Source organism: Eschrichtius robustus, chromosome 3 (assembly GCF_028021215.1).
Source record: "Eschrichtius robustus isolate mEscRob2 chromosome 3, mEscRob2.pri, whole genome shotgun sequence".
Taxonomy (NCBI): Eukaryota; Metazoa; Chordata; class Mammalia; order Artiodactyla; family Eschrichtiidae; genus Eschrichtius; species Eschrichtius robustus.
The window spans coordinates 35,711,627-35,848,407 of NC_090826.1; the positions used below are offsets into that span (position 1 = coordinate 35,711,627).

The following is a 136,781-nucleotide window of genomic DNA, read 5'->3' on the forward strand; positions in this document are numbered from 1 at the left end:
ACTACACCCGGAGTCAACGTCTCTCCAGAGACTTTTCAGGGATTTTCAGATGAGCCGCAGGGCTAAACCAGCTCAGTTAGGCTGCAGGGGCCCAGCTTCCCCCAGACAGTGAATTAGAGCCTGGTGAGTCCAAAAGAGAGTCCAGCTTTCACCTGGGAACAGACTCTGGGAAGATGTCCCAGCCCCAAAAGGAGGGTTTGGACTCCCAAACCAGTCCCCTAACCTGGCACCAGGTCTCACCCCACCGCAACCACTCCATTCAAGGGCAGAGGAGTCACAGATTTCACTAGCAAGCCTGGCCATCGGAGGGCTCCAACACATCTCCCTCTGCTCCCTGCCAGGACAGACCCCCACTGCCACCCCGCCTCGGCAGGCATTCTGTGCCTGCGGGTCAGGCTCTGCTCTGGGAACTGCCAGTGGAGAGGTGGCATCAGGGCAGGGAGACATGAGGGGCACAGCAGATCCATGGGGCTTCGGAGACTTTGTCAAGGGGCTGGGACTGCTCCCAGGCTGTTATCAGCCCTCAAGAGTACGGGCGCTCCCTGGGTGGGGCTTCTGCTGCCCCAGTGCCCAAGGGTAATGACATCAGGCAGACAGTGTGCTGAAGCCTCTGTTACTGGCTTAACCCAAGGGACTCACTCCCTGTGCATTCTCTGGGTCTGCTTAGCATGAGTCCTTGAGGAGCAACGAAGTCAGAAGTTCGGGTCCCAGCCTCACCATGACCTCAGAGAGCCTTCAAGCCCTGCAGGCCTCAGTTTTCCCGTCTGTGAAATGAGAGAGTTACACAAGATTGAATCAAAGGGTTTTTGCCCTGAGTGTGTTCTTTTGTTCCTTTGTGTACATGCCAGATCCTTGTGTTCCATACATGAACGGCTCTCGAGGACAACCATGTAACCACGTCCTGGGACGCATACTTGAGGAATCGTGTGTTTGTGCTGGGGGAGGGACACCCCAGAACAATATCCTCCCCCATCCCCTCTCAATAGGAGGAAGCCACCGGCTTCCTCCCTTTCCTGCCTCCTGCCTCCTGCGTGCTGGCAAGGCTGAGGACCACGCAGAGAAGAGGGGAGGGGAAACAGTCCAACAGTCCCCAGGTCTGTCCTTATCACAACCCTCCCCCACCTCAAGTGACCCCAGTCCAGGACCTTCCAGGCCACACCCATCCCCAGCCTTGTAGGGGCCGGACTAGGGGGGCCCAGAGGCCCAGAAGCAGGATAAGTCCTCCCCACCCCTCTCCCCGGCCCGCCTCCCACCCAAGCTAACTCATTTCCTCTTCCTCCCCAATACCAACACACACTGACAGCACAGGCTGAGCAGCCAGACCCAGAGTGACTGACCGTGGGCCCCGCTTGTCCCGGCTGGCCTGGTCAGCCTCTGGATTATGGTCTGGCTGGGGCCCCCTTTGCTGCTCCCCATCTTCTTCCTGGCTTCTCATGTTGGTAAGTCTGCCCCTGAACCTCCCCCCACCCAACCCCCAAAGCCCTGACTCCCCCCGAGAAAACCCTATCATCACTGCCATCACTTTCCTCTGCACCCTGATCCGCTAGAAAGTGGGATGAGGGCCTGGAAAACCCAGGCAGGCACCAGGGATTGGGGGAGGGGAGCAGCCATTGACTGTGTTGGAGGTGAACATCAGTGGGGAGCAGCAGGGCCTCTGAGCCCATGAAGCTTTCCGTGGGTACTCACATGGTCAGTGTGTGGGACTCACTCAATTATTCATTTATCAAGCATTTATCAAGCACCAACAATATTCCAGGAGCTGTGCTAAGTGACAGGCCATTAGTTGAGAGGCAGACAGCCGCTAGATCTGTACAACAGATTAAATGGTGTGGACCTCCTATGGCTGTTACTGGGTTTAAAGGAGGTAATTTACACAGAGCACTTGGTAAGAGCTTCTGAATAAGCTGTAGCCGATTCCTTCAGTGTGGTGCCCACAGAGGATTAGAACGCAAAGGCCGCCTAGAGTGGTTCATGGTCTAGTGGGGGACACGGGACACCAGGTGAGCACTGAACAGATAGACACAGAGGAGCACCGAGGAGTCAGCTTACTCTGCTTCAGGGTAGGAGACGAAAAGGGATTCGGAAAGACTTCACTAAGAGGGGTGGTCTTCATTCCAGGCAGCCAGAACAATAGATGCAAGTCTCAGAGGCGGGGAAGTGCACAGGAGAGAGGGTTCCTGGAGGGAACGCAGCAGGAGGGGCAGTGTGAGCAGCAGAGGGCTCAAGAGCAAGCACTGCATCCTGAGGGCAATGGGGAGCCATGGAAGGTTGTAGGCCAGAGAGTCACAAGGTCTTAGAGGGATCACTTCGGAGGATGAGTTGAGGAAGGAGGAGTGTGGCTGTCAGGATGGTCCAGGGGGGTAAGGATGAGGGTTAACAAGGGCGGGCTTGGGGATGGGGACGAAGCCAAGAGGCTTTGAGGAAATAGAATTCTGTGACTGATTGGGGCAGCCAGAGTGGTGCTCCGAGGTGTAGACTTTTAGAGTCAGACAACCGGGGTCTGCCAGTTACTCGTCGTATGACCTTGGGCCAGTTATTTCTCTGAGCCTTAATTTGCCAGCTATAAAATTGGGGTGATAACACTCACCTCCCAGGAGAGCTGGAATGATAAAATGAGAGAACATAAGTAAAGTACCTGGCATATCACTGACCTCCAATAAACATTAATTATTATGACAGCAGGAGTACGAGTTGACTCCAAAGCTTGTATCTCAGGCGGGCTTTGCCGTCTGCCGAGGCAGGGAGCCCAGAGTGGAGCAGGTTTGGGAAGAGCTGATGGAAAGCAGGCCCGAGCTGAGAGGCCATTCAGGGGTTATTGACTCAGAAGTGATAGTGAAAGCCCAGGGAGGGGATGAGCTTGCTAGAGAAAGCGTCGAGAATAATTATCATGACCCTCCTCTGTGGATGGAAAGACATCAACTTCTGGAGGGTGTGAGGACCCAAAGGAAAACAGGTGCTCGGCACAGGACAGGCAGTCAGCTTCATTTACTCATGGCAGCCTCTCAAAGAATAGCCATTGATAAGTGAAGCAGCACTTAAACCAATTAACCACTTGGCAGTGAACAGGCAGGGACAGAGTAGGAGGGGCTCGGGAAGGTGTGGGCCCCGGGGCTGAGGACGCTGGCAGGGCTCAGCCAGGCCTGGACTCCGGCTCTACTTGGTCCCTCCTGGCTGCTGCCTCTCACTGTGTGCCCCAGCCTTTCATTCCACACCTTTACTCAGGCTGTGCCCTCTGCCTAGAATGCCCTTCCTACCACTGACCTCTCCCTGTCCTCATTCTGAACCCTCACCGTACCCTGCTCAGCTGTAAGACCCTCAAGCTGTATCTCCCAGGAGACACCTGTTCATCCCCTGCCTCCCGCATGCTGGGTTAGGCGTCCCTTCTCTGTGCTCCCCACACAGTGCCCTGCATTTGACGGGTAGGTCCATGTCTGTCTCCCCATGGGGCCCAGAGCTCTTTGGAAGGCAAAGACCAAGGCCCACCCGGTGTCTGTGTGTGTTTCAGCCCCAACTCTGTCCTAGGGTCTGCCCGCCCTGCTTCTGGCCTTTTGCTGGGCCCAGAGCTCTCTTCCTTTCTGCCCCATAACCAGCTGGCTGCAGAACCCAGCCTCTCCCACCTTCAATCCCAGCACAACAAACAGGTCCAGATTTCTGGAGTGATGGGGAGGGGTTCCTCCAAGACACTTCTGATCTCCACGGCTCTCCTAGCCGGCACTCGGCGGTGGGGGGCGGGGGGGAGGGCAGGGAGAGCGGCTCCCCTTTGCAGAGCAGCTGCAGAGACAGGTCAGGAAAGGGGACTGCCGGGAACAGAGGAAATGGAGACGGGGCGCATAGATCATTCTTTCTTTCCGAAGGCTGGGCTGTAAAGGGAAGCCATCTGGCAGGAGAAGGGAGGGGATGGGGAAGCCAGAGAAGGGGCTTTGTTTTTGTTTTTGTTCTTTTAGGATGAAGAGACTTGAAGGAAAGGGGCCAGTGCACCGGGAAGGGGACTGGGACAGGAAGGGACGGGGGTGGACGTGCCTGATAAAGTTCAGTGCCTGGGGGGCGGGCGGGGAGAGGGGGGGAGAGGAGGGGAGGAGAGGGGAGAGGCTGGGAGGAGAGGGGCAAGAGGGGGAGGGCGGGGCAGGGGTGAGGGCGGGGCCCTGCCACATACGGAGCCCGGTATCCCGGTCCAGGCGCTGCGGTGGACCTGACGCTGCTGGCCGACCTGCGCCTGACCGAGCCCCAGCGCTTCTTCCTGACCTGCGTGTCCGGGGAGGCGGGGGCGGGCAGGGGCTCGGACGCCTGGGGGCCCCCGCTGCTGCTGGAGAAGGACGACCGCATCGTGCGCACGCCCCGGCCCTGGCAGCCCCTGCACCTGGCCCGCAACGGCTCGCGCCAGGTGACACTGCGCGGCTTCTCGCAGCCCTCCGACCTGGTGGGCGTCTTCTCCTGCGTGGGCGGCGCGGGGGCGCGGCGCACGCGCGTCCTCTACGTGCACAACAGCCCAGGAGGTAAGTCCGGCCGCCGGCGGGGAGAAGGGGCAGGAGGGGCTGCCCTTGACCCCTGACCCCGCCCTCCATCCGCCTCGCAGCCCACCTGCTCCCGGACAAGGTCACACACACGGTGAATAAGGGCGACACGGCAGTACTTTCCGCGTGGGTGCGCAAGGAGAAGCAGACAGATGTGATCTGGAAGAGCAACGGTGAGAGGGGCATCTGAACTGGGTGGGCAGGTAAACCCATAGCTCTGACACCCCGGCACCTCCATGGCCCTCAGTGTTCCCAGTTTTGGCCCCTGACACAGCACCTGTTACCCCCACTGGCCAACCTCCGGGGCGCCCCCTCTCTCCTGCACCAGGTCCATGGGAAGCACCTGCATCCAACTCATCTCTAGCTGTGAGATGTCCTCCTACTGCGCCCAGAGGACCAGCAGCCTCGTGGTCAGCTACCTCCTTCCCTGTCACCCCCAAATTAGTGCTATGTTAACCCCTCACGTTGGACTCTCCTCTGAGAGTTAGCAGGTGCTATCACATTAGCCCGTCTGGCAGGGAGCAGCAGTCCCCATGCTGAAGAAGAGAACGGGTAACAATGTCCCAGAACAGGCAAGGGAGGTTTGGCCTCTTCCAGAGATTTGTCAAGACACGTGCAGGGGCCTGGGCAGGCCTGGGGATCTCAGCCCAGGCCTGCCCCCACCCTGGCCCTGTCAGGCCCTCTGGGCACCCCATAGAAGGAAGCAGTTTTCCTGTGTGGCCCCAAAGATTCCTGCCTCAGCTCTCACACCCACAGCCCTTTGGCTGACTCATGTGTCCCTGGGCTCCTGAGGGAGGAGGACCCTTCTCTTGGGCCAAGGGGTTTGCCTCCTGAGCTCCAGGCCCCCCGAACTGATGAGAGATGTGGAGAGTCAGGTAGACCTGCGTTCCCTAGAATCTCTGTTCCATCCTGAGCAAAGAGGCAAGAAGGGGTGGGGCAGGGACAAGGACCCTGATATTAGGATCCACACGTCCTGGAGGGAGAGGCTCCTGGGAACTAGCTTCATGACGAAGAGGGGAAGAACATTCCAGGAGGAGGATTGATAAGAGCAAAGGCAGGAAGCTGTGAGATACCACAGTGTTTCTAGAAGAGATACAAGGAATTCAGGAATTCAGGAATGTTAGGAGTCAGGCAGGATGTGGAGAGGTATGGGCTACACAGTGGCCAAACTGGTGAAAAAGATTTGCTAAGGAGTCGGATGTTGTCTTGAGGGCAGTGGAGAACTCTGGAAGAGCTTAAGTAGGGGAGCTACTGCGCAATCTATTGGAGAAAAATCTCACTGGCTGCTGAGTGAAGGACGGACAGGAAAGGGGGAGACTGGAGGCAGAGAGACTGCTTGGAAGGCTGTGGGAGGCTGGGAGCAGGGTGGTGGCAGTGCACGTGGAGAGGAGTGGGCAGCTTTAGGAGACGAGGGGGAGATTGAACCGGACTTGGTGATTTACTGAGTGGTTGGTGGAGCATGGAAAAGGGGATGCTTCCCAGCTTTCTCGCTTGGGTCCAGACACTCGCCGGTGCCTTCCCCCAGGTCTGCTCACTCTGCCTGGCGCACGTTGATGTGACTCAGGCCGAGGTGGGCAGAGGGAGGGAACACCAGCTCTTGTGTGATGCTGAGGCCCCTGACCCGTTTATGCCCCCAGGATCCTACTTCTACACCCTGGACTGGCACGAGGCCCAGGAAGGGCGGTTTTTGCTGCAGCTCCCAAGCGTGCAGCCGTCATCAAGCGGCATCTACAGTGCCACCTACCTGGAAGCCAGCCCACTGGGCAGCGCCTTCTTTCGACTCATCGTGCGGGGTCAGGAGCAGAGGGCAGAGGTGGTGGGTGGTGTGGGAGGCTGGGAGCCCTATGGTACTTCCTGTGGACCCCCTGCATCCTCTGGTCCCCCAGGGCTGCCCCAGTCCTCAGCAGCAGTGGTCCAGTGGGTGAGGGTCAGCTGCTGAAAGCACATTCCTGCAGGTTGTGGGGCAGGGCACTGGGGACAAGACTGTACCAAGGAATGCCCGGGCTGCCTGCATGGAGGTGTCTGCCACGACCAGGACGGCGAGTGTGTGTGCCCCCCTGGATTCACTGGGACCCGCTGTGAGCAGGGTAAGGAGGAGGGGGGCACTAAGACCTGGGCAGGAGAGGATGCCTGGCTGGGGGAAGACTCTCAAACCATGGGCATGGACCTTGGAGGGTGAACATGCCAAGTAGGTCTTGAACCCTGGGGCCCAGCAGAGGCCCCTACACCCACATGCCCTCTTTCTAGCCTGCAGAGAGGGCCGTTTTGGGCAGAGCTGCCAGGAACAGTGCCCAGGCACATCAGGCTGCCGAGGCCTCACCTTCTGCCTTCCGGACCCCTATGGCTGTTCTTGTGGATCTGGCTGGAGAGGAAGCCAGTGCCAGGAAGGTACGGACTAACCCACCCTCCGTGCTCCCTGACCCAGGCAGTCGGCTACAAGCCCGGCCCCAGCCCTTCCCTCTGGCCCTGACTTGCACACCAAGACCTCCATGGTCCCCGCTCACTTGGTCAGTGCCCTTTCTACCCAGCCTGTCATTACCCAGGCCCCAGCCGGCCCTCGTTGCCCCCTGACCTGTGCCCCTCTAACCACACCCCCTCTGTTCCCAGCCTGTGCCCCAGGTCATTTTGGGGCTGACTGCCACCTCCAGTGCCAGTGTCAGAACGGCGGCACTTGTGACCGCTTCAGCGGCTGCGTCTGCCCCTCCGGGTGGCATGGGGTGCACTGTGAGAAGTCAGGTACGAGCATGGGGGGCTCTGAGGTCCCTCGGAACAGGTCAGCCTTCACCAGACGCATCTCCCTGGCTCAAAGCCCTGCCCTCAGGGAGCTCATGGTCTGGAGGTTCTCACCGCCAGCCCACATCATCCATACAGGGATGGGCAGCACCCCAGAGTGGGTGGGAGCCCAGAGCAGGCCCTGACCAGCCTGAGAGAGTCAGGGAGGGCTTCTGGGAAGAGGTGCGATCTGAGATGGGATATGAAGGACAAGAGAAAGATGGCTGGAGAGAGAGCAGGGCAACGTCGGGGGGATTGAGGACTCAGGCTCAGGTACCAGGACAGTGGCGTGAGGGGAGGCTCCGGGAGTGATCAGAGGAGGTCAAACCTTGGGGCCTTTGAATGACAGGCTATAGGATTTGCACTTAATGTGAGAGGCCAGCAGGGAATTGTTGAAGAGGCACAGGGCTCTCAGGTTTGTGTTTGAGAGAGGACACTGGCTGCTGGGTGGGGAGTGGAAGCAGGAGAGCCTGGAAGACCTGTCGCAGGGCCCAGAAACGATGGAGGCCTGAACCAGCGTTCTGGCTGTGAGGCTGGCAAGGGGTCTGGTCTCCGTGTGGGAGGGTATGAGGAGGCGGAGGGTGCAGGAGGTAGACTCAGGGGCAGTCAGAGGTGGGCGTGAGGGCCCTGGAGGAGTTGCACAGGACTTTGCTGGCTTTCAGGCCTGGGTGACTGGGCTGCTGGCGGTACCGCCGCTAAGATGCAGGACTCCGGAGGAGGGGCGCTGTGGCAGTCACGTATCTGCCCTTGCAGGGCCTCCAGGATGCGTGTCCCCTCTCTCCCCAGACCGGATCCCCCAGATCCTGGACATGGTTTCAGAACTGGAGTTCAACTTAGAGACGACACCCCGGATCAACTGTGCCGCCGCGGGGAACCCCTTCCCAGTCCGGGGCAGCGTGGAGCTCCGCAAGCCGGACGGCACGGTCCTCCTGGTCAGCCCCGTGACCCCAGCCCAGGGCCCCTGCCCCTCCAGACCCCTGACCCCTCGGGGCTTTCTGCGGGCTCTGCCCACCGGCCTGACCACAGCTCAAATGGGGTCAGGCTGATTGTTGAGGGACCACCACCCAGGTTCTGTCCCCTCATCAGCCTGGACGAGCACACTTGTATCCGCCACATGGCACACATTCTCTGTGGTCTGTCCCCTTCCCCTATCTCTCTCAGTCCACCAAGGCCATTGTGGAGCCAGATAGGACCACAGCCGAGTTCGAGGTGCCCCGCTTGGCTCTTGGGGACAGTGGGCTCTGGGAGTGCCGCGTGTCCACGTCCGGTGGCCAAGACAGCCGACGCTTCAGGGTCAACGTCAAAGGTCAGTGATGTCCTAGCTGATGCTGCTCAGACTGGGCATCGTCGCAGGAAGGCCAAGGGCATCTAAGGCCACAGCCCAGCACCAGGCAGAGGAGAGGGCTTGTCGTCAACCTGTGGCCTGGGCAGGGCATTGTCCAGGCTGGAGCACAGCTCAGTCCCATCTGGAAAGGGCATCCCATGCCCCAGAAAGGGGACACCCTGCAGCCTTGCCCAGGGTGATGCTTCCCCTCTCTACCTCCCCCAAACCCCGCCCCACAGACACACAGTGCCTTTCACTCCACCTCTGGGATGTTGCATCCCCCCACCCCCCAACCCCGAGTCACACCACAGGGCACTCATTGCTAGGACAGGGGAGTGCCTGGGGCTGTGGAGCTCAGAGGGTGACCTGCTTCATTTCCAAAGGGGCTTCCTGGTGAGTAAGGAGGTAGCTGCCAGCGCCCAGGATCGCTCAGAGCAGAACACCCACACCCCGGTATAGGTGTCCCTCCCCTTCTCCAGCACCATAAGCCTCAGACATTCACAGCCCCTGCCGCCCCTTGGCTCCTCTTTCCCTGTGCTCCTGACCCCGCCTTCCCCTGACATAAGCCCAGACCTCTTGCTCATCTTCCTCTCTCTCACTGTCAGACTCTGCTCCCCATTCTCTCTCCACTACTCTGCCAACCCCTCTACCACCCTGGTGCCCCACCTCCAGCCTTTCTCTTCTCACTCTCCCCAGGCTTTGGGCCCAGACAACTTGGCTTTGAATCTTCACTACAACTCTAGCTCCATCATCTAAGCAAGTTACTTATCTCCTCATAGCTTGTTTCTCTCTCTGTGAAATGAGGATATCAGCGCTCCCTTGATAGGGTTGCTGTAAAGATTAAATTAGATGATGCTTTTAAGCATTTAGCACAGTGCCTGACACAGGGTATGTGCTCAATGTATGTTGACATTTATTGTTATTATTAGTTAAAATGTCAACTACTCCTAAGATTTCAACCGTTCCCTAGCAACTCCCAGATATGATCTGCAGCCTGGACCCCTCTCCTGGGCCCCAGACCCAATTGGCGGGACCTCTGCGTAGTGGAGGTCTGGTTCTGAAGTCAGCATGGAAGTTACCTGGTGCATGACTCAAGGGCCCACTTTCTTTTTTTTTTTTTTTTTTATTAGCACCTTTAATTATTATTTATTTATTTATTTATTTTTGGGGCTGTGTTGGGTCTTTGTTTCTGTGCGAGGGCTTCCTCTAGCTGCGACAAACGGGGGCCACTCTTCATCACGGTGCGCGGGCCTCTCACTATCGCGGCCTCTCTTGTTGCGGAGCACAGGCTCCAGATGCGCAGGCTCAGTAGTTGTGGCTCACGGGCCTAGTTGCTCCGCGGCATGTGGGATCTTCCCAGACCAGGGCTCGAACCTGTGTCCCCTGCATTAGCAGGCAGATTCTCAACCACTGCGCCACCAGGGAAGCCCCAAGGGCCCACTTTCTATCCAGCCACCTCCACATCTAACGCCACATGTGAGCCACAGGCCCAGGGGCTCCATAGGATCCAAACTGGACCTTTCTCTCCCTCCAGACCAGCACTTCCTCCTGACATACTTCTTCCTGCCTGACCCCACTGTTCCCTCCCACCCCCTCAGCCACACCCCTGCACCTTCCTTGACCCTCCCCCATTCCCCCATCCATCCATCCATCCATCCATTCTTAGAAAATCCGTCTGGAAAATGTCTGAAAGAGGCAAGGGAACCAGTTAAGGCATTAATGCAATAATCCGGAGAGAAAAGCTAAGGCAGAAAGGGCAGTGACCACGGGGTGATGAAACTGAGCAGGGGCACAAAAGCTGCTTGGAGCAGGATGGGCTGATTTTAGGTGGCCTGGTCAGATAGACCTTGTTCAAACCCTGGCTCCGTGTCTTTAAGCAAGGTGTTCCATGTCTCTGAGCCTCAGTTTCTTCGTTCATAACATAGGGCTGATGAGCCCTGCCTGAAGGCACTTGTCAGGATTAGAGACCATGCACATGAAGCATCCGGGTAGAGCAGGTGCTTCATCACCTGCTCCTTTTTTTGTTTTTAATTAAGAGAGTGATGGATGATGGGGGAAGGGGCAGAGAGTAGGGTGGCACTGCCGTGGGTTTCAGGTCCCTCCGTCTGCACCCACCTTGCATGGGCAGAGTGCCCTCCCCCAAACCCCTGTCCAGCCACGCCACTCCCTCACTTCACATCTTTTGGGACATCCTCATGTCCTTATTGCCGAGTCCTTGCACCCTGAGCTGTCCTCCCTGGGCCCTGGACACTCTGGTCATCTGTTGAACTTGGTCTCTCCCCAGCCCAGGGGGTCCCCAGATCTAAATCAAAAACCAGAGTTGTCTTTGATGCCCAGAAGACAGAGTCTGCTCTTATTTCCAACGACGGGAGGGTGCTGTCTGGGCCATGCCTTACCCCGAGTCTCCTGGCAGTGCCCCCGGTGCCCCTGACTGCCCCTCGGCTCCTGGCCAAGCAGAGCCGCCAGCTCGTGGTCTCCCCGCTGGTCTCCTTCTCCGGGGATGGGCCCATCGCCTCTGTACGGCTGCACTACCGGCCCCAGGACAGCACCATGGCCTGGTCCACCATCGTGGGTGAGCGGGGCGAGAGCAGGGGGTGGGGAGGGGGGGTGGCTGGGGAAGGACGGGATGTCAGGCAGTGATGAGGGGAACGGGGGGATGGAAAGGGAGGGAGAAGTGTGTGGAGAAGAGAGGGACTGAAGGGAGAGTGGTGGCTTCTGGAAGGGGTTGGGACTGAATAGTGTGTGCTGCACACCCCGCCCCCAGTGGACCCCAGTGAGAACGTGACGTTAATGAACCTGAGGCCGAAGACGGGATACAGCGTCCGCGTGCAGCTGAGCCGGCCAGGGGAAGGTGGGGAGGGGGCCTGGGGGCCTCCCACCCTCATGACCACAGACTGTCCTGGTGAGAGGCCAAGAGTTATCCCTTTCCGCCCCCCAGGGGTTACTGTCCTATGCACTCAGGGTTGTCATGGCTTGTCCACCCTGGGGGTCCCTGCCTTTCCCACTGGAGGTTGTCCCCTGGGGATCAGTATCCCGTCCGGCCCCAGGGACCCACCGGACAGTTCTGACCCCCGACCTCTGGCCCCAGAGCCCTTGTTGCAGCCGTGGCTGGAGGGCTGGCATGTGGAGGGCCCCGACCGGTTGCGAGTGAGCTGGTCCTTACCCTCGGTGCCGGGGCCACTGGTGGGCGATGGTTTCCTGCTGCGCCTGTGGGACGGGGCCCGGGGACAGGAGCGGCGGGAGAACGTCTCGTCCCCCCAGGCCCGCACCGCCCTCCTGACCGGACTCACACCTGGCACCCACTACCAGCTGGACGTGCGACTCTACCACTGTACCCTCCTGGGCCCAGCCTCACCCGCTGCTCGTGTGCTTCTGCCCCCCAGCGGTACGCTGGGGAGGGGGTGATGGGCTCAAGACGAGGGAGGACATGGGACGCAGGGAACACAGGAGACCCAAAAGGACATAGGAGGTTATAGGAGCCTGGATGGACATGCAGAGAGCATTGAACGTGAAAACATGGGCATAGGGAGGACCCGGGATGTGAGGCAGACACGAGCACGGGGAGAACATGACACAGGGAAGGATACAGGCTACCAGGAGGACATGGGACTTGGTGGGAACACAGGGTGTGGGGGGACATGGGGAGGACCTATGACACTGGGAGGGTCTGGGCCGCCAGGAAGGCTTGGCATGTAAGGAGAACCAGGGGCAGCAGAAGCTCAGGGGTGAAGGAATCCGCAGGGAGAGGGGTTCAGCCCAGGAAGGAAGGAGGAGGTTGGCGGGGTGGCTCCCATTCTGGGGCTCGCGGAGCCGGGGACACAGCTAGAGTGGATCTGTCTGACCCCACAGCCACACAGCCCGGTCCCATCTGAGCCCTGCCTTCTCACCCCCGTGTCCGCAGGGCCCCCAGCCCCCCGACACCTCCACGCCCAGGCCCTTTCAGACTCCGAGATCCAGCTGGTGTGGCAGCGCCCAGAGGCTCCAGCTGGGCCTATATCCAAGTACATTGTGGAGGTGCAGGTGGCTGAGGGCTCAGGAGACCCGCTGTGGATGGACGTGGACAGGCCCGAGGAGACGAGCACCGTCGTCCGCGGCCTCAACGCCAGCACGCGCTACCTCTTCCGTGTGCGGGCCAGCGTCCAGGGCCCCGGTGACTGGAGCAACATGGTAGAAGAGTCCACCCTAAGCAACGGTGAGAGGGCGGGGCTCAAGAGGACTCCTGGACCACAGGATCAGTCTCAATGCTCTCTCCTTCCAAGTGATCCCCTGCCTTGGAGCTAGGGCATCCTAGGCCCCCTCCCAACAAATGACACAAGCCCTGGCACTGGGGACCCTGACCCTTCCCTTCCTATGACCCGTTGTCCTAGTGCTGGAAAAATCATGTCATTCCAGATCCATTGGTCCTAGGCCTGATATACCTGCTCCCTCCCTGGAACTGGGATCTCTGACCTCTCCCTCTGTGTGACCCCATGGTGGCCTCTGGGTTCCCTGACCCAGGCGTCCCTATGATCTGCCCCTCTTATTGGATCCAGGGCTGCAGAGTGAGGGCCCGGTCCAAGAGGTCCAGGCAGCTGAAGAGGGTCTGGATCAACAGCTGGTCCTGGCTGTGGTGGGCTCTGTGTCTGCCACCTGCCTCACCATCCTGGCTGCCCTCTTAACCCTGGCGTGCATCCGCAGAAGCTGCCTGCATCGCAGACGCACCTTCACCTACCAGTCGGGATCGGTCAGTCACCTGTACCCTTCTCAGGGCACATGTGTGCAGACCTTGTGTATATACGTTCCTACCTATACACACATGAGTACTTGTACACTGCGAGTGTGTGTGTGTGTGTGTGTGTGTGTGTGCGCGCGCGTGCACATGGGTGTTTGTGTCATAGGTATAGGACTACACTCAACAACGTGCAAGGGTGCAATACTTATCAATAATTTTCTCTATTTCTCTAGAAGTGAACTCAACTCACAGTCCATTTATATTCGTGGTGACATGTTTAATATCCCCAGTTCAGAATCACTTGGTTATGTCCATGTTGCACCACGGTCAATTAAGGATTCTCCCCCTTCTCACGAGGGGTGATGGAAGCCTGGGAAGCCTGGTGATAACGTAGGGTATGCCTGGGCTCCGTGCCGGCCTCTGTCCGGGCAGGCCGTCCCGCACTTGGGTACCAGCCTACACCTGCACGCATCTGTGACTCATGTCCTCAGCCCTTCCGTAGCCTCCTTCCTGCCGGCAGGGCACTCGCGCTGTGAGTTCCTCGTCCCAACCTCCATCCTTGCAAATCCCAGGGCCTCCTTGTGGAGACGTAAGAATTCCAAGGGGCTTCCCTGTGCCCTGCAGAAGGCAACGTATTCTATGGCCCTCAGACCCGTTGCTGCAGACCCTCCTACAGCTGTTGAGCTGGGCCTGCAGCCTCACCTGTCACTCCTGGAGACAGGAAGCACAGGCCTCCCCTCTTCTTGGCTTCCCTGTAAACCTGGCTGAGCTTTCTGTCCTGCCTATGCCCCTCCAGCCAGCAGGCCCACACCGAGGGGCTGGGGGTGGGGGTGGGGTGCTGGCTCCTCTTGGGGGACAAGGCGTCACCTCATCTTGTCACCTCCTCCCATCTCTCTCTCCTCTGGGATCTTCCCCACTGTTGTCACTTATGATCTGAACTCTGACCTTGGTCCTCTGTGCCTGGGCTCTTGATATTTACAGCCAAGCTTTGGCATTTCAAAAAAACAAAAACAAAAAACTTCTCTCTCAAGGGCTGATCCTTGTGATAGAAAGCCTAGTGTCTGAGGCTATTGTCTCTGCCATGCCTTTAGAAAACTCCCTTCAGAGATTCAATCAGCCTCTTTGTTCTAGGCTGCATTGGCCTCCTTCTGAGGTCAGTGTGTGCAGAAAGCGGCCCTGGCTGTGGCAGGGGAGGGTCACGGGTACGAATGTGGAGGGAAGGAGTAGGAAAGCAGCCTTAAATGGGTATAGCACCCTGACATATATCAAGATGTACCCCTGCTACGTGCACCTGCGTGCGCGTATGCGTATGCGTGCGTGTATGCATGAGCGCGTGTGCCGGGCGTGAGTGCACGTGTGCGTCCCTGTGAGTGCCCCCATCTGTACGTGCCTGGCTCCCTCTGCTTGTGCTCCTGCCTGAGCACATGTCCACGTGTAGCTCTCATGGATGCCCTGCATAGGGGCCACCACTAGAACGTGCGTGTGCATGCTGGTGTGTGCCTTCAGCTGTCCGTGTTTTCTGTGAATCCATGTGACCTGTGTCCTCAGCCCTCGCCCCTCAAGCTGGGCTGCAGCTCACGTAGGGACCACACCCACCACCAGGTCTGTCTTAACCCTTCTTTTGGTTCTCATATTGGCAGCGCCAGTGGTCCTGTTCAGCGGTTCCCTCTTCCTGCTATCAGCCCTGTGCAGGTGGCCCAGCTCCTGCTTGGTTGGGGGGAGTGGATGTTCCCTTCTCTGTGCTCTTTCTATCCGCAGGTCCCGGGGTGATTTGAGAGCTATGGGTGGCCGCCGAGTGGGTGGACAGGGGTAATCTCTGCTTCCACTGCTGTGGAGAAGAAAACCCATCCACTGGCTCCCAGCAGCTCAGGGCTTAGCATGGAGTAGGTGCTCAGTAAATGTACCCTAGCCCACCGCCCAGGGCTGGAATCCCCTCCAGAGCGTCCTTGGTGACAAAAAAAAAAAAAAAAAAACCGGTTGTGGGATTAGCACAATAAGGGGAAGCTCATTACACCCCATCACAGTTCATTCCAGTTCCTTTCAGTTTTCAGTGTTAGGAGTATCATCCTTCCATCGACTCATGCCATGGCTTCTAGCAATTTTACCCACTCCTTGTTCCTCCAGAGCCCCACACACCTGATCCCCAGGTGGCGGCCTCTGCATTTCTCTCCTTGGACATCTGTCCACCCAACAGCCCACCTATGGCTCCATCTCATATGATTCCGTCTCAGTATGTGTCCTGTGTCTGACTGTGCCTGGCTGGCCGCCAGGGTGCCCTCTGTCTGAGTCTCTGTCCATTTGTCTAACCACTCTTTGTCTGCCTATCTGTGCATCTTGCTGCCCCTGTCTCTTGTGCGGACTGTCTGCCCACTTGTCCCATCCTATGAAGGGTGAGGAGACCATCCTGCAGTTCAGCTCGGGCACCTTGACACTGACCCGGCGGCCAAAACCACAGCCCGAGCCCCTGAATTACCCAGTGCTGGAATGGGAGGACATCACCTTTGAGGATCTCATTGGGGAGGGGAACTTCGGCCAGGTCATCCGGGCCATGATCAAGAAGGACGGACTCAAGATGAACGCAGCCATCAAGATGCTGAAAGGTCCGCTGCGAGTGACTCCCGCCCAAGCCCTGACCCTCTCCTTTGTCCCACAGTCCCAGGCCCCACCTGGCTTCCACCAGCAACTGACACCAGCCCTCACCAGCCCATACCCTTTCTCCAGGGTTATTTTCGGCAAAAGTGATATTGGATTCTTTACACAGAGTATGCCTCTGAAAATGATCATCGTGACTTCGCGGGAGAACTGGAAGTTCTGTGCAAATTGGGGCATCACCCCAACATCATCAACCTCTTGGGGGCCTGTGAGAACCGAGGTGAGCTCCCAACTCATCACCTACCCTTTCTTCCAGACCCCCATTATCAGCCGTCACCCTTGCATCTGTAGCTTGTGGGAAGCTTCGGGACACTGAAACATCACTATTGGTTCTCCTTCGTGCACCAGGTTCCCTGTCTAGTACCATGGGGTGCCTGCTGCCACCCCAGGTTGCCTGAGTATAAACCACCACCCTGTCTTCCTCACCTCCCAGGTTACTTGTATATCGCCATTGAATATGCCCCCTATGGGAACCTGCTTGATTTCCTGAGGAAGAGCCGGGTCCTGGAAACTGACCCAGCTTTTGCCCGAGAACATGGAACGGCCTCCACCCTCAGCTCCCGGCAGCTGCTGCGTTTTGCCAGTGATGCCGCCAATGGCATGCAGTACCTGAGTGAGAAGCAGGTGTGTGTGAGTGTGTGTTGGGGGAGGTGAGGGGAGACCATCAGGCGGACTTCAGGAGATTAAATTGGCAGGCTCTAATTGATGTGGGATTGAGGAATAAAGAGGGACGTGACCCCATCCTGTCCTGGATGAGTGGGTGAGAACACAGGGCGAGAAGCAGGTCTGAAAAAGGTGTTGCATTTGAAGCATCCGAGGGACGTCATGGTGGAGGTGCTGGCTTAGCGGTTGTAGAAGCCAGCCTAAAACTCAGGAGGGAGGCCTGGGCCGGAGACGACAGTCGGGGAGCTGTCACTTCACAGATGGTGACGCTGGTGGCCAGGGAGTGGGCAAGACTCACCAGGAGAGGCTGGAGGGTATAACAGACAGGGGAGGCCTGAGAACAAGTTCAAGGACACCCTGCTTGAATGAAAGGAGAGAGGGGACAGTTGTAGGGGGTGACCAGAGACTGAGGGGAGGCATTTTGAAGTTATTAAAGTTTTGAGTATCTTTGAAAGCAGAGGGGAAGGGGCCAAGATAGAGGGAGGGGTGATGGAGAGAGGTCTCTGAGGAAGGTGGAGGGCCCAGTGGGGAGGATCTGGAACTCAAGGGAGAGGTCACTTTGGGCAAGAGAAGGGCCTTTCCACGCTCATCAGTGGGGTGGGGGTCGGGGAGAGGTCAGGAAAGACGGGGTCAGGGAGCATGCAAAGAGGAGAAGGTGCAGTGTGGTCACTGGGGAAAAGCCCACCTTCGTCCCAGGAGAGGGATACAGCCTGAACTTGGCCGTGGCCCAGGTCACAAGAAGGAAGGGATGACAGCCAGCACACTGTGGTTCTTCTCAGGCAGGAGTTTCTGATCCAGGATGAGGCCTGGGTTGGGGGGCAGAAGAGTAAGGGGCTACTAAAGGCACGGAGGGGCCCACGAAGCCAGCCGCGGGGCCAGACCCCTCACTGGCCCCGGAGTCTGGGGCTCACTCATCCCCCGTCTTTCCTGACTTCTGACCGTGCCTGCAGTTCATCCACAGGGACCTGGCTGCCCGAAACGTGCTAGTCGGAGAGAACCTGGCCTCCAAGATTGCGGACTTCGGCCTTTCTCGGGGGGAGGAGGTTTATGTGAAGAAGACGATGGTAAGTCTCACTGGGTCCCCCTCTCAGGGCCAGGCCTGGCCCTGCCTCCCGGAACCTGCTGAACAGCCCCTTTCTCGTCACCTGACCCCTCAAACCCACTCTCTCCCAGGGGCGTCTCCCCGTGCGCTGGATGGCCATTGAGTCTCTGAACTACAGTGTCTATACCACCAAGAGCGATGTGTGAGTGTGGGGGGGGAGGGGCGGGAGGGTCTGGTCCCCTGAGGATGCTTGTAGATGTAACCTGGACGCACCTCAGAGATGTCTCAGGTAGTCCAAGGCGTGACTTGGCCATCCCTACGGTGTGTTCCAGATGTGACACAGGTGTGACACAGACATGTCTCAGGTATACCTTGGCCATGCCCGGCATCTTAGTGGGAAGGCGTGGGGCTAGCTGGAAGGAAGTTTCAACTTGGAAGGTGTGTCAGGAGTAGGATTGGAGTAGGGGAGGTTTAGGGCTAGGCTATATTTGACTAAGAGACTGGAGGATGCCTTGGAGAGGCTTGGGGATGCTGGTGGATAGCGCCTGGGTGAATGGAGAGACCACTCAGAGAATGTTCTCGCCTTCCTCTCTGAAGGGCAGGTCATCCCCACCCGAGGACCTAACCAGAGCATGACCCCCAAGACGCCCTCTCTGCGCTCCCTCCTCCGAACAGCCATCCTGGCACAGCCCTGCCCTTCTCTCCAGGGAGCCTGGCCTGCCCAGCGCTCCAGCCCTGGCTCTGCCCCTTGCCCCAAGCCCCTTGGCCTGGCCTGCCCGGCTCACTATCCAGCACACCACCACCCCTCTGATCACTACTTGCCTACTTCCTGCTTCTGCCCCAAGACCCCTGAGATCCCCTCCCCGCAACTAGAACGTCCACCCTGGCCTCAGCCGCCTCTAACCTGCACAGCTGTTGTTACAATATAAGAGGCAGTTAAGAGCAAGGGCTTTGGAGCGAGACTGCCAGGGTTTGAATCCCAGCTCTGCCACTTACTGGCTGTGTGGCCTTGGGTGAGCTAGCTAAGCTCTCAGTGCCTCTGTGTCTCCATCTGTAAGATGGGGATAATAGTTGTACCTATACCATAAGGTTGGTGTGAGGGTTAAATGAATGTACGTTATATACGTTAAATGATCAGGGCCTCGCCTACGGTTAAGTGCACAGTAAAAATGTTAGCTATGATTACATTAAGCCTGGGAGGCTGGGAAGGAGTTTCAGTTGCAGAGACAACAGCTGGCCAAGGCCAGACCCTTGCAAAGCAGATACACACAGGGGCTGGGAGGGGCTGCACGCCCGGGCTAGGTAGACACTAAGCTGCTGGGCCCCGGGGCCTAGAAGGTAACTAAGTACATCCTCCTCATTTCAGTTGGTCCTTCGGGGTCCTCCTCTGGGAGATCGTGAGCCTTGGTGAGTCCCTGAGCCCTGTCCCTGAGAGGGTCCCCACATTCTCCCTACCCCGCCGCCCCCGCCCCGGGCCCTGGGCTGAGAGAGCGTTGCGCCTCCCACAGGGGGCACCCCATACTGCGGCATGACATGTGCCGAGCTCTACGAGAAGCTGCCGCAGGGCTACCGCATGGAGCAGCCTCGCAACTGCGATGACGAAGTGTGAGTCCCCTCAGCTTTGAGCCCCGGGAACCCCGTCACCCCAGCAGGCCCTGAGCCTCACCTCAGCGATCCCCCACCTGCAGGTACGAGCTGATGCGGCAGTGCTGGCGGGACCGTCCGTACGAGCGACCCCCCTTTGCCCAGATCGCGCTGCAGCTGGGCCGAATGCTGGAAGCCAGGAAGGTGAGGAGCCCGGGGGGACGGGGGCTGGTCTCGCCGAGCCCACGGGGGTGCCCTCTCCTAGGAGCCAGAGAGCAGCAGCCTCTGCGTCCCTGTCCCCACCACTAGCTGCACCACAGCTAGGCCGGGCCCTGGGATGCAGCCCCCCTTTCCAGCTCTCACTGGGTCGGACGCGAGGCCCTATCTAAACTCTTCCAAGGCCACTGACTAGCCTCAGCAGCGAGTCCTTGTCCCAGGTCCCAGACTCCCTGCCTGTCCTCTGCTGGGGCCATCAGCCCATTCTCATCTGGGACACCTCACCTGGCACAGAGCCGGAGTGGAATCGTGAGCGGTCAGCTCACCAAATGGACGGAGGACGAGTGAATGACCCGGGAACTGAATGCATGAATAGAGTTAGTGGGTGGATGATACAATAATCAATCAAATAAACACGTAATTAAACAACTGAATCTAGTAAGCATACAAATAAACGAATTATCAAATAAACATAAGTGAAGAAATGCATCAAAATGAGTAACGTGAAGAGTTTGTCATATGAATTAATTAATGACTAAGTAGTTAAAGGAGTTATTAAACTATCTTAAGAATGAAGGAATAATCAAATAACCAGAAAAATGGGTAAATCATCAAGAATAGCCTTATAAATAGATGAATAAGTAAATGAATGGATGAATGCATTAGCAATCAATTCATCGGATAAGGGCACGAAGAAACCCCTATTGAACAATTGTGTCAAGGGTCTCTCATGCGAGCCCCCAGCTGTGGTCTGATGACCTTGCTGCTCTGGGCTGGTGAGGACCACCCTTGGCCATGGGGTCATCTTGAGTCTCCAGAACAAATCCGTGTCACTTCAAATACCCCAACCACGTGGAAGTCAAGGACCTCCAGGGCAGGCACGCCCCCATCCCTGGCCCCCACTAAAGCTTGCTCTGCTCCCCAGGCCTACGTGAACATGTCGCTGTTTGAGAACTTCACGTACGCGGGCATCGACGCTACAGCTGAGGAGGCCTGAGCTGCCATCCGGCCAGAACGTGGCTCTGCTGGCCAGAGCAAACTCGGCTCTTCAACCTGTGACTTCTGACCCTTGTCGCCTGAGCTGCCTCAAGGAATTGTTTTTTAACTTAAGGAAGAAAAAAGGGGATCCAGGGATGGGGTGGGCTTCGGGGGGGTGGGTCCTCATCCTTTGCAGTTGCTCCCAGTGCCTCCTGAATCACTGACGGCCACCCTCACGTCCTGCGTTCTAGTTCAGCTGTTCCACGTTTGTGCTCTTCTGTTCCCTGCCCTCAAACCCCTGCTTCAGCCCCTCCACTCAAGCCAGCACTCATACCACTAACATGCCCTGTTCAGCTGCGCCCCACTCCCAGCCTTGTAATCAGGAAAAATAAATGCTCTGAGAAGCTCCATCCGATGTCTACCTTTTACTGCTGGTCAATCCCAGGGAAAAGTTAAGCCAAAGAGGGAGAAACTGGACTTTCCAGGAAAAGAAATGCTATCCCTGGTTACACTGTCATTATTCCAAGCCCTCTACGGGGGTTGCCTCTCCATGATGGGAGATGTTCTTGAAGACCGATTTTATACATACATTGCCCCCACATCTCCGTCATAATGAGAAGTCCAATTCTCCCCTGGTCTCTTCCCAGCTTTCCAGCCTCTATCACCAATATGTCTCCCTAGGTAGCTGCCAGCCTAGGAGTCTTTGCTCTGTCCAAACAGTCCCTCCTAGGATCGGCTCTAAGCCAGCCTCCGCTCCAACTGACACCTCAGCACCGGACAGATTCTGACCTGTCTTGAGCTCCCATTTTCCTTATGTCTCTAGGCGGCCTTCCCTGGCTTGGTACTGCCCGGCTTGTGGGCCCCAAAGGAAGAAAGCAGAGGTCACTTCCAACTTCAGCCGGCCACGGTAGGATTCCTTTGCCTTCCTCAGAGTCTCTAAGTGTGTGGGGGGGTGATCCCTGTACTGAAAGCTAGTCCCAAATCACTACCCCATGCTGTGTGGCCTTCAGGTTTGCCCATCCTTTTGATTTGTCACTGCTGGCCTCAGATTTCTCTCCCACTGGTCCTTAAGAAACAAGACTTGTCTTGCTTCTCACATCTTTTCAGCGAATCAGATAAAATTGAAGAAGACATAAAGATAGGATGATATTGTGGTTAAGAGCACAGATACTGGAATCACACAGACCCGTGTCCAAGTCCCTGCTATATCGCTTACTATCTGTGTGACCTTGGTCAACTCACTTAACCTCTCTGAGCTTCAGTCTTCTACTCTGAAAAATGAAGTTAGTAACAGCTACCTCACTGCTGTTAGCACTAAATAAGATTACACAGGGACATTTTCCACAACTATGACCTTGGACATAGTGTTCAGCAGGTGTCAGCTGATAAGCATTATACACAAATGCAGGAAGTTGGGGAAGGGGGTGATTATCAGAATCTGTATTCCAAAAAGACTTGAGTGGATAGAGAGTAGAGCTGAATTTAAGAAGAAGAAATTAACTGGAGTAAAGGGGAGGCTATGCATGCTAGGGGAGATGGGATTTGCTAGAATGAAATTCCATTTCAGATCTACTGCAGGGATATTTCCAGGTCGTGGATGTGGGGATTAAAAAGTTATCTCTGGTAGGGACCAATATATAAACAAAGATGCCCCTGTGGGGTGACAGATATGTAAACAAACAATAAAATACAGTGGTGTATGCTATAAGAGAGGGAGACGGGACCTGTGGGATACATAGAAAGGAGATGCAGTCGGGAAAGCTTTTCTAGAGAAAGTAACATTTTAATATGGGCCATGAAGAAGAAGCAGGAGCTTGACAGAAGAAAACACCTGGTGGAGGAAACAGCACCTGTGACATGTGGTATGTTCAGGAGCTGCAAAGAATTCCCTGTGTCTGGAACAAAGGGAGGACATAGCTCCATGAGGGTAATGACTGCAGAGAGGTGACAGGGGCCAGCCCGTACTGAACCTTATAGGGAATATTAAGGATGTGAGTCTTTATCCTATGGGCAAAGGGCAGCCATAGAAGAGCTGGATGCAGGGGTGTGTCATGATCAGATTTGCATTTTTGAAAAGATCACTGGTTACTCTGTGGAAGATGGATTATAGAGGAACAAAGTGACGTGCCTATAAATTAGATACCTTAAATAAAATGGACAAATTCCTAGAAAGACAGGAACTACCAAAATTGACAAGAAAAAATAGGCAATCAAAATAGACTTATGACAAGTAAAAAGATTAAATTAGTAATCAAAAAACGACCTACAAAGAAAAGCCCATGCCCAGATGGCTTTGCTGCTGAATTCCACCAAACATTTAAAGAATAAATACAAAATTTTCACAAACTCTTCAAAAATAGAAGAGGAAAGAATAGTTCCCAATTCATTCTGTAAGACCAGTATTACCCTGATACACAGAGCAGACAAAACAGCACAAGAAAACAAAACAACAGATCAATATATCTTATGAATATGGACACAAAAATTCTCAAGAAAATACTAGCAAACAGAATCCAGCAACATATAAAAAGGATTGCATAACACAACCAAGTGGGATTTATCCCAGGAGTGCCGAGTTTGGTTAAACATCCAAAAACCGATGAATGTAATATGTCAACGTATCAATAGAATGAAAAACAAAAACTACATGATCATCTCAATAGGCACAGAAAAAGCATTTGACAAAATCCAACACACTTTCATGTTTAAAAAAAAAAAAAAACAACTAAAACTGAGAGTAGAAGGAGACTTCATCAACCTGATACAGGGCATTTACAAAAATCCACATCATACCTAATAGTGAAAGACTGAATGCTTTCTCCCTAAGAACAGGAAGGAATAAGACAAAGATATCTGTCTCCCCACTTCTATTCAACACTGTACTGGAGGTTCTAGCCAGGGCAGATGGGCAAGAAAAATAAACAAACAGCATCCAGACTGGAAAGGAAGAAGTAAAACTGTCTCTATTTGCAGATAACATGATTGTGTATCCAGGAAATCCTAAGGAATCCACTAAAAAACTATTAGAACTGATAAATGAGTTCAGCAAGTTTGCAGGACACAAGATTTATATACAAAAAGCAGTTTTCTTTTATACACTTGCAATGAACAATCTGAAAATGAAAATAAGAAAATTCCATTTACAATAGCACTAAAAAGAATAAAATACTTAGGAATATATTTGGCATGCAAAACTTATACTCTAAAAACTACAAAACGTCATTGAAAGAAATTAAAGCACATCTAAATAAATGGAAAAACATCTCATGTTCATGAATTGGAAGACTCAGTAATTTTAAGATAATAATACTTCCCAAACTGATCTACAGATTCAATGCAATCCTGTCAGAATACTAACTGGCTTCTTAGTAGAAATTGACAAGCTGATTCTAAAATCCATATGGAATTGCAAGAGACCCAAATCAGCCAAAACAATCTTGAAAAAGAAGAACAAATTTGGAGGACTGACACTTCCTAATTGCGAAACTTATTACAAAGCAATAAAAATCAAGATAGTGTGGTACTGGCATAAGGATAGACAGATCAATAGAATAGAACTGAGAGTCTAGAAAGAAACCCATGTGTCTATGATCAACTAATCTTAAACAAAGGTGCCAAGACCATTCAATGGGGAAAGAATGGTCCTCAACAAATGGCGCTGGGACAACTGAATAACCACATGCAGAAGAATGAATTGGACCTTTTACAAACACCATAAACAAACTTAAACTGGATCAAAGACCTAAATGCAAGAGCTAAAACTATAAAACCCTTAAAAGGAAACATAGGGGTAAATCATCATTACCTTGAATTTAGCAATGAATTCTTAGATATGACATCAAAAGCACAAGTAACAAAATTAAAAATAAATGAATTAGACTTCATCAAAGTTGAAAACTTTGGCATATCAAAGGACATTATCAAGAAGGTCAAAAGACAACCCATAGAATGGGAAAAAAAATATTTGCAAATCACATATCTGAGAAGGGACTTGTATCTAGGATATATAAAGAAGGCTTACAACTCAATAAAGATAAATATCCGAATTTTTTTAAATAAGCAAGAGCCCTGAATAGACATTTCTCCAAAGAAGATTATACAAACGGCCAATAAGCACAAGAAAAGATGTTCAACATTATTAGTCATCAGGCAAATTCAAATCAAAACTGTAAGGAGGGGCTTCCCTGGTGGCGCAGTGGTTGAGAATCTGCCTGCTAACGCAGGGGACACGGGTTCGAGCCCTGGTCTGGGAAGATCCCACATGCCGCGGAACAACTAGGCCCGTGAGCCACAACTACTGAGCCTGCGCGTCTGGAGCCTGTGCTCCGCAACAAGAGAGGCCGCGATAGTGAGAGGCCAGCGCACCGCGATGAAGAGTGGCCCCCGCTTGCCACAACTAGAGAAAGCCCTCGCACAGAAATGAAGACCCAACACAGCCAAAAATAAATAAATTTAAAAACAAAAACAAAAAAAACTTAATAGTCTATTTAAAAAAAAAAAAAAAAAACTGTAAGGAGAGTTGGGGTGGGGGAAGGAAGGATTGGCAGTTTGGGATTAGCAGACGCAAACTATTATATATAGGATGGATAAACAATAAGGTCCTACCTTATTTACCTTGTGTAAAGCACAAGAAACTGTATTCAATATCCTGTGATAAACCATAATGGAAAAGAATATATATATGTAACTGAATCACTTTGCTGTACAGCAGAAATGAACACAACATTGTAAATCAACTATACTTCAATAATTTTTTTAAAAAATACTATAAGGAGATACCACTTCATATCCACTAGGATGGCTATAATCAAAAGTCAGATAATAACAAGTGTTGACAAGGAGAAATTAGAACCCTCATACATTGCTGGTGGGAATGTAAAATGGTGCAGCCTCTTTGGAAAATAGCCTAGCAGTTCCTCGAACAATTAAGCACAAAATTTCCATAGGACCCCGCACTTCCATTTCTAGGTATATACCCAAGAGAAACGAAAACATATGCCCACACAAAACTGTACTTGAATATTTATAGAAGCATTATTCGTAATAGCCAAAAAGTGGAAACAACCCAAATGTCTATCGACTGATGAATGGATAAACAAAATGCGGTATATCCATACAATTGAATACGATTTCAGCCATTAAAAGGGAATGAAATGCTGATGCACTCTACAACATGCAAGAACCTTGAAAATACCATGCTAAGAGAGAAGCCAGTCACAAAAAGACCACATATTGTATTTGTTTGTATTTCATTTATATGAAATGTCCAGAATGGACAAGTATTTAGAAATAGGAGGTAAATTGCAGGTTGCTTAGAGTTTGGGATTAGCAGATGGAGGGATAGGAGGGCAAGAGCTAGAAGGTACAGGATTTCTTTTTTTTTTTTTTTTTAATATTTTTTTAGTTAGTTGTGGCAGGCGGGCTCCTCAGTTGCAGCTCGTGGGCTCCTTAGTTGTGGCATGCAAACTCTTAGTTGCGGCACGCGTGTGGGATCTAGTTCCTGGACCAGGGATCGAACCCAGGCCGCCTGCATTGGGAGCGCAGAGTCTTAACCACTGTGCCAGCAGGGAAGTCCCAGGATTTCTTTTTGAGGAGATAAAAGTGATCTGAAATTGACTGTGATTTCATATATCTGTGAATATACTAAAAGCCATTGAATTGCACACTTTAATTGGGTGAATTGTATGGTATGTAAATTAAATTCCAATAAAGCTGTTAAAAAAGAGAGAGAGAATGAAGAAGTGATGGTGTGGTGGTGAGCTGGAAGAAATACTTAGGTGATAGAATGGCCAGGGGTTGAATATGGGCGTGGAAGGAAAGGGAAGGAGTCTAGGATTATTGCCACACTTCTGTTTAGATGACTGGGTTGCTGGAAGTGCCAGTCACTGAAAGAACAAAAACAGCTGGTACATACATGGTGCTTAATTGCCAGGCACAGCCCAAGCACGTGGCACATATTAATTCCTTTCATCTTCAACAACCCTATTAGGTAGGTACTATTATTATCATTCCCATTCTGCAGAAGAGACAACAGGCTCAGAGAGGTTAAGTAACTTAGCCAGAGTCTGGCAGCTCATAAATGGCAGAGTTGGGGTTCAAACCGAGACATTCTGGATCCAGAATCCTTCTCGTAGCCACAGTGCTGTGGTGCTTCTCTGGCACAGGGGAAAGGGCCCGACTGGGGTATAATACCAGCTTGCAAATCCAACACCAATACTTTGATTGCATACTGCGCGCCAGGTCCTGGGCTAAGGGCGGGCCCCAAGGGCATTCTCCCCCAACAGAAGAGCTCACACGTCCACTGTGGCACCATAGGACCCAGGACGCCACTACAAACAAGGCAGAGAACTTCAGGCCAAAGCACCTAAACTCTCAGCCTCACCTGCCCTAGCCCTGTCTAGCTGCAGTCCTCACTGCCTCACTCGGCAGCTGTATTCCCACAGGGGATGACCTGGGTTGGGCAAGGGTTGGAACAAGAGACCAACTCAGCAGCACAAACTTGTTTCCAGGGAAATGATGGAAAGGGAAGAGGGAAGGCCGAGGCACGCCTCTTGAAGCCTCATTTGGCTGGCGGCTGTGGGAAAGGCGAACCCAAGTGCTTTGTCCAAGAGGCCCCGCTGCAGCCTGCCCGGACTGCAAAAACGGAACTCCCACCCGTCAGCCCTGAGTCATTCCCCTCTCGGCCCCAAGGAAGGGGTGATTTCCTGCCTGGCCCTCTGGGCAGCTCAGGCTCCTCCCACGGGCTGTGCATCTCTTATCTCACCCCAGGCCCGCTCCCAGAGTCTGGCCGGAGTGGTCTGGTCCTCATGTTTCCTCAGCAGGAAACTTGGATTCAGGGGTTAGAGAGAGCCCAGCAGCTCAGGAGGACAGAGGGCTGACCAAATTGGGTCCCCTGTAGCTCTCGCTTGGGGTCGCTGCTGGGCACCTAGGGGCCCTTTTCCCATTTACTTGAATAAAACCTCTCCTGATGCCTGTTTTGAACCCAGCCTCATCCTGTGGGAGAGACTCTGGCCTGGTGTGGCCCTGTTCCAGGCACATAACGTTAAATAAATGAATAAAGTGGAGAAAACAGTAGTCCTAATCAGAGGTGCCCATGTAGTAGTTATAAGAACAGGCTTTGGGGCTTCCCTGGTGGCGCAGTGGTTGAGAATCTGCCTGCCAGTGTAGGGGACACGGGTTCGAGCGCTGGTCTGGGAAGATCCCACATGCCGCAGAGCAGCTGGGCCCGTGAGCCACAATTACTGAGCCTGCGTGTCTGGAGCCTGTGCTCCGCAACAAGAGAGGCCGCGATAGTGAGAGGCCCGCGCACCGCGATGAAGAGTGGCCCCCGCTTGCCACAACTAGAGAAAGCCCTCGCACAGAAACGAAGACCCAATACAGCCATAAATAAATAAATAAATAAAAATTTAAAAAAAAAAAAAAAAGAACAGGCTTTGGAGTCAGACCTGAATTCAAATCTCAGTTCCCCTTAATAGTAACTTTGGACAACTCAGTTAATCCATCTCAGCCTGCGTTTTCTCTTCCGTAAGGTAAGAACAAGGGCACAGAATGGAGTCCTCGTGGGATGTAATGAGACAACGCATTAGCGTAGGGCTGGCAAATAGCAAGTGCTCTTTAATGGTAGTTGGTGGGACAGGGAATCAGGGAGGAAGAGGCTGGCCCACTCCCACCCGACTTTTACCCCAGGATGAGTGAGCTAAGATGACAGTCCCCTCTTGGCAGGGTTCACATCTTGTCTCGCTAAGGTGGAGGTGTGCACAGCTGTTTATGTATAAAAGCACCCTCACAGGGGCACAAAATCCTGGGGGGACTCAGAGGAAGGAAAGATTGTGTGTGTGTAACCCAAATGTCCTCAAGGCTTGCAACGCTTTGGGGTCACCTTTTCCCTTTACATCCAATCAGAATAGCCCAGTCCCGGGCTTCCCTGGTGGCGCAGTGGTTGAGAATCTGCCTGCCAATGCAGGGGACACAGGTTCGAGCCCTGGTCCGGGGAGATCCCACATGCCGCGGAGCAACTAGGCCCGTGAGCCACAATTACTGAGCCTGCGCGTCTGGAGCCTGTGCTCCGCAACGAGAGGCCGCGATAGTGAGAGGCCCGCGCACCGCGATGAAGAGTGGCCCTCGCTTGCCACAACTAGAGAAAGCCCTCGCACAGAAACGAAGACCCAACACAGCCAAAATAAATTAATTAATTAATTAATTTTAAAAAAAGAGAGAGAGACTAGCGCAGTCCCTATTCCAATCCTCTGGGAAGTCCATGCCCTCATCTATTCTGACTAGGACTCTAGTACATCCTCATGATCACCCCTCAATCTGAATTCCTGCTCTTGCTAATCACTGGATTGCTCACTTTCTGTGGCTGCCATCCTCTCTTGACTCCACAGGTATCGTTACCTTTCTCCCTTTGTTCCTAAAACACCATGAATATAGGGTTTTGCTACAGAAGGCCTCTCCTGAGTGTTTGGGAATGCTTTAGGGAAGCTAAGCTTTCACAGAATAGGAAGTAAACTTAAAACTGAGTATTAAGCATCACTGTTCTGAGATTTTCCTCCAACAGTCCTTCTACTGGAATTTCTCACTGGTGAAGATTTCTTTCCCTCAGGCTGCTATCTTTCACTTACTAGCCCTCCTCCTTTTTTCTCTGGAGTTACCACAATACACTCCAAAATTCTCACTAATTTCATATTTGGCAAACTTAGCTCTCTAACTCCTTCCTATGCCCAACGTGTCACCAGGTTGCTTCTGATCACAAAACAGTTACAAGGCCTCTGAAAGGAATGTGAAATTGCATTTTTCTTTTTAAGTTAGGCTTTTTTCCGCATTACGTATGGTTGGGGGATAAGAGTCCCAAGAAGTAATGACTTGAATCACAAAGACAGCTCCAACAGGCTGAGAGTTTGGAGGGTTCTGTGCTTGGGGAAGCAAGGAAGCAGGGCCTGTGGCAGGGTTTGGGAAAGAGTGAAGGGAGCATCATGAGGGAGAGAGTCCAGGAACAGGAAGATGAGAGGTTTAAGGACTTTAGTTCTAGCATCGAGAGATGAGGCTTGGTCCAAAGGATCACAAAAGGATTTTAAGCAGGGAAAGAATAAAAGCAAATTTGAGCTTCAGAAAAAGTACTGAATAAGGAGAGATCATTTGTCAACTATGGGAATAGCAAACATAACACTGAAAAAGGTGTGGGGAAACCACAGTGCTCTGACACACTGCTCCAGGCATCAATGGAACAATGGCTCTGGAGAGAAGCTTGGCAACGCTGGGAAGGAGATGGGGAGATGGAGAAACCAAGTGCCCAGAGCTGCCTCTCCCGGGCTTTCTGACTGGATAAAAATGACAGATGTTGGGAAATCTGGGAAAATTGGGAGGGAGAGGGCAAGGGCCCAGGCATGGGCCCCTGAAAGCCCAATTCTCTTCGCACTCACTGTTCAGGGATATCACATTAGTAGCTTGAAATTGGCCATGTTGGAGTATTTATACCACAAATAGCGAGCAGTCCAACAGCACACTACTGCCTGAGCCAGTCCTCACCCAGCAACCCCTTGACTTCTCTCAGCAGCTGCTGCACAGAGATCAAATACAGACTTTTATACGCCAGGGCTTTGGCCTTATATCCCAACAGAAAAGCCTAGGCCTGCTGACCTGGGCTGGACCCACTGGCCCCTGACCAGAGAGTAGCAGATCTAAGTGATCTCCTTTCCCCTAGGGCTATTCCAGTCTCTGTTTGATATTCTAAAAAAAGCAAAGGATTGGGGAAGGCATCTCTTTCCAGCTGTGTGGAAGCAGAAAAAAATGGCAAAATGACAGGGACAGGTAGTTGGTCGTCCTTCCACGCAGAAGCAGAAAGGCCCCAACTCAACTCTCTGATGGTAGTAAACAAGCCCCTTGTCTTGTGGGCTCTGCACCCCTAAACACTATTATGCTGCCTCCCTGTAAAGGTCATAGGACTTGGTAAGACCTGGATGCAGGAGTGGAGGGAGAATGAAAATTTGAGGATAACGTTCAGGTTCCAAGCTTATACGCCCAGGTCGCCTATGGTGAGATGCAAACATAGGAAGGGAAGATCCGATAGGAAGCGTGGGAGGTAGGAATAGCTCTGTTTGGGACACGGTGAGCTTGAAGTACCCATGGAGCAACAACTCAAGATGTCTAATAAGTAAGTGAGAACTTGAAGTTCAAAAGAGTGATAAAACCTTGAGAGTTACTGGTATATAGATGGAATTGAAGCCATGAGACCACTCGGGGAATATGAAGGGGGAAAACAAGGACATCTGGGGAACACCAACATTTAAGAGAAAGAGCAAAGAGAGAAAGAAACTGGGAGGGAACATTACAGAAGTAGGAGGAAACCGGGAGAAGGTGACACATTGCAGAACACAAGGAAGGAGGAGAGTATCAAGCGCTGCAGAAAGGTTGAGCATGATAAGGATTAAGATGAGAGACACAATGAGGTTATTGTGGCTGGTGGAGATGGGATCTAAGTAGGCAGGGGCCGGATCAGGCAGGACCTTGTGTGCCTCTAGGAGGTGTTTGGATTTTATTCTAAGTGCAGTAGGAAACCGTTAGGGGTTTTAAGCAGGGGAGTGAAGAAATCTGATTTGCATTTTAAACATCTCACTCCAGTTCTGTGGAGGATCTGCTGGAGGGGTTAAGAGTGGAGTTAGTTAGGAAGTTACTCAGTGATCCAGACTTGGACGGACTAGGATGGTAGCAGTGGAGGTGGTTCAGGTTCAGGGTGCATTTTGAAAGACTATCTGGCAGGACTTGCTAATGAATTGAATGTAGGGTAAGAGGAAGACAGGAATCAAGGAGCACTGAGGTTTTTGGTTTGATCAACTGAGTAGATAGATGGTGGTGCCACTTACAGTGTGGGTAAGGCTAGAGGAAACAAGACAGGTTTAGGGGTGGGAACCAGAATCAAGAGTTTTATTTTGGCCATCGTAAGTATAAGATGCCCATTAGACACATAAGCAGAAATGCCAAGTAGGCAGTTGGTGATCCAAATCTGGACCCCAGAAGGGGGAGTTGCAGCTAGAGATATTTTGAAGCCATCAGCACATACACAGCATCAAAGCCACGGGACTGCATGAACATTAGAGTTGTTTCCCCTCTCACTTGACCCGGCAGAGGTTGGGTGGCCCTTGATTGGGGTCTGGGAGAGGCATCCAAAGTCACCCCCATTGGGCAAAGGAAGCTGGTCCTTGGAACTTGAGAACTGAACAGGAATCAGGACAAACCTAGCCTCAGGGACTTCTTGCAGAGAAATGGTGCGAGAGAAGCTAAGACTTCACAGGGGAGCTGTAGGTTTCCGTGTCCCTCCTCCTACCCCTTCCCACAATTCTCTGTTAGTAACATTAATTCAGGAGGAAGAGAGAAAAGTGATATTGAGGACACTAACTCTGTAGGATCAGGAAGGGGAGCCCCAGCTGAAGCCCCAGAGGGGCTAAATGTGGGAGTTAATATGGTCTACACTGGCCCATGCCCTGCAAAAGTCAAAGCTCCTGAGAGTTGGCATAAAAGCTACCACAGTCAGAGCAGTCCCAGGAGGGGGCCTGGGCTACAGAGAAGGGATCACACCCACTCTTCCGCTGCTAATGTGAAGATGAGCTCAAGCTGGAGGACTGAGACCAACCATCCCTTGATTCTGAGCCAACCAGATAAAAGCACTGAAGACCAGAGCTTCTCAAACTTTCATATGTATTCGCATCATCTGGTAATTTGGAGAGAGTGCAGATTCTGTTTCAGAAGGGCTGGGGCGGGGCCCAAGAGTCTGCATTTGTAAGACACGCCCAGGGAATGCTGTTGCCGCCGATCCATGGACCACACTTTGAGTAGCAAAGGATGAAAGACAGCTGTGGAGGGTCCCCACAATGGAGGGTGTTGTCTAGCTCCAAGGAGAATGTGTTTATTTGTGCACAAAGTGACAGAACCTATTCAAGTGGAAATAGCCACCATTTTGTCACAGTTGAAAGGCAGACAGTCATTTCTTGGCAAATTACACCTTCCAGCGGCACTGGTATCGTTGTTAAGCACTTGGGTTCTAAAGCTTGATGTCCTGAGTTTGACCTCTTAGGAGGTGTGTCATCTTAGGCAAATCTTTAATTTATGTGCATCTCAGTTTCCTCATCACTCTAATGGAAAGAATAAGACTATTATGAGGATTAGCTGAGTCAGTAGATATAAAGTGCTTAACACATGGCAGCATTGTAAGTAGCACTCAGTAAATGTTGCTCTCCATGCTCATAATACGCCCTTCTACAGCAGTGAACATGGACACACATAGAGGCTTATTCTGCTTTTGGTACATGGTCAAAAAAATGTAACCCCCCCATCTCCCTCCCACCAAAAGGCCTGTATCCTCTCTTTCAAATTCCTCCTACCCTCCTGCCCACTCCCACGCCCCCTCCCCTGGCCCCCGGCCCCAGTGTGGTCTGGATGGGCCCCACAGGGGCAGGGACAGGGACAGGACGTGGGGCTGTATCTGACAGGAACCTGAGGGGCTGGCCCGGGAGGGGATTGGGGCCCGGCTTCCTGCAGGGAGGATGGGCTAAGGCAGGCACACAGTGCCGGAGAAGATGCCCTCCTGGGCCCTCTTGGTGGTCATCTCCTGCCTCCTCCCGGCCCCCCAAAACCTGGCACAAGTCACCAGCCAAGGTGAGGTATGTGGAGGGTGGAGATCACCTATACCCAGGAAGAGGGAGCCCTGGGAGGGGGATGTGCAAAATAGGAGGCTCCCATTGGTCCCCGACTCTTGCCCACAAACATACCAGGGAGGACCCAGAGCCCAACTCACCAGCTATTCCTCAGATGCCTCCTTGCTGGCCTCGGACTCAGAGGCCCTGAACTGTTTCTCCCGAACATTTGAGGACCTCACTTGCTTCTGGGATGAGGAAGAAGCAGCGCCCAGTGAAATATATCAGCTGCTGTATGCCTACCAAGGGTATGTGCTGCATCATATGTATCATATATATGTATCATGTATATACCACTCCCCTGTATCTGTCCTGTACGTACCACAGCTGAGCCCCATTCCAGTAGCTTCCCTGCCTTTGGCCCTATCAGAGGACTACCCCAAGTACATGCCCTAAGTAGCCACCTAATGAACAGATGTGCTTTGGATATACCCAGCTCACACCCCTACGTAACCCCTAATCCCACCCAGGCACTGAGAAGAAAAATGGCAGTATTGGAAATAGAAGTTGGGTTTGGGCCCAGACCCGGGTCCTCAGGGCCGAACAGGTGGCCGTGTAGGTAGGATGGACTTCTCCTGTGCCCACAGGGAGAAGCCCCGTGCCTGCCCCCTGAGTTCCCAGCGTGTGCTGCCCTTTGGAACCCGGTACGTGTGCCAGTTTCCAGCCCAGGATGAAGTTCGCCTCTTCTCTCAACTGCACCTCTGGGTGAAGAACGTGTTTCTGAACCAGAATCTGACCCAGCGGGTGCTCTCTGTGGATAGTGTGGGTACGGACCATCCTCCGGTCATCCTGGCCCCCCTGTTTGCTGCCCTCAGGCCAGCTCCTAGAATTAGACTGAGCTGTGCTCTTTCAAGACGATGTGGATGTCCCCCCACTACCAGACCCCCAGAGGCACCTCAAGAGCCTCTTAGCCTCAGCATCCAGAGCTAGACTTCATTTCACACCAGAGACACCCTGACTTTCCCATCATTAACCTAATCATCGACTCACTCACTCGTCAGTTACAGAATACCTACCATGTGCCAGGCACTGTGCTAGGTGACAAGGGTGCACAGATGAAGGGAGGTCCCTGCCCTTGAGGAGCACTGAGCCTGACACACCTGCAGTGAGGTCACTGTTCTTCCGAGGACAGGAGAACAGGATGAGGAGCCTCCCTGCCCTGCCCCAGGGGCTGCCCTCAATCCAGCCTCCAGTATCCCCTCTCCACAGTCCATGGGTTGAGCTGTAGACTGTGGCCCCCAAAGAGTTCTGATGTGCCCTGTCTCACCCTCAGGCCTGCCAGCTCCCCCCAGCCTCATCAAGGCCATGGGAGGGAGCCAGCCAGGGGAACTTCAGATCAGCTGGGAGGCCCCAGCTCCCGAAATCAGTGAATTTCTGAGGCATGAACTCTGCTACGGCCCTAAGGATCCAAGGAACTCCACTGGTCCCACAGTCAAACTGCTGCTGTCCACAGAAACCTGCTGCCCAGCTCTGCGGAGACCAAACCTAGCCCCGGCTCCGGACCAGTCTGCATGTGCTCAGCCCATGATGCCCCAACAGGATGTACCGGAGCAGACCTCCACAACTAGAGAAGTATCCCGGCCTTCTTCTGCTCCACCTCCTATCTCCTACCCACAGTTTTGCCCCCAAGAAAGGATAGGCCATACTTTGGGGATTCCAGACGGGGTTGGTCCTTAGAGAGTTAGTATAGGCTCTGATTAGGAGCCATGTCTATTTAGGGATCTCCCACTTTGGGTCATTCATGCCAACAAAACTGAGAGCTTCAGGCCTCCAAGTTAATGGGGATTTCCCTAAAAATCCCTGAACTCCACCTGAAACCCACTGACCTGGCTCCCAGTCTGTGTGCATATCTATCCAGTGAAGAACTGAGTGTCTCTCCACAGGCATGTTGTGGGGCTTCAAATATAAGAGGTGGAGGCTCTCTTGGCTGAGAGGCAGACCTAGATTCTGAGGCTGGCATTCTTCTCCCAAGGCTCCATCTCTGACAGTGAAGGGTGGAAGCTGCCTCATCTCAGGGCTCCAGCCTGGTAACTCCTACTGGCTCCAGCTACGCAGCCAACCTGATGGGGTCTCCCTCCGTGGCTCCTGGGGATCTTGGTCCCTCCCTGTGACCGTGGACCTGCCTGGGGATGCAGGTGAGTCAACAAAGGAATGGGGAGATGGGGAGGAGATAGAAAAGATCTCTAGAGAGGCCTGGGCTGGATATGGAAGCTCTGGGAACCATGGTCCTTCCTGATGACCTCAAACTTGCCACTGGACAAAATGAACTATGTTCAGGGAGAGAAGAAAGAATAGGAGTAAATGTTCCAAGTTATGTGTGTAAAGATGATCTGGATACCCTATAGAGTAGGAGCACGTGGGCTCTGATGGGACTTCCTTCTCTGACCCCAGTGGAAATTGGACTGCAATGCTTTACCTTGGACCTGAAGAATGTTACCTGTCAGTGGCAGCAACAGGACCATGCTAGCTCCCAAGGCTTCTTCTACCACAGCAGGGCATGGTGCTGCCCCAGAAACAGGTGAGAAGTAAACCGCTGATTGAACTTGATGTCATGGGAGAGAAGCACAACCTTGCAGAAAGAAGGGAGAGATTGTCTTGGTCCTCTTCACTCCCCTCCCTTGTCCGCCGAACCAAACAGCCTCCATGCTCTCATCCTCCAATGGGTATTGTATCTTTTCAACCTCTCTTCATACTCGCTGGGAATGCCTTGGTTTCATGCAGCTTTAATCATGTCACCTGGACCATTCCAACAGCCTACATTCTCATCTACCTCCGATTTACCCCCCATGCTGCTGACAGACTGACTTTTGTTAAACTCAAACTTTGCATGGCCTTTCCCTACTCAAATGTGTACTGCAGCTTTTCACTATCTATCAGATCCAATCAAAACTTCACCTGGCCTTCAAGAATTTCCATCAAACACCTCACTGATCTGTCACTTCCTTCATATCGAGTATATAACCAAGTCTTACTGATTTTTCCTATTAAACATCTCTAGAATCTGTCCACTTTTGTTCTTCACTGCCATCATCCTAGTACAAGCCATCATCATCTCTCACCTAGGCTATTGAGAAGACTTATTAACTGATCACTTCTTGGATCCTCCAAAACATTCTCCACACAGGAGCTGGAGTTGAGTTTTTTAAAGTGCAAAAAATAGGGACTTCCCTGGCGGTCCAGTGGTTAAGACTTCACCTTCCAATGTAGGGGGCGCAGGTTTGATCCCTGGTTGGGGAGCTAAGATCCCACATGTCTCGCAGCCAAAAAAAACAAAACATAAAACAGAAGCAGTATTGTAACAAATTCAATACAGACTTTAAAAACGGTCCACATAAAAAAAAAAAATCTTTAAAAATAAATAAATAAAAGTGAAAAAATAAATACAACATCCTCTGCTTAAAACTCTTCCAAGATCCATAGCTTCCATTGATCTTAGGACAAAGAAAAGAATACTACTGCGACCATATAAAGTTCTAAAAGGCTCAGCCCCTATCAGTGCCTTCAGTTTCATCTTATACTATGCTGCCTTTTGTGCTCTGTGCTCCAGTACTGGCCTATTTTGGTTCCCCACTACCTGCCATGATCCCTCCTGCCTCTGGATCTTTGCACATGCTGTTTACCCAACTCTCCTATCTTTACTTAACCTTTATCCTTCAGATCTCAACTCAAATGTCACCTCCTCAGGGAGCCCTCCCCTGACCTTCCTCCTTAGGTCCAATGGCACTATTATACATCCTTGTTGTACCACGTACCTCTCCTTCTTAAATACTTATCATAGTTACAATTTTACATTTGTACCTCACATAATTTTTTTTTTTTTTTGGCTGCATTGGGTCTTCGTTGCTGCGCGCAGGCTTTCTCTGGTTGCGGTGAGCGGGGGCTACTCTTTGTTGCAGTACGAGGGCTTCTCATTGCGGTGGCTTCTCTTGTTGCAGAGCATGGGCTCTAAGCGCGCGGGCTTCAGTAGTTGTGGTACGTGGGCTCAGTAGTTGTGGCTCATGGGCTCTAGAGCTCAGGCTCAGCAGTTGTGGCACATGGGCTTAGTTACTCCACTGCATGTGTGATCTTCCTGGACCAGGGATCGAACACGTGTCCCCTGCATTGGCAGGCAGATTCTTAACCACTGCGCCATCAGGGAAGTCCCATGGTTATTTGATTGATAACAAAATTCTGTCTCAGAGCTCCAGTTGAGAAAGGCTGATCTTGACTATACATGATCCATGAGGGCAAAGTCAGTGTCTGCTTTTACTCACCAATATGTTCTCAACTAACACGGTGCCTGGAACACAGTAGATGCTCAGTGAAAAAAAATTGTTGAATGAATGAATAATGAAAAAAACCCCCACTATTAACAGTTTTAATGTATTCTTCCAGTTTTTATATGCATTTACATATGTCTATACACAATATTCAGTTTTCAATATAAATTGGATCGCATTATATGTATGATTTAATAACTTACTTTTTTTGTTTTTTTATAATTATTTTATTTTTATTTTATTTTTGGCTGTGTTGGGTCTTCGTTTCTGTGCGAGGGCTTTCTCTAGTTGTGGCAAGCGGGGGCCACTCTTCATCGCGGTGCGCTGGCCTCTCACTATCGCGGCCTCTCTTGTTGCGGAGCACAGGCTCCAGACGCGCAGGCTCAGCAGTTGTGGCTCACGGGCCTAGTTGCTCCGCGGCACGTGGGATCTTCCCAGACCAGGGCTCGAACCCTTGTCCCCTGCATTAGCAGGCAGATTCTCAACCACTGCGCCACCAGGGAAGCCCCAGTAACTTACTTTTTTACTTAAAAATATGTCTTGGACATCATTACAAAAAGATGTAACTCATTCTTTTTAATAACTGCACAGATTTCCATAGTATGGAGGGGCCATGAATGGATTAAAAGGTGGCAAAACCGAATTCACATATTCCCTGCCAAAACCTGCTCCTCCTCTTCTGGTCCATCCTGCTATCAGCTCAGTTTTCCACCCTGAACCTCTGCCATTTCTACACCCTCCATATCCAATCAGAAACGCTTGTCATTTCTACCTCTACAGTATCCCTTGAATCCATCGATTTCCCTCTACCCCAACTACCACAACCCTACTTTCAGATCCTCGTAACTTTGCATGTAAAATACATAACATTGTCCTAATAAATTTCTCTGCTTCTGGTCCACCCTCACAAATCCTCTCTTACAAACCGCAGTTAGAGTGACTTTCCTAAAGTACAAAGCTAATGATGACAATTCCTGTTTAAAATCTTTAAATGTCTCCATCATTTCTGCAAGATTAAGTTTAAGCTCCTCAGAAAGGCAATAAGGCCATCCATGACCTTGGTCTGCTCACATTTACCACTCCCCACCAGACCCTCTATGCTAAAAGCATTCTGCACCACTTAGAATTTCCCCCAGAGTACCATATCTCTTATCTGTGTACAAGCATGTGCCTGGGATGTCTGTTTGTCCCCTCTGCCTGTCCTATTTATAGTCCAGGACTCAGTCTAAGCGCTGCCTTGCACGGGAACTATCCTCTGACCCTCCCCATCTGGGTTTGATGATCCTCCTTGATATTCCCAAGCCAGCCCGTGCACATTACAGAAAAATACCATCTGTTTGTTTTTCTACCTTTCCCATTGAAATGACAGGTCCTTGAAAATTATTCCTCTGTGTAGTCATAGGGCCTATTACAGTGCCTGGCACGTAGTATCAATTATTTGTTGAATAAATTAGTAAACATAAAAATATATAAAATGATAAATAATTTTAGTAATAGCTAGTCATTTAGGGGTTATAATCAGGAAGGAGACAGGATTTATTTGTTCAATAAACAATTATTGAAGGTGACTATGTACCAGGCACTGGGGATAGAGTGACAAAACAGAAAAGCTTCCGGCATTGTTGGGGCTTACATTTTAGTTGGGAGAAGGGAAGAGGGGGTGAGAAACAAGTAAAGAAATAAAGGAATAAGGTTATATGATAGAGACTAAGTGGGAGGGTAGGGGAGAGGTGCTAATTTCAACTGAGTGGTCGGAGAAAGCCTTGCCAAGGAGGTGACAGGTGAGCTGAGACCCAAGTGGCAAGAAGAAGTGAGTCACGTGAGATCCAGAGGCAGGGCAACCCAGGGCAAGGTGAGCTGCAAACACAGTTCATCTGGTATATCTGCTGCACAAAGAGAAGGTCTGTGGGCATGAAGGGTGGTAAACTGGTGTGAGAATTGTAGGAGATGAGAATGGGGAGGTAGGGAGGAACTCAACCGTATGGAGTCCTATAGGCTCTGGTAAGGAGTTTGGATTTTATTCCAAGGGGGATGGGGAGCCACTGAAGGATTTTAAGCAAAAAAGTGACATGATATGATTTACATTTCAAAAAGATGTTTCCTTGTGCAATTAAAAAGAAGTAAGAGTGGAAGCAGGATCACCAGTTAGAAATTTGCCTTAATCCAGGCAACAGATAATGGTTTCATCTAATGCAGCAGGGGTAAAGATCAAAATAAATGGACAGATTTGTCATATATTCTGGACATTATCAGATCAACATTTAGGATCTGGTTGCTGTGTGGAGAGTAAATTGAAGGGAGTGGCAGAAATGGAGGCAGAAAAGCCAGTTAGGAGGCTGTCGTAATAATCTATTAGTAAAATAACGTTTAGAGGTGACTAAGAGGGCCGCCTAATGAGAACAGGTTAAAAACATGTTTTCCTCCAGAAAGATGAAAGCTCTTTAATCTCTGAAATAATACCGTTCAAAGTAGGCATTATTAATCCGTTTCACAAATGAGGAAACTGAGGCAGAGCTAAATCAAATAATTTGCCCAGAGTTATACACCAATAAGCCAAGACCTGAACTCTATAGCCCATGCTATTTTCCTATCTCATCTAGCTCTTTTCTTAAGAAGAGGCTGGACACCAAAACAAACCTCAGAAAACAAAACATTATGACACGGGAGAGAAAGCCCTGGAGACCCATCCAAAGAACAAGTTAGATTATAATCCGTTCCCCTGTGGGATGGGGGATGTCAGAATTAGTCTCTGAGGCACGCCTGATTCAATGACTCTATGGGACTGATTCGTAGGGACCCCGTCTGGGAGAAGTGTGAAGAGGAGGAGGAAAATCCAGGATCACAGCCCTCCCAGTTCTCTCGCTGCCACTTCAAGTCACGAAATGACAGTGTTATTCACATCCTTGTGGAGGTGACCACAGCCCAGGGTGCCATTCACAGCTACCTGGGCTCCCCTTTCTGGATCCATCAGGCTGGTAAGAACTTTCTCCCCTTCTCCTCCCACATAGTTCCCACCTCTACCGTGTCTGACCCCATGCCCAGGATCACCAACTCTGATACTTCTGACCCGTGGCCCTGGTGACATGATGTCTCATGCACAGAAGGGCTTAGGCCAGTCCCTGCTGACGTCCCTGTAGTGCTCATCCCCACTCCAAACTTACACTGGAGGGAGGTCTCCAGCGGGCAGCTGGAACTGGAATGGCAGCATCCATCACCCTGGGCAGCACAAGAGACCTGCTATCAGCTCCGATACACAGGAGAAGGCCATCAGGACTGGAAGGTACAGTCAAGGAACAAATGCCCCCAGACCTCATAATCAGGGTATCCCTGAGTTTCACTGTATCTGTTATCAGGAGTGAAGGTGTCTGTGTATTCATGTCTGAGCTTGTTTATCTATGTTTTATCTGATTCAACTGGTGTCTTAATCTCTCTTTGGCATCTGACACTGCTGACTGCTCCTATTTAAAATTTTCTCCTTCCTTTGCTTTTGGGATATCAGTCTCTCCTGATTCTCGTACCACCTCTCTGACTGAACCTCCTCACTCTTTCCTGGCTCCTCCTTTCCACACTTCCTTAATAAGTTGTGCTTCCAACAGTCCCATCCTAGACTCCTTTCTCCTCTAAATAAATATATATGTTCTCCCTAAGTGAGTGCTTCAACTCTGTGGTTTCAATGACTATACATTAACCATCCCAAACTTATCATTCCAACACCCATATGGAAAGGAACTTCTATACCATAGGTGAGTTACTTAAATTTTTGAAGTCTCAGTTTCCTCATCGGTGAAATGGGGATAAAGCTATGTACTTTCCAGAGTTACAGTAAAAATTAAATATATAAATATTTAGCATACTGCCTGGCAGATAGAAGGCGCTCAATATACATTAAACATTAGTTTCTTTCTTTACTTTTATCTCATTCACCACATATATATACAACTTCTTACCAGACAGCTCTATCTAAAAGCCTCCAGGGCATTTCAGACTCAGTATATCCAAAACTGAACTCATCTTCTTCCCCAAACTTACTTTACTTTTTTACTGAGGTATAAGTTACATAAAGTAACACAAATCTTAAATATACCACTGATTAATTTGTACATGTGTATACAGCCATGTAACCATTACCCAGGTCAAGACAGAGATTATTTCTAGCACCCCAGAAGTGTCTCATGCCCACAGGTCACATACGCACACCCTCCAAGGAAACCACTACTCTGACATTACCACTCATAATTTCCGACTGTTGTTGAACTAATAAAATAGAACCATACAGCATTTCTTCCTCAGACTTACCTCTCCTGTTCCTTGTCTCTGACAGTGGCACCAACACTTACCCAGTTACCCAAGCCTGGAATTATCTTTGACTCTTCTCCCTTTTCCCTTCCCTCTATTTATCAACAAATTAGCTGAGTTTATTGTACTAATAGGTCTCATGTCCCTACTACCACTGGCTTAACCTCACCTTTGACCATCCAGCCAGCCCATGCACGTTCTTAGTACACAGAACACTCTGTAACCTCCAGTCAAGCAACTCAGGCAGCATTACACTCTTCTTGGTGCTCCCGTGTTACCTTACTTATATCATTATTATTGCACTAATTATTTCTTGTAACTATTTACTTGTGTGGGTGTCTTACCCTTAAGACATGTGAGACCGTGTTTCATTTATCTTTTTCCCCAGTGCCTAGCCTATGCCAATGCGTGGCATATCATAAGCAGTTCATAAATGTTTGCTAACTGATCAAGTTAATAATGTCTTCCTGCTTGTGCACACGATTCTTGTTCCCTATGCTTGGAATCTCTCCTTGTAACCCCAGCACCTAGCACAGTGCTGGCATCCTCTACTCAGAGGATGTTATTTGTGGCCTGGTCCACGTGGCTCCGAGTATCTGAGCGTGTCCGCGGTTTCCATCGCCCGACCTGGTGTGGTGCGTGCCTGGTCACTGTGTGTGTACCAGATCTCTGTCGGTTTATCGTATGTATATGTGTCAGGATTAGTACTCTGTGTACATGAGTCTGTGTGTCGGGGGTGTACCGCACCAGGCAGGGCGAGGCCGCAGGCAGGGCGAGGCTCTCTGTCCTGGTGTTCTCTCCAGCCAGCTTCCGCTGGGATAAGCGTTTTCTGCCAGCGAGGCTCTCTGGGGGAAATCCCGGGGGACTCAATGCGGTAGGATTTCGGTCAAACAGATGCCGAGTTCTAGAGGCCCCGACGCCGGCCCACCCGGACCCGGAGCCTGACCACCCGCTCGCTTCTCCTCTGCGTAGGTGCTGGAGCCGCCTCTCGGGGCCCAGGGAGAGACCTTGGAGCTGCGCCCGCGCTCCCGCTACCGTGTACAGCTGCGCGCCAGGCTCCACGGCCCCACCTTCCATGGGCCCTGGAGCGCCTGGTCCGACCCAGTGAGGGTGGAAACCACCTCCGAGACGGGTGAGGGCCGAGCCAGAGCGAAGGCGGTCAGCGGCTGCGCGAGCGGAGGGCCGCCGGCTCAGCGAGGGGCGGGGCCGCGGCTGAGCGGACTTACCCGGCGCCCCGGGGCGGCGAGGGGTGGGGCCTGGTGGACCTGGGGGCGGAGCTCCGGCCGGGCGCGGCCCCCCGAGATCTGACTGCTTTTGTCCGTTAGCCTGGATCTTCTTGGTGACCGCTCTGCTCCTGGTGCTGGGCGTCAGCGCCCTCCTGGGCCTGCTGCTGCTGAGGTGGCAGTTTCCTGCGTACTACAGGTACCGCTCGGGTCAGGCGGGAGACGGGGCCGTGGTCCGGGCGAGGCCAGCGGCCTCTAAAGAAGCATCCCCGCGTCACTCTATGTCACCCGCTCTCCGGACAATCCCACATCCACACCTGTGGCGTCAGCTGCTCCCAGCGCGTCTTCCCCGGGAGTCGCACTGCCTCCTTACACTCTAACATGCCCACTATACGGGACACCCCAAACAGGCCCACCTTCTGACTCCTCATCTCAGTAACAAGGCTACTGTCCCCCTGTCACCCAAGCCGGAACACTTAGGCGCCACCCTCGCCCTTATCCAGTCTGGTCCGGTCATTCCACCTCCTAAAGCTCGCTCAAACAATAGCCCTCTTTCTCTAGCCGTACAGGCACTACCTGACTCACCAAAACGGAGCCCCTTCTCCCTCCAATCTAGCCTCACGCAGCCACCAGAATAATCTTTCTAAAAATGCACACATGAACTTGTCACTCCGCCTCCTTAAGTCACTTTATTAGCTCCCCAGGATAAAGTCCAGACTCTAGAATGACAAGGAAGGCTGTGCAAAATCTGGCCCCTGCCAGGATTTCCACCCTCCCACCCTGTGCATCAGCCTTGCCAGACTGTTGGTGATTTCCTCCACAAGTCAAGAGATTTTACTTCTCAGTGCCTTTGCACATAATGTCCTGTCTGCCAGGAATATCCTCCCTGGATGACTAATACCCATTTATCTATAAATAACTTTCTTCCCTGACTCCTAGGAAACCTTTCATGACCTTCCCCTATTGGCTACTTTCTTTGTGCCCCAATACAGACTTCTTCCATAGTGCCAGAAGCATTTTACTGCATTCACTTCTTTATATGTCTTCCCTATGCCTTACTTGGTCATCCTTAAATCTACAGCACAGGGCCTGCTAAATAGCACACACTTAAATAAATGTTATTAATGAATGATTTGTTTATGTGGGGAGACTATGGCTGAGGAGAAATGGCATTGGAAGTTATAAAGGACAGAATCCATACCACCTCAGTCCTTCAGTTGGTAACATCTCTCGATTCTTGAAGACTCAGCTCAGAAGGCAACTCCTGCAGGTGGCCTCTTTAGATGGCCCTAGGCTAGATTAGATGCCCCTCTTCTGTGCTCGCATCTCTCCTTGAACATGTCTTTGAGCTTTTAATCCACTCATATGTATGAGCAGACTGCAACGCAGCCTCTATGCAAGTAGCCAGGTCCAACAAAAAAGTTGGGAGAGAAGAGGGAGGTGGTGCTGCTGAACCAGGCGTACTCAGTTCCTTTTCCCCAATTTACCAGATACATCACTCCTCCTTCCCTGGAGAGATACGAGTGAGGTCACAGAAGAGGCCTGAAATGTCGTTCAGCTAAAGTCCCTCCATGTGGAAATATGAGCCTAAGGAATTGGAGGTTCCCCCAACATACCTTCATCCACGTTCTTCCTGGAGAGACCACCTTCCCCAGTAACTTAATAAAAGCCCCATTGGTTCTCTCCATTCATTCATTCAACTAATTTCTTGAGAACCTATTATGGGCCAGACACTGTTCTACACCCTGGAGCTACAGGAATGAGCAAATAGACAAACTCTTTGCTCTCATGGAGTTTACATTCTCGTATATGTGATATATATAAGGATCTAATAAATACACAGTAAGTCAAGTGCTAGAAAGAAAAATAAGCAGAGCAGGAGACAGAGAGTGATGGGGAAGGGAGGTGGTTCTGTTTTAGGGCAGTCAGGGAAGGCCTCTCTGTCAGGATGACGTCTGAGCAGAAACCTAAATGAGGTGAGGGAACAAATCAAGTGTTCCAGGCAGAGAGAACAGGAAGTGCAAAGGCCTGAGGCAGGAGTGTTTGAGGACACTCAAATCTCTTTTTTGAACCTCCGCACTACTGAGTCCCCTCCGCCACCAGAGGTTTCCTTTTCACCTTTGCTCCACTACCTTACTTTACTGCCTTGACTACACTCTTACCTCTCCAAGCTTGCTCCCCCACCTCACTGCCTCCCCCCACGGCCCCCGCTCAGGGCTCCCCTCCTAACTCACTCCCACAACTCAGTCTCCTTCTCTTCCTTCTCCTCAAGGAGCCTGAGGCATGCCCTGTGGCCCTCACTTCCAGACCTGCACCGGGTCCTAGGCCAGTACCTTAGGGATACTGCAGCCCTGAGTCCGGTGAGTGCACCCCTGCTCTCCGCCACCCACCACCAGCCCTGTGTGGAGCTGGATCCTTGCCCTACCACACAACTTTTCCAAGGCCCTTGCCCACCAGCATACCATCCCTGGGTCCTACCGCCAACCGAACCCTCCTTTCTACACGATCCAGGTCCTGCTCCTACAGGACCTGCTCTAATCCAGACCCCTTCACCCCCTCCCCCATCTCTCCCAGCCCAAGGCTGCAGTTTCAGATACCTGTGAGGAAGTGGAACCCAGCCTCCTTGAAATTCTACCTAGGTCCTCAGAGAAGACTCCCTTGCCCCTATGTTCCTCCCAGGCCCAGATGGACTACCGAGGATTACAGCCTTCTTGCCTGGGGACCATGCCCCTGTCTGTGTGCCCACGCATGGCTGAGACAGCGTCCTACTGCACCACTCACATCGCCAACCATTCCTACTTACCACTCAGCTGCTGGCAGGCCCCTCGCGCCCAGTACCCTGGACAGATCCAAACCCTCTAGTCCTTCCTTCTGAACTTCCCTACCCACCGCATCCCAACAACACAACCATCTCAGACCTCACGTCCTTCCCGGTTGTCTACCCTCCTAGCTGGGCTTCATGACACTGATCTTTCAGTAGTGCTGCTGACATAAATCCAGGACAAGGCTCATTTGACTTAGCTCCTCTAAATTTCACCTCCTTTCTGTCTCCTCTTTAATGCCAAACTCCTTGAAAAGGAGTCTCCACTTCCTGACTCCCATTTACTCCTCAGACTACTTCAATTCATTCCCCTACTACCACTCTGCTAATGAAACTACTCAGGCAAAACTCACCTCAAATTTTTCTCATCACAAGATCCAATCAGATTTTGTTAATTCTCAATCCATTTGATCTCTCTGTTGTCATTTGTCATGGTGGCTACTCATTTCTCCTTTAAATTCTCTCCTCCATGGCTTGCATACATCACCATCTCTCCTGGCTCTGCTCGGGCCTCTCTGAGTATACCAATAGTTTAGAGCATAAGCTCTGGAGTCAGAGCTGGGTTCAATTCCTGTCTTTCCCACTTGCTAGCTGTATGGGCTTGAGCAAATAACTTAAGGCCTTTGAGCCTTAATTTTCTCATCTATAAAACAGGCATAATAACAGAACCCCATGGAGTTGTAAAGAGCATTTAGTGAGATAATCTAAGTCAAGCACAGTAACTAGGACATAGTAAGTGTTTGATATGTCTAAACTATGGTAATTATTCCTTCCTAATCTTATCCTGGAATCTCTTCCACTCCTTAATTACTGCAGTCCCTCAAGAGTCCATTCTTAACAGTCTCCAATCCCATCCGCTCTCATTGCCTTTCCTATATGCTGACCATTCCAAAGTTCTTATCTGCAGCCCAGACTTCTAACAGCACCTGTAATGGTTTATGCAAGTAACCGTTTACATGTCTGTCTTCTGTTACTAGATTGTGAGCTCCTTGAGGGCAAGGGCTGTGATTTATTTGTCTTCCCTCCAACCCCCACCCCCCAGCACCTGGAGTAGTGCTTGGTGCATGGTAGTAGGCCTTCAATAAATGTTTTCTAAATGAAGGAAATCTTTCTGGACAATGCGGCCTTAACCCCATGCTTCTCATCCTCTCTGCCATTCATATGCAGCAGTAAATGTGCTTAGGCCATTCTGATTATGGATTCCCCTGACCCATTCAAATTCTCAAACAAACAGTATTTTTTGCTGACTCCGAATATACCCAGTGTGTCAGTCAGGGTCTTGGCAGAAATAGATGACACACTCAATCTGGGTATCTGGATGAGAGTTTAATAAAGGGCATATTTATAAAGATGAGGCAGGATTTAGGAAAACCATCAAGGAATAGTGCAGTACCCCGGGGCTAACAACAGTTGGGAGCTGGTACCCACCGCACCCCACCCTGGGCATCAAGGGGTAATGGGAGAGAGTAGTTATGAGACAGGGAGAGAGTAGCTACAGAGAGGGCCGCCTGGCAGGAGCTGTGGCAGAGAGCTACAGCCAACCTGTGGGGATATGGCGGGGACGGAGCCAGGGGAACAAAAAGCTCATGTCTGCTCTCCCCTTCCCCCAACCCTCACTCTCTGATCTCCTGATCTCCTGCATCTGCCCTAACAAAGTACCGCGAACTTGGTGGCTTAAACAACAGACGTTTTTTATCTCTTAGTTCTGGAAGCTAGAAATTCAAGGTGTCAGCAGGGTTGGTTGCTTCTGAGAGCTGTGAGGAAGAATCTGTTCCATGCCTCTCCCCTAGCTTCTGGGGGTTTCCTGGCAATCTTCAGTGTTTGGCTTGTAGAAGCATCACCTCCATCTCTGCTTTCATCTTCACATGGTGTTCTCCCTGTGTGTGTCTGTGTCCAAACTTTTCCATTTTACAAGGACACCAGTCATACTGGATTAGGGCCCAACCAAATGACCTCAACTTAACTAATTATACCTGGAGTGACCCTATTTCCAAGTAAGGTCACACTCTGAAGTACTGGGGCTTAAGTATGCAACGTATAAATTTTGGGGGGGAGAGACACAATTTAACCCATAACATCCTCCCATTGGTGGAATACAAACAGGAACCAGAGCCCAAGGGAATCCATTGACGCAGGCCATATGAGTCAGCCTCACAGGGCACACGGCAGAGTAGAGGATGAAGAGTGGGCCTGGATGGGACAAATGGATGACATCTGGTATACTCACTTTCCATAATTCCTTCCCCAAGCCACGTTCAAGGCTCCAACTCTACTCCTAGGGACTCAAAACTAGGATTGAGATCCAAACCACTAAACCTCTCACCTTTACACCGATTCAGCCGTCATGTCCTGACCCCTTTTACTTACTAAATTCGGCCTCCTCTTCTCCATCTCCACTGAGCTATTACTACAGCCTCTACCTAATATCTCTGCCTCCAGTCTCTCTCCCTAAATCCAACCTGTATGTTACCTCCAGATTGATCTTCCTGTTCATCTCACTCCTTGCTCACGCCTTACCTCTAAATCTTTAGCTTGACTCTTCAGAACTGATCTCGTTCTCTTCTACTATTTCCCTGTGTGAGGATTAACGGTGTTAACACAATGCCATGCATATAGTAAATAGTGTTTACAGGGTTATCTTTTTTTTTAAATTAATTTTAAATTTATTTTTGGCTGCGTTGGGTCTTCATTGCTGTGTGCGGGCTTTCTCTAGTTGCGGCGAGCGGGAGCTACTCTTCGTTGCAGTGCGTGCATGGCCTCTTATTGCGGAGCACAGGCTCTAGGCGCGTGGGCTTCAGTAGATGTGGCACGTGGGCTCAGTAGTTGTGGCTCGCGGGCTCTAGAGTGCAGGCTCAGTAGTTGTGGTACACGGGCTTAGTTGCTCCGCGGGCATGTGGGATCTTCCCGGACCAAGGATCGAACCCGTGTCCCCTGCATTGGCAGGCGGATTCTTAACCACTGAGCCACCAGGGTAGTCCCTACAGGGTTATCTTTATTTTTATCCCAACTGGGCTGTTCCACCCCCTGAATATCACCTATATTTTATTCCCTCCATGCCCTCTGCTTCCCTACATTCAGGTCCTTCCGGTGGGAGTTCCCCAATCTAAGCAGCTCCTCAGCCTCTAATTATCTATCTCTAAAGCCTTGTTCTCCTTCCCTCCAGCCTAAGAGGAATTGATCTTTCTCCCCTTAACTGAAAAAGCTCCCTGGGTTTTCTATCCCCTTTCTTCCTGGGCAAGGTGCTTGTTCTACCCTCTTCCATCTCCTCTGGCTCTTCACCTTCAAAGATGCATAGGCATCTTGATGCTGGCATTCCCTCCAGCTCCCATGCACTGCCCTCTTTTTCATTCCCAAATTTCTTATACAAGTAGCCCATGCTTGCTGCCTCCACATGCTCCCCACCCTTCTTTCTGCAACCCCTTCCAAACGGAACCCAAGCACCGCCTCGCCTGATCCCTTTCTCTCCAAGGTCACTGAAGATTTGTTTCCCAATAGCCAACTCTGACCTTTTCTGTCATCACTCTATTTGACCATTTTGTATCATATTAGAATCCCTCCAACTTCAAGGTCCATGTCAGTTATAATCTCCACTGGCTTCTTTCATTCCTTTATTTTTAAATGTTCAAATTCCCTGAAGTTGTACTCTCATTTACCCTGTTGTTCTTTTCCTCTACAGTGACCCTTACACCAGAAGCTGCAAATTGCTGGCTATGTTCTGCCCTCAGAAATGTTTTGTTTGGCCCTTACCTGCACGGAAACTCTCACTGACTCCACAATGCCTGGCAGATAAAGTCCAAATTCCTTAGCTTAACATTTAAGGCCCTGACCAGCCTGACCTTTCTATGTCCTCTGGGGTTAAGGGACTCCCCATTTCCAACCCCAGGACATCTAACTAACTCCTTGTTTTCCAAAGTAATTGGAAAGAGACAGCATGAATGCTTCAAAATTAAAAATAATAACTATCATTTGGGTTAAGGGCCCCCAAATTTTCTCTGTCATCATCAGAGTTGATCTTAGGCTAAAGACTGAAAACGCGATTTTTTTCTAGCCTCTCTCTGGGGCAGTGTAGCATATGGTTAGATTGCTGAGGTTAGTTAGATAGTTTGGCTCCACTAATTATTATGGCCTGTGTGCCTTTGGGCAAGTTTCAAACCTTTCCCTGACCAGGTTTCTTTTTCTGTAAAAAGGGAATAAAGCATCTGCTTTATGGGATTAAGGATTAAACTCAGTAATGTATGTAAACTGTTTAAACACCGCAGTTAGCAGATGGCCAGTAAATGGTACCCATGATTATTTTTATTATTGCTGCTTCACCTCTAAGCATATCATACAATTCATTGAAGTCATTATTAGAGCACGGATTGAATGGGAGTCAGGCCTGGACCCCTAACAACATGGGACCTCGGGCAAATCCTTTCTTGGGCCGCGGTTTCTTCACCTGTAAAATATGGGTATGTTGCTGGGATGGGGAGGGTGCACCATGTGCAGATTAGACTAGCGGATCTCTAAAATTCCTGACATCTCTAAAGCCCCATGGGGGTGAGACCCTGTTTCCCTCACAGGGCAGTCCAATCTTATCTCCCAGATAGGCAGATCCGAATTCTGAATCCTGATCTTTTTTCTTGACCATAAGGAATTCACCCCTCTTTCAGCCTCATTTTCCTTGTTTGTAAAACAACAACAAACAAAACAGTTATTAAAAACAAACAAATGAGCTACTTCCTTCCTAGCAGTGTTTCCGCAGGCACTAAGCTAACAGTGGACGCTCCAGCCTTCTTTCTGCTTCTAAGCTGCTCAATCAACTCCTGCCCCCGCCTCCCCGCCCGCGGGCCGGCTGGCCGGCCACTGCCTGTAACCTTCTCTAAACAGGCTCAAGTGCTTTAGGTCATTACGCCGAGTCCTGCACTTTGTATCATAAACACGATCCACAAGCAGAGTTAAGCGTGAAGGGCGGGTGCGGGGAGGCTGAGGAATGAATGGAAGCGACCTGGGAATGCACGCAGCTCAGGCCCCGCCCCCAGGCGCGACGCGCCCCGCCCAGCCCCGCCCAGCCCCGCCCAGCCCCGCTTTCCGACACCTGGTGTGGCAGGACCTGCCTTTGCCTCTCTCCCACCCTTCAAATCCCGCTCCACTGCTGGACTCCCGTGAGATCTGCGACTTGCCCCGGAAGACCCGCCCCCTGTGCCGTGGAGGCCAATGGGCAAGGGCGACGGTTGCGACAGTTGGGTTTTGAAGGAGCCAATGAGTGCTCGGAGCGGAGAGTTTAAGAAGCGTAAATCCGCACCGCTAAGGTCGGTGTGGGATCCGAGCCTGCTTTGAGCTGACGGTGAGAGGCGGGTGGGCCGAGCGAACCGGGGTGAGGCCAGGGCCGCGGGTGCTGGGCTGGGAGGGGCTGCGGCCGGGGGTGCTGGGCTGGGAGGGGCTGCGGCCGGGGTGGCCCTGTGTGGTCGGCCGTCCCAGAGCACGGTCGCCTTTCTTCCTCCGGGGCTCAGCGGGCAGCCCTCTCCCTCCAGACACTCCCATGGCCCAGTTCGTGTTCGAGAGTGACCTGCACTCGCTGCTGCAGCTGGATACACCCATCCCCAATGCACCCCCTGCGCGCTGGCAGCGCAAGGCGAAGGAAGCCGCGGGGCCGGCCCCCTCGCCTATGCGGGCAGCCAACCGATCCCACAGCGCCGGCAGGACCCCGGGCCGAACTCCCGGTCAGTGGGGTGCGGCGGGACGCGGGCAGGGAGGGAAGGGCTGAGAACAGCCTTCACGACTGCTCCCATGGGAGCCTGTTGTGACAGTCTGGCTTCCCTCTCCCTGCCCCAGGCAAATCCAGCTCCAAGATTCAGACCACTCCCAGCAAACCTGGCGGTGACCGCTATATCCCCCATCGCAGTGCTTCCCAGATGGAGGTCGCTAGCTTCCTCCTGAGCAAGGAGAACCAGCCCGAAGACAGTCAGACGCCCACCAAGAAGGTATGTGTCCCAGGGGGGCTTAAGGCAGGAAACCGATCCGTATAATCTGGATGATACCACCACCTCACCACCACCCTTATGTGCCAGGAACATCAGAAAGCATGGGCTTTGAACCTGAACGGTTTTGATGTGGAGGAAGCCAAGATCCTTAGGCTCAGTGGAAAACCACAAAATGCCCCAGAGGGTAAGACCTGAAGTTTTCAGCTCTTGGAGGGAGGTGTCATTCCATCCCCAGGGCTCGGGATAGATGAGATGGCTCTTCCCACCTAAGACTGAGGGGAGGGAAGGTGCTTATCTGGCCTTCCTGGTTAAGGGCAGGGGGAGGTGTCAGTTCTCCCAGTGTCTAGACCCACTCCGTTGCCACAGGTTACCAGAACAGACTGAAAGTACTCTATAGCCAGAAGGCCACGCCCAGCTCCAGCAGGAAGACCTGCCGTTACATTCCTTCTCTGCCAGACCGGATCCTGGACGCCCCTGAAATCCGGAATGACTACTGTAAGTGCAGCCTTCTCCCTGTCCGGTGGATGGAGAAAAAGGGAGAGAAAGGGACCAGGCAAACTAGAAAGCTCATGCTTTTCCCTTCCCCCTCTGGCAGACCTGAACCTTGTGGATTGGAGCTCTGGGAATGTACTGGCTGTGGCTTTGGACAACAGTGTGTACTTGTGGAGTGCCAGCTCTGGTGACATCCTGCAGCTGCTGCAATTGGAGCAGCCTGGGGACTATATATCTTCTGTGGCCTGGATCAAAGAGGGCAACTACCTGGCTGTGGGCACCAGCAGTGCTGAGGTGCAGGTGAGACTTGTCCCTGTGCTGCAGCTCTATTGTTCCCCCAGAACAAGACCCCCAGGGGTCTTGCCCAGCAGGAGGATGTTAATGCCAAGTCCTGATCTTCATGGTCTTCTCTCTCTGTAGCTATGGGATGTGCAACAGCAGAAACGGCTTCGAAACATGACCAGTCATTCTGCCCGAGTGGGCTCCCTCTGTTGGAATAGCTATATCCTGTCCAGGTTAGTGGTTTTTGCTAGTCTGTTACAAAATCAGTCTATGATTTTGGCCCCCTCTCCCCGGATTGTACACCTCTGAACTGAAGCAGCTCTGGCCTGCTGGTGGCGTTTGGCACTGCTACAGGACCTGATTCCCTTCTCCCCTCCTGCAGTGGCTCACGCTCTGGCCACATCCACCACCATGATGTTCGGGTAGCAGAACACCATGTGGCCACATTGAGTGGCCACAGCCAGGAAGTGTGTGGGCTGCGCTGGGCCCCAGATGGACGACATTTAGCCAGTGGCGGCAACGATAACTTGGTCAACGTGTGGCCTAGTGCTCCTGGAGAAGGTGGCTGGGTTCCTCTGCAGACATTCACCCAACATCAAGGGGCTGTCAAGGTGAGAGTGGGGCTGGGCTGGGCTGGGCTGGGCTGGGCTTCTGCAGACTCTCACTCAGAACCTCTGGGGACATGGGATGGTGGCATTGGACTGGGTTAATCTGTGAGCCCTATAGGTCTGTGTCTAGCTCTAGTACCTGCTGACCCCAACTTTTTATCCCACCTAGGCTGTAGCTTGGTGTCCCTGGCAGCCCAACGTCCTGGCAACTGGAGGGGGCACAAGTGATCGACACATTCGTATCTGGAACGTCTGCTCTGGGGCCTGTCTGAGTGCTGTGGATGCCCATTCCCAGGTAGTCTTCCTTATTCCAGCCTCTCACTCCCAGATGCGTTCTTAATTCTATATAGCCTTCCTGGGCAACCACGTCCCCTCCAGTGGCTTCACTGATGCTATACTCTGATGGTTTCCAAACTTCTAACTCAGCTCTCACTCATGAGCTCCAGACCCACATTTCCAACAGTCCACAGAGAGCTTGTCTCTAACCCCATGTGCTATAGGTGGCACCACCCTAATATGTCCCAAATTAAACTTGTCACTTCCCCTTGCCTCCCTGAAATGTGTTCCTCCTCATCCTATGTTGTTGTGAGGGACACCACTCAGAAATCTGAAAAACCTAGAATCTTTCATCCTCCCCACCTAGTCACCAAGACGTCTCAGTTTTACCTCAGAATATCATTTACACACGGCCCCTCCCCTTGGCCTCATCCTTCTCCCCAGTGGAGGCTCACAGCACTGGTCTTTTCATATCTCTTCCAGTCTGTCCTCTGCACTGGTCTGGGTGGTCTGTTTCTGTCGTCTTTAAACCCTGCAAGGGCTCCCTATCACCTACAGTATATAATCCAAATGCTTTAGAATGATATTTGAGGCCCTTGCTGGTGTGTCTCCCTGCAAGCACTGCAGCTTCCTCTCTTGCCAGCCCCCTGCCCAGCACATGCAGCCTTCATTCTAACCTTGGGCTCAGGTTCAAATTCTGGCTCTGCCTCCTACTAACTTAACTTGCATGTGATCTCAGGCAACTCGCTGAACTTCCTCCTGCTTGATTCCTGATCTGTAAAGTGAATAACAGTTATAACTCTCAAAAGGCTTTTGTAAGGACTACAGTCATTCAAGTCTGAGTCCGTAGCACCTGGTAGGGTGGCTAACACCACGGTGGACTTGGTTCTGATTTGAGTAGTGTTGGCCCTACGTACGTCATGCCCATGCCACTCCCTCTCCACAGGTGTGCTCCATCCTCTGGTCTCCCCACTACAAGGAGCTCATCTCAGGCCATGGCTTTGCCCAGAACCAGCTGGTTATTTGGAAGTACCCAACCATGGCCAAGGTGGCTGAGCTGAAAGGTAGGTGCTAAGTGACAGAAGCCAGAAACAAAAGGGCACGTATTGTATGACTATTTACATGAAATGTCCAGAAGAGGCAAATGCAGAGGGAGAAAACAGATTAATGGTTGCTAGAGGCTGAGGGGAGAGGGTAATGAGGAGTTACTTTCTTTATGGAGTGATGGAAAAATTCTGGAATTATTGTTGTGATGGTTGCACAACTCTGAATATACTAGGAACCAATGAACTGTACACTTTAAAAGGATGAACTTTATAGTGTGTGAATTGTTAATTACCTCAGACTGTTATAAACAAGCTCTCAAAATTGGAAGGCTAATAGGTATCTACCTTCATTTGTACTGCTCTCACTTTTTCCCTCCTCATGCCCCAGGTCACACAGCCCGGGTCCTTAGTCTGACCATGAGCCCGGATGGGGCTACAGTGGCATCAGCAGCAGCAGATGAGACCCTGCGGCTGTGGCGCTGCTTTGAGTTGGACCCTGCCCGGCGGCGGGAGCGGGAGAAGGCCAGTGCAGCCAAAAGCAGCCTCATCCACCAAGGCATCCGTTAAGGACCAACTAATCTCAGTTTTTTGTGCTTTTTTTACTTTTCTAATAAAGTCACGTCTCCCTCTTCTCCTGGCATGACCTCTGTCCCAGCAGCCTTCCCAGGGGCTCCTCTCTACTGTGATCAGAGAGCTAGAAACATCCATCCTGTGGGCACCTTGACCATCCCTCCTGTTTGCAGACAGGCTGGCAGGCTTTGTACCCACCTCCTCCATTCACACATGTACACACACAGCCTCAGCGGTTTCCTCTGTCACTTTTAATGAAGACATAAGGAGTGAGCAGCCTCCACAGGCTGTATTCCCAGGCCCCCACCACCCTGACCTTTGGCCAAGAAGCTCCTACTTCAGTGTGGGGTGGAGAAGGAGGGAGCCTGGGTCCACAGTGACAGATTATTGCTGACCTCTTCAGTGTGAGGAAAAAGGCCACAAGACCCTGGTGGGGGCCAGCCCTGAGTGCTCCTCTCCCACGTGTAAGGCAGGGAGGGGGAAATAAGTGTCCAGCCCTTTCGGCCCCTGGCTCTGGAATGGCAGAGGGCAACGAGGCCATGTCCCTGGGGCTGGCCAGGAGAAGAGGAATGGAAGCAGTGGTCCCTGTGTACCAGCTGTGGGGAGCAGAGGGCCTGTACCCTGCTCAGTCCTGACCACATAAGCCCTGGTCACAGGTGTAGCTGGGGAGGACAATGACAGATGCTGCCAGAGGTGCAGTCCTGAGGCACTTAGGTGGGCGCCTAGCTAGGTCATGTTTCTCAGTTAGCCTTGACTTTGGCAGTACCTGGAACTCCATTTTGCTGAAGTACACGGGGCAGCCGCTTGCCTTTGGTGTAAGACTGATACCAGAAATTGGAGAAGAGCAAGAAGAAGATGGTGCCGTACATCCAGATGAGGTGGATGATGATTGGATACTGGTAGTTACAGCTGGGCATGAAGTAGTACTGGGAGATGTGCAGCGAGACCAGGACAAACTGGATCTAGGACAGAAAGGCAAGGGTCAAAGGGCACAGTGAGAGGACTGGAGGGAAAAGGGGGTAGAGAAACAGAATGCCGAGCAGGGAGGGCTGGGGTCAAAGGTGAAGTAAGCTGGCTAAAGGTAGGATCCAGACCAGAATGTTGAGGAGACGGTTGTAGGTCAGGCTCAGGCCCCTCACCAGCTGGACAGCTGTCATGTGCTTTTTCCACCAAAGGTAGGGCTGAGCCACAGGGCCAAGGGCAGACAATCCATAGTACAGGTACATGACGACGTGCACAGAGGAGTTGATCATGGCGTGGAAAGAGCCCATTCCTCCTGTGCATGGACAATCAGGACCTGAGTTGGGCCTCTGGTCCCCAGTGCCCGTCCCTCCTCCCCCAGTGGTCTTCACCACTCACCTGGGGCAAATTTTATCCCCCACCACCAGCTCCAGGGAAGCACTGAGTGGTGGAAGACATGTAGGAAGGTCACCTGTCCATCTTTCTTCCGGAGAATAAAGATCACCTGAGAGAAGAGTGGGGTAAGGGGTTTCAGAGGCAGGGCCTCTCACTCCTTTCTCCCCACAAGTTCTCGAATCTCATGTAACTACTCACCGTGTCCATCAGCTCAATGAACTTGGAGAACAGGAAGAGCCAGGCCACCCGAACCATCTGTAAGCAGTCAGGGCAGCCTTAGGACCGTCAAGAGCCTCTAAACTGGCTCATGAGCACAGGGCACGTCCAAACTGCTCCTATCCCCAGGTTGCTAAGGACCTGGCCTCCGTCCCCACTTACCCTCAGTGCCTCCGGGTTGCTGGAAAAGTCCACTGGGTCGCAGCGCCAGGTGTAGGTACTCAGCCAGCCAGACATCAGGAACTATGAAGGGGTGTGGATTAGACCGCCAGACTTCCCTCCCTCCCCCAAATCTCTTCTGTTCTCTAGACGGAGAAATAGAGCTGAGCCTCTCTGGAAAGGAGATGCCATGCTCTGGCCCTAGGGCCTGCCCCTTATCCTGCCGGCAGGAATTAAAGCCTAGGCATCCTGGGGGCCCACCTCATAGACGATGTAGAGGGAAAATGCCACCAGTGAGAAGTTGTAGACAACCATGAAGCTGCGGAGCTGGAAGGGCTTCCGATTGGCCATGACGCGAGGCCCAAGTGAAAGAACGAAGTACACGTAGGTCAGGAGGATAGAGGTCATTAGCAGGGGGGACCCCATCAGAGGGTAGCCCTGGATCCGGGGATCTGTGAATAAGGGTCAAAGGAGTCAGGAAGGGTCACAGAGTCCAAAGGGTCCCCACCAGGTGTGCAGACATGAGGTCAGGTCACAAAGGGTCAAGGGATTTGAAGGGACTCTCCACCATTAGGAGACAGCCCTAGATCCAGGGATCCCAGGGTGGGAGGGAGAAAGGGTTGGAGGACAGCATCTCACCTGCATGCTTCATCATCTCCTGGTACAAGTTCACAACAGCCTCCATCCTGGCTAAGGACTCTGGCGAGGTAGGGAGGATGGGTGTCAGACAGGGCCGACTGTGCTCCCCCCACCCCCCAATTCCACCCCTGACCCACAGACAGGACACAGACCAGACGGGACAACCCCAGCAGCTCACTGCAGAAAGGACAGAGCAGTGAGAGGAAGGAATTGCTGGGGACTAGGGTGAGGAGGAGGCCGCTCGGGGTGGGGGGCGGGGTCTGCTTCCCACATACCCTGCCTGCCTGGGAAGGGCTCCTCCGCCCTTCCTCTCCACACCTTCCTCGCCCCTCCTCACGCTCTGCTCCTCTCCAGAGATTTTCACTTCCTGACCTCCCCTCCCTTCTTCCACAAGAGGACTCTCAATGTCTGGTCTCTTTCCAGAGAGTCTTCCCTCCTACCAACAGGGGACTCATCTCCAGACGAACCTCCTCTCCCTTCCTCGCCAGTCCCTCACCTCCCCAGCCCTGGGGTCTTCCTTCTCTCCAGGGATCCCCCCCTTCAACTTCTCCTGCCCCATGTCAGGATGCACATCTCGCGGGATGGTCCCTCCTGTCCTCTCCCCTGCTGAGTCACCCCCTCAGGCTCTCCTCTGCCCTCCTTGGCTCTCACCTCCAGCCTCTCCTCTCGTCTCACCCTCCCTCTCCAGGAGCCTGGCTCTTTGAGACTCCTGCCCTGGCGGCTCCACCTGTCTGACTAGATCTGGCAGCAGCCCCGCCCTCTGCCCACCCTGCTGTACTGCACATGGGGTGGAGGGTGGGTCCAGGCCACAGGTCAGTACCTGGGGGACCCACCAGGATTGAGAAAGCCAAGTAAAGCCCAGGACTCACCACCCACCCACCCCAGACCAGTCAGATGAGCTAAGCTTCTAGGTTTTGGCTAGAAACCTCCCAGGACGCCAGCCCCAGGCCTAGCCTTGGCCCAAAGAGAACTGCTGAAAACCCACACCCAGCATCCCCTCCTAAATTAGGCATAGATTCTCAGTTTGTCCTACTTCAGAATGGGTACCATCACCCTTCTCTCCCAGGGAGGGGCAGGGAGTGGCATGTGAGGAGGTGGGGAGTGGGGGAGGTCTCAGGAATCTTGCCCTCCCTCAAGGAGGGGGTCGTAATGGGCTAGGCCCTCTTCCCCTCAGAGCCTGAAGGCATGTCGGGGGAGGGCTCACAGGGACACAAAAGCCTTGGCCCAGGCGGAGGACAGCCTGGGACTCGAGGCAGTCCTGGAGGAGCAAGATGTTCCCCCAACAGCCAGGACAGGAGATGCTCTGCGAGCTGCCTGCACTCTGGTCGGCCAGGCTCCCTCTACCCAGAGAAGCACCTGTGCAGGTACTAAGTGAAGAACACACCTTCTGACACAGCTACGGAGGCTGCACACGCGCCCCTCACACACACATGTCACAGACGCTCCCCCAACTTCCTTGCCGACCCACAACTGCTCCACCAAGGTCAGGCTCCGAGTCCTCCCATACACACAGCCCCTGTCACAGCTCCCCGCCACCAACGACAACTCGCCAGTGGCTTTAGCACACACGTGCCCGCAGAGCCCACCTGGCTCCTGCAGGCTGCAAGTGCCCTCCTCTGACACTCTGACCACCCGGACAAGTCTTCATGGACTTTGACATGCATGGTCTCTAACACTCAGGCCTGCTCCTAACTACGTTCACACTGGCAAACACACCCAAACACTCACACACACTCCTTCACAGGACCCGCATTACCATGTGCAAGTGCTTGTGCTCAAACGCAGGTTTCCTCACACGTCTGAGTCTCAGATGAATGTGGTCACATACAAAAACTCACACAGCCCACCTGCAGGTGAACGAACCCAACATCACCCACACTGTGTGCAGACATATACCTGTCCTGGGTCAGGCACACCCACAGCTCTCTTTTCACGGATGGCAGTCACCATTCTTCATTGATTCATTCATTCATTCATTCATTCACAATCGGACTTTTGTTGGCTGCTTATTCTGGGGTAGGGCCTACCCAGAGGCACGTGCTCTAACACACAGTTCCTCCCCGACCCATGTGAGCTTGCCAGCTTGTTATCTCCCAGGCTCTCTCAGCCACCATCCCCAAGTTCACCTCCCCCCAGCCTACACACGCATGCACCCTGGAGGTCAGGGGTGGCTCGAGGCTTCTGGAAGGACCTCTCCCCAAGTTTGAGCAGAATCTGGGTGTGTCCCCAGTGGGGGAACTCAGTCTGGTCCTTCCTTCCTTTCAGATGGATGGAAGGGAAAGGCAGACAGGCAAAGGAAGGGGGCGGTGGCGGTGCACAAGGGCGCCAAGGGGAGGAAGGAGTAAGAGGGGGAGAGGGGCAAGAGAAGGAGGTGGTAGGGGAAGGCCCAGGTTCAAGCAAATGGGGGCCCGGCGGGAGGGAGGCTGCTGGGGAGGCCCAGCCCCGGAGAGCTGGGACCTCCCACCCACCCTCCCCAGGAACGGCCTCGCCCACAGCCTGGGCAGGGCAGGGCAGGGCAGGGCAGGCCGGGCGGCCCAGCGGGTCAGGGGCCTGAGCACGTGGCAAGCCCGCCGTGGGAGGTCCCGACTCACCAGTGGGGGCCAGGCGGGCAGTCGTGGAGGGCTCGGAAGGAGCAGGGCCGGAGAGGTGTCCCCAGGGCCAGGCTGCCTGCCACTTCCTCATCTGCTGGGCCGACTTTCTGTCACCAGAGGGGGAGGGGGCGGGCCTGGTGGGGGGCGCCCGCTGATTGGGCCGCGGGCTGAGGCAGGAGGGGCCGACCAGCCCCGTCTCTGCTGGGCCCGCGGGGTGGGGGCGGGCCGCCGGGCCCTGGGCAGGAAGCACGCCCAGCCCCTGCTCCCCACCCCTTCCCGCCGCATCGCCTCCCGTCTCGGTCAGCTCGCGCAGCCTGGCCCCGGCCCGCCCCAGTTGCACCCTGCGCCTTCCTGACGTTCGGCCCGCGCATGGCCTCATTCTGGGCTCTCGGGGGGTTTATCCACCAACAAGACCAACACAGCTTCTTTCGTGGCCGGTCCACCCGGCCTGGGACCCTGGGAAAAGTTCCAGGGTCAGCCCTCCCCGCAAAGAGCTCCCTCTCTAGATGGTGGGACCGGAGGGGTGGGCTGCAGGTAGCCTGTATGTGTGCGGAGAGCGGACTCGGGGCAGCGGGGAGGTCTCAGCCCGAGGGAGAGGCTGCGCGGGGAAGCCTTCCCTACCAGACCAAAAACTTGGATGAGCCTAGCGTTAGGAGTTGCTGAGAGGATTGTGTGGACTGGAGGTGGGAGAATACAATAGCCTGGGGCAGCAACAGTTAGTGAATCACTGGCTACACTGGCCTTCAAGGTAGTGAAAGGAAAAAAAGGGAAGTGAAGCCGGCTGTAGCTGAATGTAGCAGGTCTTGAAGGACAAATGGAGCAGTTTGGTTTATTCTGGAAGCAGAGGAGAAACTGATGAGTTTTGAGGAGGCTATAATCAGACCTGTATTGTTAAATATTCATCACATTTATCGACCACCTACGGGGTTAAGTGCTGGTGGCACATCAATGAACAAGGCAGGTGCCATCCCTGCATGGGGTTTACTGTCTAGCCCAATCACTTTGCTCTGGCATCCAGTGAGATGAGGGTACTGGGGGGGAGACCAGGTGAGAGAGCACCCTGACCTAAGAAGGTTTGGAAACTGACGGGATTGGAGAAGCAGACACTGGAGATTTCCCCAAGACAGCTGGACCCTCTCTGTACACTTAGCTGCGTATCTGGCTCCGTGCGCTCTCCCCTCCCTCCTCCATACACTCACCAACTAGACTGAACTACTGGGGGTGAGGACTAGGTTTCTGCGAAATGAAATCTGTATCTCCAGCAGCTCCTGAAACTGCTAATAACTGCGTACAGGATTGTATGATGTACACGTGGAATTCAGAGGAGGTGGTGGTTTGGAAGAAACAATGTATTCGTCCGTGGTGGGATCTAGCTATGTGGAAGTTTAGGCTTAGAGTTAAGAGGTCAGAGCCAAAGTACAGCTATGATCTAGCCCATTAGTACCTAGGCTTGAAAGGAAATGGCAAAAGAATTCAACTATTCAAAAGGCTCAAACTTCTTAGCATGGTACACGAAGGGCTACCTGATCTGGCCCTCAGCCTCCCATTCTACCAGTGCTATTCTCCTGGGCCACGTCCTATGCTTCAACTGTTCCCCAAGGATATCAGCGTCTTTCATATCCCCCCACCCCTCCAAGCCTTGTCTCCTAACTCAACACAAGATACAAGCCGCTCTCCCAGGCAATAAATCAGTCCCTGCCTTCACTTCCACAATCTCCCTGCAATGCAATTATCTGCATGCCCCCTCACTATGTTTTAGTTGTCTCTGTACCTCTAGCATCTGGCCTAATGTCAGACTCATTTGACCCTCCACAATGTTTGTGGAATATTCGAGTGAATGAGAAATATGAGAGGTGGAAGAGAAGTCAAGGGACCCAGAGTCAAGTGGGGAAAACGTTAAGAATTCAAAAGACTTTCTACGTCCCTTGGGGTGGCACTATCTGTTGAGTCAATAAATATTTACCGTGTTAGGTATACTTCAGTGGCTTTGGGGGTCACACCTAACTCCAAAGGCCTGAATTTAAATCTTCTAGTTAGTACCTATATGACTTAATGTAGGTGGCTGAACCTCCATGAAATGTGAACAACAGTACCTGTCTCATAGGATAGTTGTGAAGATTAAAGGAGACGACCCACGTAAAGTGCTCAGCACTGCTTCTATCTTGACATATCATAGACAAGGGGGGAAGCAAGAAGGTATATACTTGTATGTAGATTCATGAGCATTCATTTAACAAACACTTCCTAAATGCTTACTGTGTGCAAAGCACTGTTCAGAGAGCACTATTGAGAGGTTTTGGACTAAGTGTCCATCTAGAGACGAACAAAGTAGACTATTATAAACGATGAAACAGTTCCAGAGGTCCGTTGGAGACAGAGAACCTCAACTATCCATTACTCACCTGGACCACACGGGTAAATGACCACAGCAATCCCTCAGTAAATGCCCACTGACTACATGAATGAACATGCCCAAAGACTCACTTCCTTCAGCTTTTGTCCTAGTCCTAGGAGAAAGCGTCTTCCAATATCTGATATACACCACCTACCCAGGTCCTACCAGATGGTATCTCCATGGCCCTGGGGTTACTGCAAAATACTCACAGTCTAGACGAGAAGACAGACATATAAATTAACAATTTACAGACGCATGTGGTGAGTATTCCCACAGAGATAAACCCAGAGAGTTAAGAGAGCACCGAGGGGGGCACCTTACCCCAAGGTGGGGATTAGTTCTTGAAGGCTTCAAAGAAATGACACCAAAGCTGAGCATTAAAGGACGCTTTCTAGAAGGCAGGGAAACGTATTCCAGGAAGAGGGAAGCATGTGTGTGAAGGCGTAGAAGCAGGAGATGTGGCAGGTTTGGTGTGGCTCCAGCCCAAAGGTCGTATAGGTAAGGGGGAAATGTCAGCAAGAGTCACTTATGAAGAGCCCTGTATGCCTCGCTTGGTAAGAAGTTTGGATTTAATTGTTTATCTTTTTCAGCCCTGGCTACACACTAGAATCACCTGGGAAGTTTTAAAAATATCAGTGCCTGGCTCTCATCTCCAGATTGATTCTAAGGGTTGTTTTTAATGGGAAGAGGCTCGAGTGTGTTTATGTGCTGTGTGAAAGACAATGAGATCCAGCACACACGGAGGGGTTAACCTTTGGCTCGAGAGAACACCTCACAGGCTGAAATATACAGAAAAGAAGGGTAACTTTGTCAGTGGACTGGGAGGAAATGGGACCACTTGGGACCTGCAGAGAAGCTAGGATGAAGGCCTTGGAGGTAAGAGGGTCCGCAGAAGCGTACCTACACCAGGGGCAGGCTGATGAACTGGAGAAGCTGAAGGGGTCCAGGAATTGTCTTGATAAGGATAAAGGCCAGGTGTGCGTGTGGGTAGGGAAGAATAGGCAGTCCAACAGCTGAAACTCCCCCTGAAATACCTGGCACTTTCCTGACTAACGGGAAGTGATGTGACAACCTCCCCTCGGCCCCATCCTCTCTGACTCACATCTCACTCACGGCTCTCTGAGGGGCCTTTCTCCATCCTCTTTCCCCAGAAGATAAACTACTGATTTACCATCTCCAAGGTTCAGCCTGAAAACCACCATCTGTATGAATGCTAACAACTCTGTTTCCCCGATTATGCAGATTTATATGTTTCTGCAGGAAAACTAAAGGTAAATGGGATCACAGAAGCAGGAAAAAATGGGAAAAGGTATGCCTGTATGTGCATGAGTGGGTGAGGGAGGGAGCAGGTGAAGCCGTGGAGGGAACAGGGCATGGGAGACGCAGGGGAACCGGCTGAGAACAACAGGCACTGAGGGTCGAGGCTGAGAGACAGCAGGAGTGGCAGGTAGAAAGGGAAGCAGCCTCCCAGGGCCTGTGTCAAGCTTCTCCCTTCCCCATCCTGTAAAGGACAAAGGGCGCTTTCTACACAGTACCCACACAGAGGAGCTGAGCAGAGGGCTGAGTCCGTGAGGACAGGGGGGTGAAGACAAGGGTGAAGGGCTCATCAGTTAATCATTCTGCAGGTCCCTGGGCCTTAGCTTGCTAGCCTCCTCTGCCTATGCCTGGGACCTTGGCGGAAGGAAAGACATCCGGCCAGCAGAAGAGAGACACTGCATGCAAACAGTCATCACACCATCTGGAATTTGGGGATTGCCTGGACCCTTGAGAGGTCAGGGGCAAGGTCTGATCCATCGTAGGTAGCCAGTGCCAACGCACTACGGGTATCGTTCAGTGTTCACTGAACTGAAGTAAAGAAACTCAGCTTGGGGGAGAGGGCTGTGATAGAATGTGCAGGAAGAGCTCTGGAGAGAGAAAAGGGAAGGCTTTTGGTGAGGGGACAATCCAGGGGAGGTTATCAAGATGGAAGAAAGAGAGTTAGCAAGATCTGGAAGATGTGGGAAAAGGGCCAAAAGGGGAAAAGAGGAAACGCAGCTTACTGTTCAATACTTTCTCTGGCAAGCTACTTTCCATATGCTCTTATGGTTCAGTCTTGTAAGGTAAGTACTATTATCACTGCTTAACAGATGGAAAAAAAACGAAATCAGAAAGGGTGAAGGATTTTCTCAAGGTCACACAGCAAGTGAGGTGGAAGCAACATAGATGTTCCAAGCTGAGGAAAAACTGTGGACAAAGGGATGGATGGAGGGAGGCACAGGACGGGAGTAGAGAACTGCAAGTGATTCTGTCTGGCTAAAGGATATGGTGAGTGAAAGGCCTTCATATGCTAGGTTAAAAACGAGGTTGGCCCCAAATCATGAAGTGTTTTAAATGAAAGAATGAGGAGTTTTATTTGTACTGGGATGTCCCTGAAGATTTTTAAGGGGTTGGCATGATCCCCATTGTTATTGATAAAGAAAAACCTGGTGAGAGTGAGATTATCAAGAGGAAAGCAGAGGAAGGGAGAGCAGGTGGGAGACCAGCTCAGAGGCACAGGTGTGACACAGTGAGGGCCTAACCTAGAGCAACGGAGTGAGAAGGAAGAAGAGGGGATAGAGCAGAGAGAGGACCCAGAACTGACAGCAAGGTTGGCACGCTGGATAATGCAGGTGGAGCAGGATGGAGGAAGTGAATGCAGTTTGGGACATCCGGAGTTTGAGGAAAGATGGCACATTCCTCAGGCAATCTGAAACACAGTACTGTAAGCTTAGGAGAAAGGATGGGGTTCAGGGGAAAAAGTATCTGCGGATTGTCTGTAGAGATGAAACCACACAAAGTGGACCGTAGTAGCTGTAGGTCTGGTCGTATACAGATACTGTCCCATCCCCCTGCTTTCATTTCCTTTAAGGAATTCCTGTCCCGCTCCACTGGCCCTTTAATCATGGTGTTCTCTCCACTTCCCCCAATGCTCCTAATGGCACAGAATCCAAGCAGCAACAATCAGAGTTCTTTCATGGGATGAGCTATATGCGGTAGAGTGGAGAAACGCAGAGACAGAGAGCCTAGATGACACTGGAGCCCCTGACCCACCTGGAGCTGGTCACCCTTCAACTCCACATCCGCATAATCCAAATCCAGTTGGGTCTCTCTCTCTCTCTCTTTTTTTTTTTTTTCAGTTAAGCTAGTTTAATTGTAATATGTTGCAATCAAAACAGTCTAATATACCATGTGATAAAAACGAGATTGCTCAGGAGAGAGTAGGAGAAGAAGAGAATAGTATTAGCATTTCAGTGCTAACTATATGCCTGGAGGCCCTTGTGTGCTCTTCTAAGAAGCTTGGACTTTATCCTGTAGAAAATTAAGAGCTATTTAAAGGTTTAAATCGAATTTTAAATATGCTCGGTGGAAGGTACCTTTCTGAGGTCAGTGCTATAATCCCATCTTACAGAGGTAGAGATTGAGGTTCTTGGAAGTGAAGTAACTTGCCTAAGGTCACACAATGGATAAGTGTCCAGGTCAGGTATAATTTAAGAGTGGTCAAGCGTACAGGGGAGGAGGTGGTAAAGACTTTACAGAAATAGGTACCACTGGAAGGATGAATTGTTCACTAGGTGAACAGGGGTTTGGAGCAGGAAAAAGAGAGGGCAGACATACCAAGGAGAGGGCAGAGCATGTGTAAGGTATGGAGGTGTGAGACAGCACCTCACCTGCAGGTGTTGCCGACAGCTTAGAGTCCAGTGGCAAGAACCAGGAAGCTGCCATGGCAAAACAAGGCCTAAAGCACTGGTGGTGAGTGTGAGGAAGAGGCAAGCATGGAGCTCTGGTTTGTGATACCCAGTGAATCACACAGCCACCCGTGAAGACCTGAGCCTGGATTGAGTAAGCACAGACAGAGGAGAGAACACATCCCAGCTGCACAGAGAGACCTCTGAGTGGTGAAGGGCCTCCTTTAGAGACGGGATGTAGGCAGACTGTGGAACTGAGTCTTCAGCTGGTGTGGACAGGGAACAGACCCAGTTTAGAAGGGAGGAAAAGGAACACTGCCAGTGAGGGAGCTTGTCATCTGATCTCAAATCAAAATCACACAGTTTAAGAGATCAAACTGGGCTTTAATAGAAGAGTGTAGGTGACAACTAAGTGTGAGAAAGTTCACACAACTAGATTTGAAAATGACTTATCACATCAGGCAAACCAATATAAAAATGTTCCAGTGCCTGCTCTGCACACCGTGGGGGATGAAACGTGCCCAGAGGGTCTCTCCTGACACGTGAGCATAGCTGTATGCACAGACGAGCTGCAGAGGGAGGAAGAGTTACCTCCTCGTAGAGGGACTGGTCAATCATTGATTTAAGCAACAACTACTGACAGCAGGCTTCGAGACACTACCCTGAAGACAGTTAATATCTACTGAGCTTCTACTATTGTCAGGTACACTATTCTAAGCACTTTGTATGTATTAATGTATTTAAACTTCACAGCATCTCCCAAAATAAGGAAACTGAGGCACAGAGAGGTAAATCAACTTGCCTAAGGCCACACAGCTAGTCAGTGGCACGGCTAGAATTTGAACCCAGGCAGTCTGGCACTAGAAACTGCTCTTTTAACCAAAATGCTACATTATACTCTCTCTCCAAAGTCAACCTAATAATAATAATAATAGCAGCAACTACCACTTAACGTGTTTATGATGGTCCAGATGCCATAGTATGCCAGGCATGCACATTGCTTGCCAAAGATCATACAGCTCCTAGACGGAAGAACTGGATTCAAACCTTGGCAGTTCAGGGTGCTTGAACTTGGGGGACAGTAAAGAGCAGCAGGAGCTAGAATAAGTTTGTACAAATGTGGAGCGGAAGATAGGAGGTCATGGACCTTACCTGGTGGGAGCGGCACTGGGTTGTAGACAGACTGGGTGGTTGGAAAGCTTCCCAGAGGAGTAACTCGTGAGCTGAATTTTGAAAGATTAAGATTGAGTATTCATCACAGAACGATGGGGCAAAATGTTCCACACAGAGGGAACAGTGGGACTAAAGGAATGGAGTCTGTTACATTCAGGAAACTTCAAGCAGTTTGAAGTGGGTGTCAGGACAATACAGAAAATAAGTCAGAAGTCAGGGGCTAGATCACACAGAATCCTACTTGCCTTTCCAGGAAATCTAAGCTGTTTTTCAAACTTCCACTGAAGTAAATGTGAAAAAAAAAAAAAAAAAAAAAAGGAAGAAGAAAGAAATATCCCCAGAGAATCCCAAAGGGCTAATCCCAAAGGGCTAATTATGAAGCCCTTCAGACTAGTAGGAATTCTTTGAAGTCTATTTTCTCTTACTGCATGCATGATAATTCTGCATTCTGGGGCTTCCCTGGTGGCGCAGTGGTTGAGAATCTGCCTGCCAATGCAGGGGACACGGGTTCGAGCCCTGGTCTGGGAGGATCCCACATGCCGCGGGGCAACTGGGCCCGTGAGCCACAATTACTGAGCCTGCGCGTCTGGAGCCTGAGCTCTGCAACAAGAGAGGCCGCGATAATGAGAGGCCCGCGCACCGCGATGAAGAGTGGCCCCCACTTGCCGCAACTAGAGAAAGCCCTCGCACAGAAACGAAGACCCAACACAGCCATAAATAAAATAAATAAATAAATAAATAAACCCAAAAGTTAAAAAAAAAAAAAATTCTGCATTCTGTCTAAATTATTTACCTTCGAGTAAAATGGGCATTCTAGGATGATTTTTTTTAAAAATATTTATTTATTTATTTATTTAGGCTGCTCCGGGTCTTAGCTGCAGCACACGGGATCTTCGTTGCGGCATGCGGACTTCTTAGTTGTGGCATGCGGACTCTTAGTTGTGGCATGCATGTGGGATCTAGCTCCCCGACCAGGGATCGAACCCAGGCCCCCTGCATTGGGAGCGTGGAGTCTTACCCACTGGACTACCAGGGAAGTCCCTCTAGGATGATTTTTATCCTGCGACTTTCAGTATGCCTGGCACACTGCCCCTACCAACCTGCCAGGTATGTGGACCCCAGTTTGAGAAACACGGGAAGGAAACGATCAAAAGGATTTTAATCAAGGGAGTAATGTGATCAGACCTGCAGTTTAGACAGATGTATCTGGCAGCCATATGGAAGATGAGTTGGAGTGGGCAAGACTGGATACAGGGAGTCTGAACAATACTTTTAGGGTGAGAGGCCCAGAGCCTAAACTGCAGGGCAGGATCCTAGGGAGACAGAATTGACAGGATTTAGTATCTGATTGAGTTGGTGGGGGGTGTTTAGGATGGCTTCCATAGACCTGGCTTAGGTCACACCTAGGATGTTGGAAAAGAAACAGGTTTGAAGGGAAAGATGATTGGATTTGGACATTCAGAACCTGAGGTACTTGTGGATCATATGGGCAGAGATACCCAATAGGCATCTGCAAGTCAGCAAAGAGGGCTGGGCTGAAAATAAAACCTGTTTGAGTTATGTACATAAAGGTGGTGGTCACAGAGAGGGCAGGTAGAATAAGAAAAGAGGGTTAAGGACAGAGTACTGGAGAATAACAACATTCAAGAAGCAGGCAGAGGGGGACTTCTCTGGTGGCACAGTGGTTAAGACCCTGCGCTCCCAATGCAGGGGGCCCGGGTTCCATCCCTGGTCAGAGAACTAGATCCCACATGCATGCCGCAACTAAGAGTCTGCATGCCACAACTAAGGAGCCCGCCTGCCACAACTAAGACCCAGCGCAACCGAATAAATAAATAAATAAATAAATAAATGCTTTTTTTAAAAAAAAGAGAAGCAGGCAGAGGGACAAAAGGCGAAAAGCTGCAGAGAAGGAATGGCCAGAGAGGCGGGAGCCGGTGAAGGGCAAGAGGTGAAAAGTTAATGGCCAGCACTGTTAAACACCATGGAGATAAGTAAGAAATATAAGGACTGAAAAAAGTCTGGATTTAGCCATCAGGTCAGCAGTGATCTGAGACAGGGTAGTTCCCGAGGAAGGGTGGAAGCGGGGCTATAGAGTGAATGTGAGGTGTGCAGGAAAATGGTAGGCTCTGTATTTCACGAGCGTGGCTGTGAGTCAGTGAGTGGGGACATGGGCTCAAGAAGGACTAACATGGAAGGATACTAACCAGGGCCATGAAAATGGGTGCAGCCCAGAAAAAGTAGTACAAAAAAAGAAATAAGGATGCTCTGCATTTGGGGTGTGGGCCAGAGAAGATGAAGAATCAAAATGACCATAAACTAGGGAAATTCGGGTGAGAGCCAGGGAAGGCAGTGGAATGGCAGAGGGAAAGCGGGAAGGGGAGCAGCCTAGGGCTCCTTGGATTTGATTCAGTAGGGAAGGTTATCATGACATGGAAAAGTATAATTTACTGCTTTTATGGGGGAGTCTCTCTGGTACATATATCTTGCCCAGGGGAGAGAGGGGGATACCTGAGTGGGAAGGTGACTTCTGGCATTCAATGCATTTATCTCTGTGGTAACTTACTACCTCTTTGATGAATTTTCACTAAAGAACTAGTGAAAGCTAGAAAACAATTTTAGGGAAGTGATCTAGAGGGGTGTGGGTATTTTAAGCTGCAGGTGACAGGGAACTTTAGGAACAGTCTGGAGGGGTTCAAGGGATTGGCGGGCTGACCTAGGAAAAACCTGGCCTATAATAACATAGTCATGCAATGAGGAATATGAAAAATGCCAGGGATAAACAGGCTGGAGAATCATTGCCAGAGACTTTAAAGCTAGGAAGGATCACTGGGAGCACCTAGGCGAGAAAACTGAGGCGTAGGGAAGTCAGGGGCCTTGTCCATAATGTACTTGGGGAAGCTGCCATGTCCAAATGGTAGGCAACAGCTTGAGAACATGTGAACTCATCAAGAGATGACAACAGAGATCCAGGACCTGCCTCAGAGACGCACAGGAGCTCAAGAACAAAAGAGAGATAAGTTAAAGGGAAGAAGAGAGGAAGTTTGTCCTGCGGGACAAAACACATGTTGAAGCAATGGATGCTATGGCCCTGTCAGATGGATTGGAGTTTACCTTCTGTTCCAGTTAGAAAGCCCCATCTGCAGGGTGGCAAACCCCTTCCAAGTGTTAGCCCCTGTGTGTTCAAAGCTGACGGGCCAGAGCCACATCGAGCCTCCACAGGTTGGTACAGTGAACCCTCCGGACTGAACCAGAAAGGGACCACAGCCCCCAACCCTACTCCTGGCCCATTGCTAAACTTCAATAGGCTAGCCCCCCAAATCTGGAACAGATGGCAGAAAATGTACATCCCTTGGTAGTTTCTCTGAACAGTAATCAGGAGTTGACCTAGGGTGGGCATTTGGAAGGATTCCGCCTCCGTCCTGCCTGGTGCTGGGATCAGCTCACACGGCTCCTGTGTCCACAGGGCACAGAGAATACATTGTCCATAAGGAGGATTATTCTGTACAAGAAGCTCAGACAAAGGGAGAGGTTGTTCCCAGCTGCCTGGGGGAGGTGAGGAGGGGGTGGGAAAGGGACCAGCCTTGCACTGGGGCATTCCTGCAGAGCTCAGCTTCTTCCCTTCAACAGCAGGACAGGAGGTGGGCGCTACACCCACTGCAGCTCAGTCCTAATGGCAGGACTGATAGTGGAGTCAGAAGGAGCACTTAGCTAGAACCTATCTACCTTGGCTGTTTCCCAAGAAAATGCAAGGTGAAGTTAGGTGACCTAGCTAGGTAGGGCAGCAATAGACACCAGGAGGGGAAGAGAACAGGGTGACTGGGGCAATGAGCAAAAGGGAGGTTCAACAATGACTGAGTCCCAGCCTCAGGGCAGAGCTGGAGAGGGAGTGGTCCTAGCAATGGGTGTCATGCGAACACTGATGCAGTAAGCGTCCGCCTTCAGCAGGATGACCTCTGGGCTACAGAAGATTGAAGTTTCACAGCTGCTGCTTCTTTCTCCATCCCAGACACACACCTGGGAGACGATGGCCTAATCGCATTCTCCCGGGGCCCCAAGAGTAGGAGAAAACACAGGCCCCAGGCCAAACAGAGCCATCACAAACTGAGCAACAGTACCAGAGTGGAGCAAGAGGGCCATCTTTTGCAAATCTGGAATCTGAGCAAGGGAGCAGGTCAATGTCCTCTTCTTGAAAGGAAACTCTGTATTCCCTCCTTTGGGAATGAGTGTGTTAGGGATGGGAGATACTCTCCATTGAGGCATTTACTGGGCTGTATGGGCCCCAAAGTGGGCAATGCTACATAGATTTGTGCACTCCAGAGGATCTGGGGTTGAGGGGTTGGGAATGAGAGCACGTGCTCCCGGAGTGAATATAAAGACATGAATGCCTGCGGAGTAATGACTGTTGGTTTAAGGGCACAAGATGTAGGTGGGGTCCTGCATATGTCCCTGTTGGCGCAGGAGGACATTTCCACTCCGGGAGGACAAGGAAGCCATTTCAGATGGTACTTTGGGAATGGCGTCGATATTAGCCTGGGACAACAAAGAAACTTGGGGTGGTTTCAATAGGTCCAAAAAGTTTTCAAGAAACTTTCAATAGGAAGGAATCTTTTGGCAGAATAAAGGACAGCAGTCACCAAAAGATGCTCCAGGGGTTTCAGAGAAGCACACCTTGAACTCTATCCAGTATGACAGTTAGCTCTGCATTTCCAGTGCGAAGGGAAGAGAAGATAAGGAACATCTGAGTGGGCTGAAAGACCAGTAAGGGAGCACTGTTGAAGTGGGGGACAGGTCTGACATTGCCTCAGAGCTGATGGCAGGACTTTCCGTGCTCTTGTGTACTATGATCAGTGAGCTGTGTGAATACCATTTCTTGTCTTGATGGAACAGGAATGGACGTGACATCTGCAACCACTTTTCCAGCCCTTTGCTGCCACAGCCTGGCAGAATTCTGCCTGGCACCGAACAAATGCCGAAGTACTAATGTGTGACAGAAGAGAACAGAAAAAAGGCAGCTGGAAGGTATGAGCAGGGCCTCCTATTACCTCTCAGGACATTTAGATCAAAGCTAATCAAAGATAAGAAAACTTTTTATTGGAAAACAAATTAGAATTGCCTTGCAGCAACCTTGAAAGTCTCTGACATGTAGTCTCCAATCCCTACATAGCTGTCTCAATTTATCTGCTGTCAGATTAACCCTGACACAGTGGCCATCAACTTAAATAACTTTTTTCAGAGAAACCCTTTGGTCCACTTCTGCTGACTCAACCCCTGCCCTAGCTCACAACAGAGAGCTAAGCAAGGCAGCTTAAGCTGGAGACCCAAGCCCACTCTGCTCTCAGCTTTATAAAAGCAGGCAAAAGTACTGGCGGCTGCCACCTCCCGCCATCCATCTGGCCCTTATTGGAACCACAGGCTCAGTGTACTGGAGAAAAACCATCCTGGCTGGAGCCCAGGAACCAGGCATATTATGAGGATAACTCAACCATGATGAAAAATGGTGTGAGGTGCAATTCCCCTCTCCCTCTAAAATAAGAAAAAAAGAGTCTGGGGAACAAGGGACTTTTTCATTTGCTAAGAAAAACCCTTTCTCACATAGTCCGGCCTGGTAGAGCCACTCCCTGAGGAAGCCCCCATATACCGGGCCTTCAACATCTTCCTTCGTGTGTGAAGGGTAGGGTAAAGGATAGGGTACTTTGTGACTATTTCCCAGATAAGAGCTGAATTGGCTTCTCAGAGGATGGAGAGTAGAGCAGGCCTGAGCTTCTCCAGAGCCACAAGTGGACGGTCCGTCTCAGCCCAGAGGCCTCGTCACCTGCAGCTTGGAGAGATGGCCAGGATGGAATCTGGGCAGGAAGGCCTGCGGAGACAGTAGGCCTCTAAGGACATAGAGGCTGTCATCGTTTCTGGCAGCACGAAATAAGCACAGGCTTTCAAACAGAGCTGAGTGGTCCATGATCTTGTGTCCATCAGCTCACCACAGACATGAAGCAGTATCAGATCAGGATAAGTTCTGGATCGAGGACTGAAGAGGGGGCAGTGGGGAGAAGTGGCTGTAGAAACTCTCATTTATTGAATACCCATTATTTCATAGACTGTGCCAAGTGTTTTACATTCATTTTCCCATTTTAATCCTCACAACAACCCTATGAGGTAGGTATTATCACCATTTATAAACAAGAAAACCGGCTCAGAAAAATTCGGTCACTTGCCCAAGGTCACACAGCTAGTCGGCAGTGGAGATGGGATCTGTCTGTGGCTGAAAGCCCGTATTCTTTTTATTATACCCATCTAGGTCAGCTTTGGGCAAACGGCAGCTTCACTGCCCAACTCTGCAAAGAGCACCTGAGAGTGGAGGTTGTCGGCCACACTCACCGCTGGTAGGGATGCATGGAAGCCGACTTGATGTTGGTTTTTATTCCACTTGGCATTTTCCCTAAAAGGAACATGAAGAAAGACACCTGAAGCACAGTAAGACATTCATGGTAAATCAGAAATGTGGTCTCTCAGGTTCCCTTCTGCACCTCCGCTATCGTCTCAGAATCTCTGTGGCATCTGACCCTGGACGGCAAGGCTCAGAGGTATGGCTCCTCGTCCAGCCCTCTCCCTGAAGGTGTCTAGGAGGAGGAATAGTGGGAGGGGTTGGAACACACCCGGCTCCTGCTCATCCCCTCCTAGAAAAAGAGAACTAAATCTGTGGGACCCCCATTTAATGTCACAGGTAAAAGAGTGCTATGTCCTCTTCTTATTTTAATTGTCCCTTTGCCTAGACAGCTTGGAAGAAAATACCTCTTCTAGCTGCCTGCATCTGAACTCTGCCAGGCTGTTCTTATAATTACTAAAAGCGAGCAGGAGAGACAGGATACAGAGAAAGGAATACACGCAGCACCGGGAAACTTGCCTGCTTGTCCATTCCCAACACACCTACCCAATGGTCCTAATGAAGGTCTGACCATTCATTTCTCTACCTAAGACAAGACAGTGACAACACACCTAATATCCAGAGTTAAAGGGGACAGAAGGGTAGTTGAGACCGAGGTCTGAGATGGGGTGGGAGGTGAGAGCAGTTTCTGCTCGTCAAAGTTCTTCCTCATTGTCTGGTGCCTATTAAGAGTCTCAAATGAGACTTTTACTCCAAAAGCTTATTTTCTGGGTCACAGTCCAAGGGAGAAAAGGAGAATATCTCCAGCTCTGGGGATGCTGGGGCCCCAGATAACCCAGCTTATTCCCACTTCCCTGCTCAAGGTCTGCCACCATGCCAATCCCTGTCACCTTACCTGGTTGACCTGCTTGGGCCATCTGCACCCCACTGAGCATTGGCTGCTGCTGACTTGGAGCTCCTGCCATCTGCACCTGCTGTAATCCTGAGGCTCCTGCGAGGATTGTCCCAGCTCCTGGCTGGCCCGGCTGGCCAGGACCACTGCTGCCTGAAGGCCTCCAATTAGACAGCCCCTTCCCAAAGGCAACAGCTGCCACTAATGCATTGGTGTCTGCTGGGTTAAAGGTCTGCTTGTTCGGCCGGAGACCTGAAGAAAAAGGTAAGTGGGGACCCCGAGGTATGCTTCTGGCCCTGGACCGAACCTAGCAGCAGGAAGACCAGTATGGGTACCAGGGCTTGGAGTTCTGACTTCAGCAGAATCTAGGCTCCCTGGCAGCCCAGAGGAAGAGCCAGAGGACCCCCATGACTATCTCAGAATACTCCCTTCTCCCTTTGCCCATTTCCTCCACCTGCTCCAGGGCTGGCCAGAAATACAAAAGGCTAACAGAATGAACGCATACCTTTTCCTAAGCAGCTCATCCTTACGTCCTCACTTCACCACTACCAACACCACCCTTCCTATTGATCTTATCCCTCTTTCCTCCTCCGTTTTGCCACCAATACCTCCGTACCTCCACTCTCCGCTTCTCGTTCCTCTTTGCTGATTTTCTCCAGAAGGTTTGAGCACATTTTATTCAAGCTCTGGATCTGCTTCTGCAACACACATAAATTTGTGCAGAGATTAGGGCAAGCAAGAAATGATTACGGGGAAGTTTCTTCCTTGGGCTATTCCAGGGGCAACTGAGGGGTAACCAGCTGTGCATCCCTACCATACAGAGGTGGTAATGCCCAGCTTCTCATGATAAAACTCGGGGTGGGGGCAGCAGGGCAGTGACTCAGTCCAACCTGAGCTGCATCAGCACCAATGCGGGCAGCGTCCGTTGTCAGCTGCTTCTCTTGCTCTTCTACCTCAGGGTCAGGCTTGGTTCTCAGATGGTCAGGGACCACCTCATGGCTGAAAACAGGTACCCGTCCTTCAGTCTGCCTCTGTAACACACAGATTTTATTGATCCTACTGTGCACTCCAAGAAGATTCAATCTGGCCTGATATATACATAGTTCCTTCCAAAGGCAAACAGTGCATTTTCAGGGAAAACACAACCTGAGACTAACAATATCTGGCTTCCTAAGACACTATCCCCCTCACTCCATCCTTCAGTTCTGTCTTCTCACTCCCCTATCTCTACCAGACCTAAGGATAAACCTCTCTCTGCCACATTTAAATCAAAGATTGAAAGAGAAAAAGTCAGGGACTTCCCTGGTGGTCCAATGGTTAAGACTCCATGCTTTCACTGCAGGGAGCACGGGTTGGATCCCTGGTAGGGGAACTAAGATCCCACATGCTGCGCAGCTCAGCCAAAAAACAACAACGACAACAAAACCAAAAAAAAAAAAAAAAAAAAAGAAATAGAAAAAGTCACAAAAGAACATACTTTCTGCTCAAGACAGGTGTTGGAGGAAAAAGGTCTTTGTCTTGGTGACAAATGCCTCAGATTAATTCAGTTTGGGAGTGGCTCTCCCAACTCCAGAAGGACAAAAAGCAAGGGCTCCAAAATGCAGCCCTCGCTTCTTACTGCCACACACTACTGCACATTCAGAACTTCTAGAATAGCCAACCAACCACTGCGCCCTCAGTCCTCATCTAAGAACTTAATTTCCCAAGTTGCACCCTTCTCCTCCTCTTACCATGAGATCTTCATCTCGGTCTGGGGACAACACCAGAGGGATGATGACCTGGTTACGGAACAGTGGTGTCTTTTCATGCTTCAAGACCTTGTTCAGAGTGTTCAACTGTCCAGAGAGCAAGGCAAAGCTGTCCAGGACAGATGGCCTGGTGGTGGAAAGAAGGTGTCAGAATGTTCCCGGTAAAGGAGCCTCAAATGGGTCCTTCAGACTAGGAATACCCAGACTCACCCCCAAAACACTCATAGCCCTATGGCTGGCCTGGGCAGGAACTAGACTGGCTCACAGGGATTATGGGGTTAAGAAAGAGGGACACACTTTCAGTTTCTGATACAGATGGAGAAGAAAGGCAGGTCATTACAGCAGGCCCCCCTTATCTGCAGTTTCACTTTCCGAGGTTTCATCTACCCATGGTCAACCACAGTCCAAAAATATTAAATGGCAAATTCCAGAAAAAAACAATCCATAAGTTTTAAACTGGGCGCTGTTCTGAGCAGCATGATGAAGTCTTGCTTCATCCTGCTCTGTCCCACCCAGGACGTTAATCACCCCTTTGTCCAGCATATCCATGCTGTATACGCTACCCACCCCATTAGTATAGAAAAAAACCATAGTATATACAGTGTAGGTTTCAGTACTATCACAGTTGCAGGCATCCACAGAGGGTCTTAGAACTTATCCCCCACAGATTAGGGGGGACTACTATATTTGAATGGGGGTGAGGACAATGGCAAAATAGGAACCATGGCTACACTATTATCGCTAAAACTTCAGAAACTGGGTAAAAGTCTCCTTTCTGGCCTAAAAATAGTATCCACACTTCTAGAGTAGATTGGACCTAAAAGACTCAGCAACATCCGTGGCAAGAGATCCAGTATGAATACTGTAATGGGAGGACCCACTGCAGGAGGACGTCCTCCCAGAGAAGTCAAAGGATGAGAATCAAAAGCTAGTGAGAACCTGGGCTGGGAAACTGGGCATTTCTCTACTTCCTTACCATGGGGGCCCAAAGCCAACTTCAGTTTTAAATGTTGGGAAACCCAACTCTTTCTAAATCAAGAGATGTTTGCAAACTGACAAATGCTTACGTCACTGGAGATGTCCTATCCAGCAGGTGGCCTGGCCCCCCCACCCATGGAGCCCTCCCCAGCTTGCCCTGGCAACCCTTACCAGGTCAGCCGGTCATATTCATTCTCCAACTTGTAAATGAAACTCCCCAGTGAATTCTTCAGATCAGCCACTTGACTCAGCAGTGCATCTAATGATGCCTCAAGCTGCTTCTCCTCCCTCTGCACCAACAGGAATAGGTTGGTTACTCAGATGAGTGTGAGAATGACACATACAGAGGAAGGCTGAAAAGCCAGGATGACAGTGTGTGACACCAGTCCAGTGACACAGGATCTCATTGGCATAGGGAGAGCCAGGTTGTTTACTTTCTTTGGTATTAGGGTTACAGACAGCGTCAACCCTTAGACCTTTAAACCCATTCATCTGACCTCAATTCCTCCTACCTACTGATTCCTTTCTCTCATTGCTCCTAATCCAGGCCTGGTTTTTCTCTGTATTAGGTACACTCTATTCTCTCCCACTGAGCAATTTTCACCAGACCTAATGCCTGGGGTTTATTATCTTTTGGGCACCTCTGCAGCATACATACTCTGGCTTCCTCTGTCCTAAAACCTGCCGGTGAGTCTAGCCTTTCTTGCCCATGATACAATCTCTGGAAAATCTACCTACACATGAAGGCTCCTCTGGATACCTGCCACTGCCGCCGCCACCACCGCTGCCACCCCCCACCTTCATTTGCCCTCAGTCTTTGCTGCTTCAACCTCCTCCTTGCTAAATTAATCTGCACTCATTTTTTCTCTGTGCCAATATTCCTGTGCCCCTTTCACAAGCTTAGTCAACCTATAAAAACTTACGGAGAGGCTACCAGCTGCAAGAAGCTAAGTGACAAATGAAAAACAAAACAAACAAACAAACAAAATGCACATGCCCCTAAGCACTACACAAACTATTTTAAATGCTGGGGGAGGGGGGTCTCCAAAGCATTTCCTTTCCATCTATGGCCTCCAGTTTAATTTCATTTCATCCTTAATTACTATCGCGCACAGACTAGGAAGAATGAAGCAAAACTGTCTGACCAAATCGCCAACGTTTAGGACAGGAGCCTTGATCCTGGGTTCCACCCAGGGCCTCAGATTATATTAGTCTGGCTTTTGGCCACCGCGGTCCCACAATTCCTTCCACCCTCGGGCTTCTCTCCAATTACAGATTACCTGTTCTGTCGGCATCCAACAGCGGCCATCCAACAGCCTAGGCCGGGGCCTGAGCCGATCCACCACTTTCTTGAGCCGTTTTCCTTGGACTGCACCTCAACCTTCCCAAATTACAACCTGATCCTTTCCCACACCCTAGCAAGTCAGTGCTGCCTTCTCCCTCCCGACTTAACCGCAGTCTGTCTCCCGTCAGCCGAGCTCCACCCCTATCTCTCATCTGCGCCGCTCCCTCGCCAGTGGGCCTCTGCCCCATCGCGCGTCCCCTTAATCGACGGTCGAGGGCTCTACCCTCTCTTCTCAGCCCCAACTCCTCACTCCCTCCTCCGCCAGCCCACTCTCGGTCCCGATACCCGAAGCTAGCTAGCGGTCACTAGCGCCAACCTGGCCCTCACCTGCATTGCGGCAACAGGGGCGGTGTCAAAGACTTCCTCTTCCGTTTCCCAAGTCAGCCAATCAGAAAGCTCAGGACTCGGCCCTCCCCCTCACTTCCTGTCCCGCCTGTCGCCAGGCCGCCGGGTCAGGGGTCACGAGCGGAGCAGCTTCTCTGGCCCGGGCCGGCGCGGGAGGGCTGTGTGATGGCCTCGGAGCGCCCGGAGCCGGAGGTGAGGGGCGGGCGGGCGCAGCGCTGGGTCCCGAGATCCGAGGGGGAAGGCCCGGCGGCCGGGCGCGGCCGTGGCCGCCTCCGGGTCCGGGGCCCCCGGGCCAGCCCGAAGCCCAGACAATCGTATCTCCTCACCCGCACTTTCCTGGGGGGGCTAGAGAAGGAACTTGTCGCTGTTTTGTTTGCCGAAATTTCATCCACGACGCCAACTCTAGGGCTCTCGGGTTCTTTGACCTCGTAATGGTATTAAGAAAACCTGTATTCTGATTTTCCGTTGCAGTTTCAGTGGGCAGCTTTGCCAGTTGCTGCATTTCTTCAAATATTGGAATGGCATAAACAGCATGAATTTAGTTCTATCGCTCATGCTTTTGGAGAGCAACTTTGGTTTCATGAAAAAACATTTGACTCAGAGAGAAACCTCGTTCCGGTATTGGCGCTGCCGTGTAACTATCTGTGCAACTTCGGGCAAGTCTTGACTTCCCGGCCTGTTTCCTTCTTCATAAAGTACTTATCATTGGTGTATTGTTAGGGTCACATGCTTTAAATCAGAAAATGCAAATAAAGTATCCGTAAGGTGCTAAGGACCATGCAAAGAACTTTATATACATTGTGTCATTCAAACTTGTGCAAAGGAAGGTGGCAATACCCACTGTCATTTACAGGTAAGAAGCTGAAAATCGATAGAAGTACCTTACCCAAGTGCTACTCTCAGCTGGGGTGTAGCAGAGTTTTGGAGTTAGAAGATCTGAGTGTAAAATCTCGGATTTGGAAAGAACAACGTCACTAGGAGAGGGGCCCGGTGTTACAAGAGAATATATGAGTAGATGGGAAGGGTGAGAGATGTGTATAATGATGCAGATAGTTGTCATTACTTATCGAATGCTTACTGTGTGTCAGGGACCATCTCAGCACTTTACCAACATCAGTTAATACTCTGAACCCTACTCAGTAGACAATACTATCGTCCCCATTTTTTTTATTTTTTTTTTTATTTTTTTTATTTTTAAATTATTTATTTATTTTTGTTCATTTATTTTTGGCTGTGTTGGGTCTTCGTTTCTGTGTGAGGGCTTTCTCTAGTTGCGGCGAGCGGGGGCCACTCTTCATCGCGGTGCGCGGTCCTCTGACTATCGCGGCCTCTCCTGTTGTGGAGCACAAACTCCAGACGCGCAAGCTCAGTAGTTGTGGCTCACGGGCTTAGTTGCTCCATGGCATGTGGGATCTTCCCAGACCAGGGCTCGAACCCGTGTCCCCTGCATTGGCAGGCAGATTCTCAGCCACTGCGCCACCAGGGAAGCCCTCATCCCCATTTTTCAGTTGAGGAAACTGAGGCACAGAGATAGATATTAAGAGTAATAAAGTTGCACAGCTAGTAAGTACCAGAGCCAGGACTCCAAAACTGGTGGTCTGCTGTAGATCTTGTGTTCTTAGTCATAATGTTTACAGTATAAATAATAAAGTAGCCACAGGATGGTGAATCTCCAATTCGATGTCACGAGACCCAAGATTAAATATGGTTGTAGGAAACTACCCTATTAAAAAGGATCAGATGTGTCGACGGGGTGATGGAGTAGCCTACGCATCAGAAATATCATTGAGAAAAACCGATGAAGGAATTTGGAGTATGTTCTGTTATGGGTTAAAATGAGAAGAAATGGAGGGATGTTGTGGTGAAATACAACATACCTTTTAGGCAGGTAGTCTAAAACAGCACTGCATCCAATGCAAGGCATATATGTCAGTTTTCTAGTAGCCACATTTAAAAAGGTTAAAAAAAAACAGGTAAAATTAACTTTAATAATATATTTTTCTTTAACCCCATATTTCCAAAACATTATCATTTCAATATGTAATAAATATTAAAAATTATGAGATATTTAACATTCTTTTATTGTACCAAGTCTTTAAAATCCAGAGTGTATTTTACAGCGTATCTCACTTTGGACTAGCAACATCTCAAGTGCTCAGTAGCCCCATATGGTAATGGCTACCATATTGAGCAGCGCAAATCTAAAGGAACTTGGTGTCAAGACATACGCTCCTGGAAGTCTCACTCAGCCAAAAGTTCATTTGTTGAATTCTTGATTTACATTTCTGAAAATTTTATCTCAGAAGGTAAAGGGAGTAAAGAGTTCTGCCCCTGAGCAGAAAAGTGACTGATTTTTAGAGGTTATTGCAATTCCAAGAGAGAAATATTGGGCATAGTCAGATTTAAGAAGTCATTCATTCCTCAGATACTTAAATTATTTCATGCTGCTGCTATGGACTCAGAACTGTGCTAATTATCAGGGTGGATACGGAGCAGTGTAAGACACATTCCCTGTTCTAATGGAGTGCACACGTTGAATTATGATAATAAGCGCTTCAAAGGAAAAGTACGGAATGAATGAGTGTTTAACAGGGGTTCTTAACCTAATTGTTCAGTGGAGGGGGTGGATCAGAAAGCCTCAGAGGAATGACATTTAAGCCTGAAGAAGGAGTGGAAGGTGGCTGTGAGAAGAGGCAGAGTGCATTACAGGCAGAGGGAACAGTGAAAATCCTGAGGTGAGGAGGAACTGAGAACCTTCAGAGAACTAAGACGAAGCAGCTGCCAGTGTGGGCGCAGTGGCAATGAGAATAGCTAACACGAGTGCTTACTGAGTATCATCTAATACTGGGAAAACCCCTGTGAAATAGACACTGTTGGGACTTCCCTGGCAGTCCAGTGGTTAAGACTAAGCCTTCCAGTGTAGGGGGTGCGGGTGCGGGTTCGATCCCTGGTCGGGGAGCTAAGATCCCACATGCCTCGTGGCCAAAAAACCAAAGCATAAAACAGAAGTAATATTATAACAAATTCAATAAAGACTTTAAAGATGGTCCACATCAAAAAAATCTTAAAAAAAAAAAAAAAAGCACTCTTACTATCCCTGTTTCTCAGATGGGGAAATTAAGGCACAGAGAGTTTAAGTAACTTCACCAAGGCCTTATAGTAATAAGCAGCAGAACCAGCGTTTGATCCAAGGCGCTCGAACTCAGGTGGAGGTGGGTGAGAGAGAAGGCTGGTGAAGAAGATTCAGGTTGAGGCCGTGCTACAGGTTCAGGACTTTGGCATAAGTACAGTGGTTCAAAGGCATGTGGAGACTACATTATTTTGTGGGATTCTGTCAACAGAAAACAGCACAGGGGTTGGAAAAGTCTCCAGGAATAATTTATACCTTAACCACCAAGGGACAGGGGCAGTGAACAAACAACAAATTAACGAGATGGACAATGTTTGCTTCATCCTGGTATACGTGGTATGCAGCACAGTGCCTGATAATGTTTTATTCATCTTGCTATAAATGGTATATAGGCCTCAATAAATGTTCCAAAGAATGATAGGCTTCCTCTATCATTGTTCTGACTCTCCTGATTAATTGCCACAACATCCTTCTGAAGTAGACATTCTTTTCTTTTTTTAAAATTTATTTTATTTATTTATTTTTGGCTGCATTGGGTCTTCGTTGCTGCACGTGGGCTTTTCTCTAGTTGCGGCGAGTGGGAGCTACTCTTCGTTGCGGTGCGCGGGCTTCTCGTCACGGTGGCTTCTCTTGTTGTGGAGCATGGGCTCTAGGCGCACGGGCTTCAGTAGTTGTGGCACTTGGGCTCAGTAGTTGTAGTTCGCGGGCTCTAGAGCACAGGCTCAGTAGTTGTGGCGCACGGGCTTAGTTGCTCCGTGGCATGTGGGATCTTCCTGGACCAGGGCTCGAACCCGTGTCCCCTGCATTGGCAGGCGGATTCCTAACCACTGCGCCACCAAGAAAGTCCCTGAAATAGACATTCTTATCCACATGTTATAGATGAAGAAACTGAGGCCTGGAAAAACTAACTTGTCCAAGCTCACCTAGATAGCAAGTAGTAGAGCCAGATTTAAATCCAGATCTCTGACTTCGAAACCCTGCTTTCTCTTTGCCAGACTGCTCCAGTGCACTTCAGACTCAGAAGGATTAAGTGTCAGGGATTAAAGCTCCATATGAGTGTGGGTGCTGGGAGAACACAACTAATTCAGGGATTCTCAAACAGGAAAGCGGAAGAATCACTTGGGGGAGCTTGTTACGTATAGCTTCCCAAGCTCTCTCAGCTCTTAATTCAGTTGGTCTCGGATGGCGCCCAGGAATCTGCATTTTAACAAGCACCTCAGGTGGTTCTGATGCTGCTGGTCCTTGGATCACACTTGGAAAAATACCATTCTAGCTGCTTTAATTAATTCTTGAGTCTTTAGTTCTGTTAAATCACCTCTTTTTTTTTTTTTTAATGAGCTATGGGTGTGGCTTTTTTTTTTTTTTAATTATTAGCACCTTTAATTATTATTTATTTATTTATTTATTTTTTTGGGTGTGTTGGGTCTTCGTTTCTATGCGAGGGCTTCCCCCAGCTGCGGCTAGCGGGGGCCACTCTTCATCACGCTGCGCGGGCCTCTCACTATCGTGGCCTCTCTTGTTGCGGAGCACAGGCTCCAGACGCGCAGGCTCAGTATTTGTGGCTCACGGGACTAGCTGCTCCATGGCATGTGGGATCCTCCCAGACCAGGGCTCGAACCCGTGTGCCCTGCATTAGCAGGCAGATTCTCAACCACTGCGCCACCAGGGAAGCCCTAAATCACCTCTTGAATGTGAAGAAAACTTAGAGATGATGTTTGTGAAAATGTAGTTGTTGACTTGGAAGGGTCGTGTATGGGGGGAATGTTGCGAGAAAACTCAAGTTAGGAAACGTTCCTGGTTTCAAGACAGTGGATTCTATAAGAACTGATTGGTGAACTAGACTTCAGTTTGGCCTTGAAGAGTCAGTCTGTCATTCAAAATAACCTTCGAAACAAGGTGGAGAAATGGAAGCTGCACAGCAGTGGAATTAAGCAGCCTACTAACAAATAGTGTGAAGAAAATCTTCTAATAGGACAGTGCTTGTTTATATCCTCCATCTGGTGTATTCCCCTTTCCCTCCTCACTAGGCCAACCCTGCTCAGTCTTCAGGGTCACTTTCTCTTAAGACTCTTGCCTGAGTCAGGTTACTTCGTTACATGCTGTCATAAAACCACATTCTTATCCTTGGCACACTTAGTTTGTATTAATATAGTATTTAGAGTGATTATTTGATTAGTTTTTTCCTCCATTATAGGGTAAATCTTGTGAGGGCAGAGAATGCCAATTTTTGCTTTCCATTGTATCCTTAGGACCTAGCCCAGTGCTAGCATGTATCAGGCTCTCCGTAAATTTGTTGACTGATAAATGAATGCATGCTCACCTTGCCTTTGTCCTCTTGGGACTTGGATGAGGACTTGATGGCATCCTGATCAAATTAGCAGGGAAATTAAGCTGGAAAGAGATTTACTAGAAGACAAAACAGCAGTCAAGCTTCACAATAGAAAATAGGCTGGATTTATCCAATGTAATAGGACGAACTGAATAATTGTGTGTGTCCCAAAAAAGCCAGCTGCATGAGGAGAGAATGGAGGATGTGTCTAAGCAGCAGCAGAAGCGAGAAAGTCAGAGAGGTTTCTCGGGTCAATAACATGGTAAAGCTTCGCCTGAAGTAAATAGAATCTAGGAGATTCTGAATCTGTGACCTCACCTGGGTATTGTGCTCTATTCTGGCCCCCACATTTTAAGTTGTAAAGTAGACCAGCCAGAGCTCATCCGTAGGCACGTGATCTGAGATATAAAATAGTGAGGGAACTTGAAACCATGCCGTTTGAGATACATGTAAGGAACCTGGAGATGTTTGTTATGGAGAATCAAAGACTCAGAACCATCATCAGATGTTTGATAGCTTCTCCTTTGGCAGAGGGTCAGATTTTTCCCTGTGTGGCCCCAGGAGGTAAAACCCAAAGTGAGTTAGATATGTTCAAGAGAACAGATTTCAAGAGCAGGTCAAGGTAATATCAACAAGACAGATTCTGGCTCAGTGTGAAGAAATTTCCAACTCTGCCAACTAAGTGGGGGTGAGCCAAAAAAGCTGAAGGGAATGGCTGTGCAGGACTTCCTCCAGACTCAAAGAAGCAGCACCTTGTTACTACTACTGTGTGCATTTATGTGGCACTTTTAACTTTACAATGTGCTTTCACCCATCATTGGGGTAGGTGGTGGTATTTTATAGAGGAGGAAACTAAAATTCAAGCCCAGAGTCTCAGCTATCATATCACATTTTCTTTCCATAATACTGTAATTCTGTCTAAAACAAATCTATTAGAGTTTACACTACAACTCCCCTTCCCCCGATTCCAGAATTGTAGAAAAGAAGATAATACCAGTAAAGAACATACTAGTGAAAAAAAAACTTGGTAAAAACAACTTTCATGGAGGCAAAGGAAAAGTCCAAACAACAGACTGGGTTAGTTTTTCCATAAAGCAGATGAGGAAGGATGAGAACTCTTGAACAACAAAAGCCAGATGTTGATAAAAATGAAAAATTAGGAATCTCTGGTAAGATACTAAGAACATAGCTTGAAATAGAGAAGAGAATAAATATAGCTTGCGAGAGCAATTTCCCTCATTCATACATTCATTCAACAAATACTCAAACCCTTAGTGTGTTTTGGCACTGCGCCAGTTACTAGAGATACAGCAAAGAACAATATAGACAGCCCCTACCTCCCTGGAGCTTCTACACTTGTAGGGGAAACCAACATTAAAAAATACACAAATTCTTCATTATGAACTGTGGTGGATGCGATTAAGAAGTCCAGACTGCTTTGTGAATGCCTAGCAGAGATAACAGTGTAGGGAATCATGGAAAAGTTCATTTATTAAACCCAGAGTGGCCAAGATTTTAGTCCTAGAAGATGAAGTGACTAAGTGTCCCCAGCTGTCCTTACGGTGCTCCCTCCTTTAACCCTGGCTCAATATGGGCCAAAACTCTTTTCCTGGATATTTCCTTGCATAACTGAAACAGGCTGGCACTTGAAAAAAAGTCTTTACTAAGCACCAAAGAAGAACAAAAGGAAAAATATGGAGACTAGTGTTAAGATTACCTCACCTTAAGAAGAGTTGTACTGCCTGTGATTCATTTTAAATGCCGCGTTTGCTTTGCTTAGCTTAGAACATGTAGTGAATTCACTTATTCAGCAAAATTTTATTGAGCATCCTATTGCCAGGCAATGCACCAGGCTCTGGGGATAGACTGATAAACAGAAAGGGCTGCTGAACTGGGATATCCTTCCTATTCTGATAATACTGAGCCCAGCCCGTCCTTTTTTAGATAAGAACCTTGGCAAGGATCCAGCATAGTTAACTTGTAGACAAGAGAGGTCACTAATATACCCACACCGGTTCAGCCAATCCTGAGGGAGAGGTTGCCTACTGGCGTTGAGCACAGTTGCTCCTTCTCTGAGAAAGCCAAAGCCCAGTACAAATTAATATATTTTATGGTGTTTATTGGTGCTCTAATCATACATATGGAAGCCATCAGGCCTTGAATTTCTTATAAGGGTGTTGACAAAATACCAATGAAAAGTTAATGTTAAATGTTTTACAGCACAATATGTAAGCATACCCAAGTTAATAGACTAACACTGTGGGAAAGAAATTAGGCAATCTGGCAGAATTTTCGAGATGTTAATCAGGGAGAAGACTGTCTTTTCTATTTATTCATTTATGGGAGTATCTCCTCCTGAGACCAAGGATCAGAGAAAGAGAGGGCAGGTAATTGCTGCAGTTTCCTTCTTTGCCAGTAGACCCCTTTTGTCTTTTTAGGAGTTTGGCAATAAGAGCGTTCAGTTTGATGGGACCTTTTGAGGGGGATGGTGGTTAGAAATGATGGGAAATAACTATATCTGATTTCTCTAGCTAACGGAAATCATCCTGCAACTTACTGGTTTCTGATGTTGCCTTAGTCATCCTTGACACCTTGTTTTTTTCTGGTTTTTTTTGGTTACTTTCCTCCCTACTTCAGTTAATCACCGGTTCTTGTCCATCTTATTCTAAAGATTCCTTAAAGTACAATTGAGCTCACTTCACTTGCTCACTTGCCTTGAAGGTTAGTTCAACTGACTTTTCCAAGACTCTCTCAGTGAAAGGCAGTGCTGGTTTTACATTCTAGCACAACTACTTGTCTCTTCAGGAACAGTCTCAAACAGTTCACAGAATGGCTACTTTGAGTAGCTCTGGTCTAGGCCATTGTCATCTCCCCTGGTTGTTAGGGGATCTTTCTAAATCATGTGGTAGCCAGATGGAATTTTTTTGAATGCAGATATAATAGTACTGCCCTGCTGAAAAAAGAGTTTGGTAGCTTGACCTAACTCTTGGATAAAATCCAAAATCCTAGCCAGGGCCTGCCTCAGGCCAGTGCAGGGAAACAGTACAACAGAGAGTAGTATTTCCCAAAATGTGATTTTAGATGGTGTAGAGACAAAACACAAAATAATACTAAATCACATCATATTGATGTTTAAATTGTCTTTTTGATTATGTCAAAGCATCCTTTCTATTTATAAACCCCCATCGTGTTCCTTCTTGTACCCACTTTAAATCTTTTCTGCTCTTAAGTCCCCAGTTTGATCCAGTTGTCACACTCAGTAGATGGGTTTTGCAGCTCATCAAGCCTGGGTTTGACTTCTGACCCTATGCCTACAAATTCTGCTAAGTCACTTAACTTTTTTGGACCTCAGCTTTCTTCTATTAAATGTTTTGTGTGAAGACTGAATGCAGTTACTTAGGTAAAGAGCCTAGTATTGGGCCTGGTAATAACCTGTAATAATTAACTTCTATTATATTCTTATAAGTGCCATGCACTGTGCTGAGTGCTTCATATGCACGGTTTCCCTTCATCTGCAGAACAGCACAATTAGATTGGTATTAGGATTTATCTCCATTTTACAAATGAGGACACTGAGGCTTAAATAGTTTGAGTGCCTTTTCCACAGTCTCACAGCTAATAAGAGGCTGAAATGGGATTCAAACCCAGGCTGTTTGAATCTGAAATTCTTGTACTTAACTTTTACAGTGTACTATTGAATGTATTTTAGGTGCTCAATAGATATGAGTTCCTTCCATCTTCTTCCTTGTCCTCTCATCCATGCCATTTCCTAATATCTGTTTCTGTACCTCTTTATGCTTGCCTTCTGAAGAAGAAAGTCTTCCTTCATCTTTAGTCATTGCATCTCTGCTCTCCACACTCTTCTCCGACATCAGGCACCCTTCATTATTGCTTTTCCAGGACTTTTTCCATCTCTTCTCCATGCATATTTCCCCATTATTGAAAAAAAAAACTTCACTTCCTTTTAACATCCCGTTTCTCAACAGGGAGTCACTGACTTCTGCTCACTTCCTCACAGCCTGTCATTTCCTCCTCACTAGGAACACCGGAGGAGAAATTTGCAGTTTGTCTAAACAGGAGGAGAGTAATCTTTTCATCTGAGGCAAGAGTAAGGGGGTAAAGGAATGTTAGAGAAACATTGGGGGAGTTCAGACCAGTTGACCCTTATTTTCTCTGCAAAACAGTAGGCAAATTTATCTGCCAGGACGGCGGGGGTTGAGAGATTGGAAAACCTGAGGGGAATAAGGAAAGGTAACTGACCAGGGAGAAGTAAAAGGATTGGCAAAGGCCACTAGAAGTGGCACCACTGGCAAGGTGACAAGTTTCTTTCTGTCAAAGTACAGCTGGTGTGGTATTTGTGTGGATAAGGAAGAAAGTCAAATTCATCCTGAGTCAAGATTTAGCTGGGCTTGTGTAGTGACAGGTGAGGACACGGGCAAAGGACCTGACACTTGTTAGGACACAGTTGAACCGACTGCCTATTAGGCAGTGGAAGGAAGGAACTAGAGCGTTGACAGCTGAGAAGGGTGGGGGTGGGAGACTGTGACTCTCAGAAGTTGGGCTTTGAGGTCTTTAGTAGGCTTGCCATTCACCCAGTGAAGATCCTTTAGTGCCTGCTGTTGTCAAGGCTTATTAGGGGGAACTGCCAGGCATTATTGTCTGCTCTGTTTTAAGCAATTTGCTAAGCACAGGGACACAAAAATAGAGCAAGACACAATCCCCACCCTCAAAGAACTTAGAGTTTATAGGAGAAACTCACATATCCGTTGAAATGTGCAAAGGTCACTTGGTCTACATAGAGGTCTTTATAGGGGGAATGGGAGCCAAGAGTTGAGAATTGAATCCTTGGGAAGCCCTTGCACTGAGGTGGGGGTAAACGTTTCACTTCTGCTGCCTTGCCTCTCACTAATGGATTCTGAACTCTTTGGACAAGTTACTTGCACCATGATCTATATGTACTAGGAACTAGTAAATTTTTATGGATTTATTAAATGTCTCTTTGTCCCCAGGTGGAAGAAGCTGGGCAGGTGTTCCTGTTGATGAAAAAGGATTATCGAATATCCCGAAATGTTCGCCTGGCTTGGTTCCTCAATCACCTGCATCAGACTGTGCAGGCCACACCCCAGGAGCTGCTGGTGAGGCCCAGAGACACACAGGATGTGAAGGGCTAGCCCTGAGGATCTGTTTTTTTAGGAGGGTGCTGGAAACACACAGGAGGGGAGACTAACTCTGAGGGGTCTGACTCTAGGAGGGGCAAGTGACTTTGCCCACAAGATGATTCCCCAGGGGAAATCTTTAATTGTTTTTCCAGCTCAGAAGAGTGCTTGGTTGGGTTGCAGAAGGTAGAACCAATGGTGTGTCATTTTGGATATGGAAGTCAGGTCCTGGAAAGAAAGGGGTGACTTCCTGACTCTTCCCTTTCCTCCCCATCCTAATTGTCAGCTTCAGTCTGAACAGGAGTTGGAAGTCCTCAGTGTCCTGCCTCCTGGGTGGCAGCCAGATGAACCGGTGGTCCCCAGGCCATTCCTCCTTGTACCATCCACCCGGGTCACCTTCCTGGCCTGGCAGTATCGGTTTGTCATTGAGCTGGACCTCAGCCCGTCTACTGGCATTGTGGTAAGAGGTTGGTTGAGGGGAGACAGTGGGAAGAAAGGATTGGGTGGGAAGTGAGGAGAAGAGGAGGGGCCTGGGATAAGTGAAGAATGATCCCACAATGATACCATTTTGGAAAGGAGACAGTTTTCCTTTACACAACGGAAGGAGTGGTGGGTGTTTGAAGACAGATCCCATTCATCTGTGGCACTGTATTTGGATGTGTGATCAACCTTAAGAGTCCCACTGACCCATGGAAGCTGCTTGTTTCTGCCCTCTGCTCAGGGCTGCCTTTGGTTACCCTTGAGAGACCTTTCTCTGCATTGCCCTCAGGATGATTCCACAGGGGAGATCTTGTTTGATGAAGTTTTCCACGCCCTCTCCCGCTGCCTAGGCGGGCTGCTCCGGCCCTTCCGAGTGCCTGGATCTTGCATCGACTTCCAACCTGAGATCTACGTCACTATCCAGGCCTACTCCTCAATCATTGGCTTGCAGTCCCACCAGGTATTGCATCCTTTCTTCAAGTTTGTATCCTCAGACCTAATTTCGGATACTCCACTGACCAAGTCCTTATCCTGTCTCCACTCTCCGTGCCCAAAGTCCCCAGCTCTCCTCGAACCTGTTCCTAGTCATCTCTGTGAGTCTCTCTCCTCTTAAGAAGCATCCATTGCTCTGGTCTTAAAGGGCCTTCCCATAGCATTAGGTGAGTTGGCATTGACTGGACAAATGCCCCTCTCATTCCTCCTCTAAGTCTCTGGTTCTGGCCACTGAATGACTGTTTTCTCTCCCCCGTTCCCTTTAGTTCCATCAGAAGGTTAGCTAATGTCCTAACTCCTTGCACTACCAGCAGGAGAAACAAAGACCCAGAAACATAATTTCTTCCAAGGACAGAGGAGGGTCATTTTTCTCCTAGAGCCCTGTGAACTGTTGGGTGTAATGCTGACTACACAGATAATTACAGGGCTTATCCAGCACCCAAGCAGGCCATCAGAAGGCACTCCTTTTTGGAGAATGGCCAAGTCTGTTACTGGAATATCTGTATTGGGCTTAGATAAGCATTGGTCCAGTTTCCCTTCATCTACTCTTAACCACCCTCAACTCACTGGTAGAGGCTTACCCTGAAATTGTCCCTGATGGCTTCATTGTCACCTTAGCTGTCAAACTGGCTTTGAGAGAAGGCGATGCAAGGAACAGTATCTGAGGGGCTGAAGTATACACAAGGCAATTGGTACATGCCTGGATCCCAGCCCTCTGCCCTGGTTTAAAGTGTTCTCCTAGTGCAGGTGTTAGGACTGTTGGTTGTGGGCTACATCCCCAGACTTTGCAGGTGCTCACAGTCAAGGCGGGAAAAGCTTGGATATTACGTAATCACTCAACACTTGGTTCACTTTGACAAACACTTACTAAAGCCTGACTGGGCTAGGTCCTGGAGACACAGATGAATCAGACCCTGTCCCTATCCTGATGGGAGGGGTTGAGAGTTAGTTGTGGAGACAGATATAAAAGGGGGTAATTTCAGTTGAATGTGATAAGGACACTGGTAAGTTTTGACTCGTGCTATGGGAGCACCCAGCCAAGCCTGGGGCAGCAACAGGAGAGACTTTCGGACAAAGAGGCATTTGAACTGAATCTTGAAGGATGAATTGATGTTAACTAATCAAAGAAGAGGAAATGAGCTTTCCAGGCAGAGGGGCCAGCAAAAGCAAAGACACAGAGCTATGAAACTGTGCTCTCAGACAGGGGTTCTAGGGAACTACATGTTACTCAGTTGCACACAATGAAGTTTGAATGATGGGGGGAAGGTTAGGGGGTTGGTAAAGAGGAGACTGGAGAGATAAGTGGGGGCAGAATTATGAAAGGCCTTGAATGTCATGGCTAAGAACTTGTACTTTATTCTGTAGGGGAGTTTAGTGTGGTGGTGAAGAGCACTGGATCTGGAATAACAGTGCCTTATGTGCTTCCTGGCTATACCACTTACTGGCTGTGTGCTCTTATGCAAGTTACTTAACCTCTCTGTGCATCTGGGTCTTTTCTCCAAAATGGGGATGTCAACAGTACCAGTACTGCATGGTGATTGAATTAATAAATGTCAAGCATTTAAAACAGTGCCTGCCACATAGAAAACATGCAAATGTTAGCTGTTAGAACTATTAGCCATGGGTAGAGAACCACTGGAGGTTTGGAATGTCAGTGACAGGATCAGATGCGTACACTAGGAAGATCACACTTGTTTGTGGCCGGTGAGAAAGATGGATGGGGGGCAAATTCTGGATTGGGGAGAACAGGCAGAAGAGTATTGCAGCATGGGAAAGGAGATAAGTCCTGAACGAGGACAGCAGCTGTGGAGAAGACAAGGACTGAGAACTTAGGTAAGCCTCCAGGGCCACTTGCCACTAAGTCAGCTAAGAAGTCAGACAGCTTCCTCACTGTCTCTGTAGCTCCCTCAAGATGCATCCTGCTGTTTTTCAAAACAAACAAACAAACAAAAAGTCACGTTTATAATACATGCCCAGTGAAGGAGATTTGAAAAATACGTAAAATATAAAAAACTCACAAAACTCACTTATAATAACCACCCATAAATAACTACTATTGACATGTTGTGGACTGTGTTTCTTCTCTTTGAGTTTGTGTTTACTTCCCTCACCACCACCCCTCCATCCAGAGAGAGGAGAAACATCAGGCTCATTCTAAACACACAGTTTTACATCCTGCTTTTTTAACATATGATATGGGCATTTTTCCGTGTCACTAAATATTTTTGAAAATACAATTTTTAATGACCACTTGTCTTAATATTTTATCATATTTTGTCATTATATATTTAACCAAACCTTTACTGTTGGACCCTTAGGTTGACCCAGTTTTCACTCTTCTAAACAATACAGCTTTGAGCATCTTTCTCACCTTTTCACAGCCCCAGTTCCCACTATTCCTCTGATTCTGTTTCTCTTCTCACAGTCAGGCCTTTAGTGGTCCAGAGTCCCGCTCTGCCCTCTTCTGGCTGTCCCCACCCACTCACCTGAATAGAGAGAAGAAGTAGCTGTTGCACGGGAGGGCAGGGGTTGGGGAGAAGTGGGCAGGTAGGAGTCTGATGGGGGCAGGGAGAGAGGAGAGATCCCAAGGGCCACCACAGGGACCACCAGGCCTTTATAAAATTTTTAGGATGGGGACACTTATTTATGTCGAGAATAGAAGGAAGGAAACCCCATGGAGAGAGAATGAAGCTATTAGATAAAAGATCCAAGAGTGGATGGAACGATTAGCTTTAGGGAGAAAAAGGAGGAAGAGGAATCTTTTCTTCTGAGCCTGAAAGGAAGAACTAGAACACAGATAGATATAAACATCTAGCAAACACTGAGGACATTTTCGATGGGTTGGAGAGTAGTACACCCTCAGGGTTAGGGTGAGTGGGTAGTTCCTGTTGACTTGTTTCCTTTCTCTGTGAAGAGGGGGGTGGGAATTATCTGCTGAGGGTAAAAGGAAAGAAGGAGCATTCACTGGGGGAGTAAGATTTTGAGCTTAAAAAAGAGAAAAGGTCCAGAACAGCTTCTGTGTGCAGTGCTTAGAAATCAACAAGAATAAGAAAGTACGAGTCAATGAAAAAGGCTTTGCCTGGCCAGATAGGGCAGCTTATAGACAATGTTCTGGAGGCCAAGGTGGAGGAAACTGGAAGATCTTACGGTGCCTCCATGCTTGGGGAAGCCCAGTGTGGAGAATAAATAGGGAGACCAGAGGGGTACTGCCCAGTGTCCCCCTGACCTTCATGTCTTGCTCTTTCCACTGTGCTTCTCAGGTGCTGGTCCAGGGCTGCCTTTTGGACCCTTCCCAGCGGGAGGTGTTCCTGCAGCAGGTGTATGAGCAGCTCTGTCTCTTTGAGGATAAGGTGGCCACCATGCTGCAGCAGCAGTATGATTCCCAGAGCCAGGTATGTGGGAGAGAAAGTGGGTAGAGGCCACTTAGAAAGAGGAGCTGTTAAGGGACAGAGAGGAGAGAGGAAGGACAAGCCAAATATTATAGAGGGAGAAGACAGCAGAAAAAAAGGACTGAAAGCCAGGGACAGAGGGAGCCAAGGAAAGAAGTGCTAGTGAGTGCACACAACAGGTTTCCTGTTGAAGAGGGCTTGGATACACTCCCCAAGACACACGTTCTTGCTGGGAGAAAATGTGAAGGCCATTTGCTTGTGTTTTTTCAGTCTTGGATCTTCTCCCCCAGTGGCTCTGAGAAGGTGATCATGGGTGACTTTGATCTCTAGTATTTTGTACAATCAGCGATAAAGCTGCTTGGGCTCACTACAGTGCACTCTCTCGTTCCTTTAGATATCCTAGAAGTAGCCAGGCAGATAGCAGTTCTGTATGTCTGAAGACTTAATCTGATTGATGTGTAAGATGTTTCATAACGGCGATGGGAAAAATATGGGAAAGGGGCCTTATTGGCAAAAGGTGGGGAAGCCCTGCTCCAGTACAGTGTGGTGCTTCATCTGGTGCTGGACTCCCTGCCCATCTGAGGGTCAGTATCCAAACACACATTAGGGGAGGGAGCATAGTCAGGACTTGGCCACACAGTAGGGGAATTGGGGTCCTCACAGGATTAGGCCCATCTGGCCTGGGCAGTGCTGGGCTATAAATTCTGGTTTTGCTGTGGATGGGGCAGCAGTGCCATTTGTCCCATTCTATCTTTTCTGTAACTTGAGCCAGGCAGAGGACCAGTCTCCAGACTCAGGGGAGCCCCCAGGCCGGAAAGTGGGAGTCTCCATGGTGACAGCTGATCTTGGACTGGTCAGTATGATCCGTCAGGGCATCTTGGCGCTGCAGTTGCTGCCGTCAAACTCTAGTGCAGGTCAGTAGAAGGAATGTTGGTGGGATTGGGGAAAAGGGGGAATACAGGAAGGGAAGGGGGCATTATCAGCAAAGATAGAGGTTCCAGGGGATCAGTGGGCCCCAGGGAAGAGTGTCTGTTTCCTTGTTTGTAAAACGTAAGTGTTTCTTAGTGTATATCTCAAGTACTCCCTTCTCTGACAACTGTCATGGACCCTAGTGGGAAGGAGTAGAGCACCAAGGTCGTCACTTAGGAGGAAGTTGGGATCCAGCCCTCAAGAGGAAGGAACAGGAGGAAAGGAGAGAAGGAAAGGTGCTGGAGGATTATAAAACACATTGGTTGGTGGACACTGAGGCCCCGTCCATCAGATGCCTCCCCGTGACTTTGATCAGGCCAGAGTCCCCAGGTCTGAGTCTGATGCTTCCTGCTCCAGGTATCATTGTGATCACAGATGGGGTGACCAGTGTCCCTGATGTTGCTGTCTGTGAGACGTTGCTGAACCAGCTTCGCAGTGGCACTGTGGCTTGTTCCTTTGTGCAGGTGAGGACTTTCTGGGAAGGAGGAGAGGGAGGTGTCGTATATCACAAGGTGGGATGTGGCTGGTTACTTTCTTGCAGGCAATGATTTCCCAGGTAAAGCCAATGACATAGTTCTGGAGGGTGGGGGGGACATCATGTCTAGAACAGGGTGGGTACTGTGGTGGGAGAGGACTCTCATCTTTGTCCTCTTTCCTTAGGATGTGAGAGGCAGCATGTTACAGTAAGAAGAATGCAGAATTTGCAGTCTGGCAGTCAGTTCCAGTCCCACCTCTCTTATTAGATTAATTATTACTGTTTTGGTTGCAAGGGTCAGAAAACCCAGCTCAAACTGGCTTAAGCAGAGGAGAGAGTAGGTATATTCAGGGACCTGCAGCCAGTTTGGATTGACAGACTATAGGATAGGAGGCAGAGAGCTGTGGGAAACAAGGCTGAAGGGTAGGCATGGGCCAAGCATGGAAAGCCGCTTCTGCTGTGTTAGGCGTTCCAGCATAATTCTGCGGGTGATGCAGATATATGGAAGGAAAAGCACTAGCTAGGTGTATGTTTTATAAAGGTCACTCTTGTTGCTGGGGGAAGGGCAGGAGAGAAGGCAGGGAGGCTGTTAATTGCAGTGGTCAGGTGAGAGAGGATCAGGGTTTAAACTGGGGGAATTCAGGGTAAGAGAGAAGGTGGTAGGATTGAGGAAATGAAGCGGTAGAGTCAACATAACTTATGATCAGCAGAATGTAAGGGGTGAGCAAGAGAGAGGGGCTAAGGATGTCTCCAAGTTTCTGACTTCACTGATGACTGTGTATCTGGCAGAGCAAACAGAGAGCAGCAGCTGGGGTGGAGTGAGGACAGGACGATGAATCCAGGTGTGCGCATGTTGTGTTTGAGGTGCCTGTGGGTCAACAGGGTAGCTGTAAAGCATCACCTCTGGAGTTAGGCATGCCTGGCCGGCATCCTGGCTTCACTTACTGGCTGTGTGACATGGAGCACATCACTGTCACTTCTTGGTTGGATTCATTTGTAAATGGGTGAGATGATGCATTTAAAGGGCTTAGCATAATGCATAATTACGTAATAAATGACTGCCGTTCATAGCAGTTAGCAGTTGGATATGCAGATCGGATACTCAAGAGACAGCACTAGCTGAGATATAGCAAGTTAGGATTTGGCAGCCGACACATGGTGTTTGAGAAGGGAGGAGGGTCCCCAAAGAACCTGGGGGCCACCAGTGTTCAAAGATCTTTCATAGGAAGAGGGCCCAGCAAAGAATGAAGGGAAATCATCAGACAAGAACTGGGAGCTCTGGTGTCAAAAATTTCAGAGTTTGGGGGAAAAAAGGAGAACTTAACAGCATGGGATGCAGCAGAGAGATAATGTAAAATGAGGAATGAAAAGTACCCTTTGGGAGATCAGCTTGGTGCTTTGTGACCACCTAGAGGGGCGGGGTAGGGAGGGTGGGAGGGAGATGCAAGAGGGAGGGGATATGGGGATATATGTATATGTATAGCTGATTCACTATGTTATACAGCGGAAACTAACACACCATTGTAAAGCAATTATACTCCGATAAAGATGTTAAAAAAAAAGAAAAGTGCCCTTTGGGTTTGGCGATTAGGAGGTGGTTATGGGGATTTTTTCCAGGCCATTTCAGTGAAGAGGCGGTGAGGGAAATGATTGCAGTGGATTGAAGAGTGGATAGAAGAGAAGGAAGTAGAGAAAAGTGTTGACACGCAGAATTTGGTTGTTCAGATCAAGTGGGGAGCGAGAGAGAATGGCAGCCAGAGGGGAGTACAGGGTGGAAGGAGAGGGGTGTTCTGCTTTGTTTTGTGTTTTAAGCTAGAGACTTCAGCATGTTTCCAAGGAGCTGTGATAAAGCAGAGTTTGAAAATAAGGGAAAGGAAAGGAAGCCGGATGGAGTAAAGTCCGTAAATTGACAGGAGGGCATTGGCTCAAGAAACAGATGGAGGGACTCTTTAGGAGCAGGAGAGTGTCACTTCTTCTTTGAGACTGGATAGAAGTGAAGATGTAGATAAATTCTGCCAAGGGGGCCTCTGATTTCTCTCCAAAGTAGAAGGTGAGGATATGTACTGGAGGGAGGGAGGGAGGGAGGCAGAGCTGGGAAGGAGGAGCGGCACTGAGGACGGCCCCGAAGGACTAGCTGGGTTGGGTGTCATATGTTTTGATGTGGTGCCAACCTACACAACTATGTAGTTTTTTTTTCCATTTGGGATTCATTGGGATCTCATTTGGGATCTGGGTATAGAACTTGTGATCCTAGTTGGGGTTTTCAGGTGGAAGCAGAGAAAAGGTGAAGACAGCCAGGGAGTTGAGAATGATGCATAAGAAGTTGCTTGCCCATGGGGTCCAGGCTGGGTTGAGAAAGGAGGGCCAGGAGGACGTGGATAGATTTGAAAAGAGTAGAGATTCAAGGCCTGGGAGCCTTAATGAAGTCAAAGAGCAGCAGGAGGAGGATGGAAGGAACCTAAAAATGGGACAAAGTTGTGTGTAATCAGTCGGATGTGGCAATTGAATTTGCAAAGAGGAAGTAGTTCCAGGTGAAGCCCAGGGCCAATGTGTAGTCAGAGGGCAGGTGAGTGGAATAAGGTTCCTGGTGATAAGGGGTAAGGAGCAGAGAGGCCAGGGAATTGAATGAACCATCTAGAGTACATCTGCAAAGGGCCAACTAGTAAACTTTTTTTTTTAAATATAAATTTATTTATTTATTTATTTTTGGCTGCGTTGGGTCTACGTTGCTTCATGCGGGCTTTCTCTAGTTGCGACTAGCGGGGGCTACTCTTCGTTGCGGTGCACAGACTTTGCATTGTGGTGGCTTCTCTTGTTGCGGAGCATGGACTCTAGGCATGTGGGCTACAGTAGTTGTGGCTCGCGGGCTCTAGAGCGCAGGCTCAGTAGTTGTGGCGCAGCGCTTAGTTGCTCCACGGCATGTGGGATCTTCCCGGACCAGGGATTGAACCTGTGTCCCTTGCGTTGGCAGGCAGATTCTCAACCACTGCGCCACCAGGGAAGTCCCCCAACTAGTAAACATTTTAAGCTTTGTGGGTCATGTGGTTGTCACAACTACTCAGCTGTGCTCTTATATCCTGAAAGGAGGCACAGACGATAAGAAAATGTATGGGCATGGCTGTGTTCCAATAAAACTTTATTTATTTATTTATTTATTTTACTTATGTTATTTATTTATCTTTTTGGCTACGTTGGGTCTTTGCTGCTGCATGCGGGCTTTCCCTAGTTGTGGCAAGCACGGGCTACTCTTCGTTGCGGTGCGTGGTCTTCTCATTGAGGTGACTTCTCTTGTTGCAGAGCATGGGCTCTAGGCATGCGGGCTTCCATAGTTGTGGCATGCAGGCTCAGCAATTGTGGCTCGCGGGCTCTAGAGCGCAGGCTCAATAGTTGTGGCACACGGGCTTAGTTGCTCTGCGGCATGTGGGATCTTCCCGGACCAGGGCTCGAACCCGTGTCCCCTGCATTGGCAGGTGGATTCTTAACCACTGTGCCACCAGGGAAGTCCCAATAAAACTTTATTTACAAAAATAGATGATAGGCTAGATTTGACCACAGGTTATATGTTGTTTGCCAATCTCCAATCTTTAGGCTTGGTGCTCAAAATATGGTCCACAGTCCAGCAGCCTTGGCATCACCAGGGAGCTTGTTAGAAATGCAAAATCTCAGGCCCCACCCCAGACCTACTGCATTTTAACAAAATCCCCAGGTGTTTTGTGTGCACCCTAAAGTTTGAGAAGCACTTTGTTAGACACTGTAGTCTTGAGATGATGACAGGAATCCAATGAACCAGTGGCCAAAATCTTTAGTGAATGGGGGCAGGCTGGTATTTGAGGTGGAGCAAGAGGGGTGTGGCTAGATGGCATGGGCTTCAGACAGAAGGGCTCAGGGAAGGAAAGCTGCAGAGCAGTGGTCTGTCTTGGGAGAACACTGGCCCACTTCCCACCGTGTGGGTCAGGGATGGGAGCAGCCACCCAGCCTGGTGCCTCTTTTGGAGCTAGGTCTCTAATTGCTCACTTTCTTCAGGTAGGAGGAGTTTATTCTTATGACTGTAGTTTTGGCCATGTGCCCAACGTGGAACTGATGAAGTTCATCGCGATGGCAACATTTGGCTCCTACCTGTCCACTTGTCCTGAGCCCGAGCCAGGCAACCTGGGCCTGACTGTCTACCACCGGGCGTTTCTCCTCTACTCCTTCCTGCGCAGTGGGGAAGCCCTGAACCCTGAATATTACTGTGGTGAGTGCAGACTGGGGCAGGTGTGGGAACGGGGGAATATAATGTGGACCTAGAGATGACACAGGAATCCATCTAGGGCTTGGGTCCCCGGGGCACTAGCAGTATAACTGGGGCTGACGGCTTTGGCACTGTTCTCTTGCGACTCAGTGTAACCTCTGCTCCTGTGCCGCTGTCAGCTAACAGATAAAACACTTTCCCCTTCCCCATCCTCACTGGTCTTCTAGGCTCTCAGCACCGCCTGTTTAATGAGCACCTGGTCTCCGCAAGCAGCAACCCTGCCTTGGCCCTGCGCCGGAAGAAGCACACGGAGAAGGAGGTGCTGGCTGACTTGGTCAGCACCGTGTCTGTGCGGCTTCGAGAGGGCTACAGTGTCCGAGAGGTCACACTGGCCAAAGGTAAGGGTTTAGGCCCTGCTGTATCCCACAAGTCTGAACAAAGCAGAAGACACACATGTACCGTGCATGAGAGGGTGTCTCAGTGACAGATTCTGCCTATCACTTGAGACAAGTGGGTTCTGAGTTGCCTTCAGGGCTTAGTTCTCATAGCATTTAGCTTCCCAATTCCATCTCCTTTTGCCCCAGGTGAGTCAGCTGAGGATGGTGTGGTGTCCTGAACTTAGCTTTGTTTTCAGATTACTCCTACAAACTTCAGTTTGTTTCAGTTGGCAGGCTCTGGGCCTGCATTCTGTGGAACTACGCTTGGAACCTTTGGCCAGGCTAGAGTTCCATGTGGTAGGTGGGGTTTCGGATAGGACTCAGTCCCAGGCCTGGAGTCCCATGCCCTCCTGCCCTAACCAGCTCTCCTGCTTCCCCTGAAGGAGGGTCCCAGCTGGAGGTGAAGCTGGTGTTGCTGTGGAAACACAACATGCGCATCGAGTATGTGGCTGTGGCACCCTGGCCCCTGGAGCCTGAGGGCCCTCGAGGCACCCGGGTGGAAGTGACAATGGAAGGTGGCTATGACATCCTGCATGATGTGTCCTGTGCGCTAAGGCAACCCATTCGCTCGCTGTATCGGACCCACGTTATCCGGCGGTTCTGGAATACGCTGCAGAGGTGAGTGAGGTCACCGCTCAGTGAGGGATGCCCCATTTGTTGTGTGGAGGGACAGATGTGTGAAACTGGGGGCTAGAGAGGGTCACCCCGAGCACTAGGCTTGTGTCCAGGGCCCCCTGTGCCCCTGGGGCTCCCCTCCTCTGACTCACCAGAGTCCGGTGAGGCTCAGGGTTGGCACTTGTTCTGCAGCATTAATCAGACGGACCAGATGCTAGCCCACCTTCAGTCCTTCTCCTCAGTCCCGGAACATTTCACGCTTCCCGACAGCACCAAGAGCGGAGTGCCTCTCTTCTACATCCCGCCCGGCTCCACCACCCCGGTGAGGGGCCCCAACGCTCACTCTCCCCATCTTGTGCCCACCCAGACTTGGATTGGCACTGCATCTAGAGCCCAGAACCACGTTCGTTTTCCTCTCCTCTCAAATCTGAGGCCCCCAAACCAGGCCCCTAAGCTTTAGCCTTGAGAGCCCCCTCCCTCCTTCCACGCCCCCGGGGGAAGGAAGGGTCTATAGAGAGAGGCTGTCCTCAGCAGACCACGGGTGTCAGAGGTAAAGACTTGCAGAATGTCTAGGTGGTTGTCTCCCAGCTGGCTGCGAGCCCCCTTGCCCGTCTCCATGTGGCATACTCTGGCCTCCCCCAGCACCTTCAGCCAACCACCGTGAACTATGCACTTCCTGAAGACCATGGCTCCCTTTGTCCTGTGCTTTCTCCACACTCAGCCCCGGCTGTCAGCCTAGCACTGACAAGCAGGGGGCTTATGCTAGCAAATAATGGCCTCATCCTGGGGTCCTGCCATCACTCAGCGGCTTTCCTCCAAAGTCAGTGATGGAAGTTCCATCCTTTGCCTGGATTCAGCTTTAAAGGGCTACACAGCCTGTCCCTGGGCTCGTTCATCCTAATCCAGCCTTCGTATTGGAGGCCATTTTTGCCTCTGTCCCAGGCTGGGCCATGGGTTCCTTTAGCCTTACACCAGTGCCACCTCTGACCCCCTGAGCCCCACGACTCTGTTTGCTGCGTGGAGGTTATTCATGAATGCTCCTATAGGGCTGTCCTTCCTGTCCGCAGGTGCTCTCCCTTCAGCACAGTGGTTCCGACTCCTCGCACGCCCAGTTCGCTGCCTACTGGAAGCCAGTGCTGTCCATGGACGCTAACTCATGGCAGCGTTGGCTGCACATGCATCGCCTGGTGCTAATCCTGGAACATGACACGTGGGTATCCGCCATAGTCGGGCCATCGTTGGGGTGGAGGGGCTGGGGTGAGGGGACAGGGAGTGGTGGAGAAGGGAAGCAGCAGATGAGCCCGTACCGACCTTGGCCGAGATAACTCCAAGCCGTCCTAGCCCTCCTGCTCATGAGCCTTCAGATCCTCAGACAGGGCCTAGCAGAGAGAGGTAGCAGTCTGTTCTTCTGCCCCATGACTGGGGCTGGGAGGGCTGCCCTCTCTCCACACCCTCTTCCCAGGCCAATCCCCAAGCACCTGCACACCCCGGGCAGCAATGGCCGCTACAGCACCGTCCAGTGCAGGATCTCACACTCCTCGCTGACCTCCCTGCTCCGTGACTGGAGCAGCTTCGTGCTAGTCGAGGGCTATTCCTATGTGAAGCTGCTCTCCAGGTGGGCAAAGTGATGCCCCCTCACTCCTCCCCCTCCCCCTCATCCCACATCTCTTCCTCTCAGCCCAAACCCTCTCCCTCCTACCTCCTAAACCCATCTTCTCCCAGCCAAGGGCTGCTCACGGACTCCCTCCCGTTTCTCCCCAGTGCCCCAGACCAGCCCCCCTCCTCCTTCTACATGATCCGCATCATTTCCAAGGCCCCGTGCATGGTGCTCCGCCTGGGTTTCCCCATCGGCACGCCAGCACAGGCTCGGCACAAGGTGAGCTGGGCCCCGACTCACTCCCAGCCCAAGGAGCCCTGGAATGTTGACTAGCTCTTTCTCCCCAGACCCCCCAGGGCCAGGGCCAGTAGAGGGAGGAGCCCCCAGACCAAGTAAGGCTTGGGGTACAAGGCTTTCTCACCTTGCCTGTGGGCCCCTTCTCCACATCTGTAGGAGACGGGAGTAGGAGGGTCTGATCACATTTTTCCCTCAGATCGTGTCGGACTTGCAGGAAGAAATCCTGCGCCTACGTTTCCCCCACCGGGTGCAAAGCAAGGAGCCAACACCCAAGGTGAAACGAAAAGGGCTGGGGGGCGCCGGTGGGGCCAACTCTCCCTCCAAGTCCCCCCCCATGCTGGGGCCACAGCAGGCCCTGTCTGATCGGCCCTGCCTTGTGGTCCTGCATAAGCCACTGGACAAGCTGCTCATCAGGTTGGTAAAGAGAGTGGGGACAGGGCCAGGACCACGCGGGGGGCTGCGGCTAAGCTGGGTATGAGTAGAGATCAACTGGGGATTGCCCCCGTTGCTCAGGTATGAGAAGCTACCGCTGGACTACCGGGCACCCTTCTTGCTGACACTGGAGCCACCAGGGCCACTGCCCTTGGTGTCGGGCCGCTCAGCCTCTTCTAGCCTAGCGTCGCTATCCCGCTACCTCTACCATCAGCGCTGGCTCTGGAGCATCCCATCAGGACTGGCCCCCGCACTGCCGCTCAGCGCCATCGCCCAGCTCCTCTCCATCCTCACTGAGTACGTCACCGAGCCTGCGGGGCAACTTGGGCAGGGTCTAGTTTAGACTCTGGGTTTGGAAGCTGGCAGAAAGCCTAAGCCAGATACTGCCCCCTCTCAGCCCCAGTTTCTGCTGCAGCCGCTGCTATGCAGAGGATCCAGCACAGAGCAGTGTGGGCTGCTGCCCTCCCCACCAGAACTCCCCCGACTCAGTTTATTTTGGCCTCTGGCCCTAACTGGGCCTGCCACCCCTGAGGGACCAGTCGTTTGGGCAGGGCCACCAGCAGACAAGTCTGCCTGGATGGCTGCTGGAAAGTGGGTATATAAGTGGCGCGGGAAGCAGGGGCTGTACACTGAGTGTCTCTTCCCATCTCATCCTGTCCCCACCCCCACTCTTGTGGGGCTTCAGAGTCCGGCTCTCGGAAGGGTTCCACTTTGCCTGCAGCGGGGAAGGAATCATCAACATGGTCCTGGAGCTTCCAATTCAGGTATGTGCTGTCCCTCACGACCCCTCCCGCCAAGGTCCAGCATCATCCCAGGGATACTCGCCTCTGAGCTGGGTTGGGACCGCTGGAAACGCTGCCTCACAGGGACTCTGTGGCCAGAGGACCCAAGGCCTGAGGCCAGTCCCAGGACAGTGTGGCGAGGGGACTAAAGTGCTGAGGGTCAGAGCTGGGCCAGGCCAGATCTCTGCCTGGGCTGGGGCAGGGCCAAGCTCTCCCATCCTGTCCCAGAACGAGCCCCCGGGGCAGGCTGCAGTCGAAGAGAGGCACACGTGCGTCGTCCAGTACATCCTCTTCCCCCCGCACTCTACCTCCACCAAGGACAGGTGAGGCCCAGCCCCTCTCTGAGCCGCCTTGCTCCACATTCCCCCTTCTTCCTACTGTCCCCTGAAGTTCTGTCTCCCAGTGCTGAGAGTTGGGGCGGGGGATACTGTCTCCAGATGCTTCACTGGGCAGACGCAGGTCTGGAGAGACCACGTGTGAATTGTGGCTGTCCCGTGTGCCCTGGCCTTCCCGCCCTCCATGGACCAACTCCCAACCAGGTGGTGATGGGCTGGACTCTCCTTTCTTCCAGTCTCAGAGCCCTTCCTCCTTTAGCTTCTCAACAGATGATGACAATGATGTGGAGGTGGAGGCCCTGGAGGGAGACTCGGAGCTCAACCTGGTCACCGAGGTGTGGGTGGAGCCACAGTATGGACGAGTGGGACCTGGCCCTGAGAGCTGGAGGCACCTCCAGGACTTGGCATACTCTGAGATCCCTCGAGCTGTGAGTGGCCTCAGGAGTACCCCACCACTTACCAGGTTGGGTGCATCCCCTTGGGAGCAGCACAGCTTGGCGGCTTCCTGGTCCCCCTGAGTCTCTGTGTTCTGAATGTCCGTGACTGTGAGGGCTTCCTTGAGAGCTGGAGGCTGGGGTCCTCTGGGCCAGGAGGGGCTGACCCCTGCCCTCTGCTATTCCTCCCCTAGCTCCACCCTCGGGATGCTGCCTGCATAGGCTCCATGCTGAGCTTTGAGTACTTGATACAGCTGTGCCAGAGCAAGGAGTGGAGTCCCCTGCCCCCAGAGCCGAGGGTCTCTGACGGTCAGTGGGGAGGGGGCCCCTGGGGAGGAGCAGGGGAGCGGGTGGGGAGAAGGCAGCCACAGTCAGGGACTGTGGGCCTCACTGTGCTCTTGTCTTCCTTCCCTCCCTCCCAGGATTGGACCAAGGAGGAGACGCCTGTGTCCACGAGATCCCTTTCCATTTTGACCTAATGGGACTGTTGCCGCAGTGCCAGCAGATCCAGATGTTCTTCCTTCTGCTTTCCAGAGGTGGGTGAACCTTGTACCTAGAGGGCCAGCCAGCCAGGGAGTGTTAGAACATAGAGGGCAGATGAGTCTGCGAATGAGCGGAAGAGTGAGGGCGCAGGAGGGGGCTTGGAGGCTGCAGGAGGGGCCGGGCTGGTTGGGGCTGAGCCGGGGGCGCCGGGCAGCAGGAGGCCCTTGGTGCTGAGCAGAGTGTGTGTCGGGCAGAGCCAGAGGGCGTCCCTCTCGCCGAGGGGCCCTGTCCCGCCAACGACATGGTGCTGTGCCTGCTGCACAGCTGCCTGGGGCAGGAGCTGAGTGACCGGGAGCTCCCGCTGCCCGCCGCCGACCAGGCCGCCTTCCTGCGCGAGGTGCTGCGGAGGAGCTGCCACAGTCCACGTGAGCCCCCACCTCGTTCCCGGCACCGGACTTTGGCCCAGCCGCTTTCCCCCACCCCACAGGGTGCCTTCTGTCTGGGTCTTGGCCTCCCCTTCCCTTCACCTCCGAGCCCTGCCTCTCTTGCTGGCCCTGCTCTCTCCCACCTCCCTCTACCCCCATTGTAGGTCCAGAGGGGCCACCACTGGGGGACTGTGGGATCCTGAAGGATCAAGCAGGCGGCAGCGCCCAGGCCAGCGGAGACTCAGTTCTTCCCACCCGGGTCAGCACTGCTGCATCCCCTTGAGCCCTTTGTCATAGTGACCTCCTGCCGTCCCCACATATTCACACCCCAGCTTTCCATCACTGGGGATACTAAGTGCCCCCCTCCACTGACAGGATGCCATCATTCCCCTTGGTCCCCGATCTTGCAAGCTATCCCTGAGGATGGACTCTCGGGCGGAGGAAGAGAGCGGGCATTGGATGGTCCCTTATAGATGGCTCTAAGTTTGTTTCTCTCTTACAGAGTCTAGGCCCTTCTGAAACTCTCGGGCCTGTCAATTCTGCCCAGTCCCCTCAGTGGCGCTGCTATGCAAGGCTTGTGACCCCCCAGCATGTGTTTCTGACTTTCCTCCCTGCGACCTTCTCAGGTACCAACCGCTGACCTCTCTCACTAACCCCCTCAGATACAAGCCCTGGAGCTCCCTCGCCAGCCCAGCAGGCGGCTCTGAGTTATGTCTTGCTTTTCCTTTTCAGATGTCCAGCATCTGGCTGCCTGTGGCCTGGAGGGACCCTCTCAAGAGGAGACAAAGTCTAAGTTCGAGGACTGCAGTGGGGCTCCCAGCCTGAAAGATCTGGGAGGAACTGGGGTCAGGGCAACAAAGTCCCAGGTCCCCATCCTCAGTGTCACCCCAGCCAGCGGTAAGGCTGCTGACTCTTAAGTCAGTTAAGCTGCAGCGGGAATGGGAACAGATAAGAGGTCTCAAAGCCATGTGCCACCTCTTGCCCACAGACAGTGCCCAGAATCCAGGAGAGCTGAGCCCACCCTTCCATCGGGACTTACCAGCTTACACTGGGCGCCAGGCTTCACAGACAGAGGGTGCAGATGGGCCCCGGACCCGGTGTCCTGTCTACATCTATAGCTGTTCCCTGGAAGCGCTGAGGGAGCAGATGGTGGGTGTGCAGCCCCCTCAGGCGCCCCGAGACCTCGTCTTCCGGTGAGTGCCCTCAGTGTTGACCTAGGTCCTCTCCCAACCCCCAGCCAACCGTGGCCCCCATCTGTGGCTCAGATACATACTCAGGGGTACGGACAGACAGGTTGATGGTCAGTGGCAGGAGCTCAGCTTCTGAGCCGTGTCCTGCCCATTTCGTGCTGGACTTCCTCAGCACATCAGTTGAGCTTGCTGGGCCGTGAATACATTTGGTAGGGACCTAGGGATGATCCACTGTAAGGTTGGGGATGGTGAGTCTGAGGTGTCACCAGGGGAGCTGGCCCAGCCCTCTCTTTCCGCCTGTTTCTAGGACTCAGCTCCTCGACCAGCCTGCCCTCTCCTCAGCCTGGATGGAGCCCAGGCACAAGGAGGCAGCTACCCACTGTGCCTTGCTGCAGGAGCATGCACAGCGATGCTACGTCCGTGGTGAGTGTGACGCCGTGGCAGGGAGGAGCCCACTTTGCAGGATTACGGGCGTGGGGACTGGAGAGGCCCTTGCAGAGCTTGACCCTCGTGGCCCCTTCCACTTCCACCAGGGCTGTTCCGGAGCTTGCAGCAAGCACAGAGCGTGACCTCGCAGGACATGCTGATAGCAGTGGACGCCTGTGAGGAGCTACTACAGGAAGTAGACATCACCCCTTTTCTGCTCGCACTGTGTGGCCACACTCGGGGTTTGCCTCATGCACCCCCAAGCCCTGGTCCTCTCAGCCCTGGGCCCTTCAGCAGCAGTGTGGAGGAGGGCCCCGAGCCTCGGGAACGAGCTGTCTTGGCTTCTGAGTCCAGGTTGGGATGGTCCTTGAATGATGTATAAGGGGGCACACAGACAAAGCCCCTATAAGCAGGGGCCTTCTGACCCGGGGGAGTGGCTGTGCACGGTAGTCCCCAGCCGTGCTTTGTCCTGGCTTCCCACCCCTCCTGCCCAGGCTTCTTTCTCCCATTTGGCACCCACGGCGGTCTTCCTCTCCTACTCTCCTTGTTCTCCTGGCTCTCCTGTTCTGGTGTGGAGTGTTGAGCTAGATTAGGGGTGGGGAGTTGTCAGTGGCCATCAGTGAAAGTGGAAGTTTGTTCTGAGGACATTCACATAATAGTAGCAATCCCCCAAACTGTGAGTTTCATAGAGGCAAAAACTGTTGAAGGGAGGGAGAGAGGCATGCAGACAGACGGCTACGTGTCTGGTGTCTGCAGTGGGTCAGCACTGGGGAAACAGAAGGAGCGGAAGGATGAGTCCACTGATGACGCCCAGATCGGAAGTCCAGCCCAGTTCTCTCTACGGAGGTCTAGATCCCACACCTTTCATGCCTCCTAAATGAGTGCACTTTCTTCCCACCAACCCTTGCTTCTCCGCCTGTGTCCCTCCTCCACGGTGAAAGATCTCTCCCTCCACCCACTGGTCCAAGTCAGAAAACTGGGAGTCAGCCTTACTCATTCCTCTGTTTCACAGAAATGTCCAGCCACTAAGAAATGTGGAGGTTAGAGCCAAGACGGGTGGGTTGGCTCTCCTGGCCTCTTCCCGCCCGTGTCGTGTGCTAATAAGCACCCTTCCTAGAGGCAAAGACAGACAGGTGTGTGCTGCTCCCACTCGGGAAGCAGGCTCGTTTAGGCCTTGATGGTTCCTAACAATTCACTGTCCCCACCCCGCCCTGCCCACTCAGCATAGAGACCGAGGACCTAAGCGAGCCTGAGTTTCAGAGCACCCGTGTCCCTGGCCATCCAGACCCTGGCCTGGAGATATCTCTGACAGACGTCTGCCAGCTCAGAGGAGAGGCACACGATGCCCTGCATAGCCTCATCCAGGTGAGGGTAGAGAGGGCAGAGTCCTGCCTGCACGGGGGGGCAGTGGTCCCTCCTGGGTTGGGGGTGTGTAGGTGTCTGTTCTAGGGTGGGAGCAGTGTCCTGCCGAGCAGTGACTGACATCGTAGCCTCCTTCTAACCCCCAAACAGGAGAAGTTCCTGGAGATCAGCGGTCTGTACTTCCGCACAGTGCCCTCCAATCCCCACTACTTCTTCTATTGCCCTCCATCCAGCAGGCGTGAGGTGAGTGGCTTTCTCCCTTACCTCCCTCCTACCCACAACCTGTAGCCCCAGAGGCCCCGCTTGACCCACCCGGATCCTCTTAACTCTCGGTTCCCTGAGGCCCTGCCTTGGATCATACTGTCTCTTTCTTGTGCCCAGGATGAGGGCCCCCGGGACCCAGGAGACAGAAAAGTCAGTGACTTGGAGTTTTCAGAGGCTGAGCTCATGGGAGAAGAAGGTATATAGGCAAGCGGGTAGAGGTGGGAAAGGCTGCTTCAAGCCAGGATTCGGGGGCCTTTGCTGCCAACCTATCCTGTTGACCACACGACGTGTATCTCTAGGAGACACATCTGCCTGCTGTGTGGTCACCGAGAGTGACCCAGAGCTGGAGGTGGAATACCTCGAGAGCCGTGAACCAGACCTGGGGCCTGCTGGGCTGGACCCCGCCTCATTGTCAGACGCAGATACCGTGAACCCCGATGAAGACTCCTTCAGCATCCTGGGGGGCGACTCACCCACGGGGCCCGAGAGCCTGGCACATGACCTGCCACCACTCTTCCTGCACCTCACATGCTCCGTGCGGCTACGCGGCCAGCACAGCTCAGTACCTGTGTGCAGCCTGCCCACCTGCCTGGGTGAGTTTGGGATGTCTGGGGAGGGTCACTGGTCCAGTACAGCCTGTCTGCCTGCCTGGGGGTCAGGGAGAGCCTACGGGTATAACTCTTTAGCCCTGGAGACTTGGAATCTGTGTTCATCCCAGGGCTGCAGTAACCCCTAACTTCCCTCCTCTCCCAGGCCAGGTGCTTTCTAGTCTGGAAGGCCCCCCCATTGGAGGCCGAGTTCTTCTGCGGGACCTCAGTGTCACTCTGGACGTCTTTGTGCTGACCTTGCCCCTGGAAGTGGAGCTTCCCCCGACCTCAGACCCTCAGCACCACCGGTAGGGCAGCAAGTTTGGTGGGGGGATCTGGGGTCTTGTTGGAGTAGGGGGACCATTAAGAAATCTGTGGGCACCTGGGGACTAAGGGTACCTTAAGGTTTCCAAGAAAGGAATGCTGAGGAGGCCCTAGGAGGATAGTAGCTGCTGACCTTTGACCTTTGCTCCTACCCTGTTTCAGGTCAACATCTGAGAGCAGTACGTCCTTCCCACGATCCCCAGGGCAACCATCCGATGATGGCCTGGGGCCCCCACTGCCACCTCCAGGAGAAGACAGGTACTTCCTTATGCTCCCTCTCTGAGTTCCTTGTTCCCTGTTGGTTTTGTTTTCTGGAAACCAATACCTAAACCTTTCTTCCAATTAGGCACCCAGGACTATCTAATTTGGCCACACCCCACAGACTGGCTATTGAGACCACCATGAGTGAGGTGAGGGCCTTCCCTCCCCCAACCTAAGTGACAGCCCCTCAACACTGTAACTGACACCCTTTCCATCAGGTGGTGAGGTAAGGCACCCTGTTTATGCTGGGGTCCAAGTGAGGCCTCTCTCAGTCTGTGAGGTGGAGTATCTTCTAGTATCTTCTAATCTAAGAGTGCAGTGATGTCCCAATCAGCATGGGAGGTGCCCTTCACCACTTCCTGGATTGCTCTCCACCTGTAGATCCGCTGGTTGCTGGAGGATGAGATGGTGGGGGCACTCCGAAGAGGGGGCCTCCCCCAGAGCCCTGCCCTGCACCGTGCAGCTGCCCACATCCATAGCTCTCTTGGACGCTCCACCTGCCTTCGCCAGACTCTGCCACTGAGCTTTGTGTTCGGGCCAGAGCGTTCCCTCACACAATTCAAGGAGGTATGCTGCCCTCAGAATGCTCCCTGGTCACCTGGGGGCCCGTCCGTCCCTGGACTCCACATACAGAACCAGAAGGCTCTCTCTTGGTTTGAGTTCACCTCGTCACCCTATTGTCTGACCTTTACCCCATGCCTGGCAGCCCAGCTCAGTGGGAAGAGACCCAGCTCAACCTTGCCACTGGGCCTGTTGAACCTTAGGCAAGACACTGAGCCTTTTCGTAACTCAGCAGTAGGGATGCTAGTGTCTGCTTCACCCGGTAGTTGTGAGGGTCTGATGAGGAAGTGTGGGGTGCCATGAACAGGGAGGGCTGCTCCTGCCTAATCTCTGCCCTTGGCTCCTGCTCCCCAGGAGTTCCGCCGCCTCCACCTCCCTGGGCATGTTCTTCTTGAGGACGCTGACAGTGGCTTCTTCTTTGTGGCAGTTGGCCAAGAGCCAGGTGGGTCCCGTGGGGAGCCCCCTTCGGCGGCCTGGGCTTGGCACAGCCAGGAGGACAGGGCGGAAGGCGTTGAAGGGGAGGTGAGTCTTTCCTGGGCTGACCTGGGAATGGAGGGGGTGGTGGTGGAAGTGTGGGGCCTGTACTCCATCCTGACCTCCTGCCTCTCAGGCCCTGACAGCCAGCCCCCAAGCCCCTGGCTCCCCAGAGGATTCTGAGGGCCCCCTGCTCATCAGTCTGCCCAGCCTGCCCCAGCGAGGTAAGAGAGGACTTGCACCTTCCTGGCCCTGCTTCCATGTTCAGAGGGCATCCTCGGCAGGATTGAGAGAGGCTCCAGGCATTTCCCTTCTCTTCCCAGGGAGCCAGCCTGGGCCCAGCCGGGGACTCAGCCTCATGTCCAGTCAGGGCAGTGTGGACTCAGACCACCTAGGTAAGCTGGGGCGGGGCACGGAAGACTAAGCTGATGGGAAGTGGACTCAGGGCTGCACAGTGAAAGGTCTGGGCAGGGCCATCAGAAGGGACTAACCTGGAGGGGCCCACCAAGCTGATACACTTGGGGCTCAGATGAGCCTAAGGATGGGGTTGAACTTCAGCACGTTTGACGCAGGTTACGACGGTGGCAGCAGTGGCTCAGACAGTGAGGGTCCCAGTGAGACCCCAGGTGAGAAGGCCCCCTTCACGCTGCGGACCCCGCCCGGCCCAGCACCTCCACAGCCTTCGCTCGCGGGCCTCCCTGGGCCCTGCCTGCCTGACTTCTGGCTCATCGTCCGGGTGCTGCAGGACCGTGTGGAAGTGTATGCACACGCACGGTAAGGAGCAGCGGGGCCCTACACCCTGACTCTGATGTTAGCTTCTTCTCCCTGGTCCCACATCACCCCTCTTCAGTGTCGTTAGAAGGCTAGACTTGGGACTGAGGGTTTGGGTAGGGGTCTGACTTGTGTTCTAAGGTTGGGGGCTCCTGACCACTTCCCACAGATTGTAGTAAAGCACGTCACTCTGCTTTCCTAATGGAGTTGAAAAGCTGATGAGGATTTTGGTTCCTAGCCGAGCATTAAGCGCATCTGTAGTTCACAGCAGCTTCAGGAGCTGTAGATATATAAAAATAAGGAATAATAGATAATATTTAACAAGTACTTGCTATGCGGCAGGCACCGTTCTAAGTTTTTTACATGGATCAACTCATTTAATCTGTAACAGCCCTATGAGGTACTACTATCCTCGTGGTCTGAATGAAGAAACTCCAGCACAGATAAGTTAAACACTTGCCCAAGGTCTCAGTTAGTAAGTGGCAGCGCCAGGATCCATACCTAGGTATCTGGTTCAGTACTGCTCTAATCACAGTGTTGAGAGGGGTGGGGGTGTTGAGAGAAGGGAGGACCCACCATTCTGAGGAAGAAGATCTGAGGGTAGAGAAGGTGAGCTGCATGATGGAAGCCTCAGTATGGCAGCTGGTGAGGCAAGCATGGAACCCAGGCTTCCAGAATTGCTGTTGAGAATTCCATCTTTCCCAGTTCCCATCTTGTTTACTTCCCCTTGTCCAGTCCTCCTTCCTTTTCATGGTTCCTCTTGGCGCCAACTCCCATGACACCCTCCCCACTGCAATTCTGTGTCCGATCCATCCTTCCCAGGAGCCTGATTCGGGAGGATGGGGGGCCAGGCACTGAGTGTCGCCACCTGCAGCAGCTCCTGGTGAGGCGAGTTGGGGAGATCTGCAGGGAGGTCAACCAGGTAAGAGGCAGCCGGGGGCAGGGCTTTCCAGGCATGGGACACAGCCCAGATGAGGAAGGGGTTTCCAGGAACCTGACCTTCAGAGGCTGTTGACCCATCTTGGATGTTTTCTTTGACCCTTAGTTACTGGGATGCTATTACGCCCTAGGCTCCCTACAAACTGGGGAGCTCTCCCTAACCCACCCCCAGAGTGGGTCACTCTCTCATCCCCTCCCAGTGACTGTGAGACGCTCCCTCTCATTGCACTGTGCTACCATTTGGGACATGATAGTGAACAAGACAGAGGGAAACCCTGACTCTCTGGAGCTTATGTCAAGTGGAGGAGATAGACATGGAACAACTAAAACACACAAACTATTTCCACTACAATTGTGAAGGCTTCTACAGAGGAAAAGCAGAGACTGGTGTGAGAGCGTATAACAGGGATCTGACCATCTGCAGTGTCAGGGAAAGCTGGGAAGAAGAGATTTTTTTAAGCTGAGACCTGAAAGATGGTGAACAGATTCTGGCAAAGAGGAGGGACAGATGTTCCTATCTGGGCTTCAGTGCTCAGAGCCCGGAGCCCAGTGACTGTCAGACATCATCTCTGAGCTCCCAGTGGTTACAGATGCTCTTTTTGACTTCTAACCCCCAGTGATAATGGGCGTTCTCTCCAGCCTTTGATCACCCCTCACCACCCCCACCATTGTATGGGGGAATATTTCAGTTCCCTGAGACCTTGCTCCTTCTTCTCCCAGCGGCTGCTTCTTCAGGACCTTCATGACAGTCACGTGTGTAACTCTCTTCTGGTGGCTGAGAGTGAAGAAGATCTATGGCGCAGCGAGACCCCCTTCCACTCCCGTCAGCGGGTACCACTGCCCAGTGATGGTGAGTCCTGCCCAGTGATGGTGGGTCCCACCCAGGAGCCTCCCTCCCCAGGGGATGCTGCTGCCCCTGCCTTTATCGAAGACTCTGTTGAGAAGCTGCGGGTAGAGTCACCATTAATTGCCATCGGTGCCAGGTAATACAGGGAGGGCAGGGAGGAGAGGACAGAAAAGGATCACCAGGTTTGGCTGTTGCGAGTTCATCAGTGACTTTAGTGAAAATGCTTTCAATGGAGAGACGGGAGTAGAAACCAGAGGAAATGGAAACATGAAAGGATGTTAGGTAAGAGGAGCTGGGACTAATTAGCCTTTCAAGTAGCCTGGCAGTGAAGGAAGAGACAAAGTAGATACGGCAGAAACTAAAGGAAGGTGGGAGGCAAGGCAGGAATTTAAAATAAGGTAAAAAAATAAATAAATAAATAAAATAAAATAAAATAAAATAAGGTAGAGACTTGAGCACCCTTATGTTCCACGGGAAAGAGCCAGCAGAGGGGGAGAAATACAGGAGAGAAGGTACACGGAAGAGGCCCCCCGCTGTGACCTGTCTTCCTAAATGCACGCCTCTGCCTGGCCCTACCTTGTTTTCCAAAATGACCGTCTTTCCCCTGCAGGGTAATAGACAGGGCCGAAGAAGGGGGCAGGGGCATCGCGGACAAGCAGGCCAGCTCACAGGGGAGAAAAACAGAGGGGTGGAGCCTGAGGGCCGGTAGAAGGATTTGCCTTCTGATTGGCTGTCCCTCCAGACAGGCAGGCAGGCACAGAACCCTTCGGGGTTTCTGAGATTTCTGGTCATGGTTAGGAAACGTGATAATCTACTCGAGATGGTAATTGAAGTCTCCGCAATTCTGCTTCCTTCTCTTACTCCTCATGACCTCTCACCCCAGCTCACAGAGGAAAGCCAGATCATGCCATTCCTTTGCCATTGTCTCTCTGTTATAAAAGTCAGATCACTCCTTATCTTTAACATTCTCAGCAAGTCCGTGGACGAACGTTCCTAACAGCTCCGGGAGAGTACATCTCTCAGCTCATCCTGGGATGTATTCCATATCAAAGCAGAATCCCCATAATTGATGGACTTCCCAGGGTTTTGAAGCATCTTCTGCAAATCGAGTATGAGCTACGACAGCCAAGCACTTTTGCTTCACAATGGCTCCCAGTAGCCCAGGATGTAAGATCAGTCAGAATCCAGACCCAGCCCTTCCTCATTTTAGTCTCTCCATATGGTTTTGCTGAAACCCTTAGCAACCAGCATTCCATTCCAGACTCTGCAGCCTCCCAGGTGTCCTGTACGCTGCTCACATCTGACAGCAGCTTCTCTGGGAAACCAAATTGCCACCTTGACCTACCAGAAGGTTCCTCATCGACCTGGAAACCTAAAAAGGGTGGACTGAGGCCATGGGCTGTGGCCATGGGCTCTTGTGTAGAGCCACACTGCCCTTTGGGTTCTCTGGGATAGCTGTCCTCCAAAGCACAGGACGTAGTTTCCCCCCACTTTGCTGCACGTGTGTGTAAGCAGTCACGCCCTTTTTGTTTTAATGGGGTTATTGTTGCAACTCCCAATGAGTACACAAGTGGGGTGTATGTTGTGTACCCCGTATATGTATATGTGTGTGTATACGTATATGTATATGTTTTGACGGGCTCAGAGTGTCTTCGCATTATCTTCAGGATTTTCTCAGGCTTTGCCTTGCCTGACACCTTTTCTTAGCTCCTTCTCCACATCTCCCTGACATAGTTCTGAAAACCTTTGTGCTGTGACTTATCTGCCTAAAAGCATGGTCCTATCTTATTACCCAAAATGACCATCTATCCCCCCTGCAGAGTAATAGGCCCGAGGAGTAGGGGGAGTGAGGACAGGTAGGCCGGTTCACAGGTGAGAAGTCTCTGAGGGCCGAGGGCTGTGTCCCGTTTCTGATCCACTGTCTCCCTTCCCCCAGATTACGCTGCTGATGAGAGCTGTGGACCCCGAGGGTACCTAGCAGCCACCATGCAGTTTGTCCCTGGCCATTTCTCCTGTGACGTTGTGTGGGGAACCGTGATTCGAGTCCACTCACGACTCAAAATGGGGCCCAGCATGGGGGTCTCTCGGGGTATGTGATTGACATGAGAGGGCAGGTAGAGTTCAGGCGGGTCGAGGTCGGGGGGGTGATCTGGAGAAGGGAGTTTCCTGAACCCATGTTCCTCCCCCAGCCATCCAGGCCCTGCGCTCTGTGCTCAATGCCTTCTCCGTGGTGAACCGGAAGAATATGTTTGTTTATCAGGAGCGAGCAACGAAGGCTGTGTACTATCTGCGGTATGTGGGCCCTGAGAAGATGGGCTACAGCATGGGTTAAGGTTGGCGCAGGAGGAGGTATGTCCAAAGCCCTTGCCACTCTTTCCCAGGCTCCTGGAGACGTCCTGCAGTGAGCGGCCATGGGACGGCGATGCCCTGCCCCCGTCCCTAGCTCTGTCCCGAAGCCAGGAGCCCATCTACTCTGAGGAAGCCTCGGCATGTATCCCCCACTCCCCGATGCCCCCGTGCTCCCTCATGCTTTGCTCCCTGGAGCCGGGCCCTGACCAGAGTTTCCCTGCAGGGTCCTCGTTCTCCCCTGGACATGGCCTCCAGCCGAAGTTCAGATGCTGCTCGTCCTGTGGGCCAAGTGGACAGACATATCCAGCTGCTGGTGCATGGCGTAGGGCAGGCAGGTGAGGGCCATGCGGAGGGGTCGGGGAGCGACCAGATGAGGTTCCAAAGTCCTCTGGGACTTCTCTTCTTATGCCAGCTCATGCTGTGCTCTGGGCTTCTCTCGAGCAGGAACTGGGTGGGAAAGGACAGGCTCCTGGGATGTTTAGGGGTAGGACCTGTCGCTGACTGAAATGCAGCTTAGGGAAGAGGAGCTGTAAAAGTTGACACCCAGATGTCTGTCCTGGGTGACTGTGTGGGTGGATGGTGGTACCACTGGCCGGGTACTGGGGCAGGTTTGGGGTGAAGATGATGGGTTCAGTTTGGGATACGTTGAGCCTGAGGCATCCAGTAGGCAACTGGCTCATTTAATTTATTTATGGCTCAAAAGTGTGCACTAGTCTTGGGCTAAGACTGCAACATATGAGGTAGTTGCTATTATTATCCCCATTGTAATGTGGGGGGCACCGAGGCTTTGAGAGGTTAGACTCACTTGTCCACGGTCACATGACGAGTAGCTTGGCAGAACCAGAGCCTGGTGCTGGCCACCTCTGGTGCATGGGAGCCTGTTTGAATCTGGGGTTAAGGTCTGGGATGGGGGTAGCTGGATCCTCCGCCCGTGTCCCCACCTTGCCGCCGTGGCTGTGTCCAGGTCCCGAGATCACAGATGAGCTGGTGCGGGTTCTGCGTCGGCGCCTGGATGAGGCCACCCTGGACGTCATCACGGTCATGCTCGTTCGGAACTGCAAGCTGACGCCGGCTGACGTGGAGGTCAGCTCCCTCCCAGGCTCCCTGTGTGGCTCCGCCGCAGCCGCAGGGACGGTCTCCGCGGCAACCTCTTCCTTCATCTCTGACTCCCCTTCCTTCCCTCTCTCTGCAGTTCATCCAGCCCCCTGGAAGTCTGCCCTCGGAGGTGCTGCATCTGGCGCTGCCGCCCTCCTGCAGGCCCTGGCTTCCTGCCCTGGCCTGGTACCTGCGGCAGAATCTGCTCATCTTCCTGCACTCCCCCAAGTACACAGACAGCAACAGCTGGAACCACTTCCAGGTGAGACTGCACGCACCTCTCCCCACCCGCGTGCACCAGGCCCTCCACCCACCACACACCCTTGCTGTGTAACTGTTTGCTACAGATGCCCCCCACCAATGTACCTTTGCCCATGGACCTGTGTACACCCAGGCACCCCTTCCCCGGCCTTTATTATCTACCTGTGCTTCTACGTGTAGCTGTCCCCCACTTCTCCTTGTGGATACCCGTTCCCTGATGGCATTTGTCCATTTGCCTGGTCTTAGTGCTCGGTGGCCGTTCTCTCCGCAGCATCCACTCCCACCACAGGGTGGCCTCCCCGACTTGGACATCTACTTGTACAACAAGCCTGGAGGACAAGGCACTGGGGGCAAAGGTACAGTGCAGGGCCTGGGCCCGTGGCACCACCAGGCATGGGAAAGCCTGTTCCTGTCCCGCGGCTGAGGGCCTTTCCCAGCCTTGCAGCTGAGGGGGATTGGGTGGGGTGGGGCAGGGCCTGGAAGTCCCAGACCTGAGCTTTCCTGTGGATTTCTACCCAGGGGTCGCCTGCATCACTCTAGCTTTTGTGGATAAGGAGGGAGCCCCCATCTCACTGGCATCATGGCCCCCCTCTTCTCCGGGGCCCCCAGACCCACTGCAGGAGGAGGAATTTGAGCAGCTGACTCAAGTCACTCGCTGCCCAGACATGCCGGATAATTCTTCAGGTAGGGAAGCTTGGTCAGAGGAGGGGGTGTTCATTTAATGCTGCAGAAACCAGGGACACACTCAAGTGGCCCCCATTCTCTCCTCCAGCTCCGAACGGGGCCCCACGGCTTCGACTGGATGTGTGGGAAAAGGGGAACATCAGTATCGTGCAGCTGGAGGAGAAGCTCCGAGCAGCAGCTCGCCAGTCCCTGGCTGATGCCATCATGGAGCTCCGGCTGCTGCCAGCTTCACTGTGTACAGAGGACACGTCCCCAGGTACGCAGGGTCTGGAGAACCTCACAGGTCTAGGTGCAAACGTGAGAGTCTGGGGAGACGTCGCAGAGCCCCCATCTGAAATACACATTCACAACTGTCCATCACCTTCCCTGCATCAGCAAGGTGATACGCCTTGGTAGAAATGTATGCATGCTGGTCACTCAGTTAGAGAGGGGGAATATATGGTCAGGAACTCCCTTCACACAAACTCACACAGCCATGGACCTTCAGTTGCATATACTGCCATTCAGGAACAGGTAGAGTAAGTGACACATCACTCTCTTACCAGTCTTGGGGCTAGATTGTCTGAAATGGGGATTGATGGTCAGTGACAGGAGTCTGTAATGTCTGCTGCCCACAGGAAGTCTCAAGAGCGGGTCATTGGAAACCAAGAGCCCTGCAGGCCGAACTAGCATCTTTCCCCCTGGCCCTGGCCCTGGCCCTGGCCCTGGCCCTCGCCCTGGCGAGCCTGTGACACCCCCAAGCAAAGCTGGCCGACGTAGCTTCTGGGATATGCTGGTAATGGGAAAGAGGGAGGTGGTGAAGTTGACATCTATCTGCCTTCTTGTCTGCCTCCTGTCTCCCCTACACGCTCCTACAGGCCCTGCCCCAGATCTCCTGTTGTGTAAAACTGCTCTGTGCCTTGGATAGGAGTGTGCAGAGCGTGGCAAGTTCTCACTGATACAGAGAGAGCCTCAGCTTGTTAAGTGCTTTCACTTCCACTTTTCCTGTCGGATCCTCCTAGCCTGCACGATTGCAGCAGGCCTTTCACCAGTGAGGCAGCTGAGGCTCCGGAAAGTTGAGTAGCCTGTCCAAGGCTGCTTGGTCAGCCTCCAGGGCCTGAACCCGGGCCTCCAAATCCTCCAGGCTCTTGTTACCGTTCCATGATGCCTCCGTCCTCCGCCCCGTTCCCCTTCCCTTTAGCCCCTCCTCATTCACTGCATTGTCCCCAGAGTAAAACAGAATGTGGGGACTTGGGTTCCCCCAAAACAACTGATGACATTGTCCTGGATCGGCCAGAAGACACTCGGGGCCGGAGGCGTCACAAAACAGAGAGTGTTCGGACTCCCGGTGGGACTGAGCGGGCAGCAGGCCCAGAGTCTGGAGCCCAGAGACAAAGGTGTGTGTGTGTGTTGTCATGGGAGGTGTGGTGTGAAGTCACAGGGGATGTTGGGTGCGTGTAAACACAGCCGTCTTGTATGGGGGTGCAAGGCTGTTACTCCTGCTGTGTCTTCAGACGCAGGACCACACAGCTGGAGGAGGGTGAGGCGGGCACCCTGCAGCCTGTGTTTGCTCTTGTCGCTCAGCGCTGGATGGAGTTCATGGTTCAGATGGGTGAGACCCCAGCCCCCTCTCCCACCCTTACGCTCCTGCCCTGGTCCCCATGCCACAGCCCCACCGTGACTTCTGTGTCCTGGATCCAGGATGTGCCTCGGTGTCCAGGAGCTCCACTCACATGGTGTCCCGGTTCCTGCTCCCATCTGTCCTGTCTGAGTTCACCACTCTGGTCACCTCAATGGCTGGAGACACCAGTGTCCGCATCTTTGAGCAGCATTTGTGAGTTTGGGGTCTCACGGAAGCTGAGGTAGGAGAGGTGGGGGCCTGGGCCCAGGAGGAGATAACCAGGGAATGGGGCCATGGACGGTCTGCTTTCTGTCTGTCCCTCCCACTAGGGCTTCTGAGCCAGAGATCTTCAGTCCCTGTTCCCTTGGACAGCTGGGCCCAACTCCCCGCCCGGCAGCTGAGCGGCATCTGCTGCTTCTGGGGAGGAACTTCTCGCAGTGGAGGAGACCCACCCAGCAGGGTGAGGCCACGGCCTGGAGGAGGGTGGGCTCAGAGTGACTGACCCTGGAGCCGCTGACCCCGTGGGAGGCAGGGTGGGATCAAGGGGGATCGGCCCCCAGACCCTCATTTTGCCCCTCCCTGACCCCGTAGCTGCCAAAGCCGTGCAGCGCTTCGAGCCAGGAGGCGACGGGAGCTTGGGGCGAAATGCTCCCCGGCAGAGGTTCTTGCTGCTGGAGGTCATGGACAAGAAGGTAGACGTGGGGCCAGGGGCTGGCTGGGAGGAGGGGCTCCATGATCCCACTGACGCTGAGCCCTGACTTCCAGCTGCAGCTGCTGACCTACAACTGGGCTCCAGACCTGGGGGCGGCCCTGGGCCGAGCACTGGTTCGCCTCGTGCAGTGGCAGAACGCACGCGCCCATCTCATCTTCTGCCTCCTCAGCCAGAAGCTTGGGCTCTTCCACCACTACGGCCAGTTGGACTTCCCAGTGCGCGACGCAAAGGTGCCTGCTGCTCAGGTTCCCTCCTCTCCTGAGTGGTCAGCTAAAGGAAGTAGCAGTTCAGGAAAAGGAGAGGGGACAGGCTGAGGGCAGGGGCAGTGGGGCGGGAGAGTCTGAGAGAGGAGGCCACGGGGGCGGTGGGAGAGGAGGTCTGAGGGCAAAGGCCATGGACCCATTGTGAGGCTCCGTCTCTTTTAGGAGCCAAACCCATTCCTGCTGCCGACCATGGAAGCAGAGACCCTCATCCGGAGTGCAAGTCCCCCTCTGAGCCGCGAGCAGGGACGGCTGAGTGGGTCCTCTCGGGGTGGGGGCCCCCTTCCCCTGGACACATTCCCCTTCGATGAGGCCCTAAGGGATATCACGGCCGCCCGCCCCAGCTCCTCCCTCGGCCCTGTGCCCAGACCGCCCGATCCTGTCACCTACCATGGACAACAGTTCCTGGAGATCAAGATGGCAGAGCGCAGAGGTGAGGGCGCTGAGCCGGGCAGCGGGCTGGGCAATCTGTGGAGTCTGGCAGGGCGAGAGGTGGCCACTCCTGAGGGCCGCTACTAATGCCTCCAACCCCCAGAACTGGAGCGCCAGATGAAGATGGAGAACCTGTTTGTAACGTGGCAGCAGCGCTCCGCCCCAGCCAGCATGCCCATCAGTGTGAGTGGCCAACCCGCGTCCTCTGGGAGCGTCCCATGACCCTGCCCTGGCCACCGCCCCGGTGCTCACTGCCCACTTCCCCAGGCCGGGGAGCTGGAGACCCTGAAACAGTCGTCTCGCCTGGTGCATTACTGTGCGACGGCGCTGCTCTTCGACCCCGCAGCCTGGCTGCATGGGCCCCCAGAGACCTCTGGGCCCCTGGAGGGGCAGGTGAGGCTCCAGACTCTGGATTTCTCCTGTGGGACCTCCCTTTACCCAACGGGGACCTCCATTCCTCCACCCCTGCTAGGGTGGTTGACGGTGGGTAGAGCCTTTCTTAATCTCCACTCCCACAGCGGCGCCACCGCCCTGAGTCAGGGTCTGGGAGCCGAGAGGCCTCCGCCAGCTGCGACTCCTCGGATGGGCCTCCACCGGGCGCCCGGGAGGAGCCTTGGCTGAAGGAGCTGAGCTTGGCTTTCCTGCAGCAGTACGTGCAGTACCTGCAGAGCATGGGCTTTGTGCTGGTGCCCCTGCGGCCCCCCTCGCCCGCCCGCAGGTGAGCGCGTCTCGTCTCCCCGCCCTCCTCTCCTCCTCCACAGCAGGTGAGGCCCCACACACCCTTCCTCTTGGGTCCTATTTGGGTAATTTGGGCCTTGCGTACCACCATCTCATCAGGCCTGCACACACACGTGAGGATCTGGGACACCTACCTGCAGCCCTCAAGCACATTCCGTAAGCCTCACACATCTCCTGGAACTCATGGCCACGTTCATACACAAACTGGGTACATTTTCACAGAGCTGCTTGCCCACGTGTGTCTTCTGTGCTTTCACGCTGGTGTCCATCCACACACACCAGTCCTGTACAAGCTCTTGGACCTGGGTCTTAATGATTGTTGTCCTGATCACCTCCTGACCTCTCCAGAGATTTACATCGTTCCTGGCCCAGGAAGTTCTTTTCTCACCATGTTTTTTTGTTTGTTTTTTGTTTTGTTTTTTTCTCACCAAGGACCCCTGCAATGGGCCTACTCGCATCACTGTCCTCTGGCCTGTTCTTGGTCATGTTCACTCACTGGCCAGTAGTGGGAGGTCTGAGTCCTGGGAAGTAGTAGACAGCTCCTCTGGCAACACCTTCCCTCTCCCCAGAACGCAGTGAAAACTGCAACCACCTTTCCCATCCTGTGTCAAGTCTCAAATTCCCATTTCTGTGGCCCGTGCCCTATGCCCCTCTCAACGTCTGAGCCTCCAGATTCTACGTTCCCAGCTCCTTCCCAGTGGCTGCATGGGAACATGTCTGTTCGTGTTATGCCGTTGCTTTCATGTATCCAGATGTGTGAGTTTGTTTTCTCCCTCCTCTCTGCTTTCAGTTTGATACTTTTTCAAACTAGTAAATATAAGTTGTACTTCCTTACTCAAGACGCCCTCTTGGCCCAGAAAGCCAATTCCAACTCCTTAGCGTTTTTGTAACCAGCTCTCCACCTCCCAGGCCTCCCTCTCTTTTCCAGGCCTTAGGAAGAGAGGACAGGCCTGCACCTCTGGGACATTTCATTCAGCACCCCTCTTATTTCTCAACGACAGACCCCAGGAGGAGCTCTCTTCTCATTGCCCTCCGCAGCCAGTTCCCAGCTGTAGGGATTTCTCTGGAGTTCGCATCCTTCCCATTCAGTTATGTTCTTCCCAGAAATCAGAATTCCCTTTTAAAACCAAAGATACTAGGATTAAAAATATGTTTCTAGAGGAAAATTTAAAGTCAGGCCTTCCTTGCTCTCCAGTCTCTAACCATCACCAATCACTAGTTAGGTCTGGTCCCTATTTCCTTGAGGATTAAGTGGGGCATTTCTCGCCAGAGGCTTTGAACCCCCAGCAGGAGTTCCAGTGGTTTATAGCTCCTGAGTATGAGTGGGTCTCACTGGCCCTCTTTCTCTTTTCCCTTTGCCTCTGAGTTGAGAAATGAAGAACAGCAGGCCTGTGGAACACTGAAAATGCCCTTCCCAGGTCAAAAGAGAACCCCTTTTCCCTCTCAGGGGAACGTCCCTAACCAGGGCATCAAGGATCTGCTTGCACTTTCCCCATGAAATCTTACACATCACCCTCTCCCCTCCCTTGCTGTCCACAGTAAGCAGGTATCTCCATCCGCTCATAGGTGTCTCCCCCCAGTCACAGCAGCCTCTGCAGCTCTACCCTCACCCTCTCACTGGAAGAGAGGGGCCTGATCCCCGCCTCCCCCTTAGAGCAGCAGCTGCTGTGGAGAGAGCCCCGCCCCACAATCGAGCCCTGGACTCCTGGCCTAGCCTTGCCACTTACCCACCGTGGGACCCCAGGCAGGTTCTTCCCTTCTCTGGGCCTGTCTCCTCTCCTGCAGAACGATTCCACGTGAAATGGGTTCTGGGTCTGATAGCCGTAACCCTTCACCCCACTGGCCTGCCTCACCCCCTTGTCCCTCTTCCTTTTCTGCAGCACCAGCCGGCTGCGGGCCATGGCTATCCTTGGAACAGAAGGTCGGGGCTCCTTCTCCTGCCCGAAAGCCAAGACTGAAGGGAGCCCCAAGGTAACACGTCGTCGTGTTCCTTCCCCAAGAGTGAAATCAGTGATGCCTCAGACACCAGCATCACTGAGCCTGAATTATTTGCCCAAGGCCTAAAGCCAGGGGCTCTGGGTGACGACTGAGGTCATTGATCCCAGCCTGACACCATTAAAGTCACTGACCCAGGGGACTTTTTCCCCGATGGTCCGAGGCTGGTGAGCCCCCTGCCCTTGCCCCTGAACCCCAGTCTTTTTCCTTTCTGCAGAGCACTGGCTCTCCAGTGACCACGTACCACCTGCAGCGGGCACTGCCCGGGGGCATCATCCTCATGGAGCTGGCTTTCCAGGTGAGCAGAAGCACTACACGGGAGAGCCAGGCCCACCTGTCTCTTGCCCTCCTGACCTCATCTTCATCCTCTCTCCAGGGCTGTTACTTCTGTGTCAAACAGTTTGCCCTGGAATGTTCCCGAATCCCCATGGGGCAAGCTGTCAACTCTCAGGTACGTGGTGGGGACGGAGGGCCGTGGGGTCTCAGGCGTAGTCAGTGCAGCCCCAGGGACCATCTGGTGCTGCAGGTGGCTGGGCCATTCCAGTGCTGTGACCGCCTCAGGCGCCAGTCTTACTCTGTGGTAGTCCAGAGCTGTATTCAGCCATGGCGCTGGGGGCAGAAGGCAGTGCAGCACAGTGGCTGGTCTGGCCCTGTGGTCATTCTGGCACTGACCATAGATGGGTAGACAGGACATTTGAGCAGAGCGGGTAATCTGACACATGGGTGGGTCGGTGCCATGGGCAGTCCTGGCCTAATCTAGGGCTGGGGACAACCTGGCACTGTCCATGTAGTCACTAACACTTAGAATGTGGACTAGAGTCCCCACCCACACAGCACAGCCCCCACACTCAGTTGTTATTTCTGTCCCTGTCTGACTGCCTGAAGGCAGGGCTTTTGCACCCCATGAGGTTCTGAGCACTCAAGAGGGCTCAGAACGAATGAGTCGGGACTGAGTGTGGTCAGAGACCCGAAACCCTCCAGCCTTGAGTGAGTTCGGCCCCTTCGTTGTTAGGCTTCTGCCTTCCTTGTGCCTCGAGTTGAGTTTCTGAGAGATCAGGGTCTGACTGGGTGCGGTCTGTCGCCCTCCAGTACAGATGGCACAAACTCTTCCCGTATCTGGACAGCTCAGATCCAGCCCACAGGTGGTTGCCTTTGACTTGGGTGTGGATGCCTGGTCTAGCCATCACAGGATAGTGAGATCCAGGAAAGCTTGGTGACTTGAGTGCAGGAACCTACCTGGGCCAGGGCACAGAAGGCAGATTGGACAGGCAGGCACTCTTTCACACTTTGCTGTAGTATTGGCGGGAAGGACCCACCCCATTATTCTCTTGAGCTTCCTGAAGTCCTGGCTGCCCTGCCCCCTGATCTCCACCCAGTTTGGCTCTCTCTGCCCCTACATGTCTAATCTCTAACCTTACTTAGATTTCTAAGTTGCTTTATTGTAGCTATTACGTATTTATTAACTGCTTAGTGTACATGCTAAGGGAAGAGGAGAACTTTACTCCTACTGTACAGATAAGGAAACTGAGGTTCACAGAGGTTAAGTGATGTGCCCCAGGGCACACAGCTAGTTGCTGGCAGTACTAGGGTTGCAAGCTGGGTCTCTGACTCTGAGGCTCATCCTTGGTTACTGCAGTTTATCACGCAGCTCTAAATTTATGAGGACCTTTCCTTTATCTCCATGGTAGATGAGGAAACTGAAGCAGAGAGGTTGTGACTTACCCAAGGTCATGGAGCTACTCTGACTCCGAGGCAACTGCTGCTTCTACAGTCATTGATTTCCTTTCCTGTTAATTTTTATGCCCAGTGCCCCCAAGGGCACGGTCAGGTAGATTCTGCCATTCTAGCATCACCTATCCAACTGTTAACACACTCTCAGTAACGCTGATTTCCACCAAGAGAAGCACCAGCTCTGTGTCTCTGCCCTCCTTTCTTCCTCCATCAATGGTTCGTTCGTTCATTCATTCATTCATTCACAGATGAATTAGAGGAGGCCAGCCCTGGACTAGCCTTGGCAGGATGTCCCAGATGAAGCTTTACAAATGAGTGGGAGTTAGCCAGCTTTGGGGATCAGGGGGAGCAGCATTCAGGCAAAGAGAACAGCAGGTACAAAAGCATAGAGGAAATATGTGGTATACTTGGGAAGAGCAAGTAATTTGATGAGAAGATAAAGCTGGAGAGATGGGAAGCGACCAGGAAAACCTTTCTAATAGTAAGTAAGTACACATCTGGCCTACCCTGACCACCCTGTTTAAAACCACACCTGCTTTATTTACTGCTTGATTTTCCATAACCATCTACTAACGTGCTATTTACTCATTTACTCTGCCTAATATTTATTGTCTTATCTCCCCACTACTAGACTGTAAGCTCCTTGAGGGTAGGGGTTTGTATCCCCAGCAACTAGAACAGTGCCAGGTAGGCACGTGGTAGGCACTCGACAAGTATTTGTTGCATGAGTGAATCTGTGCCAGACTTGAGTGGAGACTGGGATACAGAGTAAAAAGGTTCATGTCTCAAAATGGTCAGTTCATGTAAACAGAGTTACAACACTGCATAATGTAATGAGGAGGGCTTCTCATGGAAGTGTTTCTGGTAGAGGGGCCCACGGCGACGGGGTGAATCTTGAGCTGCCGTTTCCCAGGCAAGAGGAGGGAAGTGAGATGTGCGGGCAGCCTGCCACTGTTTCCTGACCTGGTCCCCCCCCACCCCCCCAGCTGTCCATGCTGTTCACGGAGGAGTGTGACAAGGTGCGAGACCTGATGCATGTGCACTCGTTTAGCTACGACTTCCACCTGCGCCTCGTGCACCAGCACGTGCTGGGCGCCCACCTGGTGCTGCGGCACGGCTACCACCTCACCACCTTCCTGCGACACTTCCTGGCCCACCACCCTGATGGGCCCCACTTCGGCCGCAATCACATTTACCAAGGTCGGTGCCCAGGGGCAAGCCAGTGAACCCGAAAAAGAACAGGCCGCCAGGTGTCTCAAGCCAGGGCCAGGGGGACCACTTCCGGGGGCCAGACCTTGTCTCTGCCTCTCCTGTCCTATATGGTCAGTCACCTCATGTCACCTGGACCCTGTCCCCATGTCTCTGTCTTAAGTTCTTCCCAGTCTGTTTTCATAGCAAGTTTGGTTTAATTTTCATAGCAAGCAAAGTTTAGATCCTGTGTCGTGTGTACCCTGCCCCCTGTGTGTCCTGAGCCACTTCTGTCCCATCTCCATGTCCCTCAGGAACTCCCCAGAAAGAATCGGCCTGCCTGCCAATCAGAGCCTCAGGGATTCCCATCCTCCGGCCCCACCAGATCACTGTGTCTGTCCCAGACTCAGTGTCTCCTGTAACTCGCCCCTCAGGGACCCTGGAGCTCCCCACTCCGCTCATTGCTGCCCACCAGCTGTACAACTACGTGGCCGACCATGCCAGCTCCTACCACATGAAGCCACTGCGGATGGCCCGGCCAGGAGGCCCGGAACATAACGAGTACGCCCTGGTGTCGGCGTGGCACAGGTAAGGCGAGAGGGGATGCCTGGAGCCAGAGTCGGGGCCATCCTTGCAGTGGGGGACCCGTGTTTTCTTGGGCAGAAGGGGTGGGGTTGGCTTCATCAGAACCTCAGGCTTGACGTCTCCCCAACCCCCACCGCACAGCTCTGGCTCCTACCTGGACTCTGAGGGACTTCGTCACCAGGACGACTTCGACGTGTCTCTGCTTGTTTGTCACTGTGCCGCACCCTTTGAGGAGCAAGGAGAGGCCGAACGGCACGTTCTGCGGTCAGCAGATCCCCTGCCTTGAACCTTCCCGTTGCCCAGCCGCTCCGTGCTGTTGCCCCGTGTCTCTCCTGCTGTGACCGTCACACTCCTGTCCCCTCCCCACCCTAGGCTGCAGTTCTTCGTGGTGCTCACCAGCCAACGAGAGCTCTTCCCCAGACTCACTGCTGACATGCGCCGGTTCCGGAAGCCGCCCAGACTGCCCCCTGAGCCAGAGGCTCCTGGGAGCTCAGCCGGTAGCCCTGGGGAGGCCTCAGGGGTTGGTCTGGCCCCTGGACCGGCTCCCCTCTTCCCCCCACTGGCTGCAGAGGTGGGCGTGGCACGGGCACAGCTGGCTCAGCTGGTACGGCTGGCTGGAGGGCACTGCCGTCGGGACACCCTTTGGAAGCGCCTCTTCTTGCTGGAACCACCAGGACCTGATCGGCTGCGACTAGGGGGGCGCCTGGCCCTGGCCGAGCTGGAGGAGCTCCTAGAAGCAGTCCATGCCAAATCCATTGGGGACATCGACCCCCAGCTGGTAAGCAGCTGTGGGATCCAGAAGGGGCTGGGATGGATGCTAGGAATTCCACTGGCAGCCAGGGTAGAGGTTGCAGGGGTCTCAGAGGTGGTTCTGGAACAGCAGATCCATGGCTGTGGACCTTCCCCTAGGACTGCTTCCTGTCTATGACGGTCTCCTGGTACCAGAGCCTGATCAAGGTTCTCCTAAGCCGCTTTCCCCAGAGCTGTCGCCATTTCCAGAGCCCAGACTTGGGAACTCAGTACCTGGTAAGTCTCCTTGACCTTCCTCTGAAAGGGGAGACACAGCAGAAATCCTCATCAGAGAGATGACAGGGTCCCCCTCAAAGAACCCCAGTCTGACTAAACAGGGAGGCTGAGATGGAGTGACCACACCGGTAGATGGATGTAAAACCCTTCAAGCACCAAGCCACAGCATGTGATTCACTGAGAATAACCTAGAGCTGTGCCCTCAGGGCTCACAAAAGCACAAACCTTGGCTAGCGATCCTGAGGGCCAAGCTCTGGAACCTTGTGAGTGGTTGGTCTTGGAGGTTCCAGTCCCAGAAAGGACTTCCTGGGCTTTCAAGCCTTTTCACCAAAGTGTGGCCCTCACACCAGCAGCGTCAGCACCACCTGGGAGCTGACCGAAGTGCAGACTCTCAGACCCCACCCCAGACCTGCTGGCTCAGAACCTGCCTTTCAGCCAGATCCGCAGGTGATTGGTGTGCACAGTAGAGGTTGACAAGTTGCTGGGAAGGACAGGTAGAGGGGAGAGCTATGGCAGTGGGCACAAGCCTGGGGATTGAGAGCCTAAAGGATGGCCCCAACGAGAGCAGCGATCAGGAGAGGAGACATTCAAGAGAAGATTTCAAAAGAAAAGGTACTTGGTCTGTGGTAAGGGGTCCTGCGACATAGTGCTTGTGGGGAAGACTAGTTTCAAGATGTGACAAAGCATCGCCCAGAGAAGCTGAGGTTAGTTAGGGTAAGGCTGCAGTAGTGCAGGTGGGTGTGAGCAGATGGGGATGCTTCTGTGGGTGGCGGGAACGCTGAAGCAGGAGTGGGTTTGGGGGAAGGGTGAAGAATTGAGTCTGAGGCCCAGGAGGACCTTCGAGGACCACAGTCTAGAAGGTATATGGGCATCGGGGATTGGAGCTCAGGAGAGAGGTGTAGGCAGCACTTATACAAACAGGTGGTGACGGAAGCTGGGCATAGAAGAAACTGCCCAGGGAGAGATCACAAAGCTGAGCACCAGGGACAGACATCAGGGAGGCCAGAGATACGAAACCCAGGAGCAAAGGAGGGCTCATGTCAAGGGGAGAGAACCCTCCTTTGCTGATGGGCTTCAGTGTGTCAGCTTATGCAGGGCCTTCCAGTCAAGTACCACTCGTTCATTCTGACGAGGCTGGACAGGCTAACCGGGAGCCAGTGAGGATGAGGACCGAGGTTGGGCTTGGAGGAGGTCCTGGGTGACCGTACAGTGTAGGTGGGGTCAGGTGTGGTGATGGAAGCGGGCCTTCCTCAGACTGGTCCCACTTTCAGGATGCCTTCAGGGAGGGTCTGTGCCTCACTCCGCATCTCATTTTGTCTTTTGCTACAGGTTGTGCTGAATCAGAAGTTCACTGACTGTTTTGTGTTAGTGTTTCTGGATTCCCACTTGGGAAAGACGGTGAGAACGGGAGGGGGCAGTGAGGGGCTTTGTGTCAGCCTAGTGGGAGGCTGTACCCCAAATGCTCCATCCCAGAGCCTGCTGAGGTTGGGGAGCCCTGCTCCCTGGGCTCAGCCTGCCCTCCTCTCACCACCCCCGCCCCGTGTTCCCCAGTCTCTGACAGTGGTTTTCCGAGAGCCCTTCCCGGTACAGCCCCAGGACAGCGAGAGCCCCCCTGCCCAGCTGGTCTCTACTTACCACCACCTGGAGTCCGTCATCAACACAGCCTGCTTCACCCTCTGGACCCGCCTCCTCTGAGGGATGGACCACTGAATGTCCTCAAATTATGGCTCTGTAGGATTGCCCACTTGCAGCAGGACTGACCAGCCTTTCTGGGCCCCCAGGCAAGACTGGACACTGAGGGATGCCAGAGGTTGTGTGAATGTGTCTTGGGGACCCGGTAGCAGGAGCTGCCCTCCCTAAACACTCGCTGCCACTGACCAGCCCAGGGATCCAGAAGGTCCGGTCACCTCCCTGAGGTGCCCATGCCATCTCAGGTCCCTGGGCCATTCCAGAAGGAGACTCCTCCTCCCTGCTCACTTGGTGGAGTCTGGGAATTCTTCACATCAGGTGGCACGTAGACCCCTTAGAGTTCCTCTGCCTGAATCCTGCCTCCGCGTCTTGGCTTGCTGTCAGCCACCCGCTTCCCCCACCCCCATCTTGAGCCCTGTGCTCTTCACTTCCCACTGGGACATTATTGCTGGACAGTTGCCACTGAGATAAGACACCTGGGTTCCAATCCCAGCTCTGCCTTTGAAGCATCTGTGACCACGGGTGAGTCCCTTTGCTCTCGGACCCTTGGTTTCTCATCTGTACATGAGGTGGTGGGCTCGAAAGCTCTCCCATCTCCACAACAACACTGGCACAGACTGGAGGACTTGAACGTGAGCTGTATGTCCCTTCTCTGCAGGAAGGAAGTGACCCAAAGAAACTGAAAAGTTAGACACTGTGTGTCCCTCCCCTTCCCCCTGCAATAACATACACACATGGAAACCTTCAGCAGATTGTCTTTAATTCAGAGGAGACTCGGGATGTGCAGCTCACCGTCCCAGAGGTGTGTGGCTGGAGCGCAGGACCTCACTGGCCAGCCTGTGGGCGGCCCCGCTTATCCCAGTACGAACGTAGCCAACTCAAGCCCTCTACCGTGTCTCCTGAGGGGAGAGGGACCCGAGGCGTCTCAACCCATGAGGAGGAAAACAGCCCCTGCCCGACACCTGTCCCTCCAGATCCCCTTCCCCAGGGCCAGGCCTGGAGCTCAGCCCACCCTCACCTCGAGGCTGGTACTCGCAGCCCACAAAGCCTTTGTAGCCTTCATCTTCCAGCAGTTGGAACAGATAGGGGAAGTTCAGCTCTCCAGGGCTGCTGGGTTCCCCTCGGTCCGGGACCTGTGCCACCTGCACGTGCCCTGGGGGCAGATGTGGGCAGACGTGGGGGGGTAGAAAGAGTGGGAGGACAGAGGAAGCAGCATGGCAGACTAGGAAGAAGCCAAGAAAGGGGCCCTCACCAACGAAGGGCAGGAACTCCCGGATGTTCCCTGTCAGGTTCCCGTCCATGATCTGCCAGTGGAATATGTCCTGGGGCAGAGATTCCGACAGTCACAGACCCTGCAGGCCACACCATTCTGCCTGGATTTGGAGAACACGGGCCCATGGGCCCTCTGAGAAGCACTCCCTCTCTCCCACTTACCATCTGTAACTGGAGGTTGGGTCTTCCAACTTTCTCTAAGATGGCTGCCGCTGGGAGAGAAACCGGGGAGGGGGCCATGAGACTCAAGGAGGGCACAAGAATCAAGGGACAGGAGGAGACACAGGGCTGGGGTCCTACCCTGCTGGGGCGTATCCAGGAAGTACCGGGGGTCCGTGATGCGGGTGTTGATGGGTTCCAGCAGCCCCACAAGGTTCTCCTAGCACCAGGCGGGATCCATGAGTAGAGCTCTCCCTGAGGTTTGTACCCCCTCAGTCAATCACCGATCAAGCCCGTCACCAATCCCTCCGGCCTGGACCAGGACCAGGGCCCAGGCTTGTGCCTCACTGCCCTCCCCACTGTGCATCCCCTCCACACACACAGACGTTCATGAAGCATGTGTGTCTGTATGTGTTTTCACTGTCTCACCTGAGCCAAAACCCCAGCTGCGTGCCTCAGGTTCTCCAGAAAAACTGTCTCCATTTCACCCCTGACTGCTGCTCGATCAGCCCCCTGGGGCACTCGGCCAGCCATCAGGTGAATCCTGTGGGGAAAATGGGCCTGGAGGGGGCTGTGGAGTCCATCCTCGAAGCGCGAGCCTTCACTCCCTCGCTCCCTGGGTGCACCTCTTCCAGCTGCTCTCTGATCATGCCAGCTTCCCATCTCCCCAGGTCTCTCACTTAGCCCCTCCTGTACTTCCAAATTCTCCTTTTCCGTGCCCCTTCTCCTCGTGCCTGCAAACATGCTTAAGTCTCACCTTTAAAAAATTACTTTGACCCTTACCCTTCTCAGGAATTCCGCGCTGCTTGTCTCTCCTCCTTTCATCTGTTTCTTAGCTTCCCATCTGTTTTCTGCACACACACCCCTCCACCCCCTTAATAACCCCTTGTTGCCAGTTCCTTCTCAGCCTGGTTGCTCTGTGCAGGATTTGACGTTTATGAGATCAGCCCCACTTTGAGTCCCCCTCACTTCACCACCTGATCCTTCTCAGCCACCTCTAAAGCAGACAGGTTACATTTCCAGCCTCGTAAACTCTGCAGAACACACCAAGCCCCTCTAGCCTTTGGCCCCTGCATCCTTGACTGGAATGCTCCTTACCTCAAGCAAGTGCCCACTAGAGACCCACTACTCACTACCTGTAAGAAGCTTTCTCTGATCCCAGACAAGAGTTACTGCCTACCTGCTCCCACAGCCTCCTTGAACTGACCTGTCCTCAAATGGATCACTCCGTTTGTTTACTGTGCTATCTATCTCCCAGGTCAAACTGAGCTCCCAGCATGGGATCCCAGCAAGAGTTGAGCAAGAAAGAGTTGCAAACTGAGAGTGACACACAACAGATGAAATACAGGAGGCAATTTACAAGGGACCCAGACGGAAGGGGCGAAGAAGGGCCAGTGCGCTCGGACCCCTGAGCCTCTCAAGTCCCGGCGGCCTGTTCTCTCGTGGGTCATGGGGGCGGGGGATTGGAGAGAGGAGGATACCTGGGACAGCCCAGAGCCTTGGCGTACAGCACAGCCTGCTCCAGCCCATCTCGGAAGGCCGCCTGCCTCCCGGGAACGGCCCCCAGACCCATCTCCCCTTTCTCTCGGTCTCCTGCGGAGAGAATGGGCCTCAGTTCCCGGCTCGCGCTCCCGGCTCGCCCCGCCCGGGCCCGGGCCCCCACGGCGCACCCGGGGGCGTATTGATCAGCACGAGCTGCAGCCCCACTTCCCGCGCCGCGAGCGCCAGCGCCTCCGGCGGCTCCCCGTACGGCCAGCCGACCTCGGCCGCCTCAAAACCCGAACTGCCCGCGGCTCGGAGCCGCGCGGGGAGGCCGGGGAGCTCGGGGAACAGCCACGACACGTTGGCCGAGAAGCGCAGCGGAGCCATGGCCGGCCGGGAGCGCGCGTGGAGCAGAGTCCGCGCAGCCGGAAGGCGGCAGCCGCGGGCGGGGCTGGGGAGGGGAAGGGACTGAGGGCCCGCGCGGGGAGCGGGGCGGGCGCCGAGGCGGCGGAGGAGCCCGGCCTCGCCGGGCGGGGGCGCGCTGGCGCCGCGTGCCGGCTCTCTCCGGCTGGGAAAGCCGTGCGTCGTAAAAACCGCGGACTGGCCAGAAAAGTGCACTTTCCCTGACAGGAGAGGGCGGCGCGGGGAGAGGGCGCGGCCCCAGTTAACGTGAAGGAGCGTGGACGCTAACAAACGCTTCGTGTTTTCCTTCTTTATAACCAGAGTACCTGTTCATTATGGAACATTTGAAAGTGTGTGCCGCACCACTCACCCATTAACTTTCCCGTACAGAGCAAAAACTAAACACGTGCAGTCTTTTCTTAGAAAACCCTGATCATAGTGTATATAAGGTTTTATGGCATATTATTTCGTGAGCATTTCCCGTGACAACCTTGAATTAGCTGCTCACTGTTCCGCACCTGGACAGCCCAGAACTGATCATGCTACTCTGTTGATGGTCATTAGGGAGTTCAACGTGTGTGTGCGCGTGCACTATAAAAGCACTTTAATGCACTTCTTGGTCCCATCTCTGAATCGTTTTCTTAGGTTCCTTTTGTAGGAACAAAGTACGAAGTCCTTTATAAGGAAAACTGCCCCCACCCCTGGACTCTGCACTGAGCGGCTATGGGCGGGCTGTCCCCCCCTCTCAACCCCGGCTGATTGGACCACGGAAAGCCATCTGATCCAAGGGCAGCCAATCCATAGAATAGCCCAAGACCCTTGATTTGTCCAATTTGGAAAGATAGTCTGGCCAATCAGGTTCCCTCTTGGAGAGTTCAAACAAGGAAATACTGAGAGCCAAGTAGGAGGTGGGTTTGCCAGAAGATGACTGTGGCTGTAGAAACTAAATAAGCAGGAGTCAGGTGGTAAAGAAAAGCTGGAGCAGAGGGGGTGGGAAACTGAGCACTGTGAGTAGGGGGAGCACGTTGAGATACCGCTGCTGCAGAGTTCTCAGGACTGGCCAAACCCACGGCAGCTCCCAGGTCTACGCTTCCCAAGGCCAGGATGTTTAGACTTTCCCGGGTTTCTGTGTCTGTAGCCTCTTAATGTTTCTTCAGATCATTCGAATGGATTTATCAATATTTCAGCCACACTAACCCAACTGAATGGGCAGATTCCAAGTTGGGTGAAAAAATAGGAGCATGCTTAAGTTCTTGACGACTGTGCTATATGGCTTTTCAAAAATATTGTCAGTTTACACTTGGACAGTACATTCATAGACGTCATCTTGATCTGCTTCCTGTACTAGCTTTGACAAAAAGCAGCTTGAAGTGCAACATCGGGAGCACCCAGCGTCCGCTGTCTTCCTGTCACTGCTCTCCTGCATCCCAAGTCAGGCTCACCCAGACACCTGGGGTCCAGGCTCAACTCAGAGTTAATCCAAGTGCCTGGCAGGTACTGTTTCTTCAGCTCTGCCTCCAAGCACGGACTGCCACCAGCTATGACTGATCACCAGATTTCCTGCCCCCCTGCAGCTGGCAGTATACTTGGAACTCAGACTCCTCCTGGAACGTGTTTCTTGGGTACTGTCCAATCAGGATGTGACCTCACTAAGTTTAACATTTTAATCAATCCCAACTTCAGCGTGTTTATGATCCATGGTTGGCAATACAGAGTAACATCTAAGGTAAGTAATTCCTTATTAACACTTCACTGTAAATCTGAGTATGCAAATTTTATTTAAGACTTTCAAAGCACCACCATCTGCTGGGGTCTGTACCAGAAACAAAATTTGTCCAGCCTCCAATGGTTCCACTCCTTTTTCGCTTGTATTCCCTGTAGGGCAGCAGAGATGATGTATAAACTGGATGTGCATGACTCACTTTTTCCCTTAATTCCCTTACAACCACCTTTACATAATGTATCAAAATATATACAAGAGAGGTACAATGCCCATGACAATTATTTTCTTTAGTCACCATTTGTTTATATCTTAACCCACTTTGCAACATAAGCATTACACTAAGTTATTACAAATCTTGATTCTTTGCATTTAACTTTTAATCAAAGAACTTGTACAGGTATGATGATCAGTTAAGATAACAACAGCTTGTAAATAATTACATGGATAATGGCTGACACTTGCACGTAGAGTTCAGAGCCTCATTTCACCACTGGATTGCACTTGCCAATGTCGTAAAAAATATTACAACTAATATGTGAAATGCAAATCAAAACCTCAATGAAATTTCATTTTATACTTTCCAGATTGGGGAGGAAAAAAAAACCCTTAAAAGTCAGACAATAGCAAGTATTGGAAGGGATCTGGAACAACTGCAACATTTATTCACTGCTGATAGGAGTATAAATCACTACAACCACTTTGGAAAATAATTTGGCATTATTTCTTAAAACTGAACATTCATATACCTTTGATCCAGCGGTTCCTTGCCCAGGTTTATCTCCTGGAGAACCTTGTGCACGAGTATACCAGGAAAGAATTCAGTGATGTTCATAGCACCACTGTTTATGTAGCAAAAATAAGGAATTAACTCAAATGTCCCTTGATACATGTATAGATGTGTTGTTGTATAGTCCTACAGTGTTGTTTATAAAAGTGAAGAAAAAGCTGGTGACTCAAATGGTAAAATTGAGTTTGCTCCTGGATTAGAGTAATATATGAAGAGCTTAGTGACGTTTGGGTCGAATTGAAAGCATCAGTATGAACACATCGAATGGATAGATCTCAGAAACATAATCATAAGTGAAAGAAGCAAATCACAGAGAAATATATACAGTATGATTCCATTTACATGAAGTCAAAAGCAGGGAAAACCAAACAATATCTTGTGTAGGGCTACAAACATCTGTGGTAAAACTATAAAGAAGAGCAAGTGATAATGACCACAAAATTCAAGATGATAGTGACCTCTGGAGTGGGAGGGAAGGGAGTGGCATTGGAGACTTCAAGAGTAACGGTCGTCCCCTTTCTCTGATGTGGTGTGATCACACATCTTTGTTTTATCACTACTCTTTATATCTTACATATATTTTATAAATATCATTTTGTATCTGTTTCATATTTAATAAGAACAAAATTTTAAAACTTTCTGTATGCATTATTACCACCTGTTAGCACATTTTCTATTAACATCCTCATTGTAGTATCATGAGAATCTCAAGGTTTTTCTACAGACTCAGCTTGTTTGTATTAGACTAGAATGACTACTTTTTGGATTCAGTGTGTCACTGCTCAAGCTAGTGGTCTTTGATTGTATTACCTGCTCAGAACCTGTGCTAGGCAGCCTGTGAAATGGTCCCCAGTGATCTCCACATTCTGGTCTCCACGCCCCCTCTGCTTGAATATGGGCTGGACCTCGAGATTCACTTCAAACAAATAGAATACAGCAAAAATGGTCCAATGTCACCTCAGAGATTAGGTTACAGAAAGACTTTGGCTTGTGTCTTGGGTGCCCTCTCTCACTCTTTCACTCACTTGCTCTGAGGAAAACCAGCTGCCATATTGTGAGCTGCCCTATGGAAAGAGCTATGTCAAGGGGCTGATGCAGCCTGTGAATGAGCTTGGAAGCAGGTCTGCTCCCACTGAGCCTTAAGATGACTGTGATCCTGACCAGCACCTTGACTGCAGCCTCATGACAGACAAGGTTTGAGTCAGAGACATCCACCTAA

The 136,781-nt window shown here is 51.9% G+C and overlaps 7 protein-coding genes across 23 annotated transcripts; 4 read left to right on the forward strand and 3 right to left on the reverse strand.

Moving 5' to 3' along the window:
• Window positions 1-1,342: 1,342 nt before the first annotated feature.
• On the forward strand, window positions 1,343-20,608 carry TIE1 (tyrosine kinase with immunoglobulin like and EGF like domains 1). 2 transcript variants are annotated; one of them, XM_068537925.1, is made up of 23 exons: window positions 1,343-1,439; window positions 4,176-4,493; window positions 4,574-4,684; window positions 6,149-6,304; window positions 6,467-6,598; window positions 6,759-6,899; window positions 7,119-7,247; window positions 8,070-8,215; window positions 8,445-8,589; window positions 11,021-11,179; window positions 11,372-11,509; window positions 11,696-11,992; window positions 12,509-12,799; window positions 13,140-13,330; window positions 15,708-15,918; window positions 16,080-16,190; window positions 16,404-16,594; window positions 17,584-17,697; window positions 17,807-17,877; window positions 19,042-19,082; window positions 19,184-19,280; window positions 19,364-19,463; window positions 20,401-20,608. In XM_068537925.1, the coding sequence occupies exons 1-23, from the start codon at window positions 1,382-1,384 to the stop codon at window positions 20,470-20,472; spliced, it is 3,420 nt and encodes a 1,139-aa protein (XP_068394026.1). In that variant the 5' UTR covers window positions 1,343-1,381; the 3' UTR covers window positions 20,473-20,608. The 2 variants fall into 2 exon arrangements, with proteins under 2 accessions (XP_068394026.1, XP_068394025.1); XM_068537924.1 differs by having other exon boundaries at window positions 11,372-11,992.
• Window positions 20,609-33,022: 12,414 nt separating this feature from the next.
• MPL (MPL proto-oncogene, thrombopoietin receptor) lies at window positions 33,023-46,884 on the forward strand. Its single transcript, XM_068539685.1, has 12 exons — window positions 33,023-33,101; window positions 33,255-33,387; window positions 33,727-33,905; window positions 34,413-34,711; window positions 35,112-35,274; window positions 35,531-35,657; window positions 40,192-40,373; window positions 40,536-40,678; window positions 42,667-42,826; window positions 43,020-43,116; window positions 45,190-45,277; window positions 45,492-46,884. The coding sequence occupies exons 1-12, from the start codon at window positions 33,023-33,025 to the stop codon at window positions 45,777-45,779; spliced, it is 1,938 nt and encodes a 645-aa protein (XP_068395786.1). The 3' UTR covers window positions 45,780-46,884.
• On the forward strand, window positions 43,098-55,037 carry CDC20 (cell division cycle 20). 8 transcript variants are annotated; one of them, XM_068539693.1, is made up of 11 exons: window positions 43,098-43,116; window positions 51,252-51,440; window positions 51,553-51,701; window positions 51,789-51,885; window positions 52,068-52,196; window positions 52,297-52,493; window positions 52,614-52,708; window positions 52,858-53,086; window positions 53,253-53,378; window positions 54,306-54,423; window positions 54,794-55,037. In XM_068539693.1, exons 2-11 carry the CDS (start codon window positions 51,260-51,262, stop codon window positions 54,970-54,972), a joined length of 1,500 nt encoding a protein of 499 aa, XP_068395794.1. In that variant the 5' UTR covers window positions 43,098-43,116; window positions 51,252-51,259; the 3' UTR covers window positions 54,973-55,037. The 8 variants fall into 8 exon arrangements, with proteins under 8 accessions (XP_068395794.1, XP_068395792.1, XP_068395790.1 ...); XM_068539691.1 differs by lacking the exon at window positions 43,098-43,116 and adding an exon at window positions 45,222-45,277; XM_068539689.1 differs by lacking the exon at window positions 43,098-43,116 and adding an exon at window positions 45,260-45,277 and having other exon boundaries at window positions 51,231-51,440.
• Window positions 55,038-55,206: 169 nt separating this feature from the next.
• Window positions 55,207-60,072, reverse strand: ELOVL1 (ELOVL fatty acid elongase 1). 3 transcript variants are annotated; one of them, XM_068539696.1, is made up of 9 exons: window positions 59,937-60,032; window positions 59,102-59,192; window positions 57,346-57,405; window positions 56,968-57,158; window positions 56,710-56,790; window positions 56,530-56,586; window positions 56,335-56,440; window positions 56,070-56,251; window positions 55,207-55,937 (listed from the first exon to the last, which is right to left on the reverse strand). In XM_068539696.1, exons 3-9 carry the CDS (start codon window positions 57,389-57,391, stop codon window positions 55,716-55,718), a joined length of 885 nt encoding a protein of 294 aa, XP_068395797.1. In that variant the 5' UTR covers window positions 57,392-57,405; window positions 59,102-59,192; window positions 59,937-60,032; the 3' UTR covers window positions 55,207-55,715. The 3 variants fall into 3 exon arrangements, with proteins under 3 accessions (XP_068395797.1, XP_068395795.1, XP_068395796.1); XM_068539694.1 differs by lacking the exon at window positions 59,102-59,192 and having other exon boundaries at window positions 59,937-60,072; XM_068539695.1 differs by lacking the exon at window positions 59,102-59,192 and having other exon boundaries at window positions 56,115-56,251; window positions 59,937-60,069.
• Window positions 60,073-73,258: 13,186 nt separating this feature from the next.
• On the reverse strand, window positions 73,259-78,917 carry MED8 (mediator complex subunit 8). 2 transcript variants are annotated; one of them, XM_068537927.1, is made up of 7 exons: window positions 78,881-78,917; window positions 77,380-77,498; window positions 76,213-76,357; window positions 75,373-75,513; window positions 75,099-75,180; window positions 74,486-74,734; window positions 73,259-73,644 (listed from the first exon to the last, which is right to left on the reverse strand). In XM_068537927.1, exons 1-7 carry the CDS (start codon window positions 78,884-78,886, stop codon window positions 73,580-73,582), a joined length of 807 nt encoding a protein of 268 aa, XP_068394028.1. In that variant the 5' UTR covers window positions 78,887-78,917; the 3' UTR covers window positions 73,259-73,579. The 2 variants fall into 2 exon arrangements, with proteins under 2 accessions (XP_068394028.1, XP_068394027.1); XM_068537926.1 differs by lacking the exon at window positions 78,881-78,917 and adding an exon at window positions 78,489-78,841.
• Window positions 78,918-78,991: 74 nt separating this feature from the next.
• SZT2 (SZT2 subunit of KICSTOR complex) lies at window positions 78,992-130,484 on the forward strand. 3 transcript variants are annotated; one of them, XM_068539697.1, is made up of 72 exons: window positions 78,992-79,090; window positions 89,367-89,492; window positions 89,800-89,973; window positions 90,283-90,453; window positions 93,746-93,877; window positions 94,647-94,788; window positions 95,201-95,307; window positions 99,342-99,552; window positions 99,777-99,947; window positions 100,370-100,604; window positions 100,794-100,923; window positions 101,669-101,811; window positions 102,064-102,216; window positions 102,363-102,477; window positions 102,692-102,909; window positions 103,009-103,224; window positions 103,613-103,691; window positions 103,938-104,032; window positions 104,304-104,472; window positions 104,673-104,787; window positions 104,901-105,014; window positions 105,216-105,386; window positions 105,551-105,645; window positions 105,889-106,012; window positions 106,119-106,283; window positions 106,375-106,579; window positions 106,884-106,999; window positions 107,110-107,356; window positions 108,226-108,367; window positions 108,515-108,607; window positions 108,746-108,824; window positions 108,928-109,221; window positions 109,382-109,523; window positions 109,702-109,797; window positions 109,886-109,949; window positions 110,182-110,367; window positions 110,716-110,883; window positions 110,972-111,059; window positions 111,159-111,230; window positions 111,408-111,609; window positions 112,429-112,528; window positions 113,266-113,395; window positions 115,329-115,481; window positions 115,582-115,684; window positions 115,774-115,879; window positions 115,965-116,076; window positions 116,706-116,824; window positions 116,934-117,098; window positions 117,369-117,453; window positions 117,617-117,781; window positions 117,870-118,037; window positions 118,399-118,556; window positions 118,991-119,157; window positions 119,275-119,372; window positions 119,462-119,594; window positions 119,711-119,841; window positions 119,973-120,073; window positions 120,147-120,323; window positions 120,519-120,786; window positions 120,889-120,968; window positions 121,053-121,178; window positions 121,304-121,503; window positions 123,404-123,494; window positions 123,736-123,816; window positions 123,895-123,969; window positions 126,236-126,449; window positions 126,872-127,025; window positions 127,164-127,286; window positions 127,395-127,800; window positions 127,932-128,048; window positions 129,378-129,446; window positions 129,600-130,484. In XM_068539697.1, exons 1-72 carry the CDS (start codon window positions 79,064-79,066, stop codon window positions 129,741-129,743), a joined length of 10,311 nt encoding a protein of 3,436 aa, XP_068395798.1. In that variant the 5' UTR covers window positions 78,992-79,063; the 3' UTR covers window positions 129,744-130,484. The 3 variants fall into 3 exon arrangements, with proteins under 3 accessions (XP_068395798.1, XP_068395799.1, XP_068395800.1); XM_068539698.1 differs by having other exon boundaries at window positions 89,806-89,973; XM_068539699.1 differs by lacking the exons at window positions 105,551-105,645; window positions 105,889-106,012.
• On the reverse strand, window positions 130,481-133,062 carry HYI (hydroxypyruvate isomerase (putative)). 4 transcript variants are annotated; one of them, XM_068539704.1, is made up of 8 exons: window positions 132,839-133,062; window positions 132,650-132,761; window positions 131,598-131,712; window positions 131,336-131,388; window positions 131,172-131,221; window positions 130,990-131,059; window positions 130,756-130,890; window positions 130,481-130,636 (listed from the first exon to the last, which is right to left on the reverse strand). In XM_068539704.1, exons 1-7 carry the CDS (start codon window positions 133,035-133,037, stop codon window positions 130,797-130,799), a joined length of 693 nt encoding a protein of 230 aa, XP_068395805.1. In that variant the 5' UTR covers window positions 133,038-133,062; the 3' UTR covers window positions 130,481-130,636; window positions 130,756-130,796. The 4 variants fall into 4 exon arrangements, with proteins under 4 accessions (XP_068395805.1, XP_068395804.1, XP_068395802.1 ...); XM_068539703.1 differs by having other exon boundaries at window positions 131,310-131,388; XM_068539701.1 differs by having other exon boundaries at window positions 131,336-131,423.
• Between the last annotated feature and the right edge of the window lie 3,719 nt (window positions 133,063-136,781).

Excerpts from the sequence above, each read along its gene's own strand:
- MPL (XM_068539685.1), top strand. The coding sequence starts at position 33,023 with ATGCCCTCCTGGGCCCTCTTGGTGGTCATCTCCTGCCTCCTCCCGGCC. Across the intron at positions 33,388-33,726 it reads CTGCTGTATGCCTACCAAGG|GGAGAAGCCCCGTGCCTGCC; the intron begins GTATGTGCTGCA and ends CTGTGCCCACAG. Across the intron at positions 33,906-34,412 it reads GCTCTCTGTGGATAGTGTGG|GCCTGCCAGCTCCCCCCAGC; the intron begins GTACGGACCATC and ends TCTCACCCTCAG.
- SZT2 (XM_068539697.1), top strand. The coding sequence starts at position 79,064 with ATGGCCTCGGAGCGCCCGGAGCCGGAG. Across the intron at positions 115,880-115,964 it reads TCTACTCTGAGGAAGCCTCG|GGTCCTCGTTCTCCCCTGGA; the intron begins GCATGTATCCCC and ends GTTTCCCTGCAG. Across the intron at positions 120,969-121,052 it reads CAGCCAGCATGCCCATCAGT|GCCGGGGAGCTGGAGACCCT; the intron begins GTGAGTGGCCAA and ends CCACTTCCCCAG.
- MED8 (XM_068537926.1), bottom strand. Across the intron at positions 76,358-77,379 it reads GAATATGACCGGCTGACCTG|GCCATCTGTCCTGGACAGCT; the intron begins GTAAGGGTTGCC and ends TTCCACCACCAG. Across the intron at positions 74,735-75,098 it reads ACGAGAAGCGGAGAGTGGAG|GTCTCCGGCCGAACAAGCAG; the intron begins GTACGGAGGTAT and ends CTTTTTCTTCAG.
- CDC20 (XM_068539693.1), top strand. The coding sequence starts at position 51,260 with ATGGCCCAGTTCGTGTTCGAGAGTGACCTGCACTCGCTGCTGCAGCTG. Across the intron at positions 51,702-51,788 it reads GTCAGACGCCCACCAAGAAG|GAACATCAGAAAGCATGGGC; the intron begins GTATGTGTCCCA and ends CTTATGTGCCAG. Across the intron at positions 54,424-54,793 it reads CAAGGTGGCTGAGCTGAAAG|GTCACACAGCCCGGGTCCTT; the intron begins GTAGGTGCTAAG and ends CTCATGCCCCAG.
- ELOVL1 (XM_068539694.1), bottom strand. The coding sequence starts at position 60,027 with ATGAGGAAGTGGCAGGCAGCCTGGCCCTGGGGACACCTCTCCGGCCCT. Across the intron at positions 56,791-56,967 it reads CCCTCTACATCGTCTATGAG|TTCCTGATGTCTGGCTGGCT; the intron begins GTGGGCCCCCAG and ends ACCCCTTCATAG. Across the intron at positions 56,587-56,709 it reads GCAACCCGGAGGCACTGAGG|ATGGTTCGGGTGGCCTGGCT; the intron begins GTAAGTGGGGAC and ends GACTGCTTACAG.
- HYI (XM_068539700.1), bottom strand. The coding sequence starts at position 133,037 with ATGGCTCCGCTGCGCTTCTCGGCCAACGTGTCGTGGCTGTTCCCCGAG. Across the intron at positions 131,713-132,649 it reads AAGGCTCTGGGCTGTCCCAG|GATTCACCTGATGGCTGGCC; the intron begins GTATCCTCCTCT and ends TTTTCCCCACAG. Across the intron at positions 131,060-131,171 it reads CCAACCTCCAGTTACAGATG|GACATATTCCACTGGCAGAT; the intron begins GTAAGTGGGAGA and ends TCTCTGCCCCAG.
- TIE1 (XM_068537924.1), top strand. The coding sequence starts at position 1,382 with ATGGTCTGGCTGGGGCCCCCTTTGCTGCTCCCCATCTTCTTCCTGGCT. Across the intron at positions 4,494-4,573 it reads CGTGCACAACAGCCCAGGAG|CCCACCTGCTCCCGGACAAG; the intron begins GTAAGTCCGGCC and ends TCCGCCTCGCAG. Across the intron at positions 17,878-19,041 it reads TATACCACCAAGAGCGATGT|TTGGTCCTTCGGGGTCCTCC; the intron begins GTGAGTGTGGGG and ends TCCTCATTTCAG.